At 47.2% G+C, this 144,179-nt stretch overlaps 2 protein-coding genes and 2 pseudogenes across 4 annotated transcripts in view; 2 read left to right on the top strand and 2 right to left on the bottom strand.

Annotated features, from left to right (window-relative positions):
- Positions 1-3,035, bottom strand: part of LOC144341497 (SH3 domain and tetratricopeptide repeat-containing protein 1-like) — an 11,720-nt gene extending 8,685 nt beyond the window's left edge. The window contains exons 1-3 of the mRNA XM_078005056.1: positions 2,703-3,035; positions 2,000-2,180; positions 674-824 (exon numbers count right to left, since the gene is read on the bottom strand). Coding sequence (XP_077861182.1) covers positions 791-824; positions 2,000-2,180; positions 2,703-2,886 — 399 coding nt within the window. The 5' untranslated portion in view covers positions 2,887-3,035 and the 3' untranslated portion in view covers positions 674-790. The remainder of the gene's footprint in view (positions 1-673; positions 825-1,999; positions 2,181-2,702) is intronic.
- Positions 3,036-42,576: 39,541 nt separating this feature from the next.
- On the top strand, positions 42,577-43,743 carry LOC144341494 (uncharacterized; annotated as a pseudogene).
- A 37,727-nt stretch (positions 43,744-81,470) lies between these two features.
- On the bottom strand, positions 81,471-82,540 carry LOC144341495 (uncharacterized; annotated as a pseudogene).
- On the top strand, positions 81,807-133,831 carry LOC144341496 (SH3 domain and tetratricopeptide repeat-containing protein 1-like). 3 transcript variants are annotated; one of them, XM_078005053.1, is made up of 10 exons: positions 81,807-82,029; positions 85,047-85,163; positions 107,946-107,995; positions 108,129-108,246; positions 123,051-123,231; positions 124,407-124,557; positions 128,463-128,585; positions 129,291-129,447; positions 130,407-130,603; positions 133,431-133,831. In XM_078005053.1, the coding sequence occupies exons 3-6, from the start codon at positions 107,969-107,971 to the stop codon at positions 124,438-124,440; spliced, it is 360 nt and encodes a 119-aa protein (XP_077861179.1). In that variant the 5' UTR covers positions 81,807-82,029; positions 85,047-85,163; positions 107,946-107,968; the 3' UTR covers positions 124,441-124,557; positions 128,463-128,585; positions 129,291-129,447; positions 130,407-130,603; positions 133,431-133,831. The 3 variants fall into 3 exon arrangements, with proteins under 3 accessions (XP_077861179.1, XP_077861180.1, XP_077861178.1); XM_078005054.1 differs by having other exon boundaries at positions 85,029-85,163; XM_078005052.1 differs by lacking the exons at positions 81,807-82,029; positions 85,047-85,163; positions 107,946-107,995; positions 108,129-108,246 and adding an exon at positions 122,211-122,528.
- The last annotated feature ends 10,348 nt before the right edge of the window (positions 133,832-144,179 follow it).

Genomic DNA, 144,179 nt, shown 5'->3' with positions numbered 1-144,179 from the left:
TGGATGGATGGAAGATGGTTGGATGGATAATGGAAAGATGGATGGAAGGATGGATGGAAGGATGGACGAACAGGTGAATGGATGGACGAAGAGGTGAACAGAAGCATGATGGATGGACGGATGGATAGAAGGATGAACAGTTGGATGGATGATGGAAAGATAGATGGAAGGATGGATGGATGGACGAACAGGTGAATGGATGGATGGACAGGTGAATGGATGGATGATAAAAGGATGGATGGATGATAGATGGATGGATGGACGGAGGGATGGATGGATGGACGGAGGGATGGATGATGGATGGATGGATGGATGCGTGGAAAGACAAACAGGTGAATGGATGGATGATGGAAGGATGGAAGGATGGATGGATGGATGATAGATGGATAGATGGAAGGACCCACAGGTATATGGGAAGATGATGGAAGAATGGATGGATGATGGATGGATGGATGGAAGGATGAGCAGGTAAACAGATAGATGATGGAAGGATGAATGGATGGGTGGATGGACAGGTGAATGGATGGATAGATGGGTGAATAGATGGATGAGAAAAGGATGGATGAATGATGGATGGATGGATGGACAGATGGATGGATGGACAGATGAATGGATGGGTGGATGGACAGAGAGTGAACAGCACAGGGGTCCTCCTGCATCCCTTGCCACTCACCTGGATGTACAGGTCCACCAGCTCGCTCTGCTGCAGGCTGTAGTAGATCTTCCCTGCTTGCAGGCAGGCACGCGCCTCCTTCTCTTTCTTCTGAAGATCAATGAAAGTCCCCAGACTTCATTTAGTGTAGTCCAGAGTGGATTTGTAGGCCCTGGAATCAGACACAGGTGTCAGAACAAGGGCTTTCATCCTCCTGGAACCAGTCTGCCTCCTCCTGTGGGTCTGGTGACAGATGAATCTGGAATGTGCGGACTGGGAACGGCCCTCTTGTGTGTGCAGTGTTCTGCCCTTCCCAGGCTACTGGGAGGGCCAGGGTGAACACACACAGCATGGAAAAGATGAAGGATATCCTTCTGAGGGAATTGAGCATCATGCTGCCCTGTGGCAGGAGGAGTGTGCTAGTCCATCTCCCCTGCCTTCCAGACATGGCCTGTGTCTTCTCCAGACGCACCAGGAGCCGTTAGTGTTCAGAGGCTATCTGGGCCGATGGTTCTCAAGGTGTGCAGGTATCACAGTCACCCGGAGGCCTGTCCCTATAGCTTGCTGGCCCTGCCCACAGAGCTTCCGGCTCCACAGGCCTGGGGCAGGCCCTAGAACTCCCACTTGCCACAGGCTCCTAGGTGACATGGATCCTGCTCTGCTGGTCCAGGGACTACACTTTGAGAAGCATGGCTCTAGCACACTGGCCCATTTTCCTTCTGTGAACCTGAGGCCAAGACTGGAGCCAGTCTCCCAGGTCCCCATGGAATCTGGCTCCTTCCCTGCTCTCTCAGTAAGTCTGACACTCGACGGGGTGTGACTGCAGCAATGTCACTGGGCCCTGTGGGTGGAGTGGCCAGGGCCATGGTTACCCCACCAGGTCAGGATGCTTGGGGGAAGCCGAGTAGGCCACATATGGGATGTGAGACCTTGAAACCCTGCCCCAGGGAAGCAGGTGACACAACTGGCTCTGTCTTCTGTGGGAGAGAAGCCACAGGTGGCTGCTGTGGTCACATTTAAGGGGACAGATGAAGGCCAGGAGTAAAGATTCGGGGCAGTCAGAGGTCAGATGACAAAAGCCACCATAGTAGGAAGAACAGCCCGAGTGCACGTACTGCCTCTGCTGGGGTGGAGATGACCTTTGACCCAACAAGGGAGGCTCAAGCTGGGACTCACGGGCCAGCAGCAGCCCTGGAACGACCCCAGGCCCACCAGCTCAAAGCATCTGATGCCAAGGAACCAAATGATCAAAAGGAGAGGGGCTGCTGGGGTCCTGGGCCAGATTTCTTGTGCCCCCCTCCCTGCCCTGCCCGTCCCCACCTCCACCACTGCAAAGCCAGCCCTTACCGCTCGGTACCCAGGGACAGGTAGAGCTGACTGATGGTCTCCAGGAGCTGCCCCTCCAGCACCTTGTCGGCCACCTTGCGGGCCAGGGAGAGCTGGAGCTCATGGTAGATGACACACTGGGCCTCACTGGGCATGACAGTGCCGTAGAAGTAGCACAGCCGCTGGAAGGACCGCAGCTGGCCTGGGCAGAAGACAAAATGGAAGACGTTAGTCTCCCAGCATTGAAGCGAGGCTGGCTGGGCTCGGAGGACCCTGCGCCATGCTTGCCTCTTTCACACCTCTGTGAGCCTGGGCCCCATAGGTGGGGAGACTGAGCACAGACAGGCCATGCACCCATTTCAGGACAGATTCCGAACACACAGTTACATGGGCACACCTTGGTGCAGATGCTCATGGTAGAGGCCGGCCTTCTTTACAACTCCCAGGGCTGAGGTCCTGGCCAGGCTCGGCCCCTGCACCAGGCCATCTATTTCTGCTTCACAAAGCCTCTCTGGCCAGGACCAGGGCCGCCTTCAGCCTGAGCTGATGAGGCCAGGGGCACAAGTAGCCCCTGTCGCAGATGGAACCCTGAGAGAGCAAAGCCAAGCATCATGTCTGCCACATACGGCATCATGTTGGGGGAACGGGGTTCAAAGCTGGGCCCTGGCTTTCCCACACATGCTTCTCTCATGCAACCAGGCTCCCAAGCCACAGGCTCACTGACCTCTCCCAAAGCCAGGGCGCTGGGAACAGTGGAAAGCTTCTGATTTTCTAGTGCCAGAAACATTCCGGAGATTAACACAGGAAACCAGGTACGCCAAATGGACAGCTGTTACACACACCACCCAACAACAGCTGAATACACAGTCCTCTCGAGCACCCATGGGACATTCCCCATGACAGACCATGTGCCAGGCCACAAAATGAGCCTCAGTGAATGGAGAAGGTCTGAGACCAAAGCAGAGGTGTTCTTCAGCTGTACTGGCATGAAACTGGAAATCAACAGTGAAGGAAATGTGAGAAATTCAAAAATATGTGGAAATTACACACTCCTAAACAACCAGTGAGTCAAAGAGACCATCAGGGAAACTGAAAACTAATTTGAGAAGAATGCAAACAAATGCACAGCCCGGGCCAGCGCGGTGGCTCACGCCTGTCATCCCAGCACTGTGGGAGGCCGAGGCGGGAGGATCGCTTGAGTCCAGGAGTTTGAGAACAGCCTGGGAAACATGGTGAAATCCCGTCTCTATAAAAAAATAAAATATAAAAATTAGCCGGGTAGGGTGGTGCATGTCTGTAATCCCAGCTACTCGGGAGGCTGAGGCATGAGAATGGCTTGAACCTGGGTAGAAGTTGCAGTGAGCCAAGATTACACCACTGCACCCCACCCTGGGCAATAGAGCAAAACTCTGTCTTTAAAAAAAAAAAAAAAAAAAAAAAAGCACAGTGTATCAAAAATTCCAACATGCAGCTAAGGCAGTGCTGAAAGGGAAATTTATAACTGTAAATGTCTACATTCAAAGACGAAGAAAAATCTCAAATCAAAAACCTAACCTTCCACCTTGAGAAACTAGAAAAAGAATGAACTAAACCCAAAGCAAATAAAAGGAAGAAAATAATAAATATGAGAGTGGAAATGGGAAGTAAAAATACAGAGAATGGAAAAACAAAAGAGATAATCAACAGAACCAAAAGTGGGTTTTTTGAAAATAATAACAAAATTGACAAATCTTTCACCAGACTGACCAAGAAAAGAAATAGGGACACAAATGACCGAAATCAGAGACTGAGCACCATGGCTCACGCCTGTCATCCCAGCGCTTTGTGAGGCCGAGGTGGAAGGATCGCTGAGGCCAGCATTCAAGACTAGCCTGGGGGAACATGATGAGACCCCATCTCTAATAAAAAGAAATAAATAAAAAATTAAAAACCCAAGTTTCTAAAATGAGAAATGAAAGAGGAAACATTATTGCCAACCTGACAGAAATAAAAGGATTCCATGAAAACACTACGAACAACTCTACACCAACAAATCAGACCATCTAGACACAACAGCCAAACTCCTAAAATGACACAAACTACCAAAAGTGACTCAAAAATGACCCCAAGTAAGCATGTGGGGTATCAGCGCCGCCCTCGGTCTCCTTGACCATTCAGGGCAGGGTAGGGAGATAGGGAGGCATGATCCCCGTTCCCTGGCCTGCATTTCCAAGTCTGAATCCCCCAGCACCCTGGGGAGGGCCTCGTAGGAGGAGGTGCCACAGGCTATTGTGCCAGGAGCCACGGGAGGCTGCAGTGGGGGTTGGGGCGCTGGATTCCTGGAGGGTCTCCTTCCAGTCAGAGAATGCCCCTGGGGAAGAAGCCTGGGTCTGAACCCCCCACCCCTCCTTGGGCAGATATGTGGGACCGGGGCCCCTTCACATGGTCCTTCCCAAAATCTCATCCCTCCTAGGGCCAGGAGTGGGTGCCAGGCCTGTGCTGGGAAATGGGCAGATTTGGCCACAGCCCCTGGGGCTCTGGTCCAGGCCACAGGAGGCAGCTCTGAGTGCTCTCACTATGCCATGACAAAGCACTGCAAGGCAGAGGGGACCCACAACAGTATCCCTTGTCTCGGCCATTTCCCTGGACTCAACTTCCTCATCTATCCTCTGCGGCCTAGATTTCGGACAGCCCTGCCCACCTACTGTCCATTCACTGCTCAGTCTGCAGTGACTGTTGGATAGCACTCCATGGCTCCCCAGTGCTCTTGGGGAAAAGGCCAAGCCACAGCCTGAGGCCCCAGGCCCTGCTTAGCTCTCCAGAAGAGCTTCTCACCATCCAGCACCCAACCCACGCACTCCTAACTCTGCACCTCCCTGCATAAGCCCTGCTCACTCACCCCCGCTCACACCCCACTTATCCCCGCTCACACTTCCGCTCACTCACCCCAATCACACCTCCGCTCACTCACCCCCACTCAGTCATCCCCGCTCACACTCCCACTCACTCACCCCATCACACCTCCGCTCACTCACCCCCACTCACTCATCTCCACTCACACTCCCGCTCACTCATCCCCACTCACTCACCACCGCACCCCACTCATCCCGGCTCACACTCCTGATCACTCACTCCCATCACACCTCTGCTCACTCACCCCCACTCATCCCCGCTCACTGACCATCACACCTCCGCTCACTCACCACCACTCACTCATCCCCGCTCACTCACCCCCACTCAATCACCCCCACTCACTCACCGCCCCTCACACCCCCTTTGTCCCCGCTCACTCACCCCCACTCGCTCACCCCTGCTCACACCCCACTCATCCCCGCTCACACTCCCACTCACCCCCATCACACCTCCACTCACTCACCCCCACTCACTCATCCCCGCTCACTCACCCCCACTCACTCACCACCACTCACCCCCACTAGCTTATCCCTGGTCCTTCACACAGGCTACACCACCAGCCCCTCCACCACCACCTATTACTTGACTAAATCCTCTCAACCCTCTGGTCCCAGACTAAGAGGCTTCCCTAACCCGGGGCCAAGTGCTGCCCCGCCATCACGCCACTCACCCTTTTGTGGCTTCTCTGGCCTAAAACTCACATTCCCACGCTCAGTCCCTGCCACCCGAGGACCCCACAAGCCCCATTTATGGGTGGGGCCTGGCACACACTGCACAACGAGCTGCTTTTGCATGAACTGCTCTGCGGCTTCGGGCAATCACCCGCCCCGTGTCCTTTGTGAAGTGGGATGACAGGTGCGCAGCCTGCCAACACACCAAGCAGATAAGACGGGCACAAGAACCGGCGTTCAGGGCCTGGCTCATGGAGGGGCCCCAAGTCCCAGCTCAGCAGAGCCTGTCTTGATCCCAGGGTTATGGCTAGGGATTCCCAGCACGCAGGACTTTCCGTGCTCAAGGCAGCATGGTCCCTGGGCAAACTGGGAAGAGCTGGCTGCCCCAGTAGGGCAGAGGGCCTGGCCTTGCATGGGAACCGCCTGTCTCCAGGGCGCTTGCCAACATCTGCTGCTGGCCATGACTCAGCACTTTCGATGGTGGAAAAACCACCACTTGTTTCTGAATCACAAACCCCAGGTGTGCCCTGATGCGAGTGGCCCCGGAAGGTGAACAGGAGGAACCGGGGCACTCACTCTCCACATGGCCCATCTCCACAGCGACTGGAAGGGCCCACTCATAGTAGCCCTTGCCCTGCTGGGCCGGACCCTGGTGGGTGCAGAGGTGGCCCAGCTGCAGGAGCACGTGGGTGAAGTCCCGGCCACACTCCCTGCAGGGCAGCCTTGAGAACAGCCGCACGGCCTCCAGGAGGTGGTGCTGGGCCAGCCTGCTGGCACCCGCGTGCAGGCACAGGGTCCCGAAGTTGGCCAGCACCACTGCCTGGTTCCTCCGCTGGCCCAGGTCCTGAGCCGCCCGCAGGGTGCGGTAGTAGCCCTAGGCTGCCTGTCTCATCCGGCCCAGCAGGGCAAGGGCTACTATGCCTTCAGAGCCACGTCTCTCTCTTGTCATCTAACCCATTTAAACTCTCCTTTCAAACTATATGCCAGACCTAACCACTTCTCACCTTTCTCATCATTTCCAACCAGGTCCAGCCCTCATCACAGCGCTCTGGGTTACTGCAAAAGCCTCCCAATCGCCAGGCACAGTGGCTCATGCTTGTAATCCCAGTACTTTGGTAGGCCAAGGCAGGTGGATCATCAGAGGTCAGGAGTTCAAGACCAGCCTGGCCAACATGGTGAAACCCCTCTACTAAAAATACAAAAAATTAGCCAAGCATGGTGGTGGGTGCCTGTAATCCCAGCTATTCGGGAGGCTGAAGCAGGAGAATCACTTGAACACAGAAGGCAGAGGTTACAGTGAGCCGAGATCGTGCCATTGCACTCCAGCCTGGGTGACAAGAGCGAAACTCCATCTCAGAAGGTTTAAAAAAAAAAAAAAAAGCCTCCCAACCTACCTCTCTCCTTCCACCTTTCACCCTACCCTGCATTCTACCTTCCACTCTCAAACATTTCAGAAAAAAAAAAAAAAAATTATATCCACAGAGAGAGAAAGAGAAAGTACAAATGGGGTGAAATGTTTGGGGAATCTGAGGGAAGAGTATATGGGAATTCTCTGTACTATTTTTGCAACTTTTCCATAAGTCTGGATTATTTTGAATTCAAGAGTTAAACAAAGAAAAAACAAAAACCAAAACAAAAACAAAACACTATCTCCATTTGTGAATCCATCCTGTCTTTCCCCTGGCAACTGAAGGATGCTCTCAACTAAGCACATCTATTTTTTCATGAACACTAAAAGAATCCTTGCCTAGTTTTGACTTTCTGTGCTTGGCAGTAGAATTTCATATATGTGTGTGTGTACATATATGTGTGTGGTGTGTGTGTATATACAGAAAGGGAGAAATATATATGTGTGTATATATATAAATATATTGTAAATTTATAATGGTAATGTGTATATATATAAATATATGTGTGTGTTTAGATATATATAATACATACCCCATAGGCTGTCCTTAACCAGTTCTAAACTTAGTCAGAAAAACACATACCTAAGCAGAGAATTTCAAAATAATAAGATGAATATTTTGATAGAGGGATGTGTTGCTATGGAACATGCTGCTAAGACACAAAACCTCCTAGATGGGGCAAAGAATGAACGAAGTTTTGCACCTATAGGCACCCCCTCTGATATCCCCTCAAACGTTTATATTTATATGCATTTGCTTCCCCCAGGACCCCCGTTTCATAAGGGTTAGTCCTAGAGCCTAGCAAGTTCCTACTACAGCTGGCACACATATGCCATTCAAGAAACAGTGGCTGAGTGAATGACGAGTTAAGAACCATTTGTCAGCCAGTGCTCAGTAATACAAAATGCACTGGTATGCAAACTATATTTTTGTTGAAAGCAAGGGCAGGATCACAAATTATCTTTCCAGAGAAACCAAACCTCAAAAGCTTCTTTACCCTACTAAAGCACGTTATAAGAAGCTCCCCTTACATAAAAGAAAACCTCCTCATTCGTTATCAATGGCATGGAAACCTAATAAGCCTTCACCTCTGATGACATCTCTTCCATCCCCAGGGCTAGAAGAAGGAGGTTCTGGAAACCCTGGTAGTTGTGAAGGTGGCTCCCAGCTCTGACAGTCTTGAACCCTGCGGGTGCGGAGGTCACACAGCAGAAGAACAACAGAGGGAAGCATCATCAGGCTTTGAATATGTTTGAACCAGAGATGGCAAATAGGCTGCAGCCAACTGAAAACACCAGAGATTCATGGTGGCCACCTGAGGGGTTGTGCTCTTAAAAAACAAAAATTAAAATTAAAAATTAAAAAATTAAAAAAGGAAGGGGTCAAGAATCCATCAGGTCTGACTGAGATGTGTATCAGTGACTAACACCTCATATGGCAAAAGTACTCCGGTGCGCTTTGGGTACTCACAGCTTCAGCAGTATTCAAAGGCGTGTGCTTCCCTAAGACTAAGCCACGGGAATACCCCCAGCAACAATGCCAGGAGAAACGTCTAACATGGATTTGGCTAGAAATACAGTTGTCTTTAACAAATTAACACTGAATAAATCCTGACTTATTAGAGCCTGCGAGAATGACATTCTCAATAACAGTTATCACTACAATCTCCAAACATCTGCAATCCTGCAAGGAGGAACTGTGACAGCGCAGGCCACGTGTCCAGACGGCTTCCCAGACTGCCTGTCACAGAATAAAAGAAATGAAACCCCCCCTAAGAATGTCTTCACTCACATTTAGCCAGTTGTTCCTTTGTGTGCATCTCTTTGCTAAAATGGCCATTCTTCCCCACAGCCTGAAGTCATACACTAAAATAAATGAGACTCACATGAAGCCAGAAACGTGCAGATGCCAAGGAAACCAACACAAACGAAATGGGCTGGAGAGTGTGGCCAGGAGGATGGTACTTCCCAGGAAGCAATTACTTCATCTCTGCCCATGAAGCAGGCAGCTGTCACTGTCCCCCAGGCCCACGCCAGCCACTCGAAGTAGGTTCTAACCAAACTACCTCCAACAATCAACATAAATACACCACACAATTGGCTTCTGAAAGGACACCTTGCAACCAACAAGAAACTGCTAGCACAGCTTTGAAAAACTGTGCAACTAAAATCCTTGGAAAGGGATCAACACTGCCACATTTTGACTCAAATACTGTTTCGTGGTAGCACTGCAATAATTCACTGAAACAAAAGAATGAATGAGGAACATTATATAAATGAATATAAAAGAATGAATGAAGAATGAACATTATATAAATGAATGTTTATATAGGAATCAGAGGAAGCATGACTAATCATTTAAAGAAATAGGTCAAGAAACTGCTAGGTTCAGATGCTACCGTGAGACACTGTCAGGGCCTTAGGCAAATTCACTTCTCTTGGTCCTGTTTCTAGGTTCATCAAAAATCAGCTTCGGATTAGGGAATCTGTTGCTTTCCAATGCCTTCCTTCTGCGATTCCAGCCCAGATTTTAGGACTGCTCTCCCACTTGGTATATGAAAGCACTTTCTATGTACAATAGCAAGAGTACATTTCTGTGTTGAATGCGGTTTGGGACCTACTCTATGAGGCAGAATATCATCATGTAATTTTAAGCATGACAACAAGGCACACTCTAGATAAGGATAACACATAAGGCATGGCCATACACCTGTGTGTGCCTGGCAGGGAGATGGGGAAGTCTCATTTAATGAAGCCGGGGTGCCTGTTGCACCTTAACATCCTCAGTCCACATCAAGTTCACAACGTCCTTCTGACATCAAACCACAGGTATCACATACTTTTCCATACTTTCCACCCAAGATTAAAATATGCAGAGCACACCGTGATAAAGACGCCTCCATCCCCAGCATGTGGGCTCACATTCTGTAGAATTACATACTTTCAGGGCAAAATGGTGACCAGGTTGTAGTGGCAAGCAAGACTGGGCTCCGTGGGGACAGCAGGCCCTGCAGCAGCCACCACTCCAGTTGCCACAGTCTGATGCAGCTGCAGAGAAGCTGTGGCTGAGGCCATTCACTTTGTGAGAGAACCGCACAGGAGGGAAAAGGTAGGGAAGGTAGGGAAGAGGGCAATGTCAGGCTTCTGAGCCCAAGCCAAGCCATCGCATCCCCTGTGACTTGCACATATATGCCCAGATGGCCTGAAGTAACTGAAGAATCACAAAAGAAGTGCAAATGCCCTGTCCGGCCTTAACTGATGACATTCCACCACAAAAGAAGTGAAAATGGCCGGTTCTTGCCTTAAGTGATGATATTATCTTGTGAAATTCCTTTTCCTGGCTCATCCTGGCTCAAAAAGCTCCCACACTGAGCACCTTGTGACCCCCACTCCTGCCCACCAGAGAACAACCCCCCTTTGACTGTAATTTTCCTTTACCTACCCAAATCCTATAAAATGGCCCCACCCTTATCTCCCTCCACTGACTCTCTTTTAGGACTCAGCCCGCCTGCACCCAGGTGATTAAAAAGCTTTATTGCTCACACAAAGCCTGTTTGGTGGTCTCTTCACACGGACGTACATGACAGGCAGGTGCAGAGCCAGGGAAGGATCTGTGATGAGACCAGAAAGGAATGCGCCTCCCTGTACACACACTCGGAGTTTATGACAATGTGGGTAGGGGGCTGAACTGGATGCCTGAGAACATTCCTCCAAGTTCCTTTGCTGATTTTCTAAATATTGGTGTAAACTCTGAACTCAGAAAATTTTTTTAAATCACTTCAATCAACATCTTTGTCTGGTGCTCAGCATCATCATGTCTACATGATTATCTAGAAAACCAACTTCAGTTCTAAGGCTCACGTCCTCCTACAGTGTCCCAGGGATTTTACAAGGGAATGCACCTCTCATTCGCATCAAGAACACACACAACTACCATTAAATAAATGCTTAATTTGCTTACACAATTTTTTAAACACCCAGATTTGAAATACAATAGAGAAGACAACTTTTTGATAGCTCTGCTTGCCAACTGGAGAAAATAACCTGCATGATTTCTAACCAGTCAACCACCTGTCTTCCCTGGCTGCAGTAGGAGCAATCTTTCTGAGCTCAGGATTAAAAAGAACCTAGCTGGTTAAGGGACAGATAATCATCAGTTCTCAGCAGGCCTCCTGGGTCCCAAATCCCCATGTGATACGTGGAAGTAAAAAGCTATCAATGACCAAGCATCTGGACGCTTATCCCACCTTGCCATCTGCTTCTCCTGCCATGCAAATATAAAATTAATAAGCCTGCTATTAGAGAACAGAGTTGGTGCTGCATCTGTCTTCCTAAAATTACGGATAATTACCAGCCCACAATGGCTTCTAATCAGATTTGAGTGGTCCCTTAGACAGGAAGCTAAAGTGCCTCAGCCCTAAACTGAGAAGAAAACAGAAACTGGAATGTTCTAGGTTTGATTTTTTTCGCCCTTGTTCTAAAGTTGCTGTCCCCAAATCTCCTTCTACTGTCTTGTTTATAAAATGTATGAGAAACAGGGAAATTTAAAGACACTATAGAAATGGCCACTTTTTCTAGGTACAAACTTCGTCAACATGATTTTCAGCTGCTGGGCTTTTTCTCCACAAACTGTGAGCCTGGAGTACATTTTTCTCCCTCGTGGTTACACATTCAGAGTCAGGGAAAGTGGCTTTAGCAGTAAAGAGGGGAGTGCAGTGAGAAGTGACCGGGCACTGAGAAGGGCAGACAGGGACTCTACCTCGGTGGCCTGCAGCATTCCTGGGCCTCGGCCTTTACTTTTCTATCTGTACAAGGGATCTAAAGGCCCGTGATTCTAGGCCACGACAGCTCTTCATACACACATACGCAAATATCACACGCCTATGTGAAAAGCTGTGACACTTGGCTGATTTCCTGAAGAAGTTATCTTGTATCATTTCTACTCAAGTACTCCACCTCCTTCCAGACAAGTATCTGAGGATGATGGGCGATCCCACAGCAATGTGTGTAACCTCTCCTGCTTATGATCCCTGTTCACATAGCATTTTCCAAAAGCATTTGGTGTGAAGTGCCAGAAGAAAGAAGAAGAAGGTTCTTTTAGCCCATTCATTCATTCAACAAATATTGACTGACTAACTACGTGCCAGGCACTGGTGATATAACAAGGAACATACATATTTTTGTAGGTAGAGACAGACAACCAAAAAGTATGTTAAAGAGTGATCAATGCTGTAGAGGAAAATACACCAGGAAACAGGAAAGAAGAATACCCCTAGCCACCCTACACTGGGGTGATGCTAGCGTTACAAAATGGAAACAGCGGCCGGGCACGGTGGCTCACACCTGTAATCTCAGCTCTTTGGGAGACTGAGGCAGGCAGATCATCTGAGTTCAGGAGTTCAAGATCAGCCTGACCAATACGGCGAAACTCTGTCTCTACTAAAAACATAAAAATTAGCTGGACGTGGTGGCACACACCTGTAATCCCAGTTACTCAGGAAGATGAGGCACAAGAATCACTTGAACCTGGGAGGCAGAGGTTGGAGTGAGCCGAGGTCGTGCCACTGCACTCCAGCCTGGGTGACAGAGCAAGACTCTGTCTCAAAAAAAGTAAAAATAAAAATAAAATGTAAACAGAGAATAAGATACCAAAAGAAAGAACGTGAACGATTAATTGTAACAAAAGCCTTTGTAAGCTGATACTTTCCTTCCTGGATCCTTTTACCTTACAAATGGAAAAAAACGGTGGGTAGGGGTAGCATCAAAATTATGGTGATGTTTTAAGATGGCTTTGGGTTTCAGATATCTGACAGCCATACTCATGTACTTCAAGGAGAAAGCTCTAGCTCTGTAAGCCATCTGGGCAATGGTTTAATGTCTTTTTTTTTTTTTTTTTTTTTTTTCCCAGAGGATTTTTAAAGTACAGGAAAACGTGTGTGTTTATTTGGCTGCTCTGTGCCCGCACACGTGCAAACTGTGCTAACAGGTTTTTCCATGTTTTGCTGAATTTGCCAGCTTGCCATAAACAGGCTTCCATGTCTTAATTGTCTATAAATAGCACGAACACACAAAAATGCAAATCAAGACAAACTGTCCCTTCAACTGCTGCTGCCATGATGACAGCGAGCGACAATTGGCCAAATCAATACATGGAGACTGAAGCTGTCCGGCAGAGAGCACAGGGCCGACTGCTTTTCCCATAGCATTTAAAGAAACAAGCGGAAACAGCTCTCCACACAGGACAGACACGTCCTTTGTTCTTTGAATAAATGCTGCCAATGCCCAAAATACTTTCTCCATCACACTATCTATATGGAATTCAAGTTCCTTCCAATACCATGAGTAACACCAGTGATAGACTATGTTTAGCCATAATGACCCATTAGCATTCTTTTTCCTCTAAAATGTTGAAATAATAACATTGAGTGTGCACTCACGAGGTGCCAGGCTCTGAGTTTGATCTCGTTTAGTTCTCATTGAAATCCGGTAAGATCAGTACCATATTCTCTCATTTTTCATAGATGAGGAAACTGAGTCATAGAAAGGCTAAGTAAGTTGTCCATGGTCACAGGTTATTTAGGAACTTTTCTCCAAACTTTCAAAAGTTAACTACTGCCACTATTACTAATGGGTTTCTGTTTGTTTGTTTTTCTTTTTTTTTTTTTTGAGACAGGGTCTTGCTCTGACCAGACTGGAGTGCAGTGGCGTAATGATGTTTCACTGCAGCCTCGACTTCCCGGGCTCAAGTGATTCTCGCACCTCAGCCTCTCCAGTAGCTGGGATTACAGGCATGAGCCACCACACCTGGCTAATTTTTTAATTTTTATTTTTTGTAGGGATGGGGTTTCACCATGTTGCCCAGACTGGTTCCGAACTCTGGGCTCAAGAGATCCTCCCAGGTCGGCCTCCCAAAGTGCTGGGATTACAGGTGTAAACCACTGTGCACAGCCCTACAAATGCGACTTGTACAAAGTCAGAGCAGTGAGCAGGAAGAGAACAGAGACTTCAGTGAGTCTCCTGGCTGTTGCAACACCATATCCCTCCTCCATACCGTAATGTGTCTACACCCACCAAGCTCCTAGATGTTGAAGGCAGGCCAGCTCAGAGCCGAAACAGCAGTAAAGAAAGAGAAGATGCAGACATGCGTCTTGATTTCAGTTCCAGCGTGCGTCTCTCCCCTGCAGCTGCACAGGCAGAAACCAGGGGCCTGAGTCTGAGGCAGTGTGTTTGGTTCCTGGCAGGTAATCTTTTGGGAGACCATCCCATACAATTAGTGTTACACTTCTCAAAAAGGAAGTGAGACTTTTATAGAAAAATCGATTCCATTTGGGAGAAAGGTCTAATAAAACCACAAAAGGATAATACAACAACAAATTAAATTCATCTGTCCAAACTGAAATCCCAAAGCCCTCTGGGCACACAGCTGCTTTTCTGAGCTGAAATTCAGCTCCAGCTAAGAAACAGGTCAACTTTTCTAAAAAGATTCTTTTTCACAAGCCTTCAATAAAAATTCCTTTCCCTCACTTGTCATTTTCCAGATTTAATGGCTCCGTTGGCCTTCCTCTTATTTAGGCCATGAGCACTGACTGCATGTCTGCTATGGCTGGGACTCCAAGGGAGGCACCCTAGGGAACACAGATGACGGCAGCACAGCGACACCCTCAAGGAGCACACACGGGGAAGGCAAGATGATACCATGGCAGCCTTCAAACAGAAAAGAACTTGGCCTCCATACCCCGTCTCATTTCTAGAAAACAACGATGCTGAGTCAGTAACATTTACCGAACAGCCTGCAGTGTGAAGGCAGGCACGAGGGGGCTCCATGCGGGGAAGAGCACCTTCAGAAGGGGGCATGCAAGCAACGTGCAGGCAGGAGACACTCCCACTCACAAGGGCCAGCCTGGGGGCCTGCAGAAATGCCCATGCATCTGGGAGGAGGGAGAGAGGACAAGATACTTAAATGCTCCAAAATGAATAGAAGCATCCCAAGAACCTCCCCCAAAATGGGGCAGGGATTTACGAAAGACCAAACCGAGCATGCGCAGTTACCTGAGCATAGCGCCACCAGAGCGAGCTATCAAGGAAGAAACAGGGTCACTAGAAGCCTGAGCCTCTACTCCCAGCTCTGCAACTCATTCACCCTATGACCTTGGTGAAGGCTCTTAGCTTCTGTGAGCCACAAGAGAATCACGGGAAAACAGAAGATATGAAAACTGCTCTGCCTTTTTCACAGAACTGCTGAGGGAATAAAATCAGATAATGGATTTTTAAATTCTCTGTGAATTACGAAGCAAAATACAAACGTATGAAATCATTCTTACCATTAATAACAGCACTGTAAAATTAAGAGCAGAGTTAAGACAACAGCATTTTCCACCCCCCGACTCCCGAGAGAAATAGTGAGTCCAGCTGATGTATTTGGGCAACCCCAGTATCTAGGCTTTGAGAGCCTCAAACAGCTCAGGAACTCTGACAGTATCACTCCAGCCCAGTGCTCATTAAGTTCTCCAAGACAGCCACTGACATAAAATACTACAGCTTTTTCAGCTGGGCTTGAAGCCCTCCTCCAAGCTCACAGCACAGCTAAACAATGAAGAAGAGGTTTTCTGCTACTAGGCTCAAAAGCTGGCTTTTGTAGATTCCCATAGAAAGAACATTCAAGGCCAGGCGTGGTGGCTCATGCCTGTAATCCCAGCAATTTGGGAAGCCGAGGCAGGAGGATCACCTGAGGTCAGAAGATCAAGAACAGCCTGGCCAATATGGCGAAGCCCCGTCTGTACTAAAAATACAAAAATTAGCCGGGCATGCTGGCGGGCACCTGTAATCCCAGCTACTCGGGAGGCTGAGGCAGGAAAATCGCTTGAACTCAGGAGGCCGAGGTTGCAGTGAGCTGAGATCACGCCACTGCACTCCAGCCTGAGGGACAAGAGCGAAACTCCATCTCTAAGAAAAAAAAAAAATAAAGAAAGAGCATTCTTTTTTGCTGATGTTTAATTTCCTGTGCTTAATACAGAGAAATCATACAACACTGAAATCCTGAAAAACATATCATAAAAAGCATTTAGTGACTGAAAAGACATTCAATATAACCTGTAACAGTGAGTTCCCCTCCTCTTTCCAGCGAGCTCCACTAATGCTGTGACCCTTAACAATGCTTTCACTAACACAGAGAAAATTTAATAGGACCGCTTACCCCTCTCAGCTGACAGCTAAACCAGTGCTTCTCCCTGGGCTCACTAAAGATTGCCTTTACCTAAAACCAGGCTGCAATGACCCTGTAGATGTTGACTAACAATTTCAAAATTCCCATATTCTTTGTCCACTCCTAAGGAAGGTGAACTGAAGCCAGGTGTCTCCAAGTCAGAACTAACAGAGGCCTTAAACATCAATGGCCCATACCCTTCTTTGACAACCAGGGGATCTAAAGCTGAGATTATGGAAGAAAACAGCCTGCTTAGGAACAAAGCGGAAACCAAAGCCTAGTCACTTAACCTCTGGTCCAGAAATCCTGTGACAATCCAGCACCCATATAGGATGAGTCTCCCTAACCAGAAATTCCGAAATCCACAACTTTTTGAGTGCCGACGTGACGCTCAAAGAAATGTTCATTGGAGCAGCTCAGATTCTGGATTTTTGAATTCAGGATGCTCAACCAGCAAGTGCAATACAAATATTCAAAAATCCAAAAATGCAAAAAAATCTGAGACACTTCTGATTCCAAGCAGTTTGGATGAGGGATATTCAACCTGCATTTTTTTTTTTCCTCTAATGAAGGAAATTAAAAATGAGGACCGAGCAAAGTCATTCAACCCATACTAAAGTCATTCAATAGTTTAATTAGTACCCATTTAAAGTTAAGTGCTACCCGCAGATATTTAAAAGGATGAACACATACATGCCTATAATCCCAGAACTTTGGAAGGCCGAGATGGGAGGATCACCTGATGTCAGGAGTTCAAGACCAGCACGGCTAGCATGGTGAAACTCCATCTCTACTAAAAATGCAAAAATTAACCAGGCATGGTGGTGCACACCTGTTATCCCAGCTACTCGGGGGGCTGAAGCACGAGAATCGCTTGAACCTGGGGGGAGCACGTTGCAGTGAGCCAAGATCACACCACTGTACTCCAGCTTGGATGACAAAGCAAGACTCTGTCCAAAAAAAAAAAAAGAAAAAAGAAAATTAATTTAAATTGTGTTTTCACATGCAGCCCATGTTCCCATAACACAAGCCCTGCTCTGTGCTCCAAGGGCACACAGGGTGCCCCTTTATCTTAATACTCACCATATTCCATGGCAGCCATTGGCACATGTCTGTCCATCACACTAGACTTCCTGTGCATGAGGCAGGGATCATATATTATTACCTTTCTGTCCCCAATGTCTGGCCTAGAAGACACTCAGTAAATGATTACTGAACTAAGTCAGTTACTAAGACATGTTAAACTTGTATTAACAAAAATGTCTGGCCTAGAAGACACTCAGTAAATGATTACTGAACTGAGTCAGTTACTGAGACATGTTAAACTTGTATTAACAAAAATGTCTGGCCTAGAAGACACTCAGTAAATGATTACTGAACTAAGTCAGTTACTAAGACATGTTAAACTTGTATTAACAAAATTAATTCAATAAGTTTGCCAATGCAGCGTTCATACCACACAGCTTAAATCTCAACCTGCGGATTTATCTTGTGTTCTGCTAGATTATCACCTATTAACATTCAGGAGGCACCTAGTATGTGCTAGGCATTACTAATTGCTGGGGACCTAGCAGTGACAAAACAACATTCCTTGTTCGAAGAGGAGTTCTAATAGAAAGAGGAATAGAAGGAACAGGCTAGATTGATGAGAGAGCTAAGAAAAGGACAGGCTGCCATGGGAAGCACCTGGTCTTGTCTGGATGGTACATAGTTAACGAAGTCTGAGTGCTTCATATGGCATAAGATCATCTCCTCCAAAGAAGCGAATGAAGCTTTGATTCCCCAGTACCGGAAGTCACCATAAAGATGCACACAGCCACATGCTTAGTGTAGGAAGTGAAACCAACCAACCAAACAAAGCTCCAACTTCCAGAGGCAACAGTCCAATTATGAAATCCTCTGGCTACGTTCAATTGAAATTCAAGGTATTCAAGAGGCTAATATTTAAGTGATAAATTAACCCAACCACTTAAAACTAAACTAGTCTTTGGTTCAAGGCGTAAGGGTATATACTACCTTTACAAATTTATTAGCTCTTAATATTTACATTTAAATATGATGATGATGGTGTAATAATAACTTTACTGAGTAGTTACTATGTGTTAGGCACCAAACTAAGCACTTTACACACACATTTGCACAATCCTGTGAGATGATAATGACTCCTTGTCATCCCATTTCATAGCTGAAAGTCAGGTTTATATAAGCTTAAAAACTTGCCCCAGATGACACAGCTAGTTAGCAAGACGCAGGCAGCCTGACTCCATAGGCCTTGTTTAAAGAAGGAATATTTATAAACTGTCCAGCACAGCAGTGGTACAAACAAGAGTTCAATAAATGCCTAAAGAGTACTTCATACCCAAAATTGTTTCCCGCCAATCAAACTACACTTACTCTGGTTCTGCATAACCAACTGTCAAATCATTGTTCCATGAAGAAAAGGTGGAACGGGTAGAGATCAGAATAGAGTGAATAACTGGTAAATATACTTCATGGCAGGTAGTAACAGGAGGTGGCATTTAGGCTATTTCCACATTTGTTTGCATAACACTTTTTTTTCACAGTTCTAAAGCACAAGAACCATTCTAAGCTGGTGAAAGCATAAGGCATGTCTATGATCCAGGACTCCAATTCACTGTGGATCAGTGGATCTCAACCTTTATGGTATATCAGTTTTTAACAGCACTATAGCTGTCCAGGCTCCATTCCTGCAGATTCTATTTCAACTGGTCTGGAGTAAGCACGCATGCTTTTTTCACAGCCCCCCAGATGCAGCTAGGTTTGCAAACCACTATCCAAGATGTTCTCACACTTCCGCTCAGTTCAACACACACTCACTGAGATTCTAAGCACTACGAATCGGGCTAAGTTAACAAGTCAGGCTCGACTCCCTAATAATATTGGCAAAGAAACCAATATCAGAGATTTATTCCAGTCCAAACCAAATAAATTGCCGGGTGAAAAAAATGCCCAGGCAAAGTTTGCCACACAAAACAACTTCCTGTATCTTCCCGGTCCGTAGCCTAGAGACTGACTCTGAGCCATGAGAATTCAGAATCAGGGGAAAATGCCAGTCTGAGGCATCTGCCACACTCCTAACACACCCCCAAAAGTGCCCAGCTACATTTCACATCCACTGTCCTAACAGGGGTCGAAATAGGGAAGAGCAGTGCAATACAGAAAACAGAGCCTGCTGGGTGCCAAAAGGCTGAGGAATTCCAGTCCTAGCCCTGCTACCAATCGGTCTGGTCACTTCTCTCTGGTCCTGGTGTGGCCAACAGTTACGCGAGAGGGTGAGGCATAAAACCACAGATGTCAGGCAAGCTCCAGCATCCAAAATACATAGAAATTAAAAAGCATTAAGGTGATATCAAGGAATATATGCCATCAACCAGAAAAGTAACTGAAGTATTCCTTTTCCCATTCATAAGAAATCAAATGTGGAAGCAGAAAACTGAGCAATCAGCCTACCAAGTTGACTGGGGCAACAGAATACACTCACGGATTCTGTTCAAAACAGCGGGGGTGACAGGCCAAAAGGAGAATGGCAGAGCGTCCCTCTCTCCTCTGTCCACCCATGCCACCAGCACGTGAGTGCGTCCACACGCAGCGCCCAGTCTCCTGTTGCACTGACGCCAGCGTCCACTCATCGCAAGCCTACTAAGTGCCACATCTGCTATGATGCTCCCTCATCTCATCACCATAGACATCCCTGCTGGAGGTGAGTATGTGACAGACGAAAATCACGGAGGCCTAGGGAGGTTGAGACCTGCATTCCCACTGCGGTGAGGGCGTGCTTGAGAGGGACCCCACGGCTGGGCTCTCCATGCTGCTCTCCTCAGTAACCACTCCCAGAGCAGAGCAGCGAGGGGGAATTTTCTTCCTCTCACTATTTTCAGCCCCTTGGCTGACCCAGCATTCCCCAGAAAGCTATCGAGTCCTGACAGCTCTGAGGCCACAAAGCCATAAACGCAGGGGACACACAGCCCATCTGTCTCTAACGGGTCTTTTACTTGTCATGCTGGTCATTTCTAAGAGCAGATGGGTTAAGAAAGACGTGGCAGGTTACCACGAAATGACCCCTCCACTCCTCCCTGGGGGAAGGCTGACTAGCGAGCAGTCAGGCCGGCTTTCTCCCCCCCACTCCCTGCATTCCTGTCCCTAAGGAACCACAGACAATTCCACCAAATATAGGCAGGAGACAGCCACCTCCTTCCTACAGCTGGAGGGGGGAAGGGTCCTCTCGGGCCTTTCTAACTGCATGAAAACCAAACTGTGAGCCGTACTGACCCGGGCCTCACTCATGTTGCAGGCATGTACAACACAGGTGCCCAGTGGTATCATCAGGCAGAAATATGAATGTGCTTTCCATCGTTTTCATACAGTGATTCCAGAACCGCTATTCACACAGCTCCACTTCTCACACATATAACGGGCTTCATGGATTACACAGCATTTTCACCAAGCCCCTCATCCGCTCCTCCCAGCAGCCTTGTGTGATCCCTTCAGTAAGCTTCCTCATCTCCATTTCTTAAGAAATGGAGTTTCTGAGGTTATGAAACCAAAACTTTCCCAAGAACATCCAGCTGGTGTTAGAACCAGGATATGAGGGCTTCTGATTCTACAACCAGTATTTGTGCCACTATTCCACATGGGCCCCTCCAGGGATTTCTGCCTGATCTTAAAATGCAGACAGCAAATCCGTCTCTCTAGAGTTCTGGGGTTCCCTATAGACAAGAAGTAAAACTTCTAACAGAAAGCTTATACTTATTTGGAAGGCTACGTGGGATATTCCTTTAAGTTAGTTTGTTCATGTTTTGGAAAGATTGTTCCAATGACAATGCGGGGCATCAAGTGTAGAAAGGATTCCATGATGAGGCAGAGAAACAATTCAGTGGCTCTTACAATAGTTCAAATGAGGCATGAGGCGCAACCAGAAAGGACAGAGGGAAAATGCATTGGAAAGAAATGCAAAATGAAGTCCACTCAGACCCAGGATGGAAAAAAGGGGATTAAGCATGATAGTGGTTTCTAGTTTGAAAGACTGATGAACAACGATGTCATTAACTACTGCAGAGTGGTATCTGGGGCCTGGGTGCACCAGTTTGTTTAACCATTCACCTGCTGAGCAGTTTCCAGGCTGTTTCCAGTTTCTAGCCTTTATAAATAATGCTGCTATGAACAGATACATAAAGGCTTTTGTGTGAACGTAAGTCTTCGTTTCTCTGGGATAACTGCCCATGAATGTGACTGCTGCATCCTATGGCAATTGCACATTTAGTTTTTTCAGAAACTGTCAGCTGTTTTCCAGAATGGCTGTACCATCTTCCATTCCCACCAGCCAAGTGTGAGTGATCCCATTTCCTTGCATCCTCACCAGCATTGGTCTTGTTACTACCTTTTATTTTAGGCATTCTGATAGGTGTATAGTGATGTGGCTTTAGTGTGCATTTTTCTGATGGCTCATGATGTTGAACATCTTTTCCTGTGCTTATATGTTATCTGAAATGCCTCTTCAGGTCTTTTATTCATTTTCAAAGTAGATGATTTGGTTTCACTGCTGAATTTTGATAGTTCTTTATATATTATAGATATGAGTCCTTTATCAGACATCTGGTTTGCAAATAGTTTCTCCCAGTCTCTAGCTCCTCTTTTCATCTTTATTTTGCACTGTACATTTTAGTCCATGATCCATTTTGAGTTAATTTTTGTACGAGGTATAAGGTTTAGATCAGAGTTCAGGTTTTTTTCCTATGAATAATCAGGTAGCCATTAACATTTTTTAAGAGACAAGGTCTCACTCTGTCACCCAGGCTGGAATGCAATGACAAGAACAGAGCTCACTGCAGCTTTGACTCCTGGGCTCAAGTTATCCTCCTGCCTCAGCCTCCTGGAGTAGCTGGGACCACAGGCAGGTACCACCACGACCAGTTAATTTTTTTAGTTCTTGTAGAGACAGGGTCTTGAGCCATGTTCCCAGGCTGGTGTGGAACTCCTAGGCTAAAGTCATCATCCCACTTATATGCGGCCAGGCAGTGGCACATGACTGTAATCACAACACTTTGGGAGAATGAAGCAGGAGAATCACTTGAACCCAGGAATTCCAGACCAGCCTGAGCAACAGAGGGAGGCCCTGTCTCTGCAAAAAATTTTAAACATTAGCTGGGCATGGTGTTGTACACCTGTGGTCCCAGCTACTTGAGAGGCTGAGGTGGGAGGATCTCTCGAGCCTATGAGGCTGAGGCTGTAGTGAGCCATGATTGCACCACTACATTCCAGCCTGGGAGAAAGTGGAACACAAAAAAAAAAAAAAAAAGAAAAGAAAAGAAAGAAACAAACAAACAAAACATGCTAGAGCATCACCCATATGAGACAGGTATTGTCTTTTTGAAAATTTAATTACAGTTATATAATAGACATGTAAAATGTCCACTTTGAAAGCTTGAAAAATATATAACTCTAAGTATTCTTACCTTAAAATTCTGATTCCTACCTAAGATATCACATACTGTTTACATAAGTATCACAATGCCTGGACAACAACTAAAAATGTGTACGAGGGAGAAAAATGAGCATGTATGCCTATTAATTAAGGTATATTTCCCCCTCATTACACAAAAAGTCATCACGGCAAACCCCTGTGACTGTATCTAAAGCAAGCCTACAGTTTTACTTCTCTGTATAATAAAATGCAAGGCTAAAATTCAAATACTAAACATTTCCTGAAGCCAAGGGTAGTTTACTTAAAATAAATGCCCCGGGTCTATATCAAAAATATGAAAAAGCTAGCTACTTAGCCATTGCAATCTAAGTTCAGCTTTTTCTTTTTAAATTGACACATAATTGTGCACTCTACATATGTATGGAGTACACATAGTGATGTTATATTACATGTAATTTATGTGATCAGCGTAATTAGCATATCCACCATCTCAAACATTTATCATTTCTTTGTGTTGGTAACGTTCAATACCCTTCCTCCAATTATCTGGAACTATATATTCTTTTTTTTTGTGTGTGAGACAAAGTCTTGCTCTGTTGCCCAGGCTGGAGTGCAGTGGTGTGATCTCAGCTTACTGCAACATCTGCTTCCCAGGTTCAAGCTATTCTCCTGCCTCGGCCTCCCTGGTAGCTGGGGTTACAGGAACCCACCACTATGCCCGGCTAATTTTTGTATTTTTAGTAGAGATGGGGTTTCACCACATTGGCCAGGCTGCTCTCAAACTCCTGACTTCAGGTGATCCACCCACCTCAGCCTCCCAAAGTGCTAGGATTACATACATGAGCCATGGTGCCCAGCCTGAAACTATATATTCTTGTTAACTATAGTCGTCCTATGTTATAAAACACTAGAACTTACTCCTATCCAGCTATAATTTTGCATCCTTTAACAAATTTCTCCCTATCTCCCTCTTCCCCCACCCTTCCAACGCTCTAGGATCCTCTGTCTACTTTCAACTTCCATGAGATCCACTCCTTTTGCCTTCCACATAAGAGAATATATGCTGTGTAACTTTCTGTCCCTGGCTTATTTCACATAATATCTTCCAGTTCCATCCACATTGTTGAGAATAACAGGACTTCATCCTGTGTTATGGCTGACTAGTACTCCACTGTGTATAAAGACCACATTTTCTCTATCCATCATCTGCTGTTGGACACCGAGGCTGATTCCATACCTTGGCTATGGTGAACAGTGCTGCAGGAAACACAGAGGTGTGGATGCCCCTCCAACACTGATTTCCTTTTCTTTGGGTATCTACACTGTAGTGGGACTGCTGGATCACACTGTAATTTCATTTGCAGTTTTCTGAGGGACTTCCATACTGTTTGCCATAGTGGGTGCCCTAGCTTACTCTTACTCTTTTTCATTTTTCTCTTTGAGACAGAGTCTCACTGTTGCCCAAGCTGGAGTATAGTGGTGCAATCTCGGCTCGCTCACTGTAGCATCCGCTTCCCGGGTTCCAGTGGTTCTCATGCCTCGGCCTCCTGAGTAGCGGGCATTACAGGCGCCTGCCACTGCACCTGGCAAATTTTTGTATTTTTTAGTAGAGATGCGGTTTCACCACGTTGGCCAGGCTGGTCTTGAACTCCTGGCCTCAAGTGATCCGCCCACCTCAGTCGCCCAACAGTGCTGGGATTACAGGTGTGATCCACCATGCCCAGATAATTTTTGTGTTTTTAGTAGAGACGGGGTTTCACCATGTTGGCCAAGCTGGTTTCAAACTCCTGACATCAGGTGATCTGCCCATCTCGGCCTCCCAAAGTGCTGGGATGTCCGCGTGCACCCCGCGCCCAGCCAGCTGCTCTAGTTTACACCCCCCTACACCCTGTAAGAGCTCCCTTGTCTCCATATCCTTGCCAGCACTTGTTATTTTTTGTCTTTTTGATAATACCCATCCTAATCGGTGAGATGATACCTCACTGCGGTTTTGATTTGCATTTCTCTGATTGTAAGTGATACTGAACATTTTTTTCACATATTTTTTGGCCATTTGTATGTCTTCTTTCAAGAAATGTCTGTTCGGTTGGGTGTGGTGACACAAACCTGTAAGCCCAGCACTCAGAACGCTAAGGCAGGAGGACAGCTTGAGCCTAGACCAGCCTAGGCAGCAGAGCAAAACCCTAGCTCAAAAAGAAAAAAAAAAAAAAAAAAAAGAAATATCTGTGTCTGTTCAGCTTTTTGACCTCCAAAAATTAAGAGCCCATTTTGGAATCGGACGACCTGCCTGATTCAGAGACAATCTGTGTTTGGTTCTACTCTGCTACTTCCTATGTGACTTTGGGAAGTTCCCTTAGCCACTTTGAGCTCAACTTCCTCAACATTAACCAGGAATAAGTACCACCTGCCTCTGCTGGTTAACGCTGAGGACTGAAAGGAGAACCTCAACGCCACTTGACGATGCTGCCTGGCGGAAGCCCCTCAATGCGGGACTGGTAGGATCATCTGAAGCTAAGTACAACTTTCCTTTCCACTGTCCTAGGCTCACTCTGCATGCGATTAGAAAGGAATAGCGAATAAAGGAAACCAAAATAATTGCTTAATTTTTAATAAGAAATTTTTAAAAAGTGGGGGTGGTGGCAAAATAGGAGGGAGAGGAGGGGAAGGAAAAAGCAGCCAGTCCCAAATTCTAGTCCAGGGCTCATCCCCGGCCTCCTCACTCAGGCAATCACCAGTCCCCACCTCCTGGGGAGGGGTACTTTCTCCGCTGGATTCACCTACAGGGAAGGCACTGCCACAGGTGTTCAGAAACCAGGAGCACCTTGAAATGGGCAATGTGCTTTGGGTAGGAGACCTACAATTTACCCAAAGAAACCACGGCACAAAAGTGACCCACATAGGAGGGACCAATGGCTGTAAATACTTGGTGGCAAAAACTGATGTCATACCGTCTGTAAAGGAGACACACACCCAAATAAAATTTGCCAAAATAGCATGAAAAAAATTCAGCAGACATCCAGTGCCATTCTGTTACTGAAATATGTATATCCCAAAGCCAGGGACCTCTCTGGAACACTGTCTTTATTTCCACGTTTCATGGAAGATGTTTGAGTGCACTCACGTGTGTCTCAACAAACCTCCAGTCCCTGCTCTAAACCCTGTGACTCCTCAGCAAAACCCAAAAACAAGTATCAGTTTTCCTTCCAAATGGGAAATTTCCTGACCTAGCGAAACCAGCATCAAATCCACTTATTATGAGATAGCTGATTACAGGCAAAGCCCTCTAGTCCAGGATGACTCCCCTCCTGCAGGAGCGGGAAGGATGGGCATAGCACTGGCCTTCCAGACCACATCTCCAGGCAGTTTGAAACCATGGCTGCTCAGGTGAGCCATGATAAAAATCAAAACCAAGTATCTCTGAAAAGTGTACATGTCAAGACCCAGACCTCGGACCAGACTCAGCAGAAATGGATGTTGCAAGGTTTGTTCAGAGACCTCCTCTCCATACCCCCTCTCCCCGGGACCTCCCTCCTTGCACTAGCGGTCCAGGGCCAATGGACCGCTCCCTTACCTCTAGCCCAGTGCATTTTCAGGACCAGCTCCCAGACTGTACCAGACCCTGAAATGTATTCGCTGAATGCACTATTTCTTGAAATGATCATAAATCACCTGATTATAGCAACAATTGTTTTAAAAGTGTTCTCTCTCTCTCAGGAATCATGCCATGAGTTTGAGCAAGCAGCTTTGCTTCTCTCTACTGCAATTCTATCATTTGCAAAATGTTAACAATTACTGTGTTCACCCATAGCATTGTTGTAAAAAGCCTTAAGACCCACTTCATGTAGCCTGCCCGGAGCACAGACCCTGTCACATGGTAAATGCCCACTGAAGGTGAGTTATCTGTAGCTATTATTACCTGCCCCTCCAGCGAACAAAAGGAGTCGATCAGGTCTCATCGTATCACCATGAAAGGATGTCCATGTAGACTGTGCAGTGGGAGTAGGGGAACTCAATGTTTATCAGGTACTATTTTGTTTTTTACAAAGTGTACATATATATTTGTAGGTACACTGGAAAAGATCTGGAAGGAAATACACCCAGTGTTAATAGTGACTACCCCAAAGACACATTCATCCAAACACACAACAGAAAAACACTCACTATCTTTCTGTCTTCCATATCATTTGAACTATTTTCAATAAGCATCTATGGCTTTTGTAAAGTTTTTGAAAGCAATTTATTGCATTTTTTTCTGGAGAAACAAGCAGGAGCACGAAAAAGGTGGAAACAGAAGGTAAAATGGAATGGGACTCAATGGAATTGAGTCCCAGCCAGGCTCAGCAGGCACACGAACCACACACCTCTCACTACAACTCAACACCAGCTCTCTCTTCTCTTGGTCCAATGGCCCAAGACTTAGAGATAAAATGTTTATTGTGATCACATCAATCACACCAAGGAACTTGGAACCACCCTTTCAAACTCCTCTCGTTGTGTGTACCTGCCCAGGGCTGTTAGCTTTCCTCCTGTGTCTTTGGCTGGCCTGTAATCCCCTAGCAGTGGAAATGCATCCTGACACTTAGCCATCATCCCCACAACACTCAGCACCGCATAGAGACCAGGGCAGTGATGCCCACTCGGACTGCGATTCACTTATAAAGCAAAGGACCAGGGGCCAGATGCGACTTGTCTTTGGTAACTCACCAGCTGTTGCTTGAACCAGAACAAAGCCAGGTCTCCTGATGCCCAGAAAAGAGCTAGTGCCTGTACCGCTAGAAAAGTGGTGAAAATGTTTTGCTTGCTGTGAAAAGACGCACTACTGGAGAAGATGGGTGCAACTTCTCATGGAGCCACTCAGCCCAGATCACCAGGAAACAGGGCTGCCGGATGACACACTAAGCCCAGATCACCAGGAAACAGGACTGCCATATGAGACACTAAGCCCATCCACTGGAAAGGAAATCTGGCTGGGCAGTAGAAGGAAATTCACACAGGTTACCCCAGCCCAACGGCAGGAACAACATGAAGAAAGCAAAAAATAACTGACTGGAAAGCCATAGCCTGGCTAGCAAATTCAAAACAGAGCCACAATCCTAGCAGCACATATCACTGCAACACAGAGCTTCAGTCAGTGTGCTCACACTTTAAGTAGAAAGGTAAAAATGTCCATGTTTTTGGAACAAAGGGCTATTTTTATGTGTGTGTGTGATGTCAGAACAAACTGTTGGCAAGGAAATAGAAATAGGCGCCCTTACACATTGACAGTGAGATAACAGTATGGCCCTAACAGAAGGGAATCGAGCAACACCCATCAACATTTAAAATGTGCAGAACCCTGAATCCCACAATTCCATTTCTAGCAATGCATCCTATGAACATATTGATGCAAATATGGAAGAATTACGTACAACTCAGCATTGATTAATCCAAACGGTTGGGAATAACCTAAATATTTACCAGTGGGGAACTGATGGAGAACACTGTTTATCTTATGCCAACATCTGTGTTTTAAAAAGAAGATACATAGGCTGGGTGCAGTCGCTCACACATGTAATCCCAGCACCTTGAGAGGCTGAGGCAGGTGGATCAAGAAGCCAAGATATCCAGACCATCCTGGCCAACACGGTGAAACCCCGTCTCTACTAAAAATACAAAAATAATCTGGGCATAGTGGCGCGCGCCTGTAGTCCCAGCCACTCAGGAGGTTGAGGCAGGAGAATCGCTTGAACCCAGGAGGTGGAGGTTGCAGTGAGCTGAGATCACGCCAGCCTGGTGACAGAGCAAGACTCCATCTTGGAAAAACAAACAAGCAAACAAACAAACAAAACTGGCAACAGTGGTCACAGAGCAGTGATGGGAGTAGGACTGCCTTTCACTCTCCAGGACCTTTTGAATGTCGCTCATATTACATACTCAAAATATATGACTACAGTAAATATTTTCAGAGTAACTATGAAAAACTGGGGAAATAATAATATCTAACACACAGGACTGCTGCATAATTAAAGGATGAAAAACATTAATCACTATCAGAGTTCAAAGGAAGAAAGATTAATTCTAGCTTGGATGTCAGAGCGGGGATCATGTAAAGGAAGTGAGTATTTCAAGTCTTGAAGGATGGAGAAGATTTAAAGAGGCAGAAGTGTGGAGATGATGTCCCAGATGGAGATAAGAACATAGGCGAAGACGATGTCCCAGACGGAAATAAGAACACAGGTGAAGACGATGTCCCAGATGGAGATAAGTACATAGGCAAAGACGATGTCCCAGACGGAAATAAGAACACAGGTGAAGACGATGTCCCAGATGGAGATAAGAACATAGGCAAAGAAGATGAAGAGATGAGAAGGTATAAATTCTAAATGCAGCTCTCAGGCTGGGCTTCAGAACAGCGCTTAGGCAACAAGTTGGAATGCAAGGCTGATGGCGGGAATGGAAACACTGAAACCCAACTTGCATATCACGCCCAGATCATGAGCCTTGAATGCCAAGCCAGGGAACCCGTCCTTGATCTTAACAACAAAAAATCACTGGGCTGGGCGTGTGGCTCACGCCTGTAATCCAGTGCTTTGAGAGGCTGAGGTGAGAGGACTGCTTGAGGCCAGGAGTTTGAAACCACTCTGGACAACACAGCAAGACTCTGACCTTACAAAAAATTTAAAAATTAGCTAGGCAGTGCTGGGATTACAGGTGTGAGCCACCACACCCGGCCTGGTTTCTCTACTTCTAAGGGCACTAATCCTGTCAGACCAGGGCCCACGCTCATGACCTCATCTAACCCTAATCACCTCTCAAAGGTCCTATCCCCTAATACCATCACACTGGCAGTTAGGGTTCCAGTACAAGAATCTGGAGGGGACATTAACATTCAGTTTATAACAATGTCTTTTCAATCCTGTTGAAAAAAACAACCAAATGAGTAGGCAAAGAAGTACCTTATATGTAAACAAGTCAGAACTTTTCATATTTCTGCGAACACATTAAGGTCAATTTAAAATGTCTGATAACAAGAGTCAGAAGCAGAGATAAATGAAAGTTAGTTACTCTGCATTTTAGGCCCACCTTGAGTTGTCTTCCAATGACATTGTGGCACAAAGAACACTGCTTTCTATTCCTGGTTTTGCCACCAAAGAAGCTGGAACATTTCCCTGTATTTCTGTTTATCTTGAAAATCACTGGGCTGACCTAGCAGACCTCCAAGGTCCCTTCCATTCACAAATTCCACAAATAACTTCCTACCAACAGAGGCTACACAAATAAACTACACTGACGAAGGGGAAAGCTAACACTAGCAAACAATGAGATGCACACAAGACAAGACGTATAGAGAAGTGGATCAACCACAAACTGGTGGACGATGAGCCGGCGGGGGATAAAAACACATTCCCTAACGATGGACAGACAGGAAATGGCGCTGAGGTAGTATTGTTGAAGATTTCCTATTTTACAACTTCAAGATAAATGGCCCAATTGTTTATATTCATTCTGATTAAATGTGAACGTGAAAACTTCCTCCAGGGGACACAGACATCTAAAAAGTTCCCAATGTATCCAATTTGTCATTTGATATTTTTACTGACAAGAAAAATGAGGGACTGAATATACAAACAGAACATGCCTGATCATATGTATAAAGACAGAACTCAGACCACAACCTGTAGCTGCCCACCCAGGAAACCAATCCCCTATCTACAGTAAACAGCTAGGAGGCCAGCCAGGCTAGCACATGAGACAGGAAGCCAGACTGCTCTCTCTCCACAACCCAGAAACTAAACCACGATTCTGTCCGTGGCCAGGACTTGACTCAAAACTGACAGCCACCCTAATTTTGGCCCCTATTTCCATTTAGGATAATTCAAAGAAAGCCAAATACACCCCTAACGAATCACATAGGACACCCCACTTCTGCACAGCCGCCTCCAGCCCCCACAACAGCCTCCACTGAGAGCCATTCTTTTCCATCCTGAAGCTTCCCCACTCCTCATCTGCCACTCACTTGCATGTCAGTCTCTGCCACACGCAAGTGATGGTGCCGACTCCCTTGCCACAGCAGCTCTGAGAAAGTCATCTCTGCCTGTCTCATGTGGGCGGCCTTCCTTTATTTCCCCCAAAGAATAAGTCTTAAATGAGGGGCTTCTCTCTATATGGCCCAGCTACACAATTCAGAAGCCCAGCATGGCAATTCCAAGCCTGGAAAGACCATACACCCCTCAGGTCTTCTTTCCACAAAACACAACTTCCTTGAGTTCTTCAGTCACTCCCCACTAACCGGGGAAGGAACCATGTGTTATGGAAAGATCAAGGGCTTTGAAGTCAAACTTCTGAGTTCATCAAGTACTTCATCTTTCCACTTAAATTACATGGCCCTGCCCAGGCGTGGTGGCTCACACCTGTAATCCCAGCACTTTGGGAGGCCGAGTTGGGCGGATCACCCAAGGTTGGGAGTTCAAGACCAGCCTAACCAACATGGAAAAACCCCGTCCCTACTAAAAATATGAAATCAGCCTGGTGTGGTGGCTCATGCCTGTCATCCCAGCTACTCGGGAGGCTGAGGCAGGAGAATCACTTGAACTTGGGAAGCAGAGGTTGTGGTGAGCCAAGATCACGCCATTGCACTCCAGCCTAGACAAGAAGAGCAAAACTCTGTCTCAAAAAAAAAAAAAAAAAAAAAAAAAAAAACAAATGACGTGACCTTGAACAATTTTCTTAACTTCTCTAAGCTTCTATCTTCATCTTCAATAAAATAATTTTACCTCTAAGATTGCATTAAATGGAATCCCACATGTAAAACAGCTGACAAATATTAGGGGCCCAACAGCTGTGTGCTCCTACTGCCGCCCCACTTTACCCCAAGGGAGAAGTGCAAGATGTCCAGAAAAAGCCTGTTGATCCCTACACCTCAGCATCCTGTGTTCACACAAGGCGCAGTGGCATCCAGACTTACCTGGGTCACCCAAAGACAAGCCATGTTTTGATTTGTCAACTTAGGTACACATGGCTTCTAACGTTCACCATATATGATCCATAATTTAGAAGAGATTTTCCTACACTACCCCGCGGTTCTATTTTAGCAGACTTAGATGTGCCATAATAGCTCACTCTCTTAAGCCCTCTTCAGTATCAAAAACAAAACTTTAATCTGTAACACAGTTATCAGCCGTGAAAGTGGAAAAGGTACCTATGAGTCAAAATGACCCTCTGCCCCGCTCCACCCCACCCTACAAAAAGCTGTTCAGGAGTATTTGGGCTGCTTATGAGAATGCTGTCTGTATTCCCAGGAACAGACAAACGCCTACCCTGGTTAGAAGCTGCACTGCTCAGCCTCCAGGGTAGAAAGCTCCCCACACCCTCTACCCAAGGAGAAGAGAAGCAAATGGGGTGGCCAGGCTCCAGGACGTGGACTGTTTAGTGTGGTTTCTGCAGTCCAGGTCACCGCCATGGGTGAAGCTTTTCCTTCCTTCTTTTCCAACCAAGTGGCCAAGGTCCTACGGCTGCTGTAGGGCCTCTTCCCCAGGATGAGACAGCCCAGCCATTCCCCTTCCCTCTTTTTTTTTTTTTTTTTTTTTTTTTGAGATGGAGTCTCACTCTGTCACCCAATCTGCACTGCAGTGGTGCAATCTTAGCTCACTGCCACCTCTGCCTCCCGGGTTCAAACAATTCTGCCTCAGCCTCCCTGGTAGCTGGAGTTACAGGCGCCCAGCACCACGCCCAGTTAATTTTTATATTTTTAGTACAGATGGAGTTTCAACTTGTTGGCCAGGCTGCTCTCGAACTCCCGACCTCAGGTGATCCACCTGCCTCGGCCTCCCAAAGTGCTGGGATTACAGGCATGAGCCACCGCATCTGGCCGAGTCAGCCCAGCCATCTTGACTTTTTGTTCTGGCAAAATTACTCTCTTCCACGTCTGCCTTCCAAGTAGCTAAATCAGAGATCTGGCCTTGGGGCAGGCTTGAAGAACCCCTGTTTTTTGGTCCTCAAGAGCTCCTACCAGGGTCTGGGACAATTCCAAGACTTGTGTTCTTAAAGAGGAAAGAAACCTCACATACACGGCTCTCGCAGAGCTCAGGCAGAGCTCAGGCAAGGCTTGGGAGGTGGCCCTAAGGTTTGGGTGTGCCATCTATGATCACAGCTAAGAGATCTGAAGGCAGCTGTCTGGGTTCCAACCTCAATTCCAACAGCACTGGCTGTGTGATGTTAGACAACGTCCCCAGCCTCTCTGTGGTTCAGTTTCCTCACTGTAAAAGGGACACAACAATAGAGCTTCTCTAAAAATTAAGTGAATTGGTGCATATAAGGTATTCAGAACAATGCTTGGCACATGGGGGAGTTCAATAGACACGTAATGAACAGAGTAACTTAGCAATTAGTAAATATACTCATCCAGGACAGGCGCGGTGGCTCACGCCTGTAATTCCAAAACTTTGGGAGGCTGAGGCGAGAGGATCACTTGAGCCCAGGAGTTTGAGACTAGCATGGGCAACACAGCAATATTCCATCTCTAAAAATGTGTTTCTGTAACATATATGTATATATAGACTCATATATTCACAGTGTATTTATAATACACAAAATAGCGGAATACAGACTTAACTATTCACAATGGTTACTTCTAGAGAAGGGGAAATGCAAATTTCAGCTTTTTATGCTACACATATATTCTTGTATCATCTGAAATATTTAAGCAAATTGTATGTATAAATTTGCCCCAAAACACATAGCAGAACAATGTAGTTTTGACTCAAAAATCTTCAAATCATGATGGAATTGTCCTGTGAAAGTAAAGTTATAGAGATGAAAAGTCTCCCTCCAGCCTAAATGCTCTTTCATATGACCTATATTACACACACCAATGCAGACGCCCCAATCCTTTCCCCACGGTCATAAGAATTTTTCAGTGAACTGTATTCCCCTTTACAAACTAGATGATAGTTAGAGTTACCAGGCAAGAACGTGGATCCAGTTCTGCTTTTTCAAAGCCCAATGTTCCTCACATAATAGCAATGCATTCTTCAACCGGTCAACTGCCCCCAACACCTGAGCTCTCTGTTGTACACAACTCAGCGAGGCCTGGGAGAAAGCAGGTGCAAATTTCACTTACTCAGTAACAACACATCCCACCTGATTCCTCTGCTGGGCTAGTTCTCAAGTCATCTTTTTCTAAGCTTTCATTCGGCTCTACCACATGTACCTAGGCTGGGTAAAATACTTTACCAGGTTTTTTTTTTTTTGAGATGGAGTTTCACTCTCTAGCCCAGGCTGGAGTGCAGTGACACCATCTCGGCTCACTGTAACCTCCACCTCCCGGGTTCAAACGATTCTCCTGCTTCAGCCTCTCAAGTAGCTGGGACTACAGGCACACCCAGGACTACCACCACACCCAGCTAATTTTTGTATTTTTAGCAAAGATGGGGTTTCACCATATTGGCCAGGCTGGTCTCAAACTCCTGACCTCATGATCCGTCCGCCTTGGCCTCCCAAAGTGCTGGGAATACAGGCGTAAGTCACCGCACCTGGCCTACTTTACCAGTTTTATTCCTGAATTAAACCTGTTATTACTATCAATAACGTCAATCAGTGCCATTTCATTCACCGTATGACACACACACACAAAGCACTCCATACTCGCTCCACCTATCTGCTTTTCTGCAATGGCCACAGTGTTCCCCATCTTACATGAGAGGCACACACAAAGACAATGACTTCTCCAAGGTTTTGTAATTCACAATCAGTGGCAGAACCAACATGACCAACCACGTCTGGCCGAGGCCTGTGTTTCAGCCACACCATCTGGTTGCTGCCCCAAGGCTCAATGGGCAAGTAACAGATCACTCCGATTGCAGAGGCTTCAGAAATGTCTTCCACCATGGTACAATGGACGGTTCGCTCTCAGAAGGGGAGGCAGGGGTGGAATCAGCACACAGTTCTGCTAGGTTTCTCATGCAGGGCACAGACTATGTGTATTTTGTGCCTTGCTTTGCAGTTGAAATGTCTCCTGCCCCCTGTACAACAGCTTTCTTTGTCCTCTCCACATAAAAGTACAACTGAGGTCCTCAGGGGAAGGCAGTGATCACTGCCCTGTGCCACACCTGACTGATGTCCAAACAAGTGGACACACAGGCTCTTCTCTTATGGCCCAGGCTGCCCCCATCTGCTAAGCATCAACAACTACACATAGGATTTGCAGAACATGAATGACATGGAGGTGACTGCTTTATCTCTGTTGAAAACTTACTGCACTCTCTTAAAAAAGGGAATTCAGGAAAAACTGAACATTTGAGGCTGGCTGGCTGTAATCTTCAGCTGCTGAGAAAGCCTCAGCTGCTCGGTTCCACTGTGGAAATCCAACTCCTCCCTCAAAGTCCAACTCAAGTACACCTCCTCTGCGGTGACTGCCCCTTCCTCCCTTTCACAAGCATGTGTTCTCTCTGCAGTCCCAGAGCATTCTATCCCCACCTCTGGAGCCACACTGTCCCAGCCTACAGCCAGCTCAGCGCACAGCTGCCTCTCCCTTTGTGTACCTGCAGGCCCCACCTGGGCTGGAAGGCTGCCTCCTTCTCCTCCGCACAGAGGCGGCACTCAGGAACTACTGAATGAGGGAGGGAGTGGATGAGCAAGATCAGCCAAGGGCTACAGGGAGTGACCTGCAGCTCCCAGCAGGAACAGCCCCTGCCCTGCCAATCCGGAGGTGCTGGCTCTGTTCTCAGCAGGGCCGCTAAAAGCTCCCTTATAACAGCTCTAGGCCACAACGGTCAACTTGGTGTCAGGCCCTAGAGACACCGAAACTCCTAACAAATAAAGAGGCCGCGTATGCAGCATGCTCGTTAAAAGCACAGGCTTCGGAGTCAGAGCTTGAATTCCGCTTATTATGTGACCTTGAGCAAGTTACTCAATGCATCAGTCTCATTTTGTCACCGGCAAAATGAGGACATTATCTGCCACACAGTGTTGCTGAAAAAGTAAGAGAGGTGACAGACGCAAAGTGCTTGGCACTTACTTACTCTTATTGGTTTATTACAAAGAAGAGAACACGGGAACGGCCAAATGCAAGAGAGGCACAGGGCACACCACGGGGCAGAGAGGTCGAGGCTCCCATGCCTGGAAGTGCCACCTCCCCAGCACCAAATGAGTTCACCAAACCAGAAGCTCCCCAAACCCAGTATTTAGAGGGTTTTATGGAGTTTTAATAACATCAACATGATTAAGTCACTGGCTACCCGTGACTAGCTCAATCTCCAGCCTGTCTCATCTCCCCTCCCAGAGGTAGGTGTGGGGCTGACATGTCCAACTCTATAATCATGACTCATCTTTCTGGCAACCAGCCCTGATCCTGAACCTGTCTAGGGGCCGAAGCCCCCTGTCATCTCATTATCATACAAAAGACACTCCTATCGCCCCAGAGATTCCCAAAGTCTTAGAAGCTCTTGTGTCAGGTATTGAAACCTAAGACCAAATATTATAACCAATGATGTTCCTATCACTCAGGAAATTACAAGGGTTTTAGAAGCTGTGGGCCAAAAACCAGGAAGAATACTAAATATATACACTATTATACTATGTATCCCACTATCACAATAATTTTTTTTGAGACAGAGTCTACCTCTGTTGCCCAGGTTGGAGTGCAGTGGTGCAATCTCAGCTTATGGTGCGATCTCAGCTCACTGCAACCTCCACCTCTCAGGTTCAAGCAATTCTTGTGCCTTATCCTCCTGAGTAGCTGGAACTACAGGTGTGCAACACTACAACTGACTAATTTTTGTATTTTTTAGTAGAGACGGGGTTTCACTGTGTTGGCCAGGCTGGCCTTCAACTCCTGGCCTCAAGTGATCTGCCCACCTCGGCCTCCCAAAAATCTGGGATAAGTCACGAGCCACCGTGCCTGGCCTCACTAGCACAATAATTATACTGAGAGGATGGGGGAGAAAAACGTGGGCAACAGGAGGAGCGGGGAAGGTAAGCAGCCTGAATCCTTGTCTTCCATAGTAGGACACCTCCCTGTCTTTCACACAATCTAGAAGAACGAGCTAAAACATAAACACAGTAACCTCCAAGGAGCAGGGATCAGAGTGGAGAAGGGTAAGGTGGGGGATTGCTGGGTTTTGTCCTAAGCCTTGTTAATTTCTGACTCTTAGAACTGTAGGCCTGTACAACTTTGCTAAAAATGAGTATTTACCTGTAATCCCAGCACTTTGGGAAGCCAACGTGGGCGGATCACGAGGTCAGGAGATCGAGACCATCCTGGCTAACACGGTGAAACCCCGTCTCTACTAAAAATACAAAATACTAGCCAGGCGTGCTGGCAGGCGCCTGTAGTCCCAGCTACTCAGGAGGTTGAGGCAGGAGAATGGTGTGAACCCAGGAGGCGGAGCTTGCAGTGAGCTGAGACTATGCCACTGCACTCCAGCCTGGGCGACAGAGCGAGACTCCATCTCAAAAAAAAAAAAAAGAGTATTTAGTTTTTAAACAAAATCTGATATTTGACCAACAACAATAGTATATTAAGTGATATGGTTTTTTGTTTTTGTTTGAGAGAGGGTCTTGCTCTGTTGCCTGGGCTGGAGTGCGGTGGTATAATTCTAACTTACTACAGCCTCAAATTATTGGGATCAGGTGATCAACCTCTCGAGCAGCTAGAACCACAGGTGTGCACCACCATGCCCAGCATTCTTTCTCTCTTTTTTTTTTTTTTTGGTAGAGGTGGAGGTCTTGCTATGTTGCTGGTCTTAAATTGCTGACCTCAGTGGATCCTACTGCCTCAGCCTCCCTAAGTTCTGGGATTACAGGTGTGAGCCACCACACCAGGCCAAAGTGGTGTATTCTAAAATTTTTTGGAATCCAACCACTTTGAAAAAGTATGGAGAGCTATAAATCATCTCCCCATAAACACACATGGATGCAGATACACAAAATTGTTGCACAGGATTTTGGGGACTTCATAAAGTCCTGAAAGCCAGGTTAAAAACCTTAGGACTATACATTCTGGTTTCTTTTTTTTTCTTTTTTTTTTTTTTTGAGACAGTCTTGCTTTGTCATTCAGGCTGGAGTGCAGTGGCGTGATCTCCGCTCACTGCAAGGTCTGCCTCCCAGGTTCACGCCATTCTCCTGCCTCAGCCTCCCGAGGACCTGGGACTACAGGCGCCCGCCACCATGCCCGGCTAATTTTTTGTATTTTTAGTAGAGGCAGGGTTTCACCATAGCCAGGATGGTCTCAATCTCCTGACCTCGTGATCCACCCTCCTCGGTCTCCCAAAGTCTGGGATTACAGGCGTGAACCACCGCGCCCGGCCCTAGATTCTGGTTTATTAAAGGAAATGCATTTCAAGTCAGAGTTTGTCATTTATTGCACAGGAAAATAAAAACTTAGTTAAGAAAATCAAAAACACCCACATGATAAAATGAGGTCCTACTTGGTTTTAAACTACTTGGTGACCACCATCAGTTGTTTGCTTGACCACAGGATGCACCTAATTCCTAACTATGAATAAAGGTACAAACATTGTTTATTGGGCTTTTGGCTTCAGCCTTGAAACAATCAGATTCTCTCAAACTCAGGAATGTGAATCGCTGTTGGGTTGATGCAGCTGTTTCCATTCTAGAAATGGACCTGGAATCATGTACTTTTCGCCCATGAAGAGTCCTTTGTGCAAAACTTGAAAAGGGAAGGTCCCAAATTCCCCATATGGTATTTCTTCCAGTAGAGGAATTACTCTAATGACTTCTTAGCAAAACTTACATGATCAGGGCAGGCCATCAAAATACTCCAGAAAACAAAGTTTAGCTCCATTTCTGATGGACCTGTCTCCACTGCTATCAGTCTCACCAACAGCCTCACATCAAGTCAGAGGAACGGTTTTTTCATTTAAGAAGGATCTTCATGGCTGGGTGTGGTCGCTCACGCCTGTAATCCCAGCACTTTGGGAGGCCAAGTTGGGTGGATCACGAGGTCAGGATTTTGTGACCAGCCTGGCCAACATACTGAAACCCCGTCTGTACTAAAAATACAAAAATTAGCCAGGCTTGGTGGCACGTGCCTGTGGTCCCAGCTACTTAGGAGGCTGAGGCAGGAGAACTGCTTGAACCTGGGAGGTGGAAGTTGTGGTGAGCCAAGACTGCACCACTGCACTTCAGCCCGGGCAAGAGAATGAGACTCCGTCTCAAAAGAAAAAAAAAAAAAAAAAGGACCTTCATGTTCCTGCCAATTTGCAAAAAAATTAAATAAATAAATAAATAAATAATTGATATCTGTTAACCAGAGGTGACAAAAAGCACCTCCCAGGCTGCTGTAGTAAGTGGATCCGTAACTGTGGTGGGAGATTCCAACCCCCGAGACCTGTGACTATGTCGTGCAGCAAAAGGGCTTGGCCACAGGCCTTAGGAAGAGTATCCTGGGCTATCCAGGGAGGTCCAATCTAATCCCATGAGCCTCTAAGAGCATAGAACTGGCCAGGCGCGGTGGCTCACACCCGTAATCTCCACACTTTGGAAGGCTAAGGCAGGCAGATCACGAGATCAAGAGATGGAGACCATCCTGGCTAAAATGGTGAAACCCATCTCTACTAAAAATACAAAAATTAGTTGGGTGTCATCGCGGGCAACTGTAGTCCCAGCTACTCAGGAGGCTGAAGCAGGGGAATCACTTGAACCCAGGAGGTAGAGGTTGCAGTGAGCTGAGTTCATGCTACTGCACTCCAGCCTGGGCAACAGTGCGAGATTCCATCTCAAAAAAATATTTTAAAATAGGGAATAGAACTTTCTCCGAGTGCAAGAAGAGAAATGCACAAAGGGGAACGGGAGAGCCTGACCAGGTCCCTGGCCTACCTAGTCCTGAGCTGATGGGACCACGTACAAAGACCAGATAGAGGCCTCAGGAGCTGAGGGCAGCTCCCAACAGATGGAGAGCAAGGGAACAGACACCTCAGTCCTGCAACCACAAGGAACTATATTTGGCCAAAAGCACTTGGAAACAATTCTCCAGTGAGGAATGCAGCCCAGCCCACATGGTGATTTTTGCCCAGTCACATCCACGTCAGTCTTCTGCCCCATAGAACTGTGAGATGATACAATTTCAATTGTTTTAAGCCACTAAATTTGTGGAAATGTGGTAAAGCAGCAACAGAAATGAATACAGTGATTCACGTGGAAACCCCTAGAAGAGTTCCTGGCACAGTGTTGACACCTGACAAGCGTTTCCTGATTTCCTTACATCGCAAGGCAGGGCTGGCCACACTCCATCCAAAACAATAAATGATAGACTTGTTCTGACAAACCAGATTCAGTGAATTATAAATGGCCCAGAACACCTACAAATTTTAGGTTTCAGGTAAGTGATTGCCTTTCTTTTCACTTAGAAGCCTCCCAATGCTCATCTTACTGATAAACTCTAAGTACCAGGCAGGAGACTAAACACCAGACAAACCCAGCCCCAGATGCCCCAAGGGAGCCCATCCCAGCACTCACTCTCCGCTGCACTGAAATGATGTCCAGGTCAGTTTATCCCACTAGACCAAGAACTCCAGCTCTCCACGTGTGAGTCACCAGTGCTGCCTCTGCATCTCTGCTTCTAGGATGGTGCTTCTGCACTTCACAGGAAATCTGTATCAATGTTTGTCAACACTATATATGACAGTGTCACTTAATATCTGCACAGAAAACATAAATTCTTTGAGGACCAGGGCTGGGTTTATTAGCCTTTGTAATCCCACTGCCACTGTCTGAGACATCAGAGGCACTCGGTAGAAGTTGGTGAAGAGAAAGAAAAGGCAGAGGAGAGACAGGAAAGCAGGACCAACACCGCAGACACAGATTCTGAGGTGGCCGGAGGAGAGGCAGGGCAGAGAAACTTCCTGGATGCTGGAATGGGGTTCACTGTGATATCTGCTGCTGGATTTCAAATGTCAAAGGTGACGCTTTGCTGACCTGGACCTCTGACTGCCCTTTAGCTTTCCCAACCTCAACACAGGGCACTTAGAAACTGCAATGTCAAGAAATTATGCTTCATTAAAGCATGGGAATGTTATTTACATGGACGTTCATTACTGAATTTTTTACATGGGAATGTAAATAATTGAAGAGATTGTTAAAGATTAAATCATGCACATTCAATAACTTTGTAAAATATTAATGATAACTGAAACACAAATTTTGATGTTCCCCAAAAATGCTAAAATATAAAAAAATACTGGCCAATTAAAGATAGAAAACAATCCTAATGCAGCTCCCCAACAGACACATTAAAACTTCTCTATACATTAAATATTTCGGATTTCAAAGGAAAACCCAGATTCATTCCATTCTTAATATGGCGTTAAAAAAAAAAAAAAAATCTTAGGTAATACAATATTTCATTTAAAATTTACAAAATTCCATTACATTCATTATTTCATTTGATCCTCAAAACAATCTCCTGAGTTAGGCAGAACAGGTATTATTAACAACTAACTCCATTTTACAGGTAAGGGAACTGAAGTTCAGCAAGTACTTGGGCTTAACAAAAGCTTTAATAGGGCCACATATCAAAACCAAATCCTCTGCTCAAAAGAACTAGAATAAGTTATCTTTTACATATTATTCATACTTATATCCTGTCAATATCCAAAAATGTTTTCAGGTAGCCTGCAATAATAGACACCTATCCAATAAAAACATTAAAACGAAAAACAGGGGGAAAAAAAACAGCAGGTGACATGGGAGACAGACGAAGGTAGATAGCAAAGACTGAGACTTATAATCTAAGAAAACTTCATCTCTGACCTTCCAGTTCCAGGGAGATAACGCTAAAGGAAACAAGATGGTTTATAGACTCATAAACTGACAAAAGAGAGGTTGCATCAGTTCTTAACTCTGAAACACTCCTAGCAGCCACAGCAAATCTCTAGGACAACATACCAATGGCATCAAAGCAAGAGTATACTTCGGGATAGAGTGAATTAAGTTCCCTGTTTGGGACCCAGGCCAGGGCTAGAGAAAAGAACTCTGAAATGTAGAGCTCAAAAATACATCCTCTGTCGGCCAGGCGCAGTGGCTCACACCTGTAATCCCCAGCACTCTGGAAGGCCGAGGCGGGCAGATCACGAAGTCAGGAGATGGAGACCATCCTGCCTAGCACAGTGAAATCCTGTTTCTACTAAAAATACAAAAAATTAGCCGGGCATGGTGGCAGGCGCCTATAGTCCCAGCTGCTTGGGAGGCTGAGGTAGGAGAATGGAGTGAAGCCAGGAGGCGGAGCTTGCAGTGGGCCAAGATCCTGCCACTGCACTCCAGCATGGGCAACAGAGCAAAACTCCGTCACCAAAAAAAAAAAAAAAAACAACAACAACAAAAAAAACATATATATATATACCCTCTGTCTTCTCCATACCCATGTGTCCCCTTCTGTGAGAGACTTCCTTACACCATTGCGGGGAAGAGAATTTTTCTCTGCTATATTTGCTTGAAAGAATTAAAGGTGTAGGGCAAAAATTCTTGGAAATTATGTAGTTTACGATCCTCAAAAGTGAGAAAAATGAAGCCCAGAAGAGAAGGCCTTCCAGGAAAATTCCAGAGCCAGAGGTAGACCCAGTACATTGTTTTTGTTTTTGTTTTGAGAGGAAGTCTCACTCTATGGCCCAGGCTGGAGTGCAGTGCAGCCATTTCACTCACTGCCACCTCCGCCTCCTGGGTTCAAGCTATTCTCCTGCCTCAGCCTCCTGAGGAGCTGCGATTACAGGCGCCCACCACCACACCCAACTAATTTTTGTATTTTTAGTAGAGACAGGGTTTCACCATGTTGGCCAGGTTGGTCTCCAACTCCTGACCTCAAGTGATCCGCCTGCCTAGACCTCCCAAAGTCCTCGGATTACAGGCGTGAGCCACCGTACCAGGCAGACCTGTTAAGTTTTAATCAAGTACTCTGAACTATGCAACAAACGCTAGGAAGTAATAGAAAAAAAATTAATCTAAAAACCCTCTGGAGAGTCAAAGAATTGCAGATTTAAAATAACACGAATACTTGGATTCACGGTATTGAAAAAGGACCTCGCATTTACCCACGCGCGCGGGTCCACGCAGCCACCTATATAGGTGACAAAACACTCAGGAAGCCCTCATGCGGGGCCGGGAAAGAGCCCCCACGCAGAGTCACGGACTCCCTCGTCCGAAGGTCCGCGCAGTCCCCTCGGTGAGTCTAGGGAAGCAGTCTCGCTGCGAGGGAGGGCGAGGAGGGCGGCGGAGTCTCCCTCTCGCGGTGGCCCGGACCCCGCCCCACGAGTGGGCCCTCGCAGGGCCCCCTCTGCTGCACGCGGGGACCAGCCACGCTGCGGGGAACCGGGCAGAAGCCAGCGCCTGGGTCCATGCAGTCCCCTCCGCGGCAGACGCGGGGAGCCGGGGAGCAGTAGGGACCGGCCCTCACCCGCAGGGCGACCAGGACACCCCGCGGGCCCACGAGGTACCGCAGCAGGCGCTAAGCCCCCGGTGCCGCCCAAGGCCGAGACAAAGCCCTGGAGCAAGGACCCCGGATCCCAACCTCAGACCCTGCGGAGCCCAGCTCGGAGCCGCCAGGCGCGGGGCAGAGACCCACGCCCGGTCCGGAGACCCCGTCGCCCGTCGCGCCCTCTCACCTCAGGCTGCCGCCCCGCAGCGCTCGCTCCTCGCCGCGGCGCCTGGGCCGACTGGAGCGCAGCTGAGCAGCCGACAGAGCCGCGGCAGCCTCAACAATGGAGCCCCGGGGCGGGGCCGCCGCCGCCGCTTCAGCCCGTGTTCCCCGCTCAGGATCCGGCTCGGATCAAGGAGCTGCAGCTGGCGCGGGGTTGCGGCCGGGAAACACACCGCGCAGGTGCACACGGCCCAGCCCGCCGCCCGCAGCCCCGCCCCCAGCGGAGCCGGGCGCCCAGGGCCCGCCCGCCGGGCAATGGGGAGCGAGCTGCGCGGAGAGGGCGGGGCCTGGGGGAACAAAGGCAGGTTGGGCGGGGCGGCGCTGGGACTGGGCGTGCGGTGTCCCGCGGGAGGACCGGACCCAAGAGCTGGCCGGATCCTGGCCTCCTAGAAGACCCAGCTCAACGTCCACCTGCAGTCTGCCCTACAGGACGCGCTCATCTCAAGCCCAGAACTCAGGCTTTTAGGGCAGAGAGCGAGAGACAGGCTTGCTTTACAAAAAAGGAAACTGAGGTTCAAGGAATAGGATTGCCTGCTGCCCGAAGTCACGTAGTCCCATTCACTCGTTCACCTTGTCATTCAGCAAACATTTGGAAGCACGTATGGTGGGCGTTAGGAGTGAAGTAGGGCCAGGCGCGGTGGCTCGCTCCTGTAATCCCAGCAGTTTGTGGGACGGAGGCAGGTGGATCACTTGAGGCCAGGAGTTCGAAACCAGCCTGGCCAACAAGATGAAACCCCATCTCTGCTAAAAATAAAAAAACTTAGCCGATCGTGGTGACGCGTCCCTATGGTCCCAGTTACTGGGAAGACTGAGGCAGGAGAATCGTTTGAGCCCGGGAGGAGGAGGTTGCAGTGAGCTGAGATGGTGCCACTGCATGCGCTCCAGCCTGGGCGACAGAATGAGACTCTGTCTCCAAAAAAAAAAAAAAAAAAAAAAAAAAAATTAATAGAGGGGAAGTAAAAACGAACTTAGGCCTTCCCTGAAGGAGCTCGGCCAAGGAGTACCTGAAATGTCTCTGCATCTCTTTAAGGTCTGATAAAGGAACCAGGAGCAAGCGCTAATCACTTCCCTTTCCTACCTCAGAACTTTCATGTGTTTGCTGTTCCCCGCCTGAAATGCCAAGTACCAATGGTATTTATTTATTTATTTATTTATAGAAATGAGGTCTCCCTATGTTGCCCAGGCTGGTCTCAAACTCCTGGCCTCAAGCTATCCTCTCGTCTCAGCCTCCCAAAGTATTGGGATTGCAGGCATGAACCACTGTCCCAGCCCTGATCGTCTTTAAAACGTCTTTCCTCATCTTATTTGAGTTTCCTGCTCCATGTGACCCCACACCCTTGGTTTCCCTGTACTTCCATAGCTGCTCCTCGGTGGGTCCTGGGGACCCACCCCCTTCTCTGCCCAACTTGTATATGTCTGGACTCAGGCCAAATGCCCTTCCATTTGCAGTGGGCACTGCCACAAGAAATCTCATGCCTTTCCAGGCTTCACAAACCATCCACATGCTCTGCTGCCTGCCAGAGACATCCATCCCAGTCAGATGCCCAGCCCTGACCTTTCCCAAAGGCCCAGCTGGACACAGGGAAACATCTCAAATTTTCCGCGGGCCAAACAGAGTGCTTTATTAGTGCCCTAACCTGCTCATCCACATTCTTGTGATTCTCAGTGAACAGCCCCTCCATCCACCCAGCTGCTCAGGTGAAAATCTCAAATCCTCCTCCAGTCCTTCCTCCTGGAACCTCTCATGCAGCCCTCTGCCTTCCTAGGACACTGAGCACGCCTCACTCCCAGTGCCAGCTGGGGTGCTGTCTGAGTGGCTGCCACCCACTTGGCATGAAGTGTGACCTCTCGCCCGGTGTGGTGGCTTATGCCTGTAGTCACAGCACTTTGGGAGGCTGATGTGGGCAGATCGCTTGAGGCCAGGAGACTGGGACCAGCCGGGCCAATATGGTGAAACTAAAATACAACAATTAGCCAGGCATGGTAATGTATGCCTATCATCCCAGCTACCCTACCCAGGAGGCTGAGGCAGGAAAATTGCTTGAACCTGGGAGGCAGAGGTTGCAGTGAGCCAAGGTCACACCACAGCACTCCAGCCTGGGCAACAGAGCGGGACTCTGTCACAAATTTTAAAAAAGAAGAAGGAGGAGAAGAAGAAGAAGGAGAAGAAGTGTGACCTCTCTAAGGCAAGGCAGTGTCCCACTCTGATTCACTTCCATGTGTAAAACAGGACCTGCGCCCTGAAGGCACTCACTCAGGAAGGCTGCTGGGATGGGTGGATGCACAGTTAAGGTCTTCATGGTGGCTGGGGCTGACCCCATCCCCATCGCTCTTCGCACACACACCTGCACACTCATCACTCCCACGCTCACACCCACCACTGAAAGCCTGGCCCCTAATCTGATTTGCCTAACAAGGTCCCTGGATGAACAACACATGCTTCCCTACCTCTCCCCTGCTAGGGCCCCACCGTGTTCTGGGATGTACTCAGGGATCAGGAGAACAAAACCTCAGGGAGTGAAAGGACATTCCAGGGTGCAGGCCTCTGCATCCCCCTCCATGCCCTCACCCCTGCCTGACACACCCTCACCCCTGTACCTGGCCAGCTCCTACCAACCCTTAAAGTCTCACCAAGTTCAGTGGTGGCAGCCACACCCTAAAGTGACTGACCCCCCCAATGACCTATGCCGTTGCATAGTCTTCCTGACCTTGGGTACGAGCAAAACCGGTGACTGGCTTCTAACCCATAGAGCCTGGCAAAAGCAATGGGATGTCATTGTCACAGTGCATCACCTTCGCACACTAGAGAGAAAGGTTCCGCCTGCAGGCGCTACAGGAGGGAGATGCTGTGCTGAGAAAGGACCTTCGGAGGGGCCCTGTAGGCAAGGAAGCAAAAAACTGGGTCCTTGCCAAGCGGGTCCGAGGAAATGAATTATGCCAGTAACCTCGGCGGACCTGGAAATGGATTCTGCCCTGGTGGAGCCTCAGATGAGGATGCAGCCCAGCTGCTTAGCGTGAGATCCCAAGCACAGGACCCGCTAAAATGAGCTCAACTCCTAGCTTGCCAAAATTGGCTTAAAGGTGTGTGTTGTTTTAAGCTTCTAAGTGTTTAGTTATTGCCTATGAAAGTGGTAAAATATGAGACAATAACTTAGGTCCCCTCCCCATCACACACATTCTTCTTTCTGGCATTCATCACAATTATACTTATTGATTTAAAATCTCCCTTTTGACTGGGTGCAGTGGCTCAGGATTTCCAGACCAGCCTGGCCAACATGGTGAATCCCCATCTCTACTAAAAATACAAAAATTAGCTAGATGTGGTGGTGCAATCCTGTAATCCCAGCTACTCAGAAGGCTGAGGCAGGAGAATTGCTTGAATCCAGGAGGCAGAGGTTGCAGTGAGCCGAGATTACACCATTGCACTACAGCCTGAGTGACAAGAACAAAACTGTCTCAAAAAAAAAAAAGAATTGTCTCTTGCCACTAGCATGAAGGTCCCATGAGAAGAAAAATGGAAACTCTTGCTGATAACAGTGCCCCAAATGCCCAGCACGGTGTAGCTCTAGGGCAGTTAGTCGATGGTGGACGCTGCTGGTTGGAGGGCCCTGCTGGCCCTCCCAACTGCCTTCTCTCTGGTCACATTCCATTAGAGAGAACAGAATAGTTTCTTGCCTTTCCAGAGTCCCTCTTAGTGGGGATTGGCCAAGTGACATTGTCCTGCCCCGGGAGACATAAGTGGAAGTTGGCCGAAAGGTTTCTAGCCTTGGTGTGCTGGGACAATTTGAACCAGGACATGACAGCTGACCGTCCATTGTTCGGGAATTCTGCAAGTTGGTTGTTCAACACATTCGGTACTTCAAAATATTAAATAATATAAACTTGCAAATTAAAAAATGCATTAGACCAGATGCAGTGGCCCACGTCTAACACATGGGAAGCCTGAAGCAGGGAGATCACTTGAGCCCAGGAGTTCAAGACCAGCTTAGGCAAAAAAGGAAGACCCTGTCTCTACAAAAAATTTTAAAATTAGCTAGGCATGGTGGTGTGTGCATGCAATCCTAGCCACTCAGGAGGCTGAGGTGGGAGGATCGCTTGAGCCATCTGTTCAAGGCTCCAATGAGCTATGATAGTGTCACTGCACTCCAGCCTGGGTGACAGAGCCAGACCCTGTCTCAGAAATAAATATATTTCATATATTAATAAATTTATAATAAATGTATATATATACACATTTATGTATTATAATTATATATTTTGACATAAATATCTATTTCTTGTTTTATTTATTTATTTATTTTGAGATGGAGTTTAACCCTTGTCACCCAGGCTGGAGTGCAATGACACAATCTGGGCTCACCGCAACCTCCACCTCTTGGGTTCAAGTGATTTTCCTGCTTCAATCTCCTGAGTAGCTGGGATTACAGGCACGCACCACCACGCCTGGCTAATTTTTGTATCTATAGTAGAGATGGGATTTCTCCAAGTTGGTCAGTCTAGTCTCGAACTCCTGACCTCAGGTGATCTGCCACCTCAGCCTCCCAAATTGCTGGGATTACAAGTGTAAGCCACTGTGCACAGCCTATATGATATATTTATATATTATAATTATGTATATTAATTTTATATAATATATACAAATATAAATATGAAAACTTTCCTTGCCTTCTCTTGTTTCTATCTACAGTCAGTCCCATGACTTCAAATACTATCTACATGTAATAATTTTAAATGTATATTTTATATATATTTATAATTTTGTTGTTGTTGTTGTTGTTGTTGAGACGGAGTCTCGCCCTGTCGCCAGGCTGGAGTGCAATGGCACAGTCTCAGTTCACTACAACCTCTGACTCCCAAGTTCAAGCGATTCTCCTGCTTCAGCCTCCCAAGTAGCTGGGCTTATAAGCGCCCACCACCACGTCCAGCTAATTTTTGTATTTTTAGTAGAGACACGGTTTTGCCATGTTGGTTAGGTTGGTTTCGAACTCCTGATCTTAACTGATCGCCCACCTCAGCCACCTAAAGCTCTGGGAATACAGGCGTGAGCCACCGTGGCCAAACTATTTTTCTGTTTCCAAACATTTTACATGAGAGGAAAGCAGAGAATAAATCATCTAACACTCTACTGTAAAAAAAATCTTTGTGCCTCTCTTCTTTTCATCTTTCCTAAGTGTACATATTACCAAAATGTCTTTAGGTTGAGGTCCCCCCGTGAAAACTCTACAGGGTGTTGTGTCCTCAGCCACCCTCCTGTCTTTTCCTAGTCCTGGCATTTTAGAACTGTCTGGGGATGACCCAGGATACGCATTGTGGCCATGTCTATTGGAGGGTCTAGTGAGTATCAGCCCCGGGATCATCTCATCCCCAAGGACAGCCTGAGGTAGGGGGTAGTGTCTCTCAGGAGAGCAGCTGGATGCTCTTGGCCTTAGAGGAATCTCCTGGTATAGTTTCATCTAAAATGGTGACCCCTTAGGGTTATTAAAATTTTAGGACATTAAAATGAATGGACAATACAACGTAATGTCATTAAAGCTAGGTCATTAAAGCTGTTCCTCCAGCCGGAGCTTTTATTCCTCGGAGACACATTGACGGTCTGCCAATGGAATACTGATATTGAGAGGAAAAGGCAGAAATGATTTCAGCTCTCTAGATTGTCTCAGACTTGTGAAGAGAGAAAAACTGTCCCAAAGAACAAGGAAAACCCACCCCAGAGAGGATGTGCAAGAACCTGAATATGAAGATGCTTTTAAGGCACACAGGAGGACAAAGAGCAGTGCCAGTGCCTCCTAGGTGGTGACTGAGTGCTTTACTGAACAGGATGGGTGTCCCGAGGGATAGAATGGAATGCCGTGACACTTAGAAAGGTCTGTGTTGGGGTCAGCACTGCCTCTCCCTGAGTTTGTTATCTTGAAAAGGCTTGTCCGCTTATTTGAGTTTCAGTTTTTCATTGACTGTAAGATACATTTTGTCAGTACAGCTTGAAAGATAAAAATACTATTTCCAAAGAGGCAAGCTAAAATGATGCATTTTATTTGCTAAAAATTCATATTTATTTCTTCCTCAGAGTGAGTGTAGTAGGTTTTAAAGGTCTGTTCTTTTTAAGGGTAATTTCAAACGGAATTGTAGGACTTAGCTTTGTCAATGCTACTGGTGAAATAAAAGTGTGATAGATAAATTGATGATTTACAAAGATTCACCAAAATGTCAGTTCCCCTCTTGTAGCATGGTGAAGAATTTATGAAAGTGGACACATCTGCATCCTTTATCTGGATATCTGGGGTTTTCGTTTGTTTGTTTGTTTTTTCGGAGACACTGTCTTGCTCTGTAGCCCGGCTGGAGTGCAGTGGCGCCATCTCTGCTTACTGCAACCTCTGCCTCCCGGGTTCAAGTGATTCTCCTGTGTCAGCCTCAGAGTTACTGGGATTATAGGCCCACCACCACACCCAGCTAATTTTTGTATTTTTAGTAAACACGGGGTTTTAGGCCTGGCACGGTGGCTCATTCCTGTAATCCCAGCACTTTGGGAGGCCAAGGTGGGTGGATCACAAGGTCAGGAGTTCCAGAGCTGCCTGGCCAACACGGTGAAAAACTGTCTCTACCACAAATACAAAAAAATTAGCTGAGCCTGGTGGCAGGCACCTGTAATCCCAGCTACTCGGGAGGCTGAGGCAAGAGAATTGCTTGAACCAGGGAGGTGAAGTTTGCAGTGAGCCAAGATCTTGCCACTGCACCCCAGCCCAAACGACAATGGAAGACTTCATCTCAAAAAACAAACACCAGCAAAAAGGCGGGGTTTTGCCATGTTGGCCAGGCTGGTCTCAACCTCCGGACCTCAGGTGATCACCCGTCTCAGCCTCCCAAGGTGCTGGGATTACAGGCCTGAGCCACCACGCCTGGCCCACTCTATTTTCTTTTTAGTCCCTAAATTTTAACATGTTTGAGTTTGTCTGTTCCTTTATCACTGTTTTCTTACACAAAAGAAATTCTGCCTAATCCTTCGTAAAAAAAAAAAATCTTCCTGTGACTTCTGAAAGTGTTCTGGTTTTGTCTTTCATATTTGAATATATAATAAGTTGATTATGGTTCATGGAATAGAGAAGAATGCAATGCATTTTCCCAAGTAGATGCCAGCCTGGTTTGCCTCATATTTTAAAGTGCATGTGATTTCTTTTTCTATTCTACAGTGCCTAGTCTATCATTCATCAACTTTCCATATTAATGCTGGGTCATTAAGACTTTTCTTCCCCTTGGTCTGCTTGCTCATCTCTCTGCTAATACTGTGCTGTCCTGAGTATTTTCATTTGAAAATCTTAGAAGTATGTCAGACAAGCTATCACTCTTTTTTTAAGTGACAAAAAAGCATTAGATATTTGTCATTTTTACTACGTATGAAAAAGTAGTTTTTCTTGCCTAAAACAACCTGATTTGGGAATTTATGTGATTTCATAGGAATAGCATCTGGAAGTGGTGACATTAATGTCATTTTAAAAACCATGTGTCATATTTCCTCTTATTCCTTTCTGCCTTGACATTGTGCAATAGAAATTTTAAAAATTGTTGTATTAATGTTGTTAAATACCAATTATTGGTTTTATTTATTACTCAATTAAATTTAATAAGCATACTCTGTCTTGGTGTAATCACATGGAATGGGCTCAACTCCCCAGTTAACAAGTGACAGCACATGTAAAATATTGTCTACCAGGGAAACTCATTGAACACTTAGTGTTCAGACTGTGTTTTGGTGTCTGGTTCCCTAAGCACCACTGCAGTGACACAAAATAATAGACCTTCAGCAGAAAAAGTTTTGGCAAATATATTGCATAAGCCATTTAGATGCAGTGGGTCATTCTTATTACTTGGGTTGGTGGAATCCCTTTCAAAATGTAAGTTACTAATACAAAGATGGAACTTTGCCAGCAGGTGTTTTTAAGAATCAGTAGTCTCAGGACTGATAATATTAACTCCCTTATGCACATCAGGTAGGACTTTATTATGACAGATACTAGAAATGTACAAAGTGAAGTTAAAAGGTAACTCCTAGCAGCACATCTTACTCCCTGGATTCTCTAATGAGATGGGTGTTTCTACTTTGCTGTTACCTTTTTGAATAGTTCAATTCCAGCATTAATACTGCTGTGTGGGAGGGAGTATGTGTGAACAGAGTAAGAGTTGTGACAATCACGTCATAGAAGAAATGCTTGAAAATTTTAGAATCATGTAAAGAGCTTATGGATTGAGTATAAATTCCCAGTGCTGTCAGTCTCACCCGTCCTTCTATCCACATGTGTGGAATGTTCTAGGACTCCATGGCTTTTGAGGATGTGGCTGTAAACTTTACCCAGGAGGAATGGGCTTTCTTAAATTCTTCTCAGAAGAATCTCTAGAGAGAAGTGATGCAGGAAACCTGCAGGAACCTGGCTTCTGTAGGTAAGAATGACAACACATTTCACTTAATTACAGAAGTATTTCCCTATCATCAGTGCTATTTGTGATTTGGAATGTGGCAAGGGAATGATTTGGTGAAGAAATCAGGCATGGGCACTGTGTACAATGAACATAAATCTAGTAACGTTTCTATAGTTTTTAATAATTCGTGATAATTTTGTGGGTCTGCATTTTAGGAAACTAATGGAAAGACCAGAATATTGAAGATCACTTTGAAAAACCTGGGAAAGATATAAGATAACTTGCACTGAGAAGAGGAAATAAAGTCCTTTGAAGGAATCTTAGCAAGTCATATGAACTTAAAAACAAGTAATCAAAACAAATAAGAGTCACTTGAAATTTATTTTGTTTTAGAAAAATTTCACCCAAATGTAACGTACTTCAGTGTAGCAGTCAGTGTTTGGAAAACAGTTTACTTGAAAATAGCACTACAAAATTGTGTATATGAATGTTACTAATTTCGTCATAGTCACGTAGGTGGTAGCTGTGTTTTCAGTGGTAACCCATTTACTTTCAAATAATTCAATCATGGCCAAAAAAAATAATAATAATTCATTTTCCTTGGTATTGGTAGCAGTGTAAGTCCAAGACCTATTAATAAGTAGAAAGTTATTAAACCAACCAATAATAATGTGCTTGTCATTTTTTTTTTTACAGAAATCATGTGTTACAGAGACTGTGTGAAAGCAAAAAAGGTAGACAGTATGGACAAGTTGTCAGCCAAATTCCAAATCTTGATCTGAATGAGAACGTTTCTACTGGATTAAAACAACGTGAATGCAGTGTTTGTGGAAAAGTCTTTATATATCATTCCCTCCTTAATAGGCACATCCTAGCTCACTCAGGATACAAACCATATGGAGAGAAGCAATATAAATGTGAACAATGTGGGAAATTCTTCGTTTCTGTTCCAGGTGTTAGAAGACACATGATAATGCACAGTGGAAATCCAGTTATAAATGTACGATATGTGAGAAAGCGTTTTATTTTCTCAATTCATTTGAAAGACATCAGAGAACTCACACAGGAGACAAACCCTGTAAATGTAAAGAATGTGGTGAAGCGTTCACTGTTTCCAGTTGTTGTGTAATACATGAACGAACTCACACTGGAGAGAAATCCTAGGAATGTAAGGAATGTGGGAAAACATTCAGATTTTCTTGTTATTTTAAGACGCGTGAAAGGACTCACACTGGAGAAAGACCCTATAAAGGTACCAAATGTGATAAAGCCTTTGGCTGTTCCACTTCCCTTCGTTGTCATGGAAGCATTCATACTGGAGAGAAACCCTATGAATGTAAACATTGTGGCAAAGTCTTTAGTCCTTTGAGTTCCCTTTGTAACCATACTGGAGAGAAACCCTATGAATGTAAACAATGTGACCAAGCCTTCAGTCGTCTCAGTTCCCTTCACCTCCACGAAAGAATTCATACTGGAGAAAAACCCTATGAATGTAAGAGATGCGGTAAAGGCTACACTCGTTCCAGTCACCTTACTCACCATGAAAGAAGTCATGATATAGAGGCTGGGTGTAGTGACTCAGCCTATAATCCCAGCACTTTGGGAGGCAAAAGTGTGTGTATTGCTTGAGCCCAGGAGTTCATAACTAGCCCGGATTAAAACAATGTGAAACAACCTGGGCAACATGGTGAAACCCTGTCTCTAGAAAAATAAAATAATGCCGGGCACGTTGGCTTACGCCAGCTACTCGGGAGGCTGAGGCAGGAGAAGGGTGTGAACCTGGGAGGCGGAGCTTGCAGTGAGCTGAGATAGCCCCACTGCATGCCAGCCTGGGCGACAGAGCGAGACTCCATCTCAAAAAAAAAAAAAAAAAGAAAGAAAATAATTAACTGGGCATGGTGGCACATTTCAGTTGTCTTAGTTCTTTTTCAAGGACATAAAAAGCCACGGGGGATTGGGGGAAAGCCCTGTGCATGCGGATCACAAAGTCAGGAGATCGAGACCATCCTGGCCAACATGGTGAAACTTCGTCTCTACTAAAAATACAAAAATTAGCTGGGTGTGGTAGCATATGGTTGTAATCCTAGCTACTCAGGAGACTGAGGCAGGAGAATCGCTTGAACCCAGGACGTGGAAGTTGCAGTGAGCCGAGATTGTGCCACTACACTCCAGCCTGGTGACAGAGTGAGACTCCCTCTCAAAATTAAAGAAAATAAACAAACAAATAAATAAAGCCCCTTGAATGTAAGAAATGTGGTAAAACATTTACTCTTTCCCATTCCCTCATAAACATGAAAAGGCTCACACTGCATAGAAACCATAAGAATGTTAGGAAATGTGGTCAAGCCTTCAGATTTTCCTGTTTTTGAAGATTTGGGAGGACTCAGAGTGGAGAAAAGCCTTTTGAATCTAAATTTGTAGTAAGGCCTTCAGTTGTGTTAGTTCCATTTGAAGACATCAGCTCATTCCTGAGAAAAACCCTATGAATGTCCAGAATGTGGGAATGTTTCATTGCTCTCATACCCACTCAAGGACATATGAAAATGCACACTGTAGCTCCCTGGACCTTGTAAATACAAGAACGTACACAGGATTAAAACTCTAATAGTTTAGAAACTGCAAAAATATTTTCAGTTTTAACATTTATTTGAAAAGTCATGTTAAAATTCCCACAGGAAAGAAGTTCTGTAAGTGAAGCTTTTCTAATTTGAAAAGCCTGATGCCAATTAATTATGGTGCAGTGCTTGAAAAAAATGTATGAAATGTTACACAAGTTACAAGTATATTGTTTTTATCAGTGGCTCATTCTTAAAGAGTCTTGAGTATGCATTTCACCTTGTTTTGCAGGGAAACCTTGAGGTGAGAGTTCTGTAAATGCTCTTTAAGCAGTAGTACTTGAGTTTCATAGATAATGATACTAAGTTTGTTGGTAGAATTTTTGTCTATTCATTTGATAATGTGCTGGATTCATGGTTGAATTTTAATGTTTTTCTAAAATGTAGGTAAGTTTAATTTTTTTTATTTCATTATTATTATTTTTTTTTTGAGATGGAATCTCACTCTGTTGCCCAGGCTGGAGTGCAGTGGTGCAATCTCGGCTCACTGCAACCTCCGCCTCCTGGGTTTAAGTGATTCTCCTGCCTGAGCCTCCCGTGTAGCTGGGACTACAGGTGCCCACCACTACGTCCAGCTAATTCTTTGTATTTTTAGTAGAGACAGGTTTCGCCATGTTGGCTAGGCTGGTCTTGAACTCCTGGCCTCATGATTTGCCCACCTCAGCCTCCCAACGTGCTGGGATTACAGACATGAGCCACTGCACGCGGTCAGTAAGTTTCATTTGTATGTATTGTCCTGTGATTAACTGACCAGTGAATAATGATTGTGAATTGTTGGGATTGTCTTACCAGCCTCATTTGGCAAATTTTGATTATCCCTTGTTCATTATACACATTCCACCTTTCTTTATTAAAGGAAAAACTACTCTTGATATAAAGATGTTTATTTTTTGCTAATAATGAGTTGGTATTAATTCCTAAGTACATAAATTTTACCATAGAGTATCATCTCGTGAGTTCTTTGCATTTGTTGCCTTTATTCTTTATTATTTCTGTCTATTATTTGGATCATTCACTTTGAATGAAAGAGAGAGGACTGTGATAGGACAATATGTTGTAACTAATCTGAGGGAGGAAGCATTCAATCTCTCAGTCACGTATGATAGCGTTGGGCTTTTCATCGATGCCTTTCTTATTGTAGTAGATAGTATTGCACCATTATGATATGACAGCTTATATATTGTATTTTAGAGTATTACAGTCTTACCACTCAGTGTCACATGATTCAGTTCCCTACCAGCCAATAGACAAACCAATCACATACTCCTGTAGGAAGAAAGGAACATCCTGGGCCGGGTGCAGTGGATCACGCCTGTAATCCCAGCACTTAGGGTGGCCGAGGCCGGTGAATCATGAGGTCGGGAGATCGAGACCATCCTGGCTAACACCGTGAAACCCCATCTCTACTAAAAATACAAAAAATTAGCCACGCGTGGTGGTGGGTGCCAGTAGTCCCAGCTTCTAGAGAGGCTGAGGCAGGAGAATGGTGTGAACCCGGGAGATGGAGCCTGCAGTGAGCCAAAATCACACCACTGCACTCCAGGAAGGGTGACAGAGCGAGATTCTGTCTCAAAAAAAAAAAAAAAAAAAAAAAAAAAAAGGAACATCCTCACCTTTTTAATGCTATACCACTCTCTGCTCCTAAATTAATCCCTGTTTGGGCCTGTGGGAGCTTACACCATCCTCCTATATGTAATTAATAACTGATGTCTGGCTTATCTGTTTAGTAATAGATGTTATGTGTTTCACGGTGCCAGTAAACGTAGGGTGCTCATTCCTTCCTTACCAGTGGGCTGCATGAGACGCTATTGAAACAATTGGCAACACAAGTGGAATGGACCAACCCTCATGAAGGACACCTGCTCAACTTGACCTACCTGCTGTCGGCTGACGGTTCCGTAACACATTAGCAGCCGCCTGAGTCAGAACCGTGAGCTGATGATGGGCCTTCCCTTTGGTCTACACAACGTTTTGTGGTCTTCAGGTGTTGTCATCTTCTCCCACACTAAACTGCTCTCATCTCCTACACATGAATATTTACTTGCACCCCCGCATGACATTTGGCCTGTGCTTAGCAGGCAGTTTTGAGGCCCTGGCTTATTAATGCACAAAAGGGCAGCACATAAGCCGACACTTAAGTCCTAATTAGCAAGGATCAGGCTGTATCTCTGTAGTCCCTGCATCTACTCTGGTCACCATCTCTGTATGCTCAGGGCAGCCATGTGAACATTATTAATTATTGTACACTCCAAGACAATAGTTATTATGTAGGCAGAAGTAGTGGCCTTGTCTGTTTCTTGTGCTGCTGCTCCCCTTGCCACTGTCCCCTACACCCTCCTGATGAGGTGTACATCTATGGTGCCTCATGGTTCAGTCACGGATGAGTAAAGAAAATGGGAAGAAAGAGTTGTTCTAATAATCACCATTCTGACGGATGTGAGAAGTATCTCATTGTAGTTTTTATTTGCATTTCTCTAGTGGTTAGACTCAGATAAATCCAAGATTCCATGGATTCTTTTCGATTTGACAACGGCTTCTCCGAAAAATAAGTATGTTCAAGACATTAGGAGTTATGTGTGAAGTCACAGCACAGTAGTTGTCACTGTTATCTCCGGAGGTTTATCTGTTATCTCTCTAAAACTCCATTTTTTTTCTGAGGTTTCCCAGAAAAGGCCTGGAAGAGAGCCTTCCTCTGCGGGTCTTGTTGCCTACAGAAGAGAAAAAGTTCAGGCCATGCACCCAGTTTTCCCCAGGAGACAGGAAGAATCCAGTCTCTGGCCCAGTCCTGTTCTCTGTTTTGTGGTAAATAAACGGAACTCTTGTGCCCTTTCCACCTCTGCACCTTCCCTCATGTGCCAATCTTCCCATCCTCCCAGTGGCCTTCTAGGCTTCCCAAGTAAGGACCAGCATTTGGATTCCGTCGCTATTCCCCCTGTCATGGGGAACCTGCACGAAGCTTCACCACCTGACATCGTCCTCCCCCAGCTTAATATCAGGAACAAGTCTGTTGTTTATTATTATTATTAAATATAATATAAATTAATAGTAATCATCGATAATAATAGTCACAATAAAGATAATAAAAATTAATACTGGTTAAAAATGTTAACGATTAGTATTAATAATAGCAATATCACTATTAGTAATTAAATAATCATATCAGCAATTAATGTTACTTAAGTCAATACTAAGTGATGTTGGTAATAAAATAATGATTAATATTATGACTAGCATTGCTAAATGACATGAATATTAATAATTAATTTTAAGCATGCATAAAAATATATTTAAAATAATTATCCATAATTAATAATGGTATCCTATTAAATATTAGTGTCATCGATAATTGTTAAAATCAGTCATTGATGTGTAATAATTAATCATATTATTATTCCTAATTCTGCAGTGTGTGTACAGCTACCTGTGATGTCGTTCCTAATATCCAGGGAGGGAGAGGATGGTTTTAGTTTTCATATCACAAAAAGTGTACACTCATCCTGTGACACAGATCCTAATATCCAGTGTAGTAGAGTATGACATGTCTCCCAATATAGCAATTAATAGGTAGCTACCCAGTGATATAGTTTCTAAAATTCACGGAAGGTGCATATGATATTAATCCCAATATCACAGGGAGGGTAGAGCTCTTCTGTGTTATGATTCCTAATATCCAGAGGGGGAGAGGATGATAATAATTCCAGTGTCACAGGCTGTGTTCACCGGCCCTGTGACATTGTTATTAATGTCTTGGAAGGGAGAGGATATTACTCCCAACATGGCAGGGGGTGTACATCCACCCTGGGATATTCTTCTTTATATTCCAAGGCCGAGAGGTTGATATTACTCCTAGTATCACAGACACTGTACACCCCCATGTTTTTAATCCCTGTGATATTGGGAGTAGTATCATCTTCTCCCGGGTGGAAATTAGGAACAGTATCTCCGGGGGCGTGTACACCCCCTGTGATATTGAATGTAATATCATCCTCTTCCCTCCTGGATCATGGGAACAACATCACTGGGGGGTGTACACTTTCTGTGATATTGGAAGTAACATCATCTTCTGTGCCTTGGATTATTAAGGACAATATCATGGAGGGACATGTGTACATCTTCTACAATATTGGGAATAATATTATCCTCTCTCCCCCTGCATATTAGGAAAGATATCACAGAGTGGGTGTTCACCTCCTGCGATATGGTGATGAATGCCATCTTCTCCCCTTCCAGATATCAGGAAGAGTATCACATGGGGGTGTACAGTGTCTGCGATACTGGGAGTAATATCAATCTCTCGGCCTTGGAATATTAAGAAGAATATCACAGGGTGGATGTACACCCCCTGCCATATTGGAAGTAATATCAGCCTCTCCTCTCCATGGATATTAGAAACAATATCCCAGGCTGTGTGTACGCCTCCTGCCCTATGGGGAGTCATATCATCCTCTCCCTTCCAGGATATTAATAACAATATCACAGGGCGGGTGAACACAGCCTGTGATACTGGAATTATTATCATCCTCTCCCCCTCTGGATACTAGGAAACATATCACAGAAGAGCTGTACCCTCCCTGCGATATTGGGAGTAATATCATATGCTTCTTCTGTGAATATTAAGAGCAATATCACCGGGTGGCTTTCCATTCATTGCTATGTTGTGAGTCATGTCATACTCTACCACCTAGATATTAGCATCAGTGGCACAGGGTGAGTGCACACCTACTGCGATATTAAAACTAAAATCATGCTCTCCGTCCCTGGATATTAGGAACAACATCCCAGGTAGGTGTACAGCCCCTGCGGTATTAGGAGTAATAATATGATTAATTACTAAACATCTATGTCGATTTCAATAATTATCAATGGTACTATTAATTAATAGGATACCATTATTAATTATGGATACTCATTTTAAATATATGATTATGCACACTTGAAAATAATTAGTAATATTAATGTCATTTAACAATATTATTAGTTCTTAATATTAATTATTTTATTACCAACATTGCTTAGTATTGATTTAAGTAACATTAATTGCTAATATCATTATTTTATTGTTAATAATGATATTATGATTAATTGTTATACTAATCGTTAACATTTTTTACCAGTATTAATTTATACTATCTTTATTGAATTTATACTACCTTTAACAATGGTGATGCTGATTTGAAGAACTCTGAAGGAAGAAATTTACACAAATGGGTTGGGTACACAGGAGTCCCTCCTAACTTAAAGCAACCCTTACTCCCCTCTGCCTAAAAAGAGTGGAGAGGTCAGGCACGGTGGCTCAGGCCTATAATCCGAGCACTCTGGGAGGCTGAGGTGGCCAGATCACAATGTCAGGGGTTCAAGACCAGCCTGACCAACATGGGGAAGCCACATCTCTACTAAAACTACAAAAATTAGCCGGGCATGGTAGTGGGCACCTGTAATCCCAGCCACTTGGGAGGCTGATGCAGGAGAATTGCTTGAACCTGGGAGGCAAAGGTTGAAGTGAGTCAAGACCATGCCACTGCACTCCAGCCTGGGTGACAGGGCAAGACTCCGTCTCAGGGGGAAAAAAAAAAAAGTGGATAAGAACTGAAACAGGTTTAAAATTTCACCTAATTGGAAATGCAAAGTTTACAAAAATAATATTTAAAATAAAATGCTAAATGAGGGCTCATTGAATTTTATGCCTTCACAAAGTAGGTTGTGAATTACCTTCCACATCTGTTGAAAGCCACCAAAGTTCGGCAGCCTCCGTGTCTGAAATTCACATGTGGCTCAAATAAGAATTGTATCTAGGGATACCCCAAAGTTTAAATATGGTATCCCCTGTGATATTATGAGGAATTACTGTACATAAAACAAGTTGTCTTCCTTTAAATCTGAAAATAATATTATCTTGCCTACATTCTCCAAAACGCATCGCTCTGCAGTATCCTATAGTGGACATAGGTTTCCAGACCAATGAGCACTAAAAGTAAGTGTGTGCGACTCACCTATGTTCTTATCAAAATGGAAATCCCTGAATCCCACCAGTTAGAACAACATGACAGAATGTCAGATTTTTGGAATATACAGGTTTTCTCTAAGGTTATTAGGTATTGATTTCATTTTTAAAATAGATATCATTGTATTTAGATTACCTATTTCTCCTCTGTTTTAGTATTAATAGATTGTGTCTTTTAATTCATCCAGTTGGTCTAAGTTACCAAGTTTATGGGTTATGGAGATTGTAATATTCTTTATTATTTTATCATCCATGGGCTCTCTAACATAAAGGCCTCTTTTAATTCTTCTATTATTAGGTTGGTGCCAAAGTAATTGTGGTTTTGGACTGTGAATTTTAATTTTTTATAATTAGACTGCAACACATCTTTATTAATCAAAATAGAACCCATTACAATGGACTGGGCACAGTGGCTCACACTTGTAATCTCAGCACTTTGGAAGGCTGAGGTGGGTGAATCAGGAGGTCGGGAGTTTGAGACCAGCCTGACCAACATGGTGAGATCCCATCTCTACTAAAAATACAAAAAGTAGCCGCGTGTGGTATCATGTGCCAGTAATCCCAGCTACTCAAGAGGCTGAGGCAGGAGAATCTCTTGAACCCAGGAGGCAGAGGTTGCAGTGAGTCGAGATTGTACCTTTGCACTCTGGCCTGGGCGACAGAGTGAGACTCAGTCTTAAAAAACAAAAGGAAACCATTACATTGAACACATTTTTGCCAATGAGAAATAAACCTGTTTATTCCATGCTTTCAGGGTTCGATGAATTCTTGGAAAGCATTTTCTGCATTCTGCTGGTTGTGTAAGTGTTTTCTCTGCAAAAAGTTGTGAAGATGCTTAAGTGGTAGTTGGTTGGTGAGAGGTCAGATGAATATGGCAGATGAGACAAAACTTCATAGCCCAGTTTATTCAACTTTTAAAGCCCTGGTTGTAGGACATGTAGTCATGCACTGTGGAGAACTGGGCCCTTCATGATGACCAGTGCCGGTTCCCAGTGCTGCAGTTTTCCATGCGTCTCATCGATTAACTTGGCATACTTCTCAGATGTAATGATTTCACCAGGATTCAAAAACTGTAGTGGATCAGAAGACCGGCAGCTGAGCACCAAACAGTGATCGTGACCTTTTTTGGTACAAGTTTGACTTTGGGAAGTGGTTTGGAGCTTCTTCTCTGTCCAACCAGTGAGCTGGCTATAGTATGAAATCCACTTTTCGTGGCATGTCACAATCTGATCAAGAAATGGTTCAATGTTGTTTCATAGAATAAGAGAAGATGACACTTCAAAAGGATGCTTTTTAAAATATTTGGTCAGCTCATGAGGCACCCACTTATCAAGATTTTTCAGCTTTCCAATTGGCTTCAAATGCTGGTTGACCATAGAATGGTCGACATTCAGTTCTTCACCAACTTCTCGTGTATCTGTAAGAGGATCGAATTCAGTGGTTGCTCTCAATTGGTCGTTATCAACTTCTGGCCCAGAGCCTGGGGCTGAGGCTGCCATGACCACCCTGTTCTCTACCTTCTGTTGCACTTGGGCCCAGAGCCTGGGGCTGAGGCTACCATGACCACCCTGTTCTCTTCCTTCTGGGGTCCCCAGGAAGCTCCCAGGACTGAACGGTCACCACAAAATACAGTGGCCAGGATGGGAGGGCTGGAGCTCAACTACCCCCCACAACTGCCACCATGACCAAGACCCCATGGAGGTTGGCCCTGAGCTGTGGGTCCCTGTGGGATGCAGGCTCCCACGGAAACTTCAGGGGATGAGCATGGGTCCTCCTGGCTGACAGAGCCTAGTGGGCACTGGGTATGTGGGGCCTGTGTAGGTAGGTTGGACAGCACTGGGCCTAGCCAGGGAGCTGGGGACTGGTGTGGCCAAAGTGGGCAAAAATATGTTGCCAGAACCAAAACTACAGTGCAACCAGCCCAGCTGGTAGGGAGAAGGAGGTCTGCCTAGCAGGACCATCCACCCCTGTCCTGGCCCCAAGTCCAGACTGCCTGCCTGTACTGGACATTGCCTGGTCCAGGAGGCCTGGGCATGATGGTCAGGTCGTACGTCCCTGGGTTCCAGGCCTTGGTGGTCCCTTGGGAGCTAAGCATCCTCTAGGCAGAAGGAGGGCCCGCGGTCCACTGTTTGCATTGGCCGCTGGGGGTATGACCCCACCCCAGCTTCTCAGTGCACACGGGGACGTGGCCAGGGCTCCTCACCTGCTCTGTGGCTCCAGCTCTGAACAGCTCACTGGGTGACTCTGACAGCTTCCTTCCCAAAGCTTGGGTCCTCATCTGTGGGAATGGGGTGTCCAAGGCCCCCTGCAGGCAGGAACCCACCCCCAGCTCCTCTGGTGGGCCCTCCTGGGCTTTCTTACCTACTGGCTTGTGAGACCCGGTTGGCCAAACTTTGTGTCCTATTTTTATTTTGGCATTTTTCTTAGTGTGTGTTTTCTGTAACTACTGCTGTGTAGATCTTCTATTTGAGTTTTTGGTAGAGAATCTTGCCCACCGAGAGGCCCCCCACCCCAGAGAGCCTCCACTTCGTGCCCCCACCCCCCGGGCTGGTCCTGCCTGTGCTCCGCTTGGTGTGAATGTTAAGTGTGATGGATCCACACGGCTGCTTGACCCTGCATCTCCTTCCTTCTTGTTGCTGAGGCCGGTTCTGCTCTCTCTTTCTCCACCTGAACTGCGCTTGAAGCCAAGATGAAGAATGAGAAGTGGTTGCTACGAAGGACCCTCCTGCAGCGAATCTGCTGTGAGGAGGCTGCGCTGGCCCAGCCTGTCATTTCCTTCTCTAAGCTCATTCCAGAGGTTTTCAAGGGGCGGCCTGTCCCCGCCTACTCTTGTGGCTCATGAATCAAGAATGGATTTTACATTTCCAAATGGTTGAACAAATAAAAAAATAACACTTCATGACACTGAGAAGTTTCCATCCATAAGTAGAGTTTTATGGGGGTGCAGTCATGCCCATCTCTTCACAGGCCACCTGCAGAAGGTTGCGCTGGGGTAGCCATTGGCAGAGTTGCATCTTGAGACAAAGATCAGTTGGCAAAGCTGAAAATACTGACTCCTGGCTCTTTAGGGAAACGGTTTCCAGTCCCTGGTTTAAGGGCTGCATGGCAGAACCCCAGGATCTTGGTCAGCTTGTTCCTCACTCAGGGCCTGCTGTGGCCTTCGCTAGTATGTCTGCAAAGTCTGCGTGCTATGGTGTCTCTCATGGGGACGTTGAGCTCTGTCGTGCTAGATTTCAGGGTATCTGCCTCATGGTCATCTGTCTCACCAACAGAGACCCTGTGGCCAGATTCAATCTAGCAGGAACAGTTGGTCTTTGGCAGCAGGGACATCTTCAAGCTGAGCTGCCACCCACCCTGAGGTGGTCCCAGGACACCCACTGTCTCGGTCAAGGTTGGGGCAGGGCTGGTGTCCTGAACCGCCCTGCGATGTGGATCGTAATAGCCAGGGGGGAGAGGGGGTTGCTATTACTCCCCATATCATGGGGAGTGCCTCACCCCCTGCGATGTGGATCGTAATAGCCAATTACTCCCCCCTGCAATATGTGTCCATTATTAGCAGTCTCTTTTGTTCAGGATATTAGGAACAATTTCACAGGTTGTGTGTAAACAGCCTGCGACAGGAGAACGAATACCATCCTCTGCACCTCCGGATATTAGCAACCATATCACACAATGGGTGTACACTTTCTGGGAGATTTGGGATAATGTCATCCTGTGTTTCCCTGAATATTCGAAGGAATATCACAGGGTGGCTGTACACCCACTACTCTCTTGGCAGGAACATCATACTTTACCTACTGGAAATTAGGAGCAATATCACAGACTGGGTGTCAAGCCACTGTCATACTGGAAGTAATATCATGCTCTCCCCCACAAGTTATGAGGAACAATATCACAGGGGTGTGTGTACCTTCTCCGGTACTGGGAGTAGTATCATCATCTCTTCCTTTAGATGACAGGAACAATATCACAGGGTGGGTGTACAACCCGTGTGTTTTTGGAAGCAATTTCATTCTCTTCTTCTAGGTTTTATGATTCATATCACAGGTGGGGTGTACATCCCTTGTTATATTGGATGGAATCTCATCCTCTTTCAACCTGTATCTTTAGAACAATATCACATGGGGGCTGTCCATCCCTTCAATATTGGTACTAATACCATCTTCTCCTTTCATGGATATGAGAAACCATATCACAGGAGGATGTACGCTCCTTGCAATATTGGTAGTAATATCACCTCTCCCCTGTGGTTATTAAGGACAAAATCCCAGGGTGGCTGTACGGTTCCTACTTTATTGGGAGTAATATCATCCACTCACCCTCTGGATATCAGGAACCATATCAGAGAAGAGGTGTCCACCACCTTCGAAATTGTCAGCCATATCATCTTCTTCCCGCCTGGGTATTAGGAATGATACCCCGGGGTTGCGGGCGGTGTACACCCACTGCGATATCGAAAGTAAAATCAGCCTCTTTCCCGCTAGATATTAGGAACTATATCACAGGTGTGTGTGCACCTTCTGGGATATTGGTAGTACTCTCAGCCTCCACCTCGCTGCATATTAGGAACAATATACGGGAGGCAGGGTGGTTACACCCCCTGCAATATTGAGAGCAATATTCTTCTCTTTCCCCTGTACATTAGGAACCACATCACAGGTCTGTATGCCTTGTGCAATATTGGGATTAATGTTATCCTGTCCCTCACTGAATGTCAAAAACAATATCACAAAAGGGTGTACACCCCCTGCGATATGGCCAGTAACATCATCGTATCTACCTTTGGATACTAGGAACAACATCACAGAGGGTGTGTACACTCCCCTGCGATATTGGGCATAATGTTATCGTCTCTTCCCCTGGATATTAGGAACGATATCCCTGGTGGTGGGAGGTGGAGCATATTAAGAACAACATCACTGGGTGGGTGTACACCCCCTGCGATATTGGGTGTAGCATCATCCTCTCTTCCCTAGGATATTAAGAACAATAACACAGGAGGGGTGTACAGCCCCAGCGCCTGCATTATTGGGAGTAATAGCATCTTCTCCCCCTCTCGATATAAGGAACAAAATCCCAAGGTGGGTGTACATCCCCTGGGATATTGGGCATAATGTCATTGTCTCCCAACTTGGATATTGGGCATAGTGTCACAGGGGGGTGTACGCATTCTTCGATATTGGGAGTAATATCATCCTCTCCCCTCAGGATCATAGGCAAAATATTGAAGGGGTTTTACAACTCGTGCGATATGGGCAGCAATATCATCCTCTCCCCACCTAGATGTTAGGAACTATATTACAGGCGGTTGTACACTTCTTGCGATATTGGGAGTCATATCATCCTCTCCCACTCAGGATATAAGGAACAAGATGACCGAAGGGATGGACACCCACTGTGATAGTTTCAATAATGTCATCCTCTACCCCTTGGCTATTAGGAATAACATCATAGAGGGGTGTTCACTTTCTTCGATATTGGGAGTAATATCATTCTCTCTCAGCTGGATATCAGGAATAAGTCTATTAATTATTAATATTAATACATATAGTAAAAATTAATAGCAATCATTGATATTAATAATCACAATAAAGATAGTATAAATTAATACTGGTAAAAAATGTTAACGATTAGTATAACAATTAATCATAATATCATTATTAACAATAAAATAATGATATTAGCAATTAATGTTACTTAAATCAATACTAAGCAATGTTGGTAATAAAATAATTAATATTAAGAACTAATAATATTGTTAAATGACATTAATATTACTAATTATTTTCAAGTGTGCATAATCATATATTTAAAATGAGTATCCATAATTAATAATGGTATCCTATTAATTAATAGTACCATTGATAATTATTGAAATCGACATAGATGTTTAGTAATTAATCATATTATTACTCCTAATACCGCAGGGGCTGTACACCTACCTGGGATGTTGTTCCTAATATCCAGGGACGGAGAGCATGATTTTAGTTTTAATATCGCAGTAGGTGTGCACTCACCCTGTGCCACTGATGCTAATATCTAGGTGGTAGAGTATGACATGACTCACAACATAGCAATGAATGGAAAGCCACCCGGTGATATTGCTCTTAATATTCACAGAAGAAGCATATGATATTACTCCCAATATCGCAGGGAGGGTACAGCTCTTCTGTGATATGTTTCCTAGTATCCAGAGGGGGAGAGGATGATAATAATTCCAGTATCACAGGCTGTGTTCACCCGCCCTGTGATATTGTTATTAATATCCTGGAAGGGAGAGGATGATATGACTCCCCATAGGGCAGGAGGTGTACACACAGCCTGGGATATTGTTTCTAATATCCATGGAGAGGAGAGGCTGATATTACTTCCAATATGGCAGGGGGTGTACATCCACCCTGTGATATTCTTCTTAATATTCCAAGGCCGAGAGATTGATATTACTCCCAGTATCGCAGACACTGTACACCCCCATGTGATACTCTTCCTGATATCTGGAAGGGGAGAAGATGGCATTCATCACCATATCGCAGGAGGTGAACACCCACTCTGTGATATCTTTCCTAATATGCAGGGGGAGAGAGGATAATATTATTCCCAATATTGTAGAAGATGTACACATGTCCCTCCATGATATTGTCCTTAATAATCCAAGGCACAGAAGATGATGTTACTTCCAATATCACAGAAAGTGTACACCCCCCAGTGATGTTGTTCCCATGATCCAGGAGGGAAGAGGATGATATTACATTCAATATCACAGGGGGTGTACACGCCCCCGGAGATACTGTTCCTAATTTCCACCCGGGAGAAGATGATACTACTCCCAATATCACAGGGATTAAAAACATGGGGGTGTACAGTGTCTGTGATACTAGGAGTAATATCAACCTCTCGGCCTTGGAATATAAAGAAGAATATCCCAGGGTGGATGTACACCCCCTGCCATGTTGGGAGTAATATCCTCTCCCTTCCAAGACATTAATAACAATGTCACAGGGCCGGTGAACACAGCCTGTGACACTGGAATTATTATCATCCTCTCCCCCTCTGGATATTAGGAATCATAACACAGAAGAGCTCTACCCTCCCTGTGATATTGGGATTAATATCATATGCACCTTCCGTGAATTTTAGAAACTATATCACTGGGTAGCTACCTATTAATTGCTATATTGGGAGACATGTCATACTCTACTACACTGGATATTAGGATCTGTGTCACAGGATGAGTGTACACTTTTTGTGATATGAAAACTAAAACCATCCTCTCCCTCCCTGGATATTAGGAACGACATCACAGGTAGCTGTACACACACTGCAGAATTAGGAATAATAATATGATTAATTATTACACATCAATGACTGATTTTAACAATTATCGATGACACTAATATTTAATAGGATACCATTATTAATTATGGATAATTATTTTAAATATATTTTTATGCATGCTTAAAATTAATTATTAATATTCATGTCATTTAGCAATGCTAGTCATAATATTAATCATTATTTTATTACCAACATCACTTAGTATTGACTTAAGTAACATTAATTGCTGATATGATTATTTAATTACTAATAGTGATATTGCTATTATTAATACTAATCGTTAACATTTTTAACCAGTATTAATTTTTATTATCTTTATTGTGACTATTATTATCGATGATTACTATTAATTTATATTATATTTAATAATAATAATAAACAACAGACTTGTTCCTGATATTAAGCTGGGGGAGGACGATGTCAGGTGGTGAAGCTTCGTGCAGGTTCCCCATGACAGGGGGAATAGCGACGGAATCCAAATGCTGGTCCTTACTTGGGAAGCCTAGAAGGCCACTGGGAGGATGGGAAGATTGGCACATGAGGGAAGGTGCAGAGGTGGAAAGGGCACAAGAGTTCCGTTTATTTACCACAAAACAGAGAACAGGACTGGGCCAGAGACTGGATTCTTCCTGTCTCCTGGGGAAAACTGGGTGCATGGCCTGAACTTTTTCTCTTCTGTAGGCAACAAGACCCGCAGAGGAAGGCTCTCTTCCAGGCCTTTTCTGGGAAACCTCAGAAAAAAAATGGAGTTTTAGAGAGATAACAGATAAACCTCCGGAGATAACAGTGACAACTACTGTGCTGTGACTTCACACATAACTCCTAATGTCTTGAACATACTTATTTTTCGGAGAAGCCGTTGTCAAATCGAAAAGAATCCATGGAATCTTGGATTTATCTGAGTCTAACCACTAGAGAAATGCAAATAAAAACTACAATGAGATACTTCTCACATCCGTCAGAATGGTGATTATTAGAACAACTCTTTCTTCCCATTTTCTTTACTCATCCGTGACTGAACCATGAGGCACCATAGATGTACACCTCATCAGGAGGGTGTAGGGGACAGTGGCAAGGGGAGCAGCAGCACAAGAAACAGACAAGGCCACTACTTCTGCCTACATAATAACTATTGTCTTGGAGTGTACAATAATTAATAATGTTCACATGGCTGCCCTGAGCATACAGAGATGGTGACCAGAGTAGATGCAGGGACTACAGAGATACAGCCTGATCCTTGCTAATTAGGACTTAAGTGTCGGCTTATGTGCTGCCCTTTTGTGCATTAATAAGCCAGGGCCTCAAAACTGCCTGCTAAGCACAGGCCAAATGTCATGCGGGGGTGCAAGTAAATATTCATGTGTAGGAGATGAGAGCAGTTTAGTGTGGGAGAAGATGACAACACCTGAAGACCACAAAACGTTGTGTAGACCAAAGGGAAGGCCCATCGTCAGCTCACGGTTCTGACTCAGGCGGCTGCTAATGTGTTACGGAACCGTCAGCCGACAGCAGGTAGGTCAAGTTGAGCAGGTGTCCTTCATGAGGGTTGGTCCATTCCACTTGTGTTGCCAATTGTTTCAATAGCGTCTCATGCAGCCCACTGGTAAGGAAGGAATGAGCACCCTACGTTTACTGGCACCGTGAAACACATAACATCTATTACTAAACAGATAAGCCAGACATCAGTTATTAATTACATATAGGAGGATGGTGTAAGCTCCCACAGGCCCAAACAGGGATTAATTTAGGAGCAGAGAGTGGTATAGCATTAAAAAGGTGAGGATGTTCCTTTTTTTTTTTTTTTTTTTTTTTTTTTGAGACAGAATCTCGCTCTGTCACCCTTCCTGGAGTGCAGTGGTGTGATTTTGGCTCACTGCAGGCTCCATCTCCCGGGTTCACACCATTCTCCTGCCTCAGCCTCTCTAGAAGCTGGGACTACTGGCACCCACCACCACGCGTGGCTAATTTTTTGTATTTTTAGTAGAGATGGGGTTTCACGGTGTTAGCCAGGATGGTCTCGATCTCCCGACCTCATGATTCACCGGCCTCGGCCACCCTAAGTGCTGGGATTACAGGCGTGATCCACTGCACCCGGCCCAGGATGTTCCTTTCTTCCTACAGGAGTATGTGATTGGTTTGTCTATTGGCTGGTAGGGAACTGAATCATGTGACACTGAGTGGTAAGACTGTAATACTCTAAAATACAATATATAAGCTGTCATATCATAATGGTGCAATACTATCTACTACAATAAGAAAGGCATCGATGAAAAGCCCAACGCTATCATACGTGACTGAGAGATTGAATGCTTCCTCCCTCAGATTAGTTACAACATATTGTCCTATCACAGTCCTCTCTCTTTCATTCAAAGTGAATGATCCAAATAATAGACAGAAATAATAAAGAATAAAGGCAACAAATGCAAAGAACTCACGAGATGATACTCTATGGTAAAATTTATGTACTTAGGAATTAATACCAACTCATTATTAGCAAAAAATAAACATCTTTATATCAAGAGTAGTTTTTCCTTTAATAAAGAAAGGTGGAATGTGTATAATGAACAAGGGATAATCAAAATTTGCCAAATGAGGCTGGTAAGACAATCCCAACAATTCACAATCATTATTCACTGGTCAGTTAATCACAGGACAATACATACAAATGAAACTTACTGACCGCGTGCAGTGGCTCATGTCTGTAATCCCAGCACGTTGGGAGGCTGAGGTGGGCAAATCATGAGGCCAGGAGTTCAAGACCAGCCTAGCCAACATGGCGAAACCTGTCTCTACTAAAAATACAAAGAATTAGCTGGACGTAGTGGTGGGCACCTGTAGTCCCAGCTACACGGGAGGCTCAGGCAGGAGAATCACTTAAACCCAGGAGGCGGAGGTTGCAGTGAGCCGAGATTGCACCACTGCACTCCAGCCTGGGCAACAGAGTGAGATTCCATCTCAAAAAAAAAAATAATAATAATGAAATAAAAAAAATTAAACTTACCTACATTTTAGAAAAACATTAAAATTCAACCATGAATCCAGCACATTATCAAATGAATAGACAAAAATTCTACCAACAAACTTAGTATCATTATCTATGAAACTCAAGTACTACTGCTTAAAGAGCATTTACAGAACTCTCACCTCAAGGTTTCCCTGCAAAACAAGGTGAAATGCATACTCAAGACTCTTTAAGAATGAGCCACTGATAAAAACAATATACTTGTAACTTGTGTAACATTTCATACATTTTTTTCAAGCACTGCACCATAATTAATTGGCATCAGGCTTTTCAAATTAGAAAAGCTTCACTTACAGAACTTCTTTCCTGTGGGAATTTTAACATGACTTTTCAAATAAATGTTAAAACTGAAAATATTTTTGCAGTTTCTAAACTATTAGAGTTTTAATCCTGTGTACGTTCTTGTATTTACAAGGTCCAGGGAGCTACAGTGTGCATTTTCATATGTCCTTGAGTGGGTATGAGAGCAATGAAACATTCCCACATTCTGGACATTCATAGGGTTTTTCTCAGGAATGAGCTGATGTCTTCAAATGGAACTAACACAACTGAAGGCCTTACTACAAATTTAGATTCAAAAGGCTTTTCTCCACTCTGAGTCCTCCCAAATCTTCAAAAACAGGAAAATCTGAAGGCTTGACCACATTTCCTAACATTCTTATGGTTTCTATGCAGTGTGAGCCTTTTCATGTTTATGAGGGAATGGGAAAGAGTAAATGTTTTACCACATTTCTTACATTCAAGGGGCTTTATTTATTTGTTTGTTTATTTTCTTTAATTTTGAGAGGGAGTCTCACTCTGTCACCAGGCTGGAGTGTAGTGGCACAATCTCGGCTCACTGCAACTTCCACGTCCTGGGTTCAAGCGATTCTCCTGCCTCAGTCTCCTGAGTAGCTAGGATTACAACCATATGCTACCACACCCAGCTAATTTTTGTATTTTTAGTAGAGACGAAGTTTCACCATGTTGGCCAGGATGGTCTCGATCTCCTGACTTTGTGATCCGCATGCACAGGGCTTTCCCCCAATCCCCCGTGGCTTTTTATGTCCTTGAAAAAGAACTAAGACAACTGAAATGTGCCACCATGCCCAGTTAATTATTTTCTTTCTTTTTTTTTTTTTTTTTGAGATGGAGTCTCGCTCTGTCGCCCAGGCTGGCATGCAGTGGGGCTATCTCAGCTCACTGCAAGCTCCGCCTCCCAGGTTCACACCCTTCTCCTGCCTCAGCCTCCCGAGTAGCTGGCGTAAGCCAACGTGCCCGGCATTATTTTATTTTTCTAGAGACAGGGTTTCACCATGTTGCCCAGGTTGTTTCACATTGTTTTAATCCGGGCTAGTTATGAACTCCTGGGCTCAAGCAATACACACACTTTTGCCTCCCAAAGTGCTGGGATTATAGGCTGAGTCACTACACCCAGCCTCTATATCATGACTTCTTTCATGGTGAGTAAGGTGACTGGAACGAGTGTAGCCTTTACCGCATCTCTTACATTCATAGGGTTTTTCTCCAGTATGAATTCTTTCGTGGAGGTGAAGGGAACTGAGACGACTGAAGGCTTGGTCACATTGTTTACATTCATAGGGTTTCTCTCCAGTATGGTTACAAAGGGAACTCAAAGGACTAAAGACTTTGCCACAATGTTTACATTCATAGGGTTTCTCTCCAGTATGAATGCTTCCATGACAACGAAGGGAAGTGGAACAGCCAAAGGCTTTATCACATTTGGTACCTTTATAGGGTCTTTCTCCAGTGTGAGTCCTTTCACGCGTCTTAAAATAACAAGAAAATCTGAATGTTTTCCCACATTCCTTACATTCCTAGGATTTCTCTCCAGTGTGAGTTCGTTCATGTATTACACAACAACTGGAAACAGTGAACGCTTCACCACATTCTTTACATTTACAGGGTTTGTCTCCTGTGTGAGTTCTCTGATGTCTTTCAAATGAATTGAGAAAATAAAACGCTTTCTCACATATCGTACATTTATAACTGGATTTCCACTGTGCATTATCATGTGTCTTCTAACACCTGGAACAGAAACGAAGAATTTCCCACATTGTTCACATTTATATTGCTTCTCTCCATATGGTTTGTATCCTGAGTGAGCTAGGATGTGCCTATTAAGGAGGGAATGATATATAAAGACTTTTCCACAAACACTGCATTCACGTTGTTTTAATCCAGTAGAAACGTTCTCATTCAGATCAAGATTTGGAATTTGGCTGACAACTTGTCCATACTGTCTACCTTTTTTGCTTTCACACAGTCTCTGTAACACATGATTTCTGTAAAAAAAAAAATGACAAGCACATTATTATTGGTTGGTTTAATAACTTTCTACTTATTAATAGGTCTTGGACTTACACTGCTACCAATACCAAGGAAAATGCATTATTATTATTTTTTTTGGCCATGATTGAATTATTTGAAAGTAAATGGGTTACCACTGAAAACACAGCTACCACCTACGTGACTATGACGAAATTAGTAACATTCATATACACAATTTTGTAGTGCTATTTTCAAGTAAACTGTTTTCCAAACACTGACTGCTACACTGAAGTACGTTACATTTGGGTGAAATTTTTCTAAAACAAAATAAATTTCAAGTGACTCTTATTTGTTTTGATTACTTGTTTTTAAGTTCATATGACTTGCTAAGATTCCTTCAAAGGACTTTATTTCCTCTTCTCAGTGCAAGTTATCTTATATCTTTCCCAGGTTTTTCAAAGTGATCTTCAATATTCTGGTCTTTCCATTAGTTTCCTAAAATGCAGACCCACAAAATTATCACGAATTATTAAAAACTATAGAAACGTTACTAGATTTATGTTCATTGTACACAGTGCCCATGCCTGATTTCTTCACCAAATCATTCCCTTGCCACATTCCAAATCACAAATAGCACTGATGATAGGGAAATACTTCTGTAATTAAGTGAAATGTGTTGTCATTCTTACCTACAGAAGCCAGGTTCCTGCAGGTTTCCTGCATCACTTCTCTCTAGAGATTCTTCTGAGAAGAATTTAAGAAAGCCCATTCCTCCTGGGTAAAGTTTACAGCCACATCCTCAAAAGCCATGGAGTCCTAGAACATTCCACACATGTGGATAGAAGGACGGGTGAGACTGACAGCACTGGGAATTTATACTCAATCCATAAGCTCTTTACATGATTCTAAAATTTTCAAGCATTTCTTCTATGACGTGATTGTCACAACTCTTACTCTGTTCACACATACTCCCTCCCACACAGCAGTATTAATGCTGGAATTGAACTATTCAAAAAGGTAACAGCAAAGTAGAAACACCCATCTCATTAGAGAATCCAGGGAGTAAGATGTGCTGCTAGGAGTTACCTTTTAACTTCACTTTGTACATTTCTAGTATCTGTCATAATAAAGTCCTACCTGATGTGCATAAGGGAGTTAATATTATCAGTCCTGAGACTACTGATTCTTAAAAACACCTGCTGGCAAAGTTCCATCTTTGTATTAGTAACTTACATTTTGAAAGGGATTCCACCAACCCAAGTAATAAGAATGACCCACTGCATCTAAATGGCTTATGCAATATATTTGCCAAAACTTTTTCTGCTGAAGGTCTATTATTTTGTGTCACTGCAGTGGTGCTTAGGGAACCAGACACCAAAACACAGTCTGAACACTAAGTGTTCAATGAGTTTCCCTGGTAGACAATATTTTACATGTGCTGTCACTTGTTAACTGGGGAGTTGAGCCCATTCCATGTGATTACACCAAGACAGAGTATGCTTATTAAATTTAATTGAGTAATAAATAAAACCAATAATTGGTATTTAACAACATTAATACAACAATTTTTAAAATTTCTATTGCACAATGTCAAGGCAGAAAGGAATAAGAGGAAATATGACACATGGTTTTTAAAATGACATTAATGTCACCACTTCCAGATGCTATTCCTATGAAATCACATAAATTCCCAAATCAGGTTGTTTTAGGCAAGAAAAACTACTTTTTCATACGTAGTAAAAATGACAAATATCTAATGCTTTTTTGTCACTTAAAAAAAGAGTGATAGCTTGTCTGACATACTTCTAAGATTTTCAAATGAAAATACTCAGGACAGCACAGTATTAGCAGAGAGATGAGCAAGCAGACCAAGGGGAAGAAAAGTCTTAATGACCCAGCATTAATATGGAAAGTTGATGAATGATAGACTAGGCACTGTAGAATAGAAAAAGAAATCACATGCACTTTAAAATATGAGGCAAACCAGGCTGGCATCTACTTGGGAAAATGCATTGCATTCTTCTCTATTCCATGAACCATAATCAACTTATTATATATTCAAATATGAAAGACAAAACCAGAACACTTTCAGAAGTCACAGGAAGATTTTTTTTTTTACGAAGGATTAGGCAGAATTTCTTTTGTGTAAGAAAACAGTGATAAAGGAACAGACAAACTCAAACATGTTAAAATTTAGGGACTAAAAAGAAAATAGAGTGGGCCAGGCGTGGTGGCTCAGGCCTGTAATCCCAGCACCTTGGGAGGCTGAGACGGGTGATCACCTGAGGTCCGGAGGTTGAGACCAGCCTGGCCAACATGGCAAAACCCCGCCTTTTTGCTGGTGTTTGTTTTTTGAGATGAAGTCTTCCATTGTCGTTTGGGCTGGGGTGCAGTGGCAAGATCTTGGCTCACTGCAAACTTCACCTCCCTGGTTCAAGCAATTCTCTTGCCTCAGCCTCCCGAGTAGCTGGGATTACAGGTGCCTGCCACCAGGCTCAGCTAATTTTTTTGTATTTGTGGTAGAGACAGTTTTTCACCGTGTTGGCCAGGCAGCTCTGGAACTCCTGACCTTGTGATCCACCCACCTTGGCCTCCCAAAGTGCTGGGATTACAGGAATGAGCCACCGTGCCAGGCCTAAAACCCCGTGTTTACTAAAAATACAAAAATTAGCTGGGTGTGGTGGTGGGCCTATAATCCCAGTAACTCTGAGGCTGACACAGGAGAATCACTTGAACCCGGGAGGCAGAGGTTGCAGTAAGCAGAGATGGCGCCACTGCACTCCAGCCGGGCTACAGAGCAAGACAGTGTCTCCGAAAAAACAAACAAACAAACGAAAACCCCAGATATCCAGATAAAGGATGCAGATGTGTCCACTTTCATAAATTCTTCACCATGCTACAAGAGGGGAACTGACATTTTGGTGAATCTTTGTAAATCATCAATTTATCTATCACACTTTTATTTCACCAGTAGCATTGACAAAGCTAAGTCCTACAATTCCGTTTGAAATTACCCTTAAAAAGAACAGACCTTTAAAACCTACTACACTCACTCTGAGGAAGAAATAAATATGAATTTTTAGCAAATAAAATGCATCATTTTAGCTTGCCTCTTTGGAAATAGTATTTTTATCTTTCAAGCTGTACTGACAAAATGTATCTTACAGTCAATGAAAAACTGAAACTCAAATAAGCGGACAAGCCTTTTCAAGATAACAAACTCAGGGAGAGGCAGTGCTGACCCCAACACAGACCTTTCTAAGTGTCACGGCATTCCATTCTATCCCTCGGGACACCCATCCTGTTCAGTAAAGCACTCAGTCACCACCTAGGAGGCACTGGCACTGCTCTTTGTCCTCCTGTGTGCCTTAAAAGCATCTTCATATTCAGGTTCTTGCACATCCTCTCTGGGGTGGGTTTTCCTTGTTCTTTGGGACAGTTTTTCTCTCTTCACAAGTCTGAGACAATCTAGAGAGCTGAAATCATTTCTGCCTTTTCCTCTCAATATCAGTATTCCATTGGCAGACCGTCAATGTGTCTCCGAGGAATAAAAGCTCCGGCTGGAGGAACAGCTTTAATGACCTAGCTTTAATGACATTACGTTGTATTGTCCATTCATTTTAATGTCCTAAAATTTTAATAACCCTAAGGGGTCACCATTTTAGATGAAACTATACCAGGAGATTCCTCTAAGGCCAAGAGCATCCAGCTGCTCTCCTGAGAGACACTACCCCCTACCTCAGGCTGTCCTTGGGGATGAGATGATCCCGGGGCTGATACTCACTAGACCCTCCAATAGACATGGCCACAATGCGTATCCTGGGTCATCCCCAGACAGTTCTAAAATGCCAGGACTAGGAAAAGACAGGAGGGTGGCTGAGGACACAACACCCTGTAGAGTTTTCACGGGGGGACCTCAACCTAAAGACATTTTGGTAATATGTACACTTAGGAAAGATGAAAAGAAGAGAGGCACAAAGATTTTTTTTACAGTAGAGTGTTAGATGATTTATTCTCTGCTTTCCTCTCATGTAAAATGTTTGGAAACAGAAAAATAGTTTGGCCACGGTGGCTCACGCCTGTATTCCCAGAGCTTTAGGTGGCTGAGGTGGGCGATCAGTTAAGATCAGGAGTTCGAAACCAACCTAACCAACATGGCAAAACCGTGTCTCTACTAAAAATACAAAAATTAGCTGGACGTGGTGGTGGGCGCTTATAAGCCCAGCTACTTGGGAGGCTGAAGCAGGAGAATCGCTTGAACTTGGGAGTCAGAGGTTGTAGTGAACTGAGACTGTGCCATTGCACTCCAGCCTGGCGACAGGGCGAGACTCCGTCTCAACAACAACAACAACAACAACAAAATTATAAATATATATAAAATATACATTTAAAATTATTACATGTAGATAGTATTTGAAGTCATGGGACTGACTGTAGATAGAAACAAGAGAAGGCAAGGAAAGTTTTCATATTTATATTTGTATATATTATATAAAATTAATATACATAATTATAATATATAAATATATCATATAGGCTGTGCACAGTGGCTTACACCTGTAATCCCAGCAATTTGGGAGGCTGAGGTGGCAGATCACCTGAGGTCAGGAGTTCGAGACTAGACTGACCAACTTGGAGAAATCCCATCTCTACTATAGATACAAAAATTAGCCAGGCGTGGTGGTGCGTGCCTGTAATCCCAGCTACTCAGGAGATTGAAGCAGGAAAATCACTTGAACCCAAGAGGTGGAGGTTGCGGTGAGCCCAGATTGTGTCATTGCACTCCAGCCTGGGTGACAAGGGTTAAACTCCATCTCAAAATAAATAAATAAATAAAACAAGAAATAGATATTTATGTCAAAATATATAATTATAATACATAAATGTGTATATATATACATTTATTATAAATTTATTAATATATGAAATATATTTATTTCTGAGACAGGGTCTGGCTCTGTCACCCAGGCTGGAGTGCAGTGACACTATCATAGCTCATTGGAGCCTTGAACAGATGGCTCAAGCGATCCTCCCACCTCAGCCTCCTGAGTGGCTAGGATTGCATGCACACACCACCATGCCTAGCTAATTTTAAAATTTTTTGTAGAGACAGGGTCTTCCTTTTTTGCCTAAGCTGGTCTTGAACTCCTGGGCTCAAGTGATCTCCCTGCTTCAGGCTTCCCATGTGTTAGACGTGGGCCACTGCATCTGGTCTAATGCATTTTTTAATTTGCAAGTTTATATTATTTAATATTTTGAAGTACCGAATGTGTTGAACAACCAACTTGCAGAATTCCCGAACAATGGACGGTCAGCTGTCATGTCCTGGTTCAAATTGTCCCAGCACACCAAGGCTAGAAACCTTTCGGCCAACTTCCACTTATGTCTCCCGGGGCAGGACAATGTCACTTGGCCAATCCCCACTAAGAGGGACTCTGGAAAGGCAAGAAACTATTCTGTTCTCTCTAATGGAATGTGACCAGAGAGAAGGCAGTTGGGAGGGCCAGCAGGGCCCTCCAACCAGCAGCGTCCACCATCGACTAACTGCCCTAGAGCTACACCGTGCTGGGCATTTGGGGCACTGTTATCAGCAAGAGTTTCCATTTTTCTTCTCATGGGACCTTCATGCTAGTGGCAAGAGACAATTCTTTTTTTTTTTTGAGACAGTTTTGTTCTTGTCACTCAGGCTGTAGTGCAATGGTGTAATCTCGGCTCACTGCAACCTCTGCCTCCTGGATTCAAGCAATTCTCCTGCCTCAGCCTTCTGAGTAGCTGGGATTACAGGATTGCACCACCACATCTAGCTAATTTTTGTATTTTTAGTAGAGATGGGGATTCACCATGTTGGCCAGGCTGGTCTGGAAATCCTGAGCCACTGCACCCAGTCAAAAGGGAGATTTTAAATCAATAAGTATAATTGTGATGAATGCCAGAAAGAAGAATGTGTGTGATGGGGAGGGGACCTAAGTTATTGTCTCATATTTTACCACTTTCATAGGCAATAACTAAACACTTAGAAGCTTAAAACAACACACACCTTTAAGCCAATTTTGGCAAGCTAGGAGTTGAGCTCATTTTAGCGGGTCCTGTGCTTGGGATCTCACGCTAAGCAGCTGGGCTGCATCCTCATCTGAGGCTCCACCAGGGCAGAATCCATTTCCAGGTCCGCCGAGGTTACTGGCATAATTCATTTCCTCGGACCCGCTTGGCAAGGACCCAGTTTTTTGCTTCCTTGCCTACAGGGCCCCTCCGAAGGTCCTTTCTCAGCACAGCATCTCCCTCCTGTAGCGCCTGCAGGCGGAACCTTTCTCTCTAGTGTGCGAAGGTGATGCACTGTGACAATGACATCCCATTGCTTTTGCCAGGCTCTATGGGTTAGAAGCCAGTCACCGGTTTTGCTCGTACCCAAGGTCAGGAAGACTATGCAACGGCATAGGTCACTGGGGGGGTCAGTCACTTTAGGGTGTGGCTGCCACCACTGAACTTGGTGAGACTTTAAGGGTTGGTAGGAGCTGGCCAGGTACAGGGGTGAGGGTGTGTCAGGCAGGGGTGAGGGCATGGAGGGGGATGCAGAAGCCTGCACCCTGGAATGTCCTTTCATTCCCTGAGGTTTTGTTCTCCTGATCCCTGAGTACATCCCAGAACACGGTGGGGCCCTAGCAGGGGAGAGGTAGGGAAGCATGTGTTGTTCATCCAGGGACCTTGTTAGGCAAATCAGATTAGGGGCCAGGCTTTCAGTGGTGGGTGTGAGCGTGGGAGTGATGAGTGTGCAGGTGTGTGTGCGAAGAGCGATGGGGATGGGGTCAGCCCCAGCCACCATGAAGACCTTAACTGTGCATCCACCCATCCCAGCAGCCTTCCTGAGTGAGTGCCTTCAGGGCGCAGGTCCTGTTTTACACATGGAAGTGAATCAGAGTGGGACACTGCCTTGCCTTAGAGAGGTCACACTTCTTCTCCTTCTTCTTCTTCTCCTCCTTCTTCTTTTTTAAAATTTGTGACAGAGTCCCGCTCTGTTGCCCAGGCTGGAGTGCTGTGGTGTGACCTTGGCTCACTGCAACCTCTGCCTCCCAGGTTCAAGCAATTTTCCTGCCTCAGCCTCCTGGGTAGGGTAGCTGGGATGATAGGCATACATTACCATGCCTGGCTAATTGTTGTATTTTAGTTTCACCATATTGGCCCGGCTGGTCCCAGTCTCCTGGCCTCAAGCGATCTGCCCACATCAGCCTCCCAAAGTGCTGTGACTACAGGCATAAGCCACCACACCGGGCGAGAGGTCACACTTCATGCCAAGTGGGTGGCAGCCACTCAGACAGCACCCCAGCTGGCACTGGGAGTGAGGCGTGCTCAGTGTCCTAGGAAGGCAGAGGGCTGCATGAGAGGTTCCAGGAGGAAGGACTGGAGGAGGATTTGAGATTTTCACCTGAGCAGCTGGGTGGATGGAGGGGCTGTTCACTGAGAATCACAAGAATGTGGATGAGCAGGTTAGGGCACTAATAAAGCACTCTGTTTGGCCCGCGGAAAATTTGAGATGTTTCCCTGTGTCCAGCTGGGCCTTTGGGAAAGGTCAGGGCTGGGCATCTGACTGGGATGGATGTCTCTGGCAGGCAGCAGAGCATGTGGATGGTTTGTGAAGCCTGGAAAGGCATGAGATTTCTTGTGGCAGCGCCCACTGCAAATGGAAGGGCATTTGGCCTGAGTCCAGACATATACAAGTTGGGCAGAGAAGGGGGTGGGTCCCCAGGACCCACCGAGGAGCAGCTATGGAAGTACAGGGAAACCAAGGGTGTGGGGTCACATGGAGCAGGAAACTCAAATAAGATGAGGAAAGACGTTTTAAAGACGATCAGGGCTGGGACAGTGGTTCATGCCTGCAATCCCAATACTTTGGGAGGCTGAGACGAGAGGATAGCTTGAGGCCAGGAGTTTGAGACCAGCCTGGGCAACATAGGGAGACCTCATTTCTATAAATAAATAAATAAATAAATACCATTGGTACTTGGCATTTCAGGCGGGGAACAGCAAACACATGAAAGTTCTGAGGTAGGAAAGGGAAGTGATTAGCGCTTGCTCCTGGTTCCTTTATCAGACCTTAAAGAGATGCAGAGACATTTCAGGTACTCCTTGGCCGAGCTCCTTCAGGGAAGGCCTAAGTTCGTTTTTACTTCCCCTCTATTAATTTTTTTTTTTTTTTTTTTTTTTTTTTTTTTTGGAGACAGAGTCTCATTCTGTCGCCCAGGCTGGAGCGCATGCAGTGGCACCATCTCAGCTCACTGCAACCTCCACCTCCCGGGCTCAAACGATTCTCCTGCCTCAGTCTTCCCAGTAACTGGGACCATAGGGACGCGTCACCACGATCGGCTAAGTTTTTTTATTTTTAGCAGAGATGGGGTTTCATCTTGTTGGCCAGGCTGGTTTCGAACTCCTGGCCTCAAGTGATCCACCTGCCTCCGTCCCACAAACTGCTGGGATTACAGGAGCGAGCCACCGCGCCTGGCCCTACTTCACTCCTAACGCCCACCATACGTGCTTCCAAATGTTTGCTGAATGACAAGGTGAACGAGTGAATGGGACTACGTGACTTCGGGCAGCAGGCAATCCTATTCCTTGAACCTCAGTTTCCTTTTTTGTAAAGCAAGCCTGTCTCTCGCTCTCTGCCCTAAAAGCCTGAGTTCTGGGCTTGAGATGAGCGCGTCCTGTAGGGCAGACTGCAGGTGGACGTTGAGCTGGGTCTTCTAGGAGGCCAGGATCCGGCCAGCTCTTGGGTCCGGTCCTCCCGCGGGACACCGCACGCCCAGTCCCAGCGCCGCCCCGCCCAACCTGCCTTTGTTCCCCCAGGCCCCGCCCTCTCCGCGCAGCTCGCTCCCCATTGCCCGGCGGGCGGGCCCTGGGCGCCCGGCTCCGCTGGGGGCGGGGCTGCGGGCGGCGGGCTGGGCCGTGTGCACCTGCGCGGTGTGTTTCCCGGCCGCAACCCCGCGCCAGCTGCAGCTCCTTGATCCGAGCCGGATCCTGAGCGGGGAACACGGGCTGAAGCGGCGGCGGCGGCCCCGCCCCGGGGCTCCATTGTTGAGGCTGCCGCGGCTCTGTCGGCTGCTCAGCTGCGCTCCAGTCGGCCCAGGCGCCGCGGCGAGGAGCGAGCGCTGCGAGGCGGCAGCCTGAGGTGAGAGGGCGCGACGGGCGACGGGGTCTCCGGACCGGGCGTGGGTCTCTGCCCCGCGCCTGGCGGCTCCGAGCTGGGCTCCGCAGGGTCTGAGGTTGGGATCCGGGGTCCTTGCTCCAGGGCTTTGTCTCGGCCTTGGGCGGCACCGGGGGCTTAGCGCCTGCTGCGGTACCTCGTGGGCCCGCGGGGTGTCCTGGTCGCCCTGCGGGTGAGGGCCGGTCCCTACTGCTCCCCGGCTCCCCGCGTCTGCCGCGGAGGGGACTGCATGGACCCAGGCGCTGGCTTCTGCCCGGTTCCCCGCAGCGTGGCTGGTCCCCGCGTGCAGCAGAGGGGGCCCTGCGAGGGCCCACTCGTGGGGCGGGGTCCGGGCCACCGCGAGAGGGAGACTCCGCCGCCCTCCTCGCCCTCCCTCGCAGCGAGACTGCTTCCCTAGACTCACCGAGGGGACTGCGCGGACCTTCGGACGAGGGAGTCCGTGACTCTGCGTGGGGGCTCTTTCCCGGCCCCGCATGAGGGCTTCCTGAGTGTTTTGTCACCTATATAGGTGGCTGCGTGGACCCGCGCGCGTGGGTAAATGCGAGGTCCTTTTTCAATACCGTGAATCCAAGTATTCGTGCTATTTTAAATCTGCAATTCTTTGACTCTCCAGAGGGTTTTTAGATTAATTTTTTTTCTATTACTTCCTAGCGTTTGTTGCATAGTTCAGAGTACTTGATTAAAACTTAACAGGTCTGCCTGGTACGGTGGCTCACGCCTGTAATCCGAGGACTTTGGGAGGTCTAGGCAGGCGGATCACTTGAGGTCAGGAGTTGGAGACCAACCTGGCCAACATGGTGAAACCCTGTCTCTACTAAAAATACAAAAATTAGTTGGGTGTGGTGGTGGGCGCCTGTAATCGCAGCTCCTCAGGAGGCTGAGGCAGGAGAATAGCTTGAACCCAGGAGGCGGAGGTGGCAGTGAGTGAAATGGCTGCACTGCACTCCAGCCTGGGCCATAGAGTGAGACTTCCTCTCAAAACAAAAACAAAAACAATGTACTGGGTCTACCTCTGGCTCTGGAATTTTCCTGGAAGGCCTTCTCTTCTGGGCTTCATTTTTCTCACTTTTGAGGATCGTAAACTACATAATTTCCAAGAATTTTTGCCCTACACCTTTAATTCTTTCAAGCAAATATAGCAGAGAAAAATTCTCTTCCCCGCAATGGTGTAAGGAAGTCTCTCACAGAAGGGGACACATGGGTATGGAGAAGACAGAGGGTATATATATATATGTTTTTTTTGTTGTTGTTGTTTTTTTTTTTTTTTTTGGTGACGGAGTTTTGCTCTGTTGCCCATGCTGGAGTGCAGTGGCAGGATCTTGGCCCACTGCAAGCTCCGCCTCCTGGCTTCACTCCATTCTCCTACCTCAGCCTCCCAAGCAGCTGGGACTATAGGCGCCTGCCACCATGCCCGGCTAATTTTTTGTATTTTTAGTAGAAACAGGATTTCACTGTGCTAGGCAGGATGGTCTCCATCTCCTGACTTCGTGATCTGCCCGCCTCGGCCTTCCAGAGTGCTGGGGATTACAGGTGTGAGCCACTGCGCCTGGCCGACAGAGGATGTATTTTTGAGCTCTACATTTCAGAGTTCTTTTCTCTAGCCCTGGCCTGGGTCCCAAACAGGGAACTTAATTCACTCTATCCCGAAGTATACTCTTGCTTTGATGCCATTGGTATGTTGTCCTAGAGATTTGCTGTGGCTGCTAGGAGTGTTTCAGAGTTAAGAACTGATGCAACCTCTCTTTTGTCAGTTTATGAGTCTATAAACCATCTTGTTTCCTTTAGCGTTATCTCCCTGGAACTGGAAGGTCAGAGATGAAGTTTTCTTAGATTATAAGTCTCAGTCTTTGCTATCTACCTTCGTCTGTCTCCCATGTCACCTGCTGTTTTTTTTCCCCCTGTTTTTCGTTTTAATGTTTTTATTGGATAGGTGTCTATTATTGCAGGCTACCTGAAAACATTTTTGGATATTGACAGGATATAAGTATGAATAATATGTAAAAGATAACTTATTCTAGTTCTTTTGAGCAGAGGATTTGGTTTTGATATGTGGCCCTATTAAAGCTTTTGTTAAGCCCAAGTACTTGCTGAACTTCAGTTCCCTTACCTGTAAAATGGAGTTAGTTGTTAATAATACCTGTTCTGCCTAACTCAGGAGATTGTTTTGAGGATCAAATGAAATAATGAATGTAATGGAATTTTGTAAATTTTAAATGAAATATTGTATTACCTAAGATTTTTTTTTTTTTAACGCCATATTAAGAATGGAATGAATCTGGGTTTTCCTTTGAAATCCGAAATATTTAATGTATAGAGAAGTTTTAATGTGTCTGTTGGGGAGCTGCATTAGGATTGTTTTCTATCTTTAATTGGCCAGTATTTTTTTATATTTTAGCATTTTTGGGGAACATCAAAATTTGTGTTTCAGTTATCATTAATATTTTACAAAGTTATTGAATGTGCATGATTTAATCTTTAACAATCTCTTCAATTATTTACATTCCCATGTAAAAAATTCAGTAATGAACGTCCATGTAAATAACATTCCCATGCTTTAATGAAGCATAATTTCTTGACATTGCAGTTTCTAAGTGCCCTGTGTTGAGGTTGGGAAAGCTAAAGGGCAGTCAGAGGTCCAGGTCAGCAAAGCGTCACCTTTGACATTTGAAATCCAGCAGCAGATATCACAGTGAACCCCATTCCAGCATCCAGGAAGTTTCTCTGCCCTGCCTCTCCTCCGGCCACCTCAGAATCTGTGTCTGCGGTGTTGGTCCTGCTTTCCTGTCTCTCCTCTGCCTTTTCTTTCTCTTCACCAACTTCTACCGAGTGCCTCTGATGTCTCAGACAGTGGCAGTGGGATTACAAAGGCTAATAAACCCAGCCCTGGTCCTCAAAGAATTTATGTTTTCTGTGCAGATATTAAGTGACACTGTCATATATAGTGTTGACAAACATTGATACAGATTTCCTGTGAAGTGCAGAAGCACCATCCTAGAAGCAGAGATGCAGAGGCAGCACTGGTGACTCACACGTGGAGAGCTGGAGTTCTTGGTCTAGTGGGATAAACTGACCTGGACATCATTTCAGTGCAGCGGAGAGTGAGTGCTGGGATGGGCTCCCTTGGGGCATCTGGGGCTGGGTTTGTCTGGTGTTTAGTCTCCTGCCTGGTACTTAGAGTTTATCAGTAAGATGAGCATTGGGAGGCTTCTAAGTGAAAAGAAAGGCAATCACTTACCTGAAACCTAAAATTTGTAGGTGTTCTGGGCCATTTATAATTCACTGAATCTGGTTTGTCAGAACAAGTCTATCATTTATTGTTTTGGATGGAGTGTGGCCAGCCCTGCCTTGCGATGTAAGGAAATCAGGAAACGCTTGTCAGGTGTCAACACTGTGCCAGGAACTCTTCTAGGGGTTTCCACGTGAATCACTGTATTCATTTCTGTTGCTGCTTTACCACATTTCCACAAATTTAGTGGCTTAAAACAATTGAAATTGTATCATCTCACAGTTCTATGGGGCAGAAGACTGACGTGGATGTGACTGGGCAAAAATCACCATGTGGGCTGGGCTGCATTCCTCACTGGAGAATTGTTTCCAAGTGCTTTTGGCCAAATATAGTTCCTTGTGGTTGCAGGACTGAGGTGTCTGTTCCCTTGCTCTCCATCTGTTGGGAGCTGCCCTCAGCTCCTGAGGCCTCTATCTGGTCTTTGTACGTGGTCCCATCAGCTCAGGACTAGGTAGGCCAGGGACCTGGTCAGGCTCTCCCGTTCCCCTTTGTGCATTTCTCTTCTTGCACTCGGAGAAAGTTCTATTCCCTATTTTAAAATATTTTTTTGAGATGGAATCTCGCACTGTTGCCCAGGCTGGAGTGCAGTAGCATGAACTCAGCTCACTGCAACCTCTACCTCCTGGGTTCAAGTGATTCCCCTGCTTCAGCCTCCTGAGTAGCTGGGACTACAGTTGCCCGCGATGACACCCAACTAATTTTTGTATTTTTAGTAGAGATGGGTTTCACCATTTTAGCCAGGATGGTCTCCATCTCTTGATCTCGTGATCTGCCTGCCTTAGCCTTCCAAAGTGTGGAGATTACGGGTGTGAGCCACCGCGCCTGGCCAGTTCTATGCTCTTAGAGGCTCATGGGATTAGATTGGACCTCCCTGGATAGCCCAGGATACTCTTCCTAAGGCCTGTGGCCAAGCCCTTTTGCTGCACGACATAGTCACAGGTCTCGGGGGTTGGAATCTCCCACCACAGTTACGGATCCACTTACTACAGCAGCCTGGGAGGTGCTTTTTGTCACCTCTGGTTAACAGATATCAATTATTTATTTATTTATTTATTTAATTTTTTTGCAAATTGGCAGGAACATGAAGGTCCTTTTTTTTTTTTTTTTTCTTTTGAGACGGAGTCTCATTCTCTTGCCCGGGCTGAAGTGCAGTGGTGCAGTCTTGGCTCACCACAACTTCCACCTCCCAGGTTCAAGCAGTTCTCCTGCCTCAGCCTCCTAAGTAGCTGGGACCACAGGCACGTGCCACCAAGCCTGGCTAATTTTTGTATTTTTAGTACAGACGGGGTTTCAGTATGTTGGCCAGGCTGGTCACAAAATCCTGACCTCGTGATCCACCCAACTTGGCCTCCCAAAGTGCTGGGATTACAGGCGTGAGCGACCACACCCAGCCATGAAGATCCTTCTTAAATGAAAAAACCGTTCCTCTGACTTGATGTGAGGCTGTTGGTGAGACTGATAGCAGTGGAGACAGGTCCATCAGAAATGGAGCTAAACTTTGTTTTCTGGAGTATTTTGATGGCCTGCCCTGATCATGTAAGTTTTGCTAAGAAGTCATTAGAGTAATTCCTCTACTGGAAGAAATACCATATGGGGAATTTGGGACCTTCCCTTTTCAAGTTTTGCACAAAGGACTCTTCATGGGCGAAAAGTACATGATTCCAGGTCCATTTCTAGAATGGAAACAGCTGCATCAACCCAACAGCGATTCACATTCCTGAGTTTGAGAGAATCTGATTGTTTCAAGGCTGAAGCCAAAAGCCCAATAAACAATGTTTGTACCTTTATTCATAGTTAGGAATTAGGTGCATCCTGTGGTCAAGCAAACAACTGATGGTGGTCACCAAGTAGTTTAAAACCAAGTAGGACCTCATTTTATCATGTGGGTGTTTTTGATTTTCTTAACTAAGTTTTTATTTTCCTGTGCAATAAATGACAAACTCTGACTTGAAATGCATTTCCTTTAATAAACCAGAATCTAGGGCCGGGCGCGGTGGTTCACGCCTGTAATCCCAGACTTTGGGAGACCGAGGAGGGTGGATCACGAGGTCAGGAGATTGAGACCATCCTGGCTATGGTGAAACCCTGCCTCTACTAAAAATACAAAAAATTAGCCGGGCATGGTGGCGGGCGCCTGTAGTCCCAGGTCCTCGGGAGGCTGAGGCAGGAGAATGGCGTGAACCTGGGAGGCAGACCTTGCAGTGAGCGGAGATCACGCCACTGCACTCCAGCCTGAATGACAAAGCAAGACTGTCTCAAAAAAAAAAAAAAAGAAAAAAAAAGAAACCAGAATGTATAGTCCTAAGGTTTTTAACCTGGCTTTCAGGACTTTATGAAGTCCCCAAAATCCTGTGCAACAATTTTGTGTATCTGCATCCATGTGTGTTTATGGGGAGATGATTTATAGCTCTCCATACTTTTTCAAAGTGGTTGGATTCCAAAAAATTTTAGAATACACCACTTTGGCCTGGTGTGGTGGCTCACACCTGTAATCCCAGAACTTAGGGAGGCTGAGGCAGTAGGATCCACTGAGGTCAGCAATTTAAGACCAGCAACATAGCAAGACCTCCACCTCTACCAAAAAAAAAAAAAAAAGAGAGAAAGAATGCTGGGCATGGTGGTGCACACCTGTGGTTCTAGCTGCTCGAGAGGTTGATCACCTGATCCCAATAATTTGAGGCTGTAGTAAGTTAGAATTATACCACCGCACTCCAGCCCAGGCAACAGAGCAAGACCCTCTCTCAAACAAAAACAAAAAACCATATCACTTAATATACTATTGTTGTTGGTCAAATATCAGATTTTGTTTAAAAACTAAATACTCTTTTTTTTTTTTTTTTTGAGATGGAGTCTCGCTCTGTCGCCCAGGCTGGAGTGCAGTGGCATAGTCTCAGCTCACTGCAAGCTCCGCCTCCTGGGTTCACACCATTCTCCTGCCTCAACCTCCTGAGTAGCTGGGACTACAGGCGCCTGCCAGCACGCCTGGCTAGTATTTTGTATTTTTAGTAGAGACGGGGTTTCACCGTGTTAGCCAGGATGGTCTCGATCTCCTGACCTCGTGATCCGCCCACGTTGGCTTCCCAAAGTGCTGGGATTACAGGTAAATACTCATTTTTAGCAAAGTTGTACAGGCCTACAGTTCTAAGAGTCAGAAATTAACAAGGCTTAGGACAAAACCCAGCAATCCCCCACCTTACCCTTCTCCACTCTGATCCCTGCTCCTTGGAGGTTACTGTGTTTATGTTTTAGCTCGTTCTTCTAGATTGTGTGAAAGACAGGGAGGTGTCCTACTATGGAAGACAAGGATTCAGGCTGCTTACCTTCCCCGCTCCTCCTGTTGCCCACGTTTTTCTCCCCCATCCTCTCAGTATAATTATTGTGCTAGTGAGGCCAGGCACGGTGGCTCGTGACTTATCCCAGATTTTTGGGAGGCCGAGGTGGGCAGATCACTTGAGGCCAGGAGTTGAAGGCCAGCCTGGCCAACACAGTGAAACCCCGTCTCTACTAAAAAATACAAAAATTAGTCAGTTGTAGTGTTGCACACCTGTAGTTCCAGCTACTCAGGAGGATAAGGCACAAGAATTGCTTGAACCTGAGAGGTGGAGGTTGCAGTGAGCTGAGATCGCACCATAAGCTGAGATTGCACCACTGCACTCCAACCTGGGCAACAGAGGTAGACTCTGTCTCAAAAAAAATTATTGTGATAGTGGGATACATAGTATAATAGTGTATATATTTAGTATTCTTCCTGGTTTTTGGCCCACAGCTTCTAAAACCCTTGTAATTTCCTGAGTGATAGGAACATCATTGGTTATAATATTTGGTCTTAGGTTTCAATACCTGACACAAGAGCTTCTAAGACTTTGGGAATCTCTGGGGCGATAGGAGTGTCTTTTGTATGATAATGAGATGACAGGGGGCTTCGGCCCCTAGACAGGTTCAGGATCAGGGCTGGTTGCCAGAAAGATGAGTCATGATTATAGAGTTGGACATGTCAGCCCCACACCTACCTCTGGGAGGGGAGATGAGACAGGCTGGAGATTGAGCTAGTCACGGGTAGCCAGTGACTTAATCATGTTGATGTTATTAAAACTCCATAAAACCCTCTAAATACTGGGTTTGGGGAGCTTCTGGTTTGGTGAACTCATTTGGTGCTGGGGAGGTGGCACTTCCAGGCATGGGAGCCTCGACCTCTCTGCCCCGTGGTGTGCCCTGTGCCTCTCTTGCATTTGGCCGTTCCCGTGTTCTCTTCTTTGTAATAAACCAATAAGAGTAAGTAAGTGCCAAGCACTTTGCGTCTGTCACCTCTCTTACTTTTTCAGCAACACTGTGTGGCAGATAATGTCCTCATTTTGCCGGTGACAAAATGAGACTGATGCATTGAGTAACTTGCTCAAGGTCACATAATAAGCGGAATTCAAGCTCTGACTCCGAAGCCTGTGCTTTTAACGAGCATGCTGCATACGCGGCCTCTTTATTTGTTAGGAGTTTCGGTGTCTCTAGGGCCTGACACCAAGTTGACCGTTGTGGCCTAGAGCTGTTATAAGGGAGCTTTTAGCGGCCCTGCTGAGAACAGAGCCAGCACCTCCGGATTGGCAGGGCAGGGGCTGTTCCTGCTGGGAGCTGCAGGTCACTCCCTGTAGCCCTTGGCTGATCTTGCTCATCCACTCCCTCCCTCATTCAGTAGTTCCTGAGTGCCGCCTCTGTGCGGAGGAGAAGGAGGCAGCCTTCCAGCCCAGGTGGGGCCTGCAGGTACACAAAGGGAGAGGCAGCTGTGCGCTGAGCTGGCTGTAGGCTGGGACAGTGTGGCTCCAGAGGTGGGGATAGAATGCTCTGGGACTGCAGAGAGAACACATGCTTGTGAAAGGGAGGAAGGGGCAGTCACCGCAGAGGAGGTGTACTTGAGTTGGACTTTGAGGGAGGAGTTGGATTTCCACAGTGGAACCGAGCAGCTGAGGCTTTCTCAGCAGCTGAAGATTACAGCCAGCCAGCCTCAAATGTTCAGTTTTTCCTGAATTCCCTTTTTTAAGAGAGTGCAGTAAGTTTTCAACAGAGATAAAGCAGTCACCTCCATGTCATTCATGTTCTGCAAATCCTATGTGTAGTTGTTGATGCTTAGCAGATGGGGGCAGCCTGGGCCATAAGAGAAGAGCCTGTGTGTCCACTTGTTTGGACATCAGTCAGGTGTGGCACAGGGCAGTGATCACTGCCTTCCCCTGAGGACCTCAGTTGTACTTTTATGTGGAGAGGACAAAGAAAGCTGTTGTACAGGGGGCAGGAGACATTTCAACTGCAAAGCAAGGCACAAAATACACATAGTCTGTGCCCTGCATGAGAAACCTAGCAGAACTGTGTGCTGATTCCACCCCTGCCTCCCCTTCTGAGAGCGAACCGTCCATTGTACCATGGTGGAAGACATTTCTGAAGCCTCTGCAATCGGAGTGATCTGTTACTTGCCCATTGAGCCTTGGGGCAGCAACCAGATGGTGTGGCTGAAACACAGGCCTCGGCCAGACGTGGTTGGTCATGTTGGTTCTGCCACTGATTGTGAATTACAAAACCTTGGAGAAGTCATTGTCTTTGTGTGTGCCTCTCATGTAAGATGGGGAACACTGTGGCCATTGCAGAAAAGCAGATAGGTGGAGCGAGTATGGAGTGCTTTGTGTGTGTGTGTCATACGGTGAATGAAATGGCACTGATTGACGTTATTGATAGTAATAACAGGTTTAATTCAGGAATAAAACTGGTAAAGTAGGCCAGGTGCGGTGACTTACGCCTGTATTCCCAGCACTTTGGGAGGCCAAGGCGGACGGATCATGAGGTCAGGAGTTTGAGACCAGCCTGGCCAATATGGTGAAACCCCATCTTTGCTAAAAATACAAAAATTAGCTGGGTGTGGTGGTAGTCCTGGGTGTGCCTGTAGTCCCAGCTACTTGAGAGGCTGAAGCAGGAGAATCGTTTGAACCCGGGAGGTGGAGGTTACAGTGAGCCGAGATGGTGTCACTGCACTCCAGCCTGGGCTAGAGAGTGAAACTCCATCTCAAAAAAAAAAAAAACCTGGTAAAGTATTTTACCCAGCCTAGGTACATGTGGTAGAGCCGAATGAAAGCTTAGAAAAAGATGACTTGAGAACTAGCCCAGCAGAGGAATCAGGTGGGATGTGTTGTTACTGAGTAAGTGAAATTTGCACCTGCTTTCTCCCAGGCCTCGCTGAGTTGTGTACAACAGAGAGCTCAGGTGTTGGGGGCAGTTGACCGGTTGAAGAATGCATTGCTATTATGTGAGGAACATTGGGCTTTGAAAAAGCAGAACTGGATCCACGTTCTTGCCTGGTAACTCTAACTATCATCTAGTTTGTAAAGGGGAATACAGTTCACTGAAAAATTCTTATGACCGTGGGGAAAGGATTGGGGCGTCTGCATTGGTGTGTGTAATATAGGTCATATGAAAGAGCATTTAGGCTGGAGGGAGACTTTTCATCTCTATAACTTTACTTTCACAGGACAATTCCATCATGATTTGAAGATTTTTGAGTCAAAACTACATTGTTCTGCTATGTGTTTTGGGGCAAATTTATACATACAATTTGCTTAAATATTTCAGATGATACAAGAATATATGTGTAGCATAAAAAGCTGAAATTTGCATTTCCCCTTCTCTAGAAGTAACCATTGTGAATAGTTAAGTCTGTATTCCGCTATTTTGTGTATTATAAATACACTGTGAATATATGAGTCTATATATACATATATGTTACAGAAACACATTTTTAGAGATGGAATATTGCTGTGTTGCCCATGCTAGTCTCAAACTCCTGGGCTCAAGTGATCCTCTCGCCTCAGCCTCCCAAAGTTTTGGAATTACAGGCGTGAGCCACCGCGCCTGTCCTGGATGAGTATATTTACTAATTGCTAAGTTACTCTGTTCATTACGTGTCTATTGAACTCCCCCATGTGCCAAGCATTGTTCTGAATACCTTATATGCACCAATTCACTTAATTTTTAGAGAAGCTCTATTGTTGTGTCCCTTTTACAGTGAGGAAACTGAACCACAGAGAGGCTGGGGACGTTGTCTAACATCACACAGCCAGTGCTGTTGGAATTGAGGTTGGAACCCAGACAGCTGCCTTCAGATCTCTTAGCTGTGATCATAGATGGCACACCCAAACCTTAGGGCCACCTCCCAAGCCTTGCCTGAGCTCTGCCTGAGCTCTGCGAGAGCCGTGTATGTGAGGTTTCTTTCCTCTTTAAGAACACAAGTCTTGGAATTGTCCCAGACCCTGGTAGGAGCTCTTGAGGACCAAAAAACAGGGGTTCTTCAAGCCTGCCCCAAGGCCAGATCTCTGATTTAGCTACTTGGAAGGCAGACGTGGAAGAGAGTAATTTTGCCAGAACAAAAAGTCAAGATGGCTGGGCTGACTCGGCCAGATGCGGTGGCTCATGCCTGTAATCCCAGCACTTTGGGAGGCCGAGGCAGGTGGATCACCTGAGGTCGGGAGTTCGAGAGCAGCCTGGCCAACAAGTTGAAACTCCATCTGTACTAAAAATATAAAAATTAACTGGGCGTGGTGCTGGGCGCCTGTAACTCCAGCTACCAGGGAGGCTGAGGCAGAATTGTTTGAACCCGGGAGGCAGAGGTGGCAGTGAGCTAAGATTGCACCACTGCAGTGCAGATTGGGTGACAGAGTGAGACTCCATCTCAAAAAAAAAAAAAAAAAAAAAAAAAAGAGGGAAGGGGAATGGCTGGGCTGTCTCATCCTGGGGAAGAGGCCCTACAGCAGCCGTAGGACCTTGGCCACTTGGTTGGAAAAGAAGGAAGGAAAAGCTTCACCCATGGCGGTGACCTGGACTGCAGAAACCACACTAAACAGTCCACGTCCTGGAGCCTGGCCACCCCATTTGCTTCTCTTCTCCTTGGGTAGAGGGTGTGGGGAGCTTTCTACCCTGGAGGCTGAGCAGTGCAGCTTCTAACCAGGGTAGGCGTTTGTCTGTTCCTGGGAATACAGACAGCATTCTCATAAGCAGCCCAAATACTCCTGAACAGCTTTTTGTAGGGTGGGGTGGAGCGGGGCAGAGGGTCATTTTGACTCATAGGTACCTTTTCCACTTTCACGGCTGATAACTGTGTTACAGATTAAAGTTTTGTTTTTGATACTGAAGAGGGCTTAAGAGAGTGAGCTATTATGGCACATCTAAGTCTGCTAAAATAGAACCGCGGGGTAGTGTAGGAAAATCTCTTCTAAATTATGGATCATATATGGTGAACGTTAGAAGCCATGTGTACCTAAGTTGACAAATCAAAACATGGCTTGTCTTTGGGTGACCCAGGTAAGTCTGGATGCCACTGCGCCTTGTGTGAACACAGGATGCTGAGGTGTAGGGATCAACAGGCTTTTTCTGGACATCTTGCACTTCTCCCTTGGGGTAAAGTGGGGCGGCAGTAGGAGCACACAGCTGTTGGGCCCCTAATATTTGTCAGCTGTTTTACATGTGGGATTCCATTTAATGCAATCTTAGAGGTAAAATTATTTTATTGAAGATGAAGATAGAAGCTTAGAGAAGTTAAGAAAATTGTTCAAGGTCACGTCATTTGTTTTTTTTTTTTTTTTTTTTTTTTTTTTTTTTTTTTTTTTTGAGACAGAGTTTTGCTCTTCTTGTCTAGGCTGGAGTGCAATGGCGTGATCTTGGCTCACCACAACCTCTGCTTCCCAAGTTCAAGTGATTCTCCTGCCTCAGCCTCCCGAGTAGCTGGGATGACAGGCATGAGCCACCACACCAGGCTGATTTCATATTTTTAGTAGGGACGGGGTTTTTCCATGTTGGTTAGGCTGGTCTTGAACTCCCAACCTTGGGTGATCCGCCCAACTCGGCCTCCCAAAGTGCTGGGATTACAGGTGTGAGCCACCACGCCTGGGCAGGGCCATGTAATTTAAGTGGAAAGATGAAGTACTTGATGAACTCAGAAGTTTGACTTCAAAGCCCTTGATCTTTCCATAACACATGGTTCCTTCCCCGGTTAGTGGGGAGTGACTGAAGAACTCAAGGAAGTTGTGTTTTGTGGAAAGAAGACCTGAGGGGTGTATGGTCTTTCCAGGCTTGGAATTGCCATGCTGGGCTTCTGAATTGTGTAGCTGGGCCATATAGAGAGAAGCCCCTCATTTAAGACTTATTCTTTGGGGGAAATAAAGGAAGGCCGCCCACATGAGACAGGCAGAGATGACTTTCTCAGAGCTGCTGTGGCAAGGGAGTCGGCACCATCACTTGCGTGTGGCAGAGACTGACATGCAAGTGAGTGGCAGATGAGGAGTGGGGAAGCTTCAGGATGGAAAAGAATGGCTCTCAGTGGAGGCTGTTGTGGGGGCTGGAGGCGGCTGTGCAGAAGTGGGGTGTCCTATGTGATTCGTTAGGGGTGTATTTGGCTTTCTTTGAATTATCCTAAATGGAAATAGGGGCCAAAATTAGGGTGGCTGTCAGTTTTGAGTCAAGTCCTGGCCACGGACAGAATCGTGGTTTAGTTTCTGGGTTGTGGAGAGAGAGCAGTCTGGCTTCCTGTCTCATGTGCTAGCCTGGCTGGCCTCCTAGCTGTTTACTGTAGATAGGGGATTGGTTTCCTGGGTGGGCAGCTACAGGTTGTGGTCTGAGTTCTGTCTTTATACATATGATCAGGCATGTTCTGTTTGTATATTCAGTCCCTCATTTTTCTTGTCAGTAAAAATATCAAATGACAAATTGGATACATTGGGAACTTTTTAGATGTCTGTGTCCCCTGGAGGAAGTTTTCACGTTCACATTTAATCAGAATGAATATAAACAATTGGGCCATTTATCTTGAAGTTGTAAAATAGGAAATCTTCAACAATACTACCTCAGCGCCATTTCCTGTCTGTCCATCGTTAGGGAATGTGTTTTTATCCCCCGCCGGCTCATCGTCCACCAGTTTGTGGTTGATCCACTTCTCTATACGTCTTGTCTTGTGTGCATCTCATTGTTTGCTAGTGTTAGCTTTCCCCTTCGTCAGTGTAGTTTATTTGTGTAGCCTCTGTTGGTAGGAAGTTATTTGTGGAATTTGTGAATGGAAGGGACCTTGGAGGTCTGCTAGGTCAGCCCAGTGATTTTCAAGATAAACAGAAATACAGGGAAATGTTCCAGCTTCTTTGGTGGCAAAACCAGGAATAGAAAGCAGTGTTCTTTGTGCCACAATGTCATTGGAAGACAACTCAAGGTGGGCCTAAAATGCAGAGTAACTAACTTTCATTTATCTCTGCTTCTGACTCTTGTTATCAGACATTTTAAATTGACCTTAATGTGTTCGCAGAAATATGAAAAGTTCTGACTTGTTTACATATAAGGTACTTCTTTGCCTACTCATTTGGTTGTTTTTTTCAACAGGATTGAAAAGACATTGTTATAAACTGAATGTTAATGTCCCCTCCAGATTCTTGTACTGGAACCCTAACTGCCAGTGTGATGGTATTAGGGGATAGGACCTTTGAGAGGTGATTAGGGTTAGATGAGGTCATGAGCGTGGGCCCTGGTCTGACAGGATTAGTGCCCTTAGAAGTAGAGAAACCAGGCCGGGTGTGGTGGCTCACACCTGTAATCCCAGCACTGCCTAGCTAATTTTTAAATTTTTTGTAAGGTCAGAGTCTTGCTGTGTTGTCCAGAGTGGTTTCAAACTCCTGGCCTCAAGCAGTCCTCTCACCTCAGCCTCTCAAAGCACTGGATTACAGGCGTGAGCCACACGCCCAGCCCAGTGATTTTTTGTTGTTAAGATCAAGGACGGGTTCCCTGGCTTGGCATTCAAGGCTCATGATCTGGGCGTGATATGCAAGTTGGGTTTCAGTGTTTCCATTCCCGCCATCAGCCTTGCATTCCAACTTGTTGCCTAAGCGCTGTTCTGAAGCCCAGCCTGAGAGCTGCATTTAGAATTTATACCTTCTCATCTCTTCATCTTCTTTGCCTATGTTCTTATCTCCATCTGGGACATCGTCTTCACCTGTGTTCTTATTTCCGTCTGGGACATCGTCTTTGCCTATGTACTTATCTCCATCTGGGACATCGTCTTCACCTGTGTTCTTATTTCCGTCTGGGACATCGTCTTCGCCTATGTTCTTATCTCCATCTGGGACATCATCTCCACACTTCTGCCTCTTTAAATCTTCTCCATCCTTCAAGACTTGAAATACTCACTTCCTTTACATGATCCCCGCTCTGACATCCAAGCTAGAATTAATCTTTCTTCCTTTGAACTCTGATAGTGATTAATGTTTTTCATCCTTTAATTATGCAGCAGTCCTGTGTGTTAGATATTATTATTTCCCCAGTTTTTCATAGTTACTCTGAAAATATTTACTGTAGTCATATATTTTGAGTATGTAATATGAGCGACATTCAAAAGGTCCTGGAGAGTGAAAGGCAGTCCTACTCCCATCACTGCTCTGTGACCACTGTTGCCAGTTTTGTTTGTTTGTTTGCTTGTTTGTTTTTCCAAGATGGAGTCTTGCTCTGTCACCAGGCTGGCGTGATCTCAGCTCACTGCAACCTCCACCTCCTGGGTTCAAGCGATTCTCCTGCCTCAACCTCCTGAGTGGCTGGGACTACAGGCGCGCGCCACTATGCCCAGATTATTTTTGTATTTTTAGTAGAGACGGGGTTTCACCGTGTTGGCCAGGATGGTCTGGATATCTTGGCTTCTTGATCCACCTGCCTCAGCCTCTCAAGGTGCTGGGATTACATGTGTGAGCGACTGCACCCAGCCTATGTATCTTCTTTTTAAAACACAGATGTTGGCATAAGATAAACAGTGTTCTCCATCAGTTCCCCACTGGTAAATATTTAGGTTATTCCCAACCGTTTGGATTAATCAATGCTGAGTTGTACGTAATTCTTCCATATTTGCATCAATATGTTCATAGGATGCATTGCTAGAAATGGAATTGTGGGATTCAGGGTTCTGCACATTTTAAATGTTGATGGGTGTTGCTCGATTCCCTTCTGTTAGGGCCATACTGTTATCTCACTGTCAATGTGTAAGGGCGCCTATTTCTATTTCCTTGCCAACAGTTTGTTCTGACATCACACACACACATAAAAATAGCCCTTTGTTCCAAAAACATGGACATTTTTACCTTTCTACTTAAAGTGTGAGCACACTGACTGAAGCTCTGTGTTGCAGTGATATGTGCTGCTAGGATTGTGGCTCTGTTTTGAATTTGCTAGCCAGGCTATGGCTTTCCAGTCAGTTATTTTTTGCTTTCTTCATGTTGTTCCTGCCGTTGGGCTGGGGTAACCTGTGTGAATTTCCTTCTACTGCCCAGCCAGATTTCCTTTCCAGTGGATGGGCTTAGTGTCTCATATGGCAGTCCTGTTTCCTGGTGATCTGGGCTTAGTGTGTCATCCGGCAGCCCTGTTTCCTGGTGATCTGGGCTGAGTGGCTCCATGAGAAGTTGCACCCATCTTCTCCAGTAGTGCGTCTTTTCACAGCAAGCAAAACATTTTCACCACTTTTCTAGCGGTACAGGCACTAGCTCTTTTCTGGGCATCAGGAGACCTGGCTTTGTTCTGGTTCAAGCAACAGCTGGTGAGTTACCAAAGACAAGTCGCATCTGGCCCCTGGTCCTTTGCTTTATAAGTGAATCGCAGTCCGAGTGGGCATCACTGCCCTGGTCTCTATGCGGTGCTGAGTGTTGTGGGGATGATGGCTAAGTGTCAGGATGCATTTCCACTGCTAGGGGATTACAGGCCAGCCAAAGACACAGGAGGAAAGCTAACAGCCCTGGGCAGGTACACACAACGAGAGGAGTTTGAAAGGGTGGTTCCAAGTTCCTTGGTGTGATTGATGTGATCACAATAAACATTTTATCTCTAAGTCTTGGGCCATTGGACCAAGAGAAGAGAGAGCTGGTGTTGAGTTGTAGTGAGAGGTGTGTGGTTCGTGTGCCTGCTGAGCCTGGCTGGGACTCAATTCCATTGAGTCCCATTCCATTTTACCTTCTGTTTCCACCTTTTTCGTGCTCCTGCTTGTTTCTCCAGAAAAAAATGCAATAAATTGCTTTCAAAAACTTTACAAAAGCCATAGATGCTTATTGAAAATAGTTCAAATGATATGGAAGACAGAAAGATAGTGAGTGTTTTTCTGTTGTGTGTTTGGATGAATGTGTCTTTGGGGTAGTCACTATTAACACTGGGTGTATTTCCTTCCAGATCTTTTCCAGTGTACCTACAAATATATATGTACACTTTGTAAAAAACAAAATAGTACCTGATAAACATTGAGTTCCCCTACTCCCACTGCACAGTCTACATGGACATCCTTTCATGGTGATACGATGAGACCTGATCGACTCCTTTTGTTCGCTGGAGGGGCAGGTAATAATAGCTACAGATAACTCACCTTCAGTGGGCATTTACCATGTGACAGGGTCTGTGCTCCGGGCAGGCTACATGAAGTGGGTCTTAAGGCTTTTTACAACAATGCTATGGGTGAACACAGTAATTGTTAACATTTTGCAAATGATAGAATTGCAGTAGAGAGAAGCAAAGCTGCTTGCTCAAACTCATGGCATGATTCCTGAGAGAGAGAGAACACTTTTAAAACAATTGTTGCTATAATCAGGTGATTTATGATCATTTCAAGAAATAGTGCATTCAGCGAATACATTTCAGGGTCTGGTACAGTCTGGGAGCTGGTCCTGAAAATGCACTGGGCTAGAGGTAAGGGAGCGGTCCATTGGCCCTGGACCGCTAGTGCAAGGAGGGAGGTCCCGGGGAGAGGGGGTATGGAGAGGAGGTCTCTGAACAAACCTTGCAACATCCATTTCTGCTGAGTCTGGTCCGAGGTCTGGGTCTTGACATGTACACTTTTCAGAGATACTTGGTTTTGATTTTTATCATGGCTCACCTGAGCAGCCATGGTTTCAAACTGCCTGGAGATGTGGTCTGGAAGGCCAGTGCTATGCCCATCCTTCCCGCTCCTGCAGGAGGGGAGTCATCCTGGACTAGAGGGCTTTGCCTGTAATCAGCTATCTCATAATAAGTGGATTTGATGCTGGTTTCGCTAGGTCAGGAAATTTCCCATTTGGAAGGAAAACTGATACTTGTTTTTGGGTTTTGCTGAGGAGTCACAGGGTTTAGAGCAGGGACTGGAGGTTTGTTGAGACACACGTGAGTGCACTCAAACATCTTCCATGAAACGTGGAAATAAAGACAGTGTTCCAGAGAGGTCCCTGGCTTTGGGATATACATATTTCAGTAACAGAATGGCACTGGATGTCTGCTGAATTTTTTTCATGCTATTTTGGCAAATTTTATTTGGGTGTGTGTCTCCTTTATAGACGGTATGACATCAGTTTTTGCCACCAAGTATTTACAGCCATTGGTCCCTCCTATGTGGGTCACTTTTGTGCCGTGGTTTCTTTGGGTAAATTGTAGGTCTCCTACCCAAAGCACATTGCCCATTTCAAGGTGCTCCTGGTTTCTGAACACCTGTGGCAGTGCCTTCCCTGTAGGTGAATCCAGCGGAGAAAGTACCCCTCCCCAGGAGGTGGGGACTGGTGATTGCCTGAGTGAGGAGGCCGGGGATGAGCCCTGGACTAGAATTTGGGACTGGCTGCTTTTTCCTTCCCCTCCTCTCCCTCCTATTTTGCCACCACCCCCACTTTTTAAAAATTTCTTATTAAAAATTAAGCAATTATTTTGGTTTCCTTTATTCGCTATTCCTTTCTAATCGCATGCAGAGTGAGCCTAGGACAGTGGAAAGGAAAGTTGTACTTAGCTTCAGATGATCCTACCAGTCCCGCATTGAGGGGCTTCCGCCAGGCAGCATCGTCAAGTGGCGTTGAGGTTCTCCTTTCAGTCCTCAGCGTTAACCAGCAGAGGCAGGTGGTACTTATTCCTGGTTAATGTTGAGGAAGTTGAGCTCAAAGTGGCTAAGGGAACTTCCCAAAGTCACATAGGAAGTAGCAGAGTAGAACCAAACACAGATTGTCTCTGAATCAGGCAGGTCGTCCGATTCCAAAATGGGCTCTTAATTTTTGGAGGTCAAAAAGCTGAACAGACACAGATATTTCTTTTTTTTTTTTTTTTTTTTTTCTTTTTGAGCTAGGGTTTTGCTCTGCTGCCTAGGCTGGTCTAGGCTCAAGCTGTCCTCCTGCCTTAGCGTTCTGAGTGCTGGGCTTACAGGTTTGTGTCACCACACCCAACCGAACAGACATTTCTTGAAAGAAGACATACAAATGGCCAAAAAATATGTGAAAAAAATGTTCAGTATCACTTACAATCAGAGAAATGCAAATCAAAACCGCAGTGAGGTATCATCTCACCGATTAGGATGGGTATTATCAAAAAGACAAAAAATAACAAGTGCTGGCAAGGATATGGAGACAAGGGAGCTCTTACAGGGTGTAGGGGGGTGTAAACTAGAGCAGCTGGCTGGGCGCGGGGTGCACGCGGACATCCCAGCACTTTGGGAGGCCGAGATGGGCAGATCACCTGATGTCAGGAGTTTGAAACCAGCTTGGCCAACATGGTGAAACCCCGTCTCTACTAAAAACACAAAAATTATCTGGGCATGGTGGATCACACCTGTAATCCCAGCACTGTTGGGCGACTGAGGTGGGCGGATCACTTGAGGCCAGGAGTTCAAGACCAGCCTGGCCAACGTGGTGAAACCGCATCTCTACTAAAAAATACAAAAATTTGCCAGGTGCAGTGGCAGGCGCCTGTAATGCCCGCTACTCAGGAGGCCGAGGCATGAGAACCACTGGAACCCGGGAAGCGGATGCTACAGTGAGCGAGCCGAGATTGCACCACTATACTCCAGCTTGGGCAACAGTGAGACTCTGTCTCAAAGAGAAAAATGAAAAAGAGTAAGAGTAAGCTAGGGCACCCACTATGGCAAACAGTATGGAAGTCCCTCAGAAAACTGCAAATGAAATTACAGTGTGATCCAGCAGTCCCACTACAGTGTAGATACCCAAAGAAAAGGAAATCAGTGTTGGAGGGGCATCCACACCTCTGTGTTTCCTGCAGCACTGTTCACCATAGCCAAGGTATGGAATCAGCCTCGGTGTCCAACAGCAGATGATGGATAGAGAAAATGTGGTCTTTATACACAGTGGAGTACTAGTCAGCCATAACACAGGATGAAGTCCTGTTATTCTCAACAATGTGGATGGAACTGGAAGATATTATGTGAAATAAGCCAGGGACAGAAAGTTACACAGCATATATTCTCTTATGTGGAAGGCAAAAGGAGTGGATCTCATGGAAGTTGAAAGTAGACAGAGGATCCTAGAGCGTTGGAAGGGTGGGGGAAGAGGGAGATAGGGAGAAATTTGTTAAAGGATGCAAAATTATAGCTGGATAGGAGTAAGTTCTAGTGTTTTATAACATAGGACGACTATAGTTAACAAGAATATATAGTTTCAGGCTGGGCACCATGGCTCATGTATGTAATCCTAGCACTTTGGGAGGCTGAGGTGGGTGGATCACCTGAAGTCAGGAGTTTGAGAGCAGCCTGGCCAATGTGGTGAAACCCCATCTCTACTAAAAATACAAAAATTAGCCGGGCATAGTGGTGGGTTCCTGTAACCCCAGCTACCAGGGAGGCCGAGGCAGGAGAATAGCTTGAACCTGGGAAGCAGATGTTGCAGTAAGCTGAGATCACACCACTGCACTCCAGCCTGGGCAACAGAGCAAGACTTTGTCTCACACACACAAAAAAAGAATATATAGTTCCAGATAATTGGAGGAAGGGTATTGAACGTTACCAACACAAAGAAATGATAAATGTTTGAGATGGTGGATATGCTAATTACGCTGATCACATAAATTACATGTAATATAACATCACTATGTGTACTCCATACATATGTAGAGTGCACAATTATGTGTCAATTTAAAAAGAAAAAGCTGAACTTAGATTGCAATGGCTAAGTAGCTAGCTTTTTCATATTTTTGATATAGACCCGGGGCATTTATTTTAAGTAAACTACCCTTGGCTTCAGGAAATGTTTAGTATTTGAATTTTAGCCTTGCATTTTATTATACAGAGAAGTAAAACTGTAGGCTTGCTTTAGATACAGTCACAGGGGTTTGCCGTGATGACTTTTTGTGTAATGAGGGGGAAATATACCTTAATTAATAGGCATACATGCTCATTTTTCTCCCTCGTACACATTTTTAGTTGTTGTCCAGGCATTGTGATACTTATGTAAACAGTATGTGATATCTTAGGTAGGAATCAGAATTTTAAGGTAAGAATACTTAGAGTTATATATTTTTCAAGCTTTCAAAGTGGACATTTTACATGTCTATTATATAACTGTAATTAAATTTTCAAAAAGACAATACCTGTCTCATATGGGTGATGCTCTAGCATGTTTTGTTTGTTTGTTTCTTTCTTTTCTTTTCTTTTTTTTTTTTTTTTTGTGTTCCACTTTCTCCCAGGCTGGAATGTAGTGGTGCAATCATGGCTCACTACAGCCTCAGCCTCATAGGCTCGAGAGATCCTCCCACCTCAGCCTCTCAAGTAGCTGGGACCACAGGTGTACAACACCATGCCCAGCTAATGTTTAAAATTTTTTGCAGAGACAGGGCCTCCCTCTGTTGCTCAGGCTGGTCTGGAATTCCTGGGTTCAAGTGATTCTCCTGCTTCATTCTCCCAAAGTGTTGTGATTACAGTCATGTGCCACTGCCTGGCCGCATATAAGTGGGATGATGACTTTAGCCTAGGAGTTCCACACCAGCCTGGGAACATGGCTCAAGACCCTGTCTCTACAAGAACTAAAAAAATTAACTGGTCGTGGTGGTACCTGCCTGTGGTCCCAGCTACTCCAGGAGGCTGAGGCAGGAGGATAACTTGAGCCCAGGAGTCAAAGCTGCAGTGAGCTCTGTTCTTGTCATTGCATTCCAGCCTGGGTGACAGAGTGAGACCTTGTCTCTTAAAAAATGTTAATGGCTACCTGATTATTCATAGGAAAAAAACCTGAACTCTGATCTAAACCTTATACCTCGTACAAAAATTAACTCAAAATGGATCATGGACTAAAATGTACAGTGCAAAATAAAGATGAAAAGAGGAGCTAGAGACTGGGAGAAACTATTTGCAAACCAGATGTCTGATAAAGGACTCATATCTATAATATATAAAGAACTATCAAAATTCAGCAGTGAAACCAAATCATCTACTTTGAAAATGAATAAAAGACCTGAAGAGGCATTTCAGATAACATATAAGCACAGGAAAAGATGTTCAACATCATGAGCCATCAGAAAAATGCACACTAAAGCCACATCACTATACACCTATCAGAATGCCTAAAATAAAAGGTAGTAACAAGACCAATGCTGGTGAGGATGCAAGGAAATGGGATCACTCACACTTGGCTGGTGGGAATGGAAGATGGTACAGCCATTCTGGAAAACAGCTGACAGTTTCTGAAAAAACTAAATGTGCAATTGCCATAGGATGCAGCAGTCACATTCATGGGCAGTTATCCCAGAGAAACGAAGACTTATGTTCACACAAAAGCCTTTATGTGTCTGTTCATAGCAGCATTATTTATAAAGGCTAGAAACTGGAAACAGCCTGGAAACTGCTCAGCAGGTGAATGGTTAAACAAACTGGTGCACCCAGGCCCCAGATACCACTCTGCAGTAGTTAATGACATCGTTGTTCATCAGTCTTTCAAACTAGAAACCACTATCATGCTTAATCCCCTTTTTTCCATCCTGGGTCTGAGTGGACTTCATTTTGCATTTCTTTCCAATGCATTTTCCCTCTGTCCTTTCTGGTTGCGCCTCATGCCTCATTTGAACTATTGTAAGAGCCACTGAATTGTTTCTCTGCCTCATCATGGAATCCTTTCTACACTTGATGCCCCGCATTGTCATTGGAACAATCTTTCCAAAACATGAACAAACTAACTTAAAGGAATATCCCACGTAGCCTTCCAAATAAGTATAAGCTTTCTGTTAGAAGTTTTACTTCTTGTCTATAGGGAACCCCAGAACTCTAGAGAGACGGATTTGCTGTCTGCATTTTAAGATCAGGCAGAAATCCCTGGAGGGGCCCATGTGGAATATTGGCACAAATACTGGTTGTAGAATCAGAAGCCCTCATATCCTGGTTCTAACACCAGCTGGATGTTCTTGGGAAAGTTTTGGTTTCATAACCTCAGAAACTCCATTTCTTAAGAAATGGAGATGAGGAAGCTTACTGAAGGGATCACACAAGGCTGCTGGGAGGAGCGGATGAGGGGCTTGGTGAAAATGCTGTGTAATCCATGAAGCCCGTTATATGTGTGAGAAGTGGAGCTGTGTGAATAGCGGTTCTGGAATCACTGTATGAAAACGATGGAAAGCACATTCATATTTCTGCCTGATGATACCACTGGGCACCTGTGTTGTACATGCCTGCAACATGAGTGAGGCCCGGGTCAGTACGGCTCACAGTTTGGTTTTCATGCAGTTAGAAAGGCCCGAGAGGACCCTTCCCCCCTCCAGCTGTAGGAAGGAGGTGGCTGTCTCCTGCCTATATTTGGTGGAATTGTCTGTGGTTCCTTAGGGACAGGAATGCAGGGAGTGGGGGGGAGAAAGCCGGCCTGACTGCTCGCTAGTCAGCCTTCCCCCAGGGAGGAGTGGAGGGGTCATTTCGTGGTAACCTGCCACGTCTTTCTTAACCCATCTGCTCTTAGAAATGACCAGCATGACAAGTAAAAGACCCGTTAGAGACAGATGGGCTGTGTGTCCCCTGCGTTTATGGCTTTGTGGCCTCAGAGCTGTCAGGACTCGATAGCTTTCTGGGGAATGCTGGGTCAGCCAAGGGGCTGAAAATAGTGAGAGGAAGAAAATTCCCCCTCGCTGCTCTGCTCTGGGAGTGGTTACTGAGGAGAGCAGCATGGAGAGCCCAGCCGTGGGGTCCCTCTCAAGCACGCCCTCACCGCAGTGGGAATGCAGGTCTCAACCTCCCTAGGCCTCCGTGATTTTCGTCTGTCACATACTCACCTCCAGCAGGGATGTCTATGGTGATGAGATGAGGGAGCATCATAGCAGATGTGGCACTTAGTAGGCTTGCGATGAGTGGACGCTGGCGTCAGTGCAACAGGAGACTGGGCGCTGCGTGTGGACGCACTCACGTGCTGGTGGCATGGGTGGACAGAGGAGAGAGGGACGCTCTGCCATTCTCCTTTTGGCCTGTCACCCCCGCTGTTTTGAACAGAATCCGTGAGTGTATTCTGTTGCCCCAGTCAACTTGGTAGGCTGATTGCTCAATTTTCTGCTTCCACATTTGATTTCTTATGAATGGGAAAAGGAATACTTCAGTTACTTTTCTGGTTGATGGCATATATTCCTTGATATCACCTTAATGCTTTTTAATTTCTATGTATTTTGGATGCTGGAGCTTGCCTGACATCTGTGGTTTTATGCCTCACCCTCTCGCGTAACTGTTGGCCACACCAGGACCAGAGAGAAGTGACCAGACCGATTGGTAGCAGGGCTAGGACTGGAATTCCTCAGCCTTTTGGCACCCAGCAGGCTCTGTTTTCTGTATTGCACTGCTCTTCCCTATTTCGACCCCTGTTAGGACAGTGGATGTGAAATGTAGCTGGGCACTTTTGGGGGTGTGTTAGGAGTGTGGCAGATGCCTCAGACTGGCATTTTCCCCTGATTCTGAATTCTCATGGCTCAGAGTCAGTCTCTAGGCTACGGACCGGGAAGATACAGGAAGTTGTTTTGTGTGGCAAACTTTGCCTGGGCATTTTTTTCACCCGGCAATTTATTTGGTTTGGACTGGAATAAATCTCTGATATTGGTTTCTTTGCCAATATTATTAGGGAGTCGAGCCTGACTTGTTAACTTAGCCCGATTCGTAGTGCTTAGAATCTCAGTGAGTGTGTGTTGAACTGAGCGGAAGTGTGAGAACATCTTGGATAGTGGTTTGCAAACCTAGCTGCATCTGGGGGGCTGTGAAAAAAGCATGCGTGCTTACTCCAGACCAGTTGAAATAGAATCTGCAGGAATGGAGCCTGGACAGCTATAGTGCTGTTAAAAACTGATATACCATAAAGGTTGAGATCCACTGATCCACAGTGAATTGGAGTCCTGGATCATAGACATGCCTTATGCTTTCACCAGCTTAGAATGGTTCTTGTGCTTTAGAACTGTGAAAAAAAGTGTTATGCAAACAAATGTGGAAATAGCCTAAATGCCACCTCCTGTTACTACCTGCCATGAAGTATATTTACCAGTTATTCACTCTATTCTGATCTCTACCCGTTCCACCTTTTCTTCATGGAACAATGATTTGACAGTTGGTTATGCAGAACCAGAGTAAGTGTAGTTTGATTGGCGGGAAACAATTTTGGGTATGAAGTACTCTTTAGGCATTTATTGAACTCTTGTTTGTACCACTGCTGTGCTGGACAGTTTATAAATATTCCTTCTTTAAACAAGGCCTATGGAGTCAGGCTGCCTGCGTCTTGCTAACTAGCTGTGTCATCTGGGGCAAGTTTTTAAGCTTATATAAACCTGACTTTCAGCTATGAAATGGGATGACAAGGAGTCATTATCATCTCACAGGATTGTGCAAATGTGTGTGTAAAGTGCTTAGTTTGGTGCCTAACACATAGTAACTACTCAGTAAAGTTATTATTACACCATCATCATCATATTTAAATGTAAATATTAAGAGCTAATAAATTTGTAAAGGTAGTATATACCCTTACGCCTTGAACCAAAGACTAGTTTAGTTTTAAGTGGTTGGGTTAATTTATCACTTAAATATTAGCCTCTTGAATACCTTGAATTTCAATTGAACGTAGCCAGAGGATTTCATAATTGGACTGTTGCCTCTGGAAGTTGGAGCTTTGTTTGGTTGGTTGGTTTCACTTCCTACACTAAGCATGTGGCTGTGTGCATCTTTATGGTGACTTCCGGTACTGGGGAATCAAAGCTTCATTCGCTTCTTTGGAGGAGATGATCTTATGCCATATGAAGCACTCAGACTTCGTTAACTATGTACCATCCAGACAAGACCAGGTGCTTCCCATGGCAGCCTGTCCTTTTCTTAGCTCTCTCATCAATCTAGCCTGTTCCTTCTATTCCTCTTTCTATTAGAACTCCTCTTCGAACAAGGAATGTTGTTTTGTCACTGCTAGGTCCCCAGCAATTAGTAATGCCTAGCACATACTAGGTGCCTCCTGAATGTTAATAGGTGATAATCTAGCAGAACACAAGATAAATCCGCAGGTTGAGATTTAAGCTGTGTGGTATGAACGCTGCATTGGCAAACTTATTGAATTAATTTTGTTAATACAAGTTTAACATGTCTTAGTAACTGACTTAGTTCAGTAATCATTTACTGAGTGTCTTCTAGGCCAGACATTTTTGTTAATACAAGTTTAACATGTCTCAGTAACTGACTCAGTTCAGTAATCATTTACTGAGTGTCTTCTAGGCCAGACATTTTTGTTAATACAAGTTTAACATGTCTTAGTAACTGACTTAGTTCAGTAATCATTTACTGAGTGTCTTCTAGGCCAGACATTGGGGACAGAAAGGTAATAATATATGATCCCTGCCTCATGCACAGGAAGTCTAGTGTGATGGACAGACATGTGCCAATGGCTGCCATGGAATATGGTGAGTATTAAGATAAAGGGGCACCCTGTGTGCCCTTGGAGCACAGAGCAGGGCTTGTGTTATGGGAACATGGGCTGCATGTGAAAACACAATTTAAATTAATTTTCTTTTTTCTTTTTTTTTTTTTGGACAGAGTCTTGCTTTGTCATCCAGGCTGGAGTACAGTGGTGTGATCTTGGCTCACTGCAACGTGCTCCCCCCAGGTTCAAGCGATTCTCGTGCTTCAGCCCCCCGAGTAGCTGGGATAACAGGTGTGCACCACCATGCCTGGTTAATTTTTGCATTTTTAGTAGAGATGGAGTTTCACCATGCTAGCCGTGCTGGTCTTGAACTCCTGACATCAGGTGATCCTCCCATCTCGGCCTTCCAAAGTTCTGGGATTATAGGCATGTATGTGTTCATCCTTTTAAATATCTGCGGGTAGCACTTAACTTTAAATGGGTACTAATTAAACTATTGAATGACTTTAGTATGGGTTGAATGACTTTGCTCGGTCCTCATTTTTAATTTCCTTCATTAGAGGAAAAAAAAAAATGCAGGTTGAATATCCCTCATCCAAACTGCTTGGAATCAGAAGTGTCTCAGATTTTTTTGCATTTTTGGATTTTTGAATATTTGTATTGCACTTGCTGGTTGAGCATCCTGAATTCAAAAATCCAGAATCTGAGCTGCTCCAATGAACATTTCTTTGAGCGTCACGTCGGCACTCAAAAAGTTGTGGATTTCGGAGTTTCTGGTTAGGGAGACTCATCCTATATGGGTGCTGGATTGTCACAGGATTTCTGGACCAGAGGTTAAGTGACTAGGCTTTGGTTTCCGCTTTGTTCCTAAGCAGGCTGTTTTCTTCCATAATCTCAGCTTTAGATCGCCTGGTTGTCAAAGAAGGGGATGGGCCATTGATGTTTAAGGCCTCTGTTAGTTCTGACTTGGAGACACCTGGCTTCAGTTCACCTTCCTTAGGAGTGGACAAAGAATATGGGAATTTTGAAATTGTTAGTCAACATCTACAGGGTCATTGCAGCCTGGTTTTAGGTAAAGGCAATCTTTAGTGAGCCCAGGGAGAAGCACTGGTTTAGCTGTCAGCTGAGAGGGGTAAGCGGTCCTATTAAATTTTCTCTGTGTTAGTGAAAGCATTGTTAAGGGTCACAGCATTAGTGGAGCTCGCTGGAAAGAGGAGGGGAACTCACTGTTACAGGTTATATTGAATGTCTTTTCAGTCACTAAATGCTTTTTATGATATGTTTTTCAGGATTTCAGTGTTGTATGATTTCTCTGTATTAAGCACAGGAAATTAAACATCAGCAAAAAAGAATGCTCTTTCTTTATTTTTTTTTTTTCTTAGAGATGGAGTTTCGCTCTTGTCCCTCAGGCTGGAGTGCAGTGGCGTGATCTCAGCTCACTGCAACCTCGGCCTCCTGAGTTCAAGCGATTTTCCTGCCTCAGCCTCCCGAGTAGCTGGGATTACAGGTGCCCGCCAGCATGCCCGGCTAATTTTTGTATTTTTAGTACAGACGGGGCTTCGCCATATTGGCCAGGCTGTTCTTGATCTTCTGACCTCAGGTGATCCTCCTGCCTCGGCTTCCCAAATTGCTGGGATTACAGGCATGAGCCACCACGCCTGGCCTTGAATGTTCTTTCTATGGGAATCTACAAAAGCCAGCTTTTGAGCCTAGTAGCAGAAAACCTCTTCTTCATTGTTTAGCTGTGCTGTGAGCTTGGAGGAGGGCTTCAAGCCCAGCTGAAAAAGCTGTAGTATTTTATGTCAGTGGCTGTCTTGGAGAACTTAATGAGCACTGGGCTGGAGTGATACTGTCAGAGTTCCTGAGCTGTTTGAGGCTCTCAAAGCCTAGATACTGGGGTTGCCCAAATACATCAGCTGGACTCACTATTTCTCTCGGGAGTCGGGGGGTGGAAAATGCTGTTGTCTTAACTCTGCTCTTAATTTTACAGTGCTGTTATTAATGGTAAGAATGATTTCATACGTTTGTATTTTGCTTCGTAATTCACAGAGAATTTAAAAATCCATTATCTGATTTTATTCCCTCAGCAGTTCTGTGAAAAAGGCAGAGCAGTTTTCATATCTTCTGTTTTCCCGTGATTCTCTTGTGGCTCACAGAAGCTAAGAGCCTTCACCAAGGTCATAGGGTGAATGAGTTGCAGAGCTGGGAGTAGAGGCTCAGGCTTCTAGTGACCCTGTTTCTTCCTTGATAGCTCGCTCTGGTGGCGCTATGCTCAGGTAACTGCGCATGCTCGGTTTGGTCTTTCGTAAATCCCTGCCCCATTTTGGGGGAGGTTCTTGGGATGCTTCTATTCATTTTGGAGCATTTAAGTATCTTGTCCTCTCTCCCTCCTCCCAGATGCATGGGCATTTCTGCAGGCCCCCAGGCTGGCCCTTGTGAGTGGGAGTGTCTCCTGCCTGCACGTTGCTTGCATGCCCCCTTCTGAAGGTGCTCTTCCCCGCATGGAGCCCCCTCGTGCCTGCCTTCACACTGCAGGCTGTTCGGTAAATGTTACTGACTCAGCATCGTTGTTTTCTAGAAATGAGACGGGGTATGGAGGCCAAGTTCTTTTCTGTTTGAAGGCTGCCATGGTATCATCTTGCCTTCCCCGTGTGTGCTCCTTGAGGGTGTCGCTGTGCTGCCGTCATCTGTGTTCCCTAGGGTGCCTCCCTTGGAGTCCCAGCCATAGCAGACATGCAGTCAGTGCTCATGGCCTAAATAAGAGGAAGGCCAACGGAGCCATTAAATCTGGAAAATGACAAGTGAGGGAAAGGAATTTTTATTGAAGGCTTGTGAAAAAGAATCTTTTTAGAAAAGTTGACCTGTTTCTTAGCTGGAGCTGAATTTCAGCTCAGAAAAGCAGCTGTGTGCCCAGAGGGCTTTGGGATTTCAGTTTGGACAGATGAATTTAATTTGTTGTTGTATTATCCTTTTGTAGTTTTATTAGACCTTTCTCCCAAATGGAATCGATTTTTCTATAAAAGTCTCACTTCCTTTTTGAGAAGTGTAACACTAATTGTATGGGATGGTCTCCCAAAAGATTACCTGCCAGGAACCAAACACACTGCCTCAGACTCAGGCCCCTGGTTTCTGCCTGTGCAGCTGCAGGGGAGAGACGCACGCTGGAACTGAAATCAAGACGCATGTCTGCATCTTCTCTTTCTTTACTGCTGTTTCGGCTCTGAGCTGGCCTGCCTTCAACATCTAGGAGCTTGGTGGGTGTAGACACATTACGGTATGGAGGAGGGATATGGTGTTGCAACAGCCAGGAGACTCACTGAAGTCTCTGTTCTCTTCCTGCTCACTGCTCTGACTTTGTACAAGTCGCATTTGTAGGGCTGTGCACAGTGGTTTACACCTGTAATCCCAGCACTTTGGGAGGCCGACCTGGGAGGATCTCTTGAGCCCAGAGTTCGGAACCAGTCTGGGCAACATGGTGAAACCCCATCCCTACAAAAAATAAAAATTAAAAAATTAGCCAGGTGTGGTGGCTCATGCCTGTAATCCCAGCTACTGGAGAGGCTGAGGTGCGAGAATCACTTGAGCCCGGGAAGTCGAGGCTGCAGTGAAACATCATTACGCCACTGCACTCCAGTCTGGTCAGAGCAAGACCCTGTCTCAAAAAAAAAAAAAAGAAAAACAAACAAACAGAAACCCATTAGTAATAGTGGCAGTAGTTAACTTTTGAAAGTTTGGAGAAAAGTTCCTAAATAACCTGTGACCATGGACAACTTACTTAGCCTTTCTATGACTCAGTTTCCTCATCTATGAAAAATGAGAGAATATGGTACTGATCTTACCGGATTTCAATGAGAACTAAACGAGATCAAACTCAGAGCCTGGCACCTCGTGAGTGCACACTCAATGTTATTATTTCAACATTTTAGAGGAAAAAGAATGCTAATGGGTCATTATGGCTAAACATAGTCTATCACTGGTGTTACTCATGGTATTGGAAGGAACTTGAATTCCATATAGATAGTGTGATGGAGAAAGTATTTTGGGCATTGGCAGCATTTATTCAAAGAACAAAGGACGTGTCTGTCCTGTGTGGAGAGCTGTTTCCGCTTGTTTCTTTAAATGCTATGGGAAAAGCAGTCGGCCCTGTGCTCTCTGCCGGACAGCTTCAGTCTCCATGTATTGATTTGGCCAATTGTCGCTCGCTGTCATCATGGCAGCAGCAGTTGAAGGGACAGTTTGTCTTGATTTGCATTTTTGTGTGTTCGTGCTATTTATAGACAATTAAGACATGGAAGCCTGTTTATGGCAAGCTGGCAAATTCAGCAAAACATGGAAAAACCTGTTAGCACAGTTTGCACGTGTGCGGGCACAGAGCAGCCAAATAAACACACACGTTTTCCTGTACTTTAAAAATCCTCTGGGAAAAAAAAAAAAAAAAAAAAAAAGACATTAAACCATTGCCCAGATGGCTTACAGAGCTAGAGCTTTCTCCTTGAAGTACATGAGTATGGCTGTCAGATATCTGAAACCCAAAGCCATCTTAAAACATCACCATAATTTTGATGCTACCCCTACCCACCGTTTTTTTCCATTTGTAAGGTAAAAGGATCCAGGAAGGAAAGTATCAGCTTACAAAGGCTTTTGTTACAATTAATCGTTCACGTTCTTTCTTTTGGTATCTTATCCTCTGTTTACATTTTATTTTTATTTTTACTTTTTTTGAGACAGAGTCTTGCTCTGTCACCCAGGCTGGAGTGCAGTGGCACGACCTCGGCTCACTCCAACCTCTGCCTCCCAGGTTCAAGTGATTCTTGTGCCTCATCTTCCTGAGTAACTGGGATTACAGGTGTGTGCCACCACGTCCAGCTAATTTTTATGTTTTTAGTAGAGACAGAGTTTCGCCGTATTGGTCAGGCTGATCTTGAACTCCTGAACTCAGATGATCTGCCTGCCTCAGTCTCCCAAAGAGCTGAGATTACAGGTGTGAGCCACCGTGCCCGGCCGCTGTTTCCATTTTGTAACGCTAGCATCACCCCAGTGTAGGGTGGCTAGGGGTATTCTTCTTTCCTGTTTCCTGGTGTATTTTCCTCTACAGCATTGATCACTCTTTAACATACTTTTTGGTTGTCTGTCTCTACCTACAAAAATATGTATGTTCCTTGTTATATCACCAGTGCCTGGCACGTAGTTAGTCAGTCAATATTTGTTGAATGAATGAATGGGCTAAAAGAACCTTCTTCTTCTTTCTTCTGGCACTTCACACCAAATGCTTTTGGAAAATGCTATGTGAACAGGGATCATAAGCAGGAGAGGTTACACACATTGCTGTGGGATCGCCCATCATCCTCAGATACTTGTCTGGAAGGAGGTGGAGTACTTGAGTAGAAATGATACAAGATAACTTCTTCAGGAAATCAGCCAAGTGTCACAGCTTTTCACATAGGCGTGTGATATTTGCGTATGTGTGTATGAAGAGCTGTCGTGGCCTAGAATCACGGGCCTTTAGATCCCTTGTACAGATAGAAAAGTAAAGGCCGAGGCCCAGGAATGCTGCAGGCCACCGAGGTAGAGTCCCTGTCTGCCCTTCTCAGTGCCCGGTCACTTCTCACTGCACTCCCCTCTTTACTGCTAAAGCCACTTTCCCTGACTCTGAATGTGTAACCACGAGGGAGAAAAATGTACTCCAGGCTCACAGTTTGTGGAGAAAAAGCCCAGCAGCTGAAAATCATGTTGACGAAGTTTGTACCTAGAAAAAGTGGCCATTTCTATAATGTCTTTAAATTTCCCTGTTTCTCATACATTTTATAAACAAGACAGTAGAAGGAGATTTGGGGACAGCAACTTTAGAACAAGGGCGAAAAAAATCAAACCTAGAACATTCCAGTTTCTGTTTTCTTCTCAGTTTAGGGCTGAGGCACTTTAGCTTCCTGTCTAAGGGACCACTCAAATCTGATTAGAAGCCATTTTGGGCTGGTAATTATCCGTAATTTTAGGAAGACAGATGCAGCACCAACTCTGTTCTCTAATAGCAGGCTTATTAATTTTATATTTGCATGGCAGGAGAAGCAGATGGCAAGGTGGGATAAGCGTCCAGATGCTTGGTCATTGATAGCTTTTTACTTCCACGTATCACATGGGGATTTGGGACCCAGGAGGCCTGCTGAGAACTGATGATTATCTGTCCCTTAACCAGCTAGGTTCTTTTTAATCCTGAGCTCAGAAAGATTGCTCCTACTGCAGCCAGGGAAGACAGGTGGTTGACTGGTTAGAAATCATGGCAGGTTATTTTCTCCAGTTGGCAAGCAGAGCTATCAAAAAGTTGTCTTCTCTATTGTATTTCAAATCTGGGTGTTTAAAAAATTGTGTAAGCAAATTAAGCATTTATTTAATGGTAGTTGTGTGTGTTCTTGATGCGAATGAGAGGTGCATTCCCTTGTAAAATCCCTGGGACACTGTAGGAGGACGTGAGCCTTAGAACTGAAGTTGGTTTTCTAGATAATCATGTAGACATGATGATGCTGAGCACCAGACAAAGATGTTGATTGAAGTGATTTAAAAAAATTTTCTGAGTTCAGAGTTTACACCAATATTTAGAAAATCAGCAAAGGAACTTGGAGGAATGTTCTCAGGCATCCAGTTCAGCCCCCTACCCACATTGTCATAAACTCCGAGTGTGTGTACAGGGAGGCGCATTCCTTTCTGGTCTCATCACAGATCCTTCCCTGGCTCTGCACCTGCCTGTCATGTACGTCCGTGTGAAGAGACCACCAAACAGGCTTTGTGTGAGCAATAAAGCTTTTTAATCACCTGGGTGCAGGCGGGCTGAGTCCTAAAAGAGAGTCAGTGGAGGGAGATAAGGGTGGGGCCATTTTATAGGATTTGGGTAGGTAAAGGAAAATTACAGTCAAAGGGGGGTTGTTCTCTGGTGGGCAGGAGTGGGGGTCACAAGGTGCTCAGTGTGGGAGCTTTTTGAGCCAGGATGAGCCAGGAAAAGGAATTTCACAAGATAATATCATCACTTAAGGCAAGAACCGGCCATTTTCACTTCTTTTGTGGTGGAATGTCATCAGTTAAGGCCGGACAGGGCATTTGCACTTCTTTTGTGATTCTTCAGTTACTTCAGGCCATCTGGGCATATATGTGCAAGTCACAGGGGATGCGATGGCTTGGCTTGGGCTCAGAAGCCTGACATTGCCCTCTTCCCTACCTTCCCTACCTTTTCCCTCCTGTGCGGTTCTCTCACAAAGTGAATGGCCTCAGCCACAGCTTCTCTGCAGCTGCATCAGACTGTGGCAACTGGAGTGGTGGCTGCTGCAGGGCCTGCTGTCCCCACGGAGCCCAGTCTTGCTTGCCACTACAACCTGGTCACCATTTTGCCCTGAAAGTATGTAATTCTACAGAATGTGAGCCCACATGCTGGGGATGGAGGCGTCTTTATCACGGTGTGCTCTGCATATTTTAATCTTGGGTGGAAAGTATGGAAAAGTATGTGATACCTGTGGTTTGATGTCAGAAGGACGTTGTGAACTTGATGTGGACTGAGGATGTTAAGGTGCAACAGGCACCCCGGCTTCATTAAATGAGACTTCCCCATCTCCCTGCCAGGCACACACAGGTGTATGGCCATGCCTTATGTGTTATCCTTATCTAGAGTGTGCCTTGTTGTCATGCTTAAAATTACATGATGATATTCTGCCTCATAGAGTAGGTCCCAAACCGCATTCAACACAGAAATGTACTCTTGCTATTGTACATAGAAAGTGCTTTCATATACCAAGTGGGAGAGCAGTCCTAAAATCTGGGCTGGAATCGCAGAAGGAAGGCATTGGAAAGCAACAGATTCCCTAATCCGAAGCTGATTTTTGATGAACCTAGAAACAGGACCAAGAGAAGTGAATTTGCCTAAGGCCCTGACAGTGTCTCACGGTAGCATCTGAACCTAGCAGTTTCTTGACCTATTTCTTTAAATGATTAGTCATGCTTCCTCTGATTCCTATATAAACATTCATTTATATAATGTTCATTCTTCATTCATTCTTTTATATTCATTTATATAATGTTCCTCATTCATTCTTTTGTTTCAGTGAATTATTGCAGTGCTACCACGAAACAGTATTTGAGTCAAAATGTGGCAGTGTTGATCCCTTTCCAAGGATTTTAGTTGCACAGTTTTTCAAAGCTGTGCTAGCAGTTTCTTGTTGGTTGCAAGGTGTCCTTTCAGAAGCCAATTGTGTGGTGTATTTATGTTGATTGTTGGAGGTAGTTTGGTTAGAACCTACTTCGAGTGGCTGGCGTGGGCCTGGGGGACAGTGACAGCTGCCTGCTTCATGGGCAGAGATGAAGTAATTGCTTCCTGGGAAGTACCATCCTCCTGGCCACACTCTCCAGCCCATTTCGTTTGTGTTGGTTTCCTTGGCATCTGCACGTTTCTGGCTTCATGTGAGTCTCATTTATTTTAGTGTATGACTTCAGGCTGTGGGGAAGAATGGCCATTTTAGCAAAGAGATGCACACAAAGGAACAACTGGCTAAATGTGAGTGAAGACATTCTTAGGGGGGGTTTCATTTCTTTTATTCTGTGACAGGCAGTCTGGGAAGCCGTCTGGACACGTGGCCTGCGCTGTCACAGTTCCTCCTTGCAGGATTGCAGATGTTTGGAGATTGTAGTGATAACTGTTATTGAGAATGTCATTCTCGCAGGCTCTAATAAGTCAGGATTTATTCAGTGTTAATTTGTTAAAGACAACTGTATTTCTAGCCAAATCCATGTTAGACGTTTCTCCTGGCATTGTTGCTGGGGGTATTCCCGTGGCTTAGTCTTAGGGAAGCACACGCCTTTGAATACTGCTGAAGCTGTGAGTACCCAAAGCGCACCGGAGTACTTTTGCCATATGAGGTGTTAGTCACTGATACACATCTCAGTCAGACCTGATGGATTCTTGACCCCTTCCTTTTTTAATTTTTTAATTTTTAATTTTTATTTTTGTTTTTTAAGAGCACAACCCCTCAGGTGGCCACCATGAATCTCTGGTGTTTTCAGTTGGCTGCAGCCTATTTGCCATCTCTGGTTCAAACATATTCAAAGCCTGATGATGCTTCCCTCTGTTGTTCTTCTGCTGTGTGACCTCCGCACCCGCAGGGTTCAAGACTGTCAGAGCTGGGAGCCACCTTCACAACTACCAGGGTTTCCAGAACCTCCTTCTTCTAGCCCTGGGGATGGAAGAGATGTCATCAGAGGTGAAGGCTTATTAGGTTTCCATGCCATTGATAACGAATGAGGAGGTTTTCTTTTATGTAAGGGGAGCTTCTTATAACGTGCTTTAGTAGGGTAAAGAAGCTTTTGAGGTTTGGTTTCTCTGGAAAGATAATTTGTGATCCTGCCCTTGCTTTCAACAAAAATATAGTTTGCATACCAGTGCATTTTGTATTACTGAGCACTGGCTGACAAATGGTTCTTAACTCGTCATTCACTCAGCCACTGTTTCTTGAATGGCATATGTGTGCCAGCTGTAGTAGGAACTTGCTAGGCTCTAGGACTAACCCTTATGAAACGGGGGTCCTGGGGGAAGCAAATGCATATAAATATAAACGTTTGAGGGGATATCAGAGGGGGTGCCTATAGGTGCAAAACTTCGTTCATTCTTTGCCCCATCTAGGAGGTTTTGTGTCTTAGCAGCATGTTCCATAGCAACACATCCCTCTATCAAAATATTCATCTTATTATTTTGAAATTCTCTGCTTAGGTATGTGTTTTTCTGACTAAGTTTAGAACTGGTTAAGGACAGCCTATGGGGTATGTATTATATATATCTAAACACACACATATATTTATATATATACACATTACCATTATAAATTTACAATATATTTATATATATACACACATATATATTTCTCCCTTTCTGTATATACACACACACCACACACATATATGTACACACACACATATATGAAATTCTACTGCCAAGCACAGAAAGTCAAAACTAGGCAAGGATTCTTTTAGTGTTCATGAAAAAATAGATGTGCTTAGTTGAGAGCATCCTTCAGTTGCCAGGGGAAAGACAGGATGGATTCACAAATGGAGATAGTGTTTTGTTTTTGTTTTGGTTTTTGTTTTTTCTTTGTTTAACTCTTGAATTCAAAATAATCCAGACTTATGGAAAAGTTGCAAAAATAGTACAGAGAATTCCCATATACTCTTCCCTCAGATTCCCCAAACATTTCACCCCATTTGTACTTTCTCTTTCTCTCTCTGTGGATATAATTTTTTTTTTTTTTTTCTGAAATGTTTGAGAGTGGAAGGTAGAATGCAGGGTAGGGTGAAAGGTGGAAGGAGAGAGGTAGGTTGGGAGGCTTTTTTTTTTTTTTTTAAACCTTCTGAGATGGAGTTTCGCTCTTGTCACCCAGGCTGGAGTGCAATGGCACGATCTCGGCTCACTGTAACCTCTGCCTTCTGTGTTCAAGTGATTCTCCTGCTTCAGCCTCCCGAATAGCTGGGATTACAGGCACCCACCACCATGCTTGGCTAATTTTTTGTATTTTTAGTAGAGGGGTTTCACCATGTTGGCCAGGCTGGTCTTGAACTCCTGACCTCTGATGATCCACCTGCCTTGGCCTACCAAAGTACTGGGATTACAAGCATGAGCCACTGTGCCTGGCGATTGGGAGGCTTTTGCAGTAACCCAGAGCGCTGTGATGAGGGCTGGACCTGGTTGGAAATGATGAGAAAGGTGAGAAGTGGTTAGGTCTGGCATATAGTTTGAAAGGAGAGTTTAAATGGGTTAGATGACAAGAGAGAGACGTGGCTCTGAAGGCATAGTAGCCCTTGCCCTGCTGGGCCGGATGAGACAGGCAGCCTAGGGCTACTACCGCACCCTGCGGGCGGCTCAGGACCTGGGCCAGCGGAGGAACCAGGCAGTGGTGCTGGCCAACTTCGGGACCCTGTGCCTGCACGCGGGTGCCAGCAGGCTGGCCCAGCACCACCTCCTGGAGGCCGTGCGGCTGTTCTCAAGGCTGCCCTGCAGGGAGTGTGGCCGGGACTTCACCCACGTGCTCCTGCAGCTGGGCCACCTCTGCACCCACCAGGGTCCGGCCCAGCAGGGCAAGGGCTACTATGAGTGGGCCCTTCCAGTCGCTGTGGAGATGGGCCATGTGGAGAGTGAGTGCCCCGGTTCCTCCTGTTCACCTTCCGGGGCCACTCGCATCAGGGCACACCTGGGGTTTGTGATTCAGAAACAAGTGGTGGTTTTTCCACCATCGAAAGTGCTGAGTCATGGCCAGCAGCAGATGTTGGCAAGCGCCCTGGAGACAGGCGGTTCCCATGCAAGGCCAGGCCCTCTGCCCTACTGGGGCAGCCAGCTCTTCCCAGTTTGCCCAGGGACCATGCTGCCTTGAGCACGGAAAGTCCTGCGTGCTGGGAATCCCTAGCCATAACCCTGGGATCAAGACAGGCTCTGCTGAGCTGGGACTTGGGGCCCCTCCATGAGCCAGGCCCTGAACGCCGGTTCTTGTGCCCGTCTTATCTGCTTGGTGTGTTGGCAGGCTGCGCACCTGTCATCCCACTTCACAAAGGACACGGGGCGGGTGATTGCCCGAAGCCGCAGAGCAGTTCATGCAAAAGCAGCTCGTTGTGCAGTGTGTGCCAGGCCCCACCCATAAATGGGGCTTGTGGGGTCCTCGGGTGGCAGGGACTGAGCGTGGGAATGTGAGTTTTAGGCCAGAGAAGCCACAAAAGGGTGAGTGGCGTGATGGCGGGGCAGCACTTGGCCCCGGGTTAGGGAAGCCTCTTAGTCTGGGACCAGAGGGTTGAGAGGATTTAGTCAAGTAATAGGTGGTGGTGGAGGGGCTGGTGGTGTAGCCTGTGTGAAGGACCAGGGATAAGCTAGTGGGGGTGAGTGGTGGTGAGTGAGTGGGGGTGAGTGAGCGGGGATGAGTGAGTGGGGGTGAGTGAGTGGAGGTGTGATGGGGGTGAGTGGGAGTGTGAGCGGGGATGAGTGGGGTGTGAGCAGGGGTGAGCGAGTGGGGGTGAGTGAGCGGGGACAAAGGGGGTGTGAGGGGCGGTGAGTGAGTGGGGGTGATTGAGTGGGGGTGAGTGAGCGGGGATGAGTGAGTGGTGGTGAGTGAGCGGAGGTGTGATGGTCAGTGAGCGGGGATGAGTGGGGGTGAGTGAGCAGAGGTGTGATGGGAGTGAGTGATCAGGAGTGTGAGCCGGGATGAGTGGGGTGCGGTGGTGAGTGAGTGGGGATGAGTGAGCGGGAGTGTGAGTGGAGATGAGTGAGTGGGGGTGAGTGAGCGGAGGTGTGATGGGGTGAGTGAGTGGGAGTGTGAGCGGGGATGACTGAGTGGGGGTGAGTGAGCGGAGGTGTGATTGGGGTGAGTGAGCGGAAGTGTGAGCGGGGATAAGTGGGGTGTGAGCGGGGGTGAGTGAGCAGGGCTTATGCAGGGAGGTGCAGAGTTAGGAGTGCGTGGGTTGGGTGCTGGATGGTGAGAAGCTCTTCTGGAGAGCTAAGCAGGGCCTGGGGCCTCAGGCTGTGGCTTGGCCTTTTCCCCAAGAGCACTGGGGAGCCATGGAGTGCTATCCAACAGTCACTGCAGACTGAGCAGTGAATGGACAGTAGGTGGGCAGGGCTGTCCGAAATCTAGGCCGCAGAGGATAGATGAGGAAGTTGAGTCCAGGGAAATGGCCGAGACAAGGGATACTGTTGTGGGTCCCCTCTGCCTTGCAGTGCTTTGTCATGGCATAGTGAGAGCACTCAGAGCTGCCTCCTGTGGCCTGGACCAGAGCCCCAGGGGCTGTGGCCAAATCTGCCCATTTCCCAGCACAGGCCTGGCACCCACTCCTGGCCCTAGGAGGGATGAGATTTTGGGAAGGACCATGTGAAGGGGCCCCGGTCCCACATATCTGCCCAAGGAGGGGTGGGGGGTTCAGACCCAGGCTTCTTCCCCAGGGGCATTCTCTGACTGGAAGGAGACCCTCCAGGAATCCAGCGCCCCAACCCCCACTGCAGCCTCCCGTGGCTCCTGGCACAATAGCCTGTGGCACCTCCTCCTACGAGGCCCTCCCCAGGGTGCTGGGGGATTCAGACTTGGAAATGCAGGCCAGGGAACGGGGATCATGCCTCCCTATCTCCCTACCCTGCCCTGAATGGTCAAGGAGACCGAGGGCGGCGCTGATACCCCACATGCTTACTTGGGGTCATTTTTGAGTCACTTTTGGTAGTTTGTGTCATTTTAGGAGTTTGGCTGTTGTGTCTAGATGGTCTGATTTGTTGGTGTAGAGTTGTTCGTAGTGTTTTCATGGAATCCTTTTATTTCTGTCAGGTTGGCAATAATGTTTCCTCTTTCATTTCTCATTTTAGAAACTTGGGTTTTTAATTTTTTATTTATTTCTTTTTATTAGAGATGGGGTCTCATCATGTTCCCCCAGGCTAGTCTTGAATGCTGGCCTCAGCGATCCTTCCACCTCGGCCTCACAAAGCGCTGGGATGACAGGCGTGAGCCATGGTGCTCAGTCTCTGATTTCGGTCATTTGTGTCCCTATTTCTTTTCTTGGTCAGTCTGGTGAAAGATTTGTCAATTTTGTTATTATTTTCAAAAAACCCACTTTTGGTTCTGTTGATTATCTCTTTTGTTTTTCCATTCTCTGTATTTTTACTTCCCATTTCCACTCTCATATTTATTATTTTCTTCCTTTTATTTGCTTTGGGTTTAGTTCATTCTTTTTCTAGTTTCTCAAGGTGGAAGGTTAGGTTTTTGATTTGAGATTTTTCTTCGTCTTTGAATGTAGACATTTACAGTTATAAATTTCCCTTTCAGCACTGCCTTAGCTGCATGTTGGAATTTTTGATACACTGTGCTTTTTTTTTTTTTTTTTTTTTTTTTAAAGACAGAGTTTTGCTCTATTGCCCAGGGTGGGGTGCAGTGGTGTAATCTTGGCTCACTGCAACTTCTACCCAGGTTCAAGCCATTCTCATGCCTCAGCCTCCCGAGTAGCTGGGATTACAGACATGCACCACCCTACCCGGCTAATTTTTATATTTTATTTTTTTATAGAGACGGGATTTCACCATGTTTCCCAGGCTGTTCTCAAACTCCTGGACTCAAGCGATCCTCCCGCCTCGGCCTCCCACAGTGCTGGGATGACAGGCGTGAGCCACCGCGCTGGCCCGGGCTGTGCATTTGTTTGCATTCTTCTCAAATTAGTTTTCAGTTTCCCTGATGGTCTCTTTGACTCACTGGTTGTTTAGGAGTGTGTAATTTCCACATATTTTTGAATTTCTCACATTTCCTTCACTGTTGATTTCCAGTTTCATGCCAGTACAGCTGAAGAACACCTCTGCTTTGGTCTCAGACCTTCTCCATTCACTGAGGCTCATTTTGTGGCCTGGCACATGGTCTGTCATGGGGAATGTCCCATGGGTGCTCGAGAGGACTGTGTATTCAGCTGTTGTTGGGTGGTGTGTGTAACAGCTGTCCATTTGGCGTACCTGGTTTCCTGTGTTAATCTCCGGAATGTTTCTGGCACTAGAAAATCAGAAGCTTTCCACTGTTCCCAGCGCCCTGGCTTTGGGAGAGGTCAGTGAGCCTGTGGCTTGGGAGCCTGGTTGCATGAGAGAAGCATGTGTGGGAACGCCAGGGCCCAGCTTTGAACCCCGTTCCCCCAACATGATGCCGTATGTGGCAGACATGATGCTTGGCTTTGCTCTCTCAGGGTTCCATCTGCGACAGGGGCTACTTGTGCCCCTGGCCTCATCAGCTCAGGCTGAAGGCGGCCCTGGTCCTGGCCAGAGAGGCTTTGTGAAGCAGAAATAGATGGCCTGGTGCAGGGGCCGAGCCTGGCCAGGACCTCAGCCCTGGGAGTTGTAAAGAAGGCCGGCCTCTACCATGAGCATCTGCACCAAGGTGTGCCCATGTAACTGTGTGTTCGGAATCTGTCCTGAAATGGGTGCATGGCCTGTCTGTGCTCAGTCTCCCCACCTATGGGGCCCAGGCTCACAGAGGTGTGAAAGAGGCAAGCATGGCGCAGGGTCCTCCGAGCCCAGCCAGCCTCGCTTCAATGCTGGGAGACTAACGTCTTCCATTTTGTCTTCTGCCCAGGCCAGCTGCGGTCCTTCCAGCGGCTGTGCTACTTCTACGGCACTGTCATGCCCAGTGAGGCCCAGTGTGTCATCTACCATGAGCTCCAGCTCTCCCTGGCCCGCAAGGTGGCCGACAAGGTGCTGGAGGGGCAGCTCCTGGAGACCATCAGTCAGCTCTACCTGTCCCTGGGTACCGAGCGGTAAGGGCTGGCTTTGCAGTGGTGGAGGTGGGGACGGGCAGGGCAGGGAGGGGGGCACAAGAAATCTGGCCCAGGACCCCAGCAGCCCCTCTCCTTTTGATCATTTGGTTCCTTGGCATCAGATGCTTTGAGCTGGTGGGCCTGGGGTCGTTCCAGGGCTGCTGCTGGCCCGTGAGTCCCAGCTTGAGCCTCCCTTGTTGGGTCAAAGGTCATCTCCACCCCAGCAGAGGCAGTACGTGCACTCGGGCTGTTCTTCCTACTATGGTGGCTTTTGTCATCTGACCTCTGACTGCCCCGAATCTTTACTCCTGGCCTTCATCTGTCCCCTTAAATGTGACCACAGCAGCCACCTGTGGCTTCTCTCCCACAGAAGACAGAGCCAGTTGTGTCACCTGCTTCCCTGGGGCAGGGTTTCAAGGTCTCACATCCCATATGTGGCCTACTCGGCTTCCCCCAAGCATCCTGACCTGGTGGGGTAACCATGGCCCTGGCCACTCCACCCACAGGGCCCAGTGACATTGCTGCAGTCACACCCCGTCGAGTGTCAGACTTACTGAGAGAGCAGGGAAGGAGCCAGATTCCATGGGGACCTGGGAGACTGGCTCCAGTCTTGGCCTCAGGTTCACAGAAGGAAAATGGGCCAGTGTGCTAGAGCCATGCTTCTCAAAGTGTAGTCCCTGGACCAGCAGAGCAGGATCCATGTCACCTAGGAGCCTGTGGCAAGTGGGAGTTCTAGGGCCTGCCCCAGGCCTGTGGAGCCGGAAGCTCTGTGGGCAGGGCCAGCAAGCTATAGGGACAGGCCTCCGGGTGACTGTGATACCTGCACACCTTGAGAACCATCGGCCCAGATAGCCTCTGAACACTAACGGCTCCTGGTGCGTCTGGAGAAGACACAGGCCATGTCTGGAAGGCAGGGGAGATGGACTAGCACACTCCTCCTGCCACAGGGCAGCATGATGCTCAATTCCCTCAGAAGGATATCCTTCATCTTTTCCATGCTGTGTGTGTTCACCCTGGCCCTCCCAGTAGCCTGGGAAGGGCAGAACACTGCACACACAAGAGGGCCGTTCCCAGTCCGCACATTCCAGATTCATCTGTCACCAGACCCACAGGAGGAGGCAGACTGGTTCCAGGAGGATGAAAGCCCTTGTTCTGACACCTGTGTCTGATTCCAGGGCCTACAAATCCACTCTGGACTACACTAAATGAAGTCTGGGGATTTTCATTGATCTTCAGAAGAAAGAGAAGGAGGCGCGTGCCTGCCTGCAAGCAGGGAAGATCTACTACAGCCTGCAGCAGAGCGAGCTGGTGGACCTGTACATCCAGGTGAGTGGCAAGGGATGCAGGAGGACCCCTGTGCTGTTCACTCTCTGTCCATCCACCCATCCATTCATCTGTCCATCCATCCATCTGTCCATCCATCCATCCATCATTCATCCATCCTTTTCTCATCCATCTATTCACCCATCTATCCATCCATTCACCTGTCCATCCACCCATCCATTCATCCTTCCATCATCTATCTGTTTACCTGCTCATCCTTCCATCCATCCATCCATCATCCATCCATTCTTCCATCATCTTCCCATATACCTGTGGGTCCTTCCATCTATCCATCTATCATCCATCCATCCATCCTTCCATCCTTCCATCATCCATCCATTCACCTGTTTGTCTTTCCACGCATCCATCCATCCATCCATCATCCATCCCTCCGTCCATCCATCCATCCCTCCGTCCATCCATCCATCTATCATCCATCCATCCTTTTATCATCCATCCATTCACCTGTCCATCCATCCATTCACCTGTTCGTCCATCCATCCATCCTTCCATCTATCTTTCCATCATCCATCCAACTGTTCATCCTTCTATCCATCCGTCCATCCATCATGCTTCTGTTCACCTCTTCGTCCATCCATTCACCTGTTCGTCCATCCTTCCATCCATCCTTCCATCCATCTTTCCATTATCCATCCAACCATCTTCCATCCATCCATGATGCTTTCATTCAGCTGTCCATCCATCCATCCATTCATTCATCATCCATCCTTTTATCATCCATCCATCCATTGAGCTGTTCATCCATCTCTCTGTCCATTCTTCCATCCTTCCATCATCCATTCACCTGTTCATTCTTCCATCCATCCATCATCCATCCATCCTTCCATCATTCATCCACTCGCCTGCTCATCCTTCCATCCATCCATCCATCCATCCTTCTATCATACATCCATTCACCTGTTCATCCTTCCATTCACCTGTTCATCCTTCCATTCATCCATGTATCGTCCATCCATCCATCCATTCATCCATCCATCATTCATCCATTCTTTTATCATCCATTCATTCAGCCACCATCCATCCACCTGTTCGTCCATTCATCCATCCATCCTTCCATCATCCATCCATTCACCTGTTCGTCCTTCCATCCATCCATCATTCATCCATCCATCCATCCATTTTATCCATTCATCCATTTATTCATCCATCCATCATCCATCTATCCTTCCATCATCCATCCACTCACCTCCTGTTCATCCTTCCATCCATCCATTTATCCATTCATCCATCCATCCATCCTTCCATCATCCACCCATCTTTCCATCATCTATCCTTCCATCATCCATCCATTCATCTGTTCATCCTTCCATCTATCCATCATCCATCCATCCATCCATTTATCCATCCATCCATCATCCATCCAGCCATCATCCATCCATCTGTCCATTCATCTATCCATCCTTTTATCATCCATCCTTTTATCATACATCCATTTATCATCCATCCATTCACCCGTCTATCCATCCATTCACCTGTTCATCCATCCATCCGTCCATTCATCCTTCCATCAACCATCCATTCACCTGTTCATCCTTCCATCCACCCACCTGTTCATCCTTCCATCCATCTACCATTCATCCATCCATCATTCATCCATTCATCCATTTATCCATTCATCCATTTATCCATTCATCCATATATCCATCTGTCATCCATTCATCCTTCCATCAACCATCCACTCACCTCCTGTTCATCCATCCATCCATCATTCATCCATCTATCCATTTATCCATTCATCCATCCATCCTTCCATCATCCATCCATTCATCTGTTCATCCATCCATCCATCATCCATCCATCCATCCATCCATCCATCATCCATCCATCTGTCCATTCATCCATCCATCTGTCCATTCATCCATCCATCCTTTTATCATCCATCCTTTTATCATACATCCATTTACCCGTCTATCCATCCATTCACCTGTTCATCCATCCATCCGTCCATTCATCCTTCCATCAACCATCCATTCACCTGTTCATCCTTCCATCCTTCCATCCATCCACCTGTTCATCCTTCCATCCATCTATCATTCATCCATCCACCATTCATCCATCCATCATTCATCCATTCATCCATTTATCCATTCATCCATATATCCATCTGTCATCCATCCATCCTTCCATCGACCATCCACTCACCTCCTGTTCATCCATCCATCCATCATTCATCCATCTATCCATTTATCCATTCATCCATCCATCCTTCCATCATCCATCCATTCATTTGTTCATCCATCCATCCATCATCCATCCATCCATCCATCCATCCATCCATCCATCATCCATCCATCTGTCCATTCATCCATCCATCTGTCCATTCATCCATCTGTCCATTCATCCATCCATCATTCACCCATCCATCATTCACCCATCCTTTTATCCATCCATTCACCCGTCTATCCATCCATTCACCTGTTGTTCCATCCATCTGTCCGTTCATCCTTCCATCATCCATCCAATCACCAGTTTATCCTTCCATCCATCCATCATCCATCCACATATCCTTTTATCCATTCATCCATCCATCCATCATCCATCCATGCTTCCATCATCCATCCATGCTTCCATCATCCATCCATCCTCCTGTTCATCCTTCCATCCATCCATCATCCATTCACCCATCCATTCATCCATCCATCCATCCTTCCATCCATCCTTTCTCCCATCCATCCATTCACTGTTCGTCCATCCATCCATCATTCATCCATCCACCCACCAATCTACCTATTAATCCATCCCTCCATTCATCTATCTGTCAATTTGTTTATCCATACATTCATCTACCATCTATCCATCCATATGCACATACATCATCTACCCTCCACCCATCCATACATTATCTACCCACCCATACATACATACAGACATACACACATCATTCCACCCAGCCAGCCAGCCAGCCATCCATCCATCCATCCATCCATCCACCCATCCATCCACCCACCCGTCCGTCCATCCGTCCGTCCATCCATCCATCCATCCATCCATCCATCCATCCATCCATCCATCCATTCATCCATCCATCCATCCATCCGTCCATCCATCCATCCCAGCATTAATCTATCCACACACTCATCCATCCATCCATGTGTCTACATCTCCTCATCCATTCATCCATCCATCCACTCATTCCTAAGCCACTGCTGAGCACCTGTTGTGTGCCTTTTTCCTCCCTCCAACTGGTTCCCTCATATCCTCCCCCAGTGGCCAGCATCTTCTCCCTGAGGGCAGAGGCGCAGCCCCTCACAGTGCCCAGCACCTGCTCAAATACAGCACATGCTCAAATAATGTGACCACTCAGTTAACACACAGAAGAACTTGCTCCAAGCAACACGTGGCACATCTCCTTACAAAATGAATCTATCATAGTGGCTGTTTTCAGAGGCTTTCCCAAACACAGTGTGATCCGGAACAAATTGTGAAGCCCACGAGCCTGGTGAAGCTTTCATTACTGAGCACCTGCTGTATACCTCCTTGAGCTGAGGAGAGGGATCAAGAGCTCATGGCCAAGAGGGGACCAGGCCCACCCACAAACACTGTTGATGTGGCAGGGATGTGGCAACGCAGAAAGGAGCCAGGGGATGGGCTCCCAGCAATCTGGGGGCCACGGAGACTGGTTTGAGTGCAGGGGGAGTGGGCTAGGGCTAGCCCTGGTGGTAGGATTCACAGGTGTCGGGCTCCTGGGCTGCAGCTGCTCAGTCATCTCCTGGCACTCAGGTGCATCAGTTCATTGTCCTCATGCCAGTGGTGGGGGCAGCCCTAATGCACAGGGTCTGAAAAATGCTCAGGTGTACCTGTAGTGTGTGAGAGGAAGGAGGCTGGAAAAGGTGGGCATGGCCACCTCACCAGGTGTGGGTCTTGAGGGAACTTCTGTCTCCTTTCAGGTGGCACAGAATGTGGTCCTGTACACAGGTGACCCCAACCTGGGGCCGGAGCTGTTTGAGGCAGCTGGAGACATCTTCTTCAGTGGGGCCTGGGAGCAGGAGAAAGCTGTGTCCTTCTACTGGGTGAGCTGGCCTGTGGGCTGATGTGGGTGGGCCTCAGGGGGGCACCTGGAGGGCTGAGGCACAGGTGTGGCAGGGCAGAGGCCTCCCACCTGGAGGCAGGGCCACCCATGCACATGCTAGTTTCCAAGTGGTCTCACCGGGCATGATATTGACCGTGCCCCTGCCCGGGACAAACGCTCGGGGCCTGGATGTGACAATGGCTCTACCCTTGTACCTGATGATCTCAAGCAACCATGAGCGGGAAGTTCTGTCCCCATCTTTCAGATGAGGAAACTGAGGCTCAGAGAGGCACAGGGACATGTCAGAGGACACACAGCATGTCAGTGGGAGGCCCGGGTCTGCATGCACCCCGAAGTGGGACGGCTTCTCCCTTCCTCTGAGCTCACGGTGTGGCTCAGCCCTGGGCACAGATAAATGTGGTGTTTTTAGAGCAGAGAGGAGTGCTGGCTCCCCCGAGTCAGACCCCCGGTGACCAGGTGGGAAATACGGGTCTGAGGCTGCCGGGTGTAGCTGGATGGGCCTCAGGTGACTCTTCAGCCCCCAACTTGGGTGTCTGAACTGTGTGTTATCCCAGAGCACAGAGCTGTGTGGAGGTACAGGTGTAGCTGGGGTGTGGGAAGCTCCAAGCACATGTTTGAGCTCTGAGGAGGGCGCTGGGCAAGGTGGGTGCTACGGGAAACCTGACCCCACCTGCCTGTGTGGTAGGACCGGGTCCTGGCCCTGGCAATGACTACAGGCAACCGCAAGGCGGAGCTGCAGCTACAGCTGTGCAACAAGCTGGTGGCACTGCTGGCCACACTGGAAAATCCCCAGGAGTGCTTGGAGTTTGCCTACGTGGCCCTAGCACTCAGCATCACTCTGGGTAAGTCCCCTGAGCCCCACCCTGCCAGGACCCACACTTTGCCAGAGCCCAGCCTCCAGGACTGCAGGGCAGGAGCTGAAACAGCTGCTGGATTTTCCTGGTCTCCTGTCCAGGCAGGCAGATCTGCCCAACTGGCTTCCCCGTCCAGCTGTGCGGCACAGCCCGAGGTCTCACGCAGTGCAGAGCTCCCTGCCTGACTGAGCTCTGTTTCCTCTGCCTGTTCCCGCTGCTGACCACAAGGGCCGCCCAGTGTGCCCTCTGCCTTCCAGACATGCCAGGCATCTCGTTGGTCCCTGTATGTGCCAGGCTGAGTGGCATATTCCCTTTCTCTTGTACCCTTCCCACCCTCATCAACCACCCAGCTCTCTGGCTGATAAAATCCCAATTCCCCTTCCAACAGTCTGCCCCTTAAGGCCGGGCATCCCCTGGTGCTGTGCCAGGGTCGTCTGTCCCCCTCCAGAGACAGGGAACCCTAGGCAGGCCGCATGCCCCAGCGCCTTGTGCCCTGTGGCCCAGTACACAGTAGGTGTGCAGCTGACTCCCCAAAGTAGGGGGCTCCGATTGTGACACACCCAGGAGGAGTCGGATGTTATGTCTGTGGGTTGCCTGGAGCCGGGGTGCCTGGGAGCACCTGGACTGCATGGCTTTTGGGCTCCCCTGGTTAAAACCAGTGAGCATAGGCAGGTGGCTATGTGTAGGCACAGAGCTGGGCCATCCAAGTCCGACTTTGCCAAAGCCTCACAGTAGACAGGGCAGGCCTTATTAATTCTGCTTTGCAGATGGGAAAGTGAGTCTGGGAACCCAGAAGGGACCGGCCAGAGCTGCCCAGGTGACCGCAGGTGCCTGCAGGCAAGCCAGGTGTACTGCCTGGGGTCTGCATACCTGCTCCAGAGGGGCCTGTGCCCTCCCTGCCCCAGGGAGCCACATCCTCACACCTGCCCCTTTGGCCTCCACCCCAGGGGACCAGCTGAATGAGCGCATGGCCTACCACCGGCTGGCCGCCCTGCACCATCAGCTGGGTCATGGCAAGCTGGCAGAGCACTTCTACCTCAAGGCCCTATAGCTCTGCAACTCGCCGCTGGAGTTCGACGAGGAGACCCTCCACTACGTGAATGTGTACCAGGTGCTCGGTGACATCATCTTCTACGACCTGAAGGTGGGTGGGGAGGGGCAGGGCTTGGGGTGTTCCCGGCCCCCTTGGAGTGGGATCTCCACCCAGACCCCAGAGGCCTGGGTTCCAGCCTTCCTTAGGAATGGCCCAGTGGCCTCCATGGAGCTCTGCAAGTGGCTGGAGGAGCCGGCAAGGTCAGCAGATACAACCTAGCTCCCAAGCTGGCCAGGCCCCACCCTCAAGAACTCAGTCTCAGCCAGGGAGGCTGACACATGAGTAGGCAATGGTGTCCTCTGGATAAAGAAGGAGGATTGCAGTCGGGGGGCCCTCCTGGAGGAGATGACACCAAAGCTGATTCTTGACAGTCAAGTGTCAAGTTGCATTTAACAAAGAAAACAGGGTCGGGAGAAGGACATTTCGGAGGACGGCATCATCCTCACATTGAATCAACGTTGCAAGATCCAACCCAAATCCTGGCGCCTCGTCTAGGAAGCCTGCCCAGGGTGCCAGCCTGCACTGGGCAACTCCTTCCTGGAGTTCCAAGACACCTTGAATTTTCACATCACCCAGGAAGGGTGGGGTGGGACCAGTGTCTTACCATTGGGTTCACAGACAGGGAAACCCCAGCTCAGGGCAGGTGCGGTGGGGCGGGGCCCCAGCCAGCCAGGCTGAGGCCTTGCTGGGTCGGGTCTGTCTCGAGGGGAGGTGCTGTGCTCCCTCTGCCCCCAGCCCTGCAGGGGTGGAGAGCTGGGACTGTCAGACTCAGACCTGGGGTGTCTCCACCCCTCTGCCCAGCAGGCACCGCCCCTCCTCAGCATCGCACCGGCACCGCGTCAGTGCTCCTTATGGGCTGAGGGGCCAGGGCACTCCAGTCCTGCGGCCGAGATCTTGGGGGCCTTAGAACAACATGAGGAGCTGGGGCAGCCCTAAGACCCCGCCGCATATCCCCCACCGCAGGCCTGGGGCTGCCCGGAAGGCCCCCGCCCAGTGCTGACGACACCTGGTGGTCAGAAGTGGTCCCTGTGGCCTCCCAAGTCCCAGCCAGACAGGGAGGTGCCAAGTGTCAGACCTAGAGGGACGCTGCTCACCGCTCAGGGGCTCGCCTGGGACCCAGGTGGACGGGCCTCCCAGAAGAGGCCTTTCTCTGTTTTGGTCAAGCCTGCCGCCCACTCCGCCTGCCCAGGAGGAAGGAAAGGGCCAAGTAGTACCTGAGAGGCCAAAGTCCACGGTTGGGGTTGAGGGGCAGAGGCCTCCTTCACCTCCTTCCCATGCACAGCCCTCCTTCCCATGCACAGTCTTCCTTCCCATGCACAGCCCTCTGGGCCTCATCGTGACTATGCTGTCAGCGCAGGCCAGCTTCCCACAGGGAGGCCCCCTTGGAATTCCCCAAGGGCGGCTGTCTTTCCAAGGCTACACCCTCCTCCTTGTGTAGTAGGCTCTGGACCCAGGGCCCAGAGGAGTAGGAGAAAAAGCCGGGCTGCATGGGGCCTGGAAGGCTGGCAGAGAGGCAGGGGTAAATGGGCATCTTTGCCGATTGCCTCTAAAAAGGGGTCCCCTTTAGTCTACACGTGAGAGCGAGCCCTGGAATAGGTAGGATTAGGTGTGTCCTGGCTCAGCCTGCCACTCACTAGCTGCTGCACACACTACAGGCACATGGAAATGCACACGCAAATGCACACGGGCACAGGCACACGCACACACAGGCGCGCACACACAGACACGCACACACACACAGGCATGCACACAGGCACACAAACACGCACAGACACACAGGCACCCAAATATGCACAGACACATGCACAGGCACACGCAGAGACATATGCATTGGCTGGCTCCTTCCTGTTTAGTTGGGATGCCCCCACCCCTTCAGGAAGCCTTTGCCTTCCACCCCTGGCTGAGTCTGGGGCCTCCTGGGCCCCCCACAGGCTCCTGGGCTTCCCTCTGCCACAGCCCGGGCCACCCTGTGTGGTCAGTGTTCACTCCCAGGTCCCTCAGACTGGGAGCAAGGACATTAGGCTCAGCCACGTACCCAGCACAGAGTCCAGTGTTCGGCTGGGCCGGGGGGCATTGGATGAGCAGTGGCGGTGACTCGGGGCCTTCTCACGCCCCTGCGCCGTGTGTGGGGCGGGGCAGTGGGGGAATGGACTGCTGCATCTTGGACTTTGTCCTTGGCCCTGGGAGTCATCTTGAGATGGTAAAGAGGGACAGGCTAGGCATGGGTCTTAGAGAGGTCCCTTGGGTGACCCCATGTGGAGGAGGCGCCTGGGGAGAAGCCGGGTGGGGGATGGGAGGGTCAAGGAGGAGGTCTGGGAGACGGCATCCCAACCCAGGGATGGTGAGTTTGAGCCAAAGATGCATTGAAAATGGGAGTGGATGTCTGGGGAGTCACACTCCGTCAATATTTCAGGGAACATTGCCAGAGAGAACACCTGTGAGATGGTTTTGTACCTGGCCTGTCCCGTGGAGGGCCTGGAAATGGTCAGCATGGACAGGGGCCAGAGGGGAGCCTGGGTCACTCAACGCTGTGCCCCTGCTGTGGCTTGGAGCCACGGGCCCTGCATGGAACTCTCAGAGCAGGCAGGATCTGCCCTGACCTCAGCCCATGGGGAAAGCAGCCACTGCCTGCAGAGAGGGTGGCACTGGGGCAGGAGACTTGGGGTGAGTGGGGCGTAGGGGCAGTCAGGAAGGCTTCCAGGGGTGTCAGGGTCATCCCCACCTCCTGCAGCTGAGACCACAGCAGTGTCACAGGCTTCAGGGATCATGGGGTGAGCCAGCATTGGCTGGACATGTGGAATGACCTGGAGACAGGAACGGCCTCTGGGAAGACGGGCTCCGAGTCCCCCTTTTGCTGAGCATGACCTGTCCCCTTCAGGACCCGTTTGATGCAGCCGGGTACTACCAGCTGGCACTGGCAGCCGCCGTGGACCTGGGCAACAAGAAGGCACAGCTGAAGATCTACACGCGGCCGGCCACCATCTCCCACAACTTCCTCCTGGACCGTGAGAAGTCGCTCCTCTTCTACCAGAAGGCCAGGACCTTCGCCACAGAGCTCAACATCCGCAGGGTCAACCTGCCTCCTCTGCCACTCTGCGGGTGGGCCCCCTGGTTGGCCCCCAGCCACCCTCGCTGAGGACAGCATCCGAGGGAGTGGGTTTTGTGCAAGGAGGATGGTCTCCTCCCTCTCCTGGTGTCTCCCGTGGCTCATTTTCTGGGAAATGGAGGCATGAAAGCAGGGTTCAAATAGCAATAAATGGTTTTTTTTTTGCAATAACATACCGAAGTCCCCAGGGCATCCTTCCCTGTGTGCTTCCTGGGCTGTGTCTGGGGGCCATCTCCTTCCCTGGTGGCAGCCCGCTGATCTTGGGGATGAGAACAACTGTGAGTCCAACAGACCTGGGCCAGGTCATCATGAGCCTCGGTTTCCTCGGCGGCCAGAGGGGAGATGGTGGTGGAACTCTGGGCAGCTCCTTGCTCTCCCTGCTCAGAGCTCTTGCTGTAGGTCTCGTGCCGCCCTTGCCTTTAACCTTCAGGCCACTGTGCCTGGATGTGGGGGCTGCTAGTGTCCCTGTTCGCCATTGAAGAAATAGAGGCACAGAGAGGTTAGGTGTCTGGCCCACCGTCACACAGCAGGTAGGGGCGGAGACGCAGAGCCCAGTACACTGACCACCACACCACCCTGCCAGCCTGCAGCCAGGAAGATGTCCCCCATTAGGACCCAAGGTCAGCTCCTGGACCTCTCTTGTGGTGTCAGGAGAGCCACAGGCCAGTGAGGGTGGCCCCAGGGATCCCTCACTCAGTGTCCTCTGCTCCCAGACTTGGTTGGGCCGGGCCTGGCCAGTCCCACCTCTGACCACTGGTCAGCCCTGCGGGAAGTGAGATGCGGGGATCTCCGCCTGTGTAGACGCTGCTACCCAGTATTGAAAGCCTTATCTGGGCTGCCCCCCAGCCGTCCCCACATACCCCTCCCCTTCCAGCCTCCGGCCCTCATCCCAGTCCCTGGAAACCCAGGTTTTCCTTCTTGGAATCTTGGCCCAAGGAACACAGCTCACACGGTCTCTGCCAGTTTACGGCAAGGAAACCGAGGTTAGAGACTGTGGGTGTCCCACGTGATTCTCACATACACTGCACTCTCCCAGGCCCCTCTTTTAAACACTTTAAATGAGGTGACTTTCACATCGCATGCAATGAACTATTTCAACGCAAATAATGTGGCATTTGTGCATTCACAGTCCTGTGCAACCACTCACGCCATCAAGTTTCATAAATGTATTCATCTCCCCAGAAGAAACCTCCCATCCTCACTAAGCTGTTACCTCTCCTTTGTATCCCCCAAGCCCCTTGTTTAATGGAAGGGGAAACTGAGGCCCGGAGAGGGACTTGCCAGTGGGCGGAGCTCTGATAATAAGGAATCAGGCACCCATCTGCTGCTTCAGTCCTGGGTTGGTGTTCCACCGAGCAGAGGTGACAGAGCCAGGAGGTTCTGGGAGCGCCACAGGTGTCACTGGTTCAGTCCTGGGTTGGTTTGCCACCCAGCAGAGGTGACAGAGCCAGGAGGTTCTGGGACCCCATGCTTGCAACCAGAGCCCTGCCCCGAGCCTCCCCACCAGGGGACAGCAGAGAGTTTTCCAGAACGGGCCGCGGGGCTGGCGGGAAGCAGCGGGTCAGAGCTGCTGACAAACCTCACGTTGACCCCAGATCGTTGTCTCTGTGGGTTGGGCTTGGGAATTGGAGAGGAGGCCGCATGACTGGAAACGTGAAGACGGCACGGCCTGGCTGGAGGAGCGGGAAGCGCCTTCAAGTTGACTGAGGACACAGACCTCCTGCCCGCTGGGCCGGGCCTGCAGCTATTCTTCTCGGGGTGGGGTCCGCAGGTCCGGGTTGCTCTCGGCCCCCGACCTGCCTCAGAGTCCGGGGGTCTTTGGAACTGTGCCTCCTCATCTCCACCCACCCTGGCTGGTGCCATGAGGGGCCTGGATCCTGGGATCCTGTTTCTCCTGGGCAGCAGAGACTGGGGGACCAGAGGAGATGATGGGTCTTCAAGCCCCACATTCAAACCCCAGCCCACCACGCACAGTCTGGGGGTTCGGGGTGAGGGAGTTGATGTCTCTGAGCCCCAGTTTTGTCACCACTAAAATGAGACCGACATACTGGGGCAGAGTGCCAGCCCCAGGGCTAACCGAGGCCTGTTTCCTACTGACAATCCCTCTTACTCCTAGGAACAGCTCCAACAACCACACACTAGGGGACACTCAACCCAGGCCAGCTTGTCAGAGGCACGTGAACCAGAGCGACTCCATCTTGAATGGGGGCTGGGTAAAAGGAGGCTGAGACCTGCTGGGCCGCATTCCCAGTAGGCTAGGCATTCTTCGTCACAGGATGAGATAGGAGGTCCCCACAAGATACAGGTCATAAAGACCTTGCTGATAAAGCAGGTTGCAGTAAAGAAGTCGGTCAAAGCCCCAAACCCAAGATGGCCACGAGAGTGACCTCTGATTGCCCTCACAGCTCATTATGTGCTAATTATAACGCCTTAACTGCTACAAGACACTCCCACCAGCGCCACGACAGTTTACAGATGCCATGGCAACATCTGGAGGTTGCCCTACACGGTCTCAGAAGGGAAGGCAGAAACTCTCAGTTCTGGGAATTGCCCACCCCTTTCCTGGAACACTCATGAATCGTCCAACCCTTGTTTAGCGTATGATCAAGAAATAACCATGAAAATGGGCAACCAGCAGCTTTTGGGGCCACTCTGCCTGTGGAGCAGCCATTCTTTTTTTTTCTTTTTTTTTTTTTTGAGATGGAGTCTTGCTCTGTTGGCCGAACTAGAATGCAATGGCATGATCTTGGCTCACTACAACCTCCGCCTCCTGGGTTAAACGATTCTCCTGCCTCAGCCTTCCTAGTAGCTGGGATTACAGGCACCTGCCACCACACCGTTAATGTTTTGTATTTTAGTGGAGACAGGGTTTTGCCATGTTGGACCAGGCTGGTCTCGAACTTCTCACCTCAGGTGATCCACCTGCCTCGGCATCCCAAAGTTCTAGGATTACAGGAGTGAGCCGCTGCGCCCGGCCAGAGTAGCCATTCTTTTCTTCCTTTTCTTTCCTCATAAAGTTGCTTTCACTTGATGGACTCGCCCCGAATTCTTTCTTCTGTGAGATCCAAGAAACCTCTCTTGGAGTCTGGATCGGGACCCCTTTCCAGTAACAAACTTGCTTAACCTCTCAGACCCCTCGTCTCTTCATCTGTAACCAGAGATAAAGCCTCCCCCGAGGTTCCAACAGTGAGGAGAGAACGCATGGAAAAGAGGGGCACAGAGTTGGTGTGCAGAACCAATATCACAGACTGGGTGTCAAGCCACTGTCATATTGGAAGTAATATCACGCTCTCCCCTACAAGTTATGAGGAACAATATCACAGCGGGGTGTGTACACCCCGTGTGTTTTTGGAAGCAATGTCATTCTCTCTTCTTCTAGGTTTTAGGATTCATATCACAGGCGGGGTGTACACATCATCCACTCACCCCCTGGATATCAGGAACCATATCACAGAAGAGTTGTCCACCCCCTTCGATATTGTCAGCAATGTCATCTTCTTCCCGCCTGGATATTAGGAACGATACCCCGGGGTTGGGGGCGGTGTACACCCACTGTGATATCGAAAGTAAAATCAGCCTCTTTCCCGCTGGATATTAGAAACTATATCACAGGTGTGTGTGCACCTTCTGGGATATTGGGAGTACTGTCAGCCTCCACCCCTCTGCATATTAGGGACAATATACAGGGGACAGGGTGGTTACACACCCTGCGATATTGAGAATAATATTCTTCTCTTTCCCCTGTACATTAGGAACCACATCACAGGAGTCTGTACACCTTCTGCGATATTGGGATTAATGTGATCCTCTCCCCCAACTGAATGTCAAAAACGATATCACAGAAGGGTGTACACCCCCTGCGATATGGCCAGTAATATCATCGTCTCTACCTTTGGATCCTAGGAACAACATCACAGAGGTTGTGTATACTCCCCAGCAATATTGGGCATAATGTTATCCTCTCTTCCCCTGGATATTAGGAACGATATCCCTGGTGGTGGGAGGTGGAGTACATTAAGAACAACATCACTGAGTGGGTGTACACCCCCTGCGGTATTGGGTGTAATATCATCCTCTTTTCCCTAGGATATAAAGAACAATATCACAGGAGGGGTGTACAGCCACAGCCCCTCCGTTATTGGGAGTAATAGCGTCTTCTCCCACACTCGATATAGGAACAATATCCTAGGGTGGGTGTACATCCCCTGCGATATTGGGCATATTGTCATCGTCTCCCAACGTGAATATTGGGTGCAGTGTCCCAGGGGGGTGTACACCTTCTTCGATTTTGGGAGTAATATCATCCTCTCCCCTCAGGATTGTAGGCAAAATATCGAAGGGGTTTTACACTTTGTACGATATGGGCAGTAACAACATCCTCTCCCTACCTGGATGTAAGGAACTATATCACAGCCGGCTGTACACTTCTTGCCATACTGGGAGTCTTATCATCCTCTCCTATCATGGATATGAAGAAAAATATTACAAAGGAGGTGTACACCCCCTGAGATATTGAGAGTAATATTATGCTCTCCCCTTCGGGATATTAGGAACAATATTGCAGGAGGTGTGTACAACCCCTGTGATATTGGGAGTCATATCATCCTCTCCCCCTGAATATAAGAAACAATATCACAGGAGGATGTACCTCCCCCCTGTGATATTGGGAGTCATATCGTGTTATTCGGAACAATAGCACAGTGGGTGTGTACAACCCCTGCGACATTGCCACTAGTATCATCGTCTCTCTCCCAGGATATAAGGAACAATATCATAAGGGGGTGTACACCCCTGCGATATTGGCGGTAATATCTTCCTCTCCCTGGCTGGCTATTAGGAACAATGTCACAGAAGAGGTGTACACCCCCTGCTTTAATGGGAGTGATATCATCCTCTCCGTCCCTGGATATTAGGAACAATATCACCAAGGAGTGTACACCTCCTGCAATATTGAGACTGATATCATCCTCTCGCCAGCTGGATAGTAGGAATCATATAACAGGGGTGGTGTACAACCCAAGCGAAATCGGAAGAAACATCACCCTCTCCACATTTGGATGTCAGGGAAAATAACACGGTGGAGGTCCACGCCCACGGTGATATTGGGAGTCATATAAACCTCTCCCACCCTGGATAGAAGGAAAAAGCTGACCGACGGCATGTACACACACTGCGGTAGTTTCAATAATGTCATGCTTTACCCCCTGGCTACTAGGAATAACATCATAGAGGGGTTTACAATTTCTGCGACACTGGGAGTAATATAATCCTCTCCTGGCAGGATATCAGAAACAAGATTATTAATTATTAATATTAATAAATATAAAAATTAATATTAATCACAGATATTTAAAATCACAATTAGGATACTATAAACACTGGTGAAAAATGTTAACGATTAGTATTAATAATTAATAATATTAACACAATTAATAATAAAATAATGATATCAACAACTAATGTGACTTAAATCAATACTAAGGGATGTTGGCAAAAAATTAATAATTAATATTAAGAAATAATAATATTGATAAATGACATTAATATTAAACAATAATTCTTGGAGTAGATCATAATCTATTTCAAACATTTATCAGTAATTAATAGAAAATTATTAATTGATAGTATTACTGATAATTATTAAAATCGATCATTGATGCATAATAATTAATTATATTATTGCTCCTAGAGCAATACACTGAGGGTGTACACCCGTCTGTGAAACAGTACATTATTTCCAGAGAGGCAGATGATACTACTCAAAATATAGGAACCAGGCTGTGAGTCCACCATGGCTCCCAATAGCCAAGGGGGGGAGAGGGGGTGGCTATTGGTCCCCACCTCGCGGGGGGTGGCTCACCCCCCTGCGAGGTGGCTCCCAATAGCCAAGGGGGGGAGAGGGGGTGGCTATTGGTCCCCACCTCGCGGGGGGTGGCTCACCCCCCTGCGAGGTGGCTCCCAATAGCCAAGGGGGGGAGAGGGGGTGGCTATTGGTCCCCACCTCGCGGGGGGTGGCTCACCCCCCTGCGAGGTGGCTCCCAATAGCCAAGGGGGGGAGAGGGGGTGGCTATTGGTCCCCACCTCGCGGGGGGTGGCTCACCCCCCTGCGAGGTGGCTCCCAATAGCCAAGGGGGGGAGAGGGGGTGGCTATTGGTCCCCACCTCGCGGGGGGTGGCTCACCCCCCTGCGAGGTGGCTCCCAATAGCCAAGGGGGGGAGAGGGGGTGGCTATTGGTCCCCACCTCGCGGGGGGTGGCTCACCCCCCTGCGAGGTGGCTCCCAATAGCCAAGGGGGGGAGAGGGGGTGGCTATTGGTCCCCACCTCGCGGGGGGTGGCTCACCCCCCTGCGAGGTGGCTCCCAATAGCCAAGGGGGGGAGAGGGGGTGGCTATTGGTCCCCACCTCGCGGGGGGTGGCTCACCCCCCTGCGAGGTGGCTCCCAATAGCCAAGGGGGGGAGAGGGGGTGGCTATTGGTCCCCACCTCGCGGGGGGTGGCTCACCCCCCTGCGAGGTGGCTCCCAATAGCCAAGGGGGGGAGAGGGGGTGGCTATTGGTCCCCACCTCGCGGGGGGTGGCTCACCCCCCTGCGAGGTGGCTCCCAATAGCCAAGGGGGGGAGAGGGGGTGGCTATTGGTCCCCACCTCGCGGGGGGTGGCTCACCCCCCTGCGAGGTGGCTCCCAATAGCCAAGGGGGGGAGAGGGGGTGGCTATTGGTCCCCACCTCGCGGGGGGTGGCTCACCCCCCTGCGAGGTGGCTCCCAATAGCCAAGGGGGGGAGAGGGGGTGGCTATTGGTCCCCACCTCGCGGGGGGTGGCTCACCCCCCTGCGAGGTGGCTCCCAATAGCCAAGGGGGGGAGAGGGGGTGGCTATTGGTCCCCACCTCGCGGGGGGTGGCTCACCCCCCTGCGAGGTGGCTCCCAATAGCCAAGGGGGGGAGAGGGGGTGGCTATTGGTCCCCACCTCGCGGGGGGTGGCTCACCCCCCTGCGAGGTGGCTCCCAATAGCCAAGGGGGGGAGAGGGGGTGGCTATTGGTCCCCACCTCGCGGGGGGTGGCTCACCCCCCTGCGAGGTGGCTCCCAATAGCCAAGGGGGGGAGAGGGGGTGGCTATTGGTCCCCACCTCGCGGGGGGTGGCTCACCCCCCTGCGAGGTGGCTCCCAATAGCCAAGGGGGGGAGAGGGGGTGGCTATTGGTCCCCACCTCGCGGGGGGTGGCTCACCCCCCTGCGAGGTGGCTCCCAATAGCCAAGGGGGGGAGAGGGGGTGGCTATTGGTCCCCACCTCGCGGGGGGTGGCTCACCCCCCTGCGAGGTGGCTCCCAATAGCCAAGGGGGGGAGAGGGGGTGGCTATTGGTCCCCACCTCGCGGGGGGTGGCTCACCCCCCTGCGAGGTGGCTCCCAATAGCCAAGGGGGGGAGAGGGGGTGGCTATTGGTCCCCACCTCGCGGGGGGTGGCTCACCCCCCTGCGAGGTGGCTCCCAATAGCCAAGGGGGGGAGAGGGGGTGGCTATTGGTCCCCACCTCGCGGGGGGTGGCTCACCCCCCTGCGAGGTGGCTCCCAATAGCCAAGGGGGGGAGAGGGGGTGGCTATTGGTCCCCACCTCGCGGGGGGTGGCTCACCCCCCTGCGAGGTGGCTCCCAATAGCCAAGGGGGGGAGAGGGGGTGGCTATTGGTCCCCACCTCGCGGGGGGTGGCTCACCCCCCTGCGAGGTGGCTCCCAATAGCCAAGGGGGGAGAGGGGGTGGCTATTGGTCCCCACCTCGCGGGGGGTGGCTCACCCCCCTGCGAGGTGGCTCCCAATAGCCAAGGGGGGAGAGGGGGTGGCTATTGGTCCCCACCTCGCGGGGGGTGGCTCACCCCCCTGCGAGGTGGCTCCCAATAGCCAAGGGGGGGAGAGGGGGTGGCTATTGGTCCCCACCTCGCGGGGGGTGGCTCACCCCCCTGCGAGGTGGCTCCCAATAGCCAAGGGGGGGAGAGGGGGTGGCTATTGGTCCCCACCTCGCGGGGGGTGGCTCACCCCCCTGCGAGGTGGCTCCCAATAGCCAAGGGGGGGAGAGGGGGTGGCTATTGGTCCCCACCTCGCGGGGGGTGGCTCACCCCCCTGCGAGGTGGCTCCCAATAGCCAAGGGGGGGAGAGGGGGTGGCTATTGGTCCCCACCTCGCGGGGGGTGGCTCACCCCCCTGCGAGGTGGCTCCCAATAGCCAAGGGGGGGAGAGGGGGTGGCTATTGGTCCCCACCTCGCGGGGGGTGGCTCACCCCCCTGCGAGGTGGCTCCCAATAGCCAAGGGGGGGAGAGGGGGTGGCTATTGGTCCCCACCTCGCGGGGGGTGGCTCACCCCCCTGCGAGGTGGCTCCCAATAGCCAAGGGGGGGAGAGGGGGTGGCTATTGGTCCCCACCTCGCGGGGGGTGGCTCACCCCCCTGCGAGGTGGCTCCCAATAGCCAAGGGGGGGAGAGGGGGTGGCTATTGGTCCCCACCTCGCGGGGGGTGGCTCACCCCCCTGCGAGGTGGCTCCCAATAGCCAAGGGGGGGAGAGGGGGTGGCTATTGGTCCCCACCTCGCGGGGGGTGGCTCACCCCCCTGCGAGGTGGCTCCCAATAGCCAAGGGGGGGAGAGGGGGTGGCTATTGGTCCCCACCTCGCGGGGGGTGGCTCACCCCCCGGCGAGGTGGCTCCCAATAGCCAAGGGGGGGAGAGGGGGTGGCTATTGGTCCCCACCTCGCCGGGGGGTGGCTCACCCCCCTGCGAGGTGGCTCCCAATAGCCAAGGGGGGGAGAGGGGGTGGCTATTGGTCCCCACCTCGCGGGGGGTGGCTCACCCCCCTGCGAGGTGGCTCCCAATAGCCAAGGGGGGGAGAGGGGGTGGCTATTGGTCCCCACCTCGCGGGGGGTGGCTCACCCCCCTGCGAGGTGGCTCCCAATAGCCAAGGGGGGGAGAGGGGGTGGCTATTGGTCCCCACCTCGCGGGGGGTGGCTCACCCCCCTGCGAGGTGGCTCCCAATAGCCAAGGGGGGGAGAGGGGGTGGCTATTGGTCCCCACCTCGCGGGGGGTGGCTCACCCCCCTGCGAGGTGGCTCCCAATAGCCAAGGGGGGGAGAGGGGGTGGCTATTGGTCCCCACCTCGCGGGGGGTGGCTCACCCCCCTGCGAGGTGGCTCCCAATAGCCAAGGGGGGGAGAGGGGGTGGCTATTGGTCCCCACCTCGCGGGGGGTGGCTCACCCCCCTGCGAGGTGGCTCCCAATAGCCAAGGGGGGGAGAGGGGGTGGCTATTGGTCCCCACCTCGCGGGGGGTGGCTCACCCCCCTGCGAGGTGGCTCCCAATAGCCAAGGGGGGGAGAGGGGGTGGCTATTGGTCCCCACCTCGCGGGGGGTGGCTCACCCCCCTGCGAGGTGGCTCCCAATAGCCAAGGGGGGGAGAGGGGGTGGCTATTGGTCCCCACCTCGCGGGGGGTGGCTCACCCCCCTGCGAGGTGGCTCCCAATAGCCAAGGGGGGGAGAGGGGGTGGCTATTGGTCCCCACCTCGCGGGGGGTGGCTCACCCCCCTGCGAGGTGGCTCCCAATAGCCAAGGGGGGGAGAGGGGGTGGCTATTGGTCCCCACCTCGCGGGGGGTGGCTCACCCCCCTGCGAGGTGGCTCCCAATAGCCAAGGGGGGGAGAGGGGGTGGCTATTGGTCCCCACCTCGCGGGGGGTGGCTCACCCCCCTGCGAGGTGGCTCCCAATAGCCAAGGGGGGGAGAGGGGGTGGCTATTGGTCCCCACCTCGCGGGGGGTGGCTCACCCCCCTGCGAGGTGGCTCCCAATAGCCAAGGGGGGGAGAGGGGGTGGCTATTGGTCCCCACCTCGCGGGGGGTGGCTCACCCCCCTGCGAGGTGGCTCCCAATAGCCAAGGGGGGGAGAGGGGGTGGCTATTGGTCCCCACCTCGCGGGGGGTGGCTCACCCCCCTGCGAGGTGGCTCCCAATAGCCAAGGGGGGGAGAGGGGGTGGCTATTGGTCCCCACCTCGCGGGGGGTGGCTCACCCCCCTGCGAGACAACGTCACTGTTTGTTTACACCCCCTGCAGTACAATGCATGTTATTATCTTCTCTCACTTTAGCTGTTGAGAACAATGTCACATGGCGGAAGACACACCCAGCACTATTGGGAGTATTATCATTCTCTCTTCTTCTGGATAGTAGAAAAAATATCTCAGGCGAGTTGGACAACCACTTTCATATTGACAGTATTATCATCCTCTGCCAACGTGGATATTAGGAACCATATCACAGGGGGCGTGTTAACTTCCTGGATATTGGTTGCCAAATCATCCTCTCCTTACTAGGTATAGGAAACAATGTGACAGTCAGGGTAGACACTCCCCGCGACTTGAGGTGTTATATCTATTCCTGTGTATTAGGATCCACGATGTACACACAGCGTGTTTAAGATTTTGCGAGTAATATCATCTCCCCCTCTAGACATTACGAGCAGTATCATAGACGGGTGTTCACCCTCTCCAATGTAGGGAGGAATATCATCCACT

Source organism: Macaca mulatta, chromosome 6 (genome assembly GCF_049350105.2).
Source record: "Macaca mulatta isolate MMU2019108-1 chromosome 6, T2T-MMU8v2.0, whole genome shotgun sequence".
NCBI classification, from domain to species: Eukaryota; Metazoa; Chordata; class Mammalia; order Primates; family Cercopithecidae; genus Macaca; species Macaca mulatta.
The sequence above is the reverse complement of the archived record's forward strand: the minus strand, read 5'-3'. Positions and strand labels throughout refer to the sequence as shown.

Coding starts and splice junctions, on each gene's coding strand:
- LOC144341496 (XM_078005052.1), top strand. CDS start 122,345: ATGGTCTGTCATGGGGAATGTCCCATGGGTGCTCGAGAGGACTGTGTA. Junction 122,529..123,050: donor GCGCCCTGGCTTTGGGAGAG/GTCAGTGAGCCT, acceptor TCTTCTGCCCAG/GCCAGCTGCGGTCCTTCCAG. Junction 123,232..124,406: donor CTGTCCCTGGGTACCGAGCG/GTAAGGGCTGGC, acceptor GTCTGATTCCAG/GGCCTACAAATCCACTCTGG.